The sequence below is a fragment of the Pogoniulus pusillus genome, chromosome 29 (genome assembly GCF_015220805.1).
Source record: "Pogoniulus pusillus isolate bPogPus1 chromosome 29, bPogPus1.pri, whole genome shotgun sequence".
Classification (NCBI taxonomy): Eukaryota; Metazoa; Chordata; class Aves; order Piciformes; family Lybiidae; genus Pogoniulus; species Pogoniulus pusillus.
In genome coordinates this window covers 10,573,017-10,688,543 of record NC_087292.1, presented here as the reverse complement: position 1 = coordinate 10,688,543, position 115,527 = coordinate 10,573,017, and the positions used below count along the sequence as shown (strand labels likewise).

General features: G+C 41.4%; 1 protein-coding gene and 1 long non-coding RNA gene across 9 annotated transcripts; one reads left to right on the top strand and one right to left on the bottom strand.

Moving 5' to 3' along the window:
- The first annotated feature begins 13,416 nt into the window (after nucleotides 1-13,416).
- CBLN4 (cerebellin 4 precursor) lies at nucleotides 13,417-39,543 on the top strand. Of its 7 annotated transcripts, none has more exons than XM_064167336.1 (5): nucleotides 13,417-13,775; nucleotides 15,388-15,504; nucleotides 18,287-18,422; nucleotides 19,799-19,836; nucleotides 38,989-39,543. In XM_064167336.1, the coding sequence occupies exons 1-4, from the start codon at nucleotides 13,500-13,502 to the stop codon at nucleotides 19,810-19,812; spliced, it is 543 nt and encodes a 180-aa protein (XP_064023406.1). In that variant the 5' UTR covers nucleotides 13,417-13,499; the 3' UTR covers nucleotides 19,813-19,836; nucleotides 38,989-39,543. The 7 variants fall into 7 exon arrangements, with proteins under 7 accessions (XP_064023406.1, XP_064023409.1, XP_064023407.1 ...); XM_064167339.1 differs by lacking the exon at nucleotides 38,989-39,543 and adding an exon at nucleotides 36,346-36,364; XM_064167337.1 differs by lacking the exon at nucleotides 38,989-39,543 and adding an exon at nucleotides 27,579-27,717.
- Nucleotides 21,818-115,242, bottom strand: LOC135188105 (uncharacterized). 2 transcript variants are annotated; one of them, XR_010307563.1, is made up of 4 exons: nucleotides 114,724-115,242; nucleotides 42,577-42,697; nucleotides 24,358-24,477; nucleotides 21,818-22,549 (listed from the first exon to the last, which is right to left on the bottom strand). It is a non-coding gene; the product is annotated as an uncharacterized LOC135188105 (long non-coding RNA). The 2 variants fall into 2 exon arrangements; XR_010307562.1 differs by lacking the exon at nucleotides 42,577-42,697 and having other exon boundaries at nucleotides 114,724-115,239.
- Nucleotides 115,243-115,527: the final 285 nt, after the last annotated feature.

Genomic DNA, 115,527 nt, shown 5'->3' with positions numbered 1-115,527 from the left:
TCGCTCGTTTTTTTCCCCTAGTCTTTTTTTTCTCTGCTATTATATCTAACAGCTTGTACATGTTTGATAGCTCAGCTGGCATGGCCTCTTCCAATTAAAAATATATTTCACACAGTAGTTGATATTCTGTGTCTTTGTGTGAATGTCCTGGAGCATTCATTAAAAAAAAAAATAGTCTAAATACCTACTTGGCAAGAAGTTCTAACCCCCTCAGAGAAGCATGAAGCCTTCCTACAGAGTGGGAACTTACTGAGGAGATGTTTCAATTTCCTCAAACAAGCTATTTCTGCAGTGCCTGTGAGTCTCAGAGACCTCTTGATTTATAAACAAAATTTAAATAACTAGATCTTGTTACCTACCTCATTCTCTTTTCCCAAGTATTACTTTGCACCAGACTGAGTTTTTCAAGTCTCTTAGAGCCAACTGCATTACTACATTTTGGAGGTAAAAAGAAAATGTGCTTTGACATTTATTTGGAATTATACAGGCAAGCTGTAAGTCTCTGTGTGGATGATGTCCTTAGAATTCTTCCTTAGCAGCTGCCAGTTTTATCCTGCAAACCTGTAGTCATAAAAGCCAAAGTGTTGGGTGAGCCTTCTGCTTGTAGAAACCAATACAATTTGGAGCACTCCAAGTAGCAACTGTAGTATTTTTACATCTGGGTTATTTATTTCCCTAAAAAAAAAATGCCATGAAGCTGACATTTGGCATATTATGAGATGTGAAAGCTTAGTGATGGTGTTATAGAGATAGTTCTGCTCAACATTCAGTTGTTTGAAGTAAGGTCAAACGCTGTGCTGATTCTCCTTTCATCACAGCTCAGCTGTGTAAGATCTCCAGAAGGAAAGAGAGATCTCTTTTGCTTGGTTGTTTCCTTACACTGTGCATTGTTACTAATACGTGCTGTGCTTCAGCAAGGACAGGAAGGATAATTTCTGGTTCTCACCTTGGATGTTAACTGCCTTCAGCAAAAGCACCACTGAGAGAAGCCCCTCAGTTGGGGAATGGAGCTCCTGACAGAAATCCCTGCCTTTATCTGCCTGCCTAGTGTCTCAGTGCATTCAAATCTGCCCCGAGAAATGCTGTAAGAAACGGAGCTCATGAAGGCATGGGTCACTGAACTGACTTGAGCTCCCAGAGGGGCCAGTGTTACATGTGTACCAGTCCTCACAAGGGCTTCCAAAGAATTCATGGTTTGAAACACAAACATCTTACCCCAAAGGCAGAATTTTCCCAAAGTCTCCTCAGATGAAAACTAGAAGTAAAAACCTGAGATTATCCAACACTAGACTTAGAGTTAAAAAAAAACCATAAAGCCCCAAAGTGGACAGTTAGATCTTAGGACAGTGGCTGAACTTTGCTTTCCAGTTTCCCTATTTCTTTCCTATTTGAACAGGAGACCAGGTGACAGGCAAGGTGCACCTGCTAGTTTGTATAAAATGAACAGCAAAGCAAAGATAGAAATTGTGGTCTCTTGGGAAGTGCTGTGTGCATAGAAGCTGTGAAGTAATTTCCATCTGCTGATCTTCTAGTTTGAATGAATGCCTTTCAAACACTAACATCCATTGTAGGAGAAAAAGATCATGTTAGACCAAGCAAATAAAACCATGGGGTCTCTAAAAGTGAACCTTTTGGAAACTTGCTGTACAGCAATGGAAGCCTGAAAGTATTCTTAGAAAATACTCACTCCTGTGCTTGTGATGACTCAGAAGAACCACAAACAAATTTCAAGCTGCTCTCCTTGAAGAAGAATATATTAACAAATTCGAGCTGCAAGGCTGCTTTGATGAAGTGTCAAGATGCTCTGACTTGAACAGGGACTCAAACAGCTCTTCGTGAGGTTCTCCCCTGCCTTGCTCACAAAAGTTTTGTTGTGGATATTCATAGAACCAAATTCCATTCCCTGATTTGAAAGACATTTTCAAACTGCTAAAATGCTCAACTGTTAAGTTTTCTCACCAAACTAAATGCAGATACTCACTTACTCACTGTTGTTGCTCACTACCCAACTATAATTTACCAGAAATTGAACTGTCTAATTTATTCCCAGAATAACAAAGAGAGTGAGAGCCTTTTAATGAAAACTTGAGCTCAGATTCATGCAGGTATGGATACGTTTGGGCAAACAAGATTTTATCCAGCATTAACTTGGATTAATGCTGGATAAACAGCATACTACTGCAGCTGATGTGGTACATCTAAGAAGCAGATTGGACTTTCTTGGCTATACAGTGAAATGATTGCAGGGGCTGCTAAATGTGCTGAAGCCTAATGTTTGCTGTTTGTTGATCCAGGGGTGGAGTTTTGTCCATCGAGAATATTTTACTCAAGGACAGTTGGCAGTAATTAAATAACAGAAAAACACAAAGTAGGTAAACACCAGTTTAAGCTCATTTTACAAGGAAGGCATTTGAAACAAAATATTTCAGATGCAAATTTGAAATCTCTGGATGCAATTTAAAAACGTTGCAATGGGTTTTGAAAGAGAAATAACTGATGCTCTTTGGCTTCATGAGAATAAATAACTGGTGATCTGTGCTGGGATGACATCATTTGCTCATGAGCATTGAACTGAATAAAGAAAATAACCCCAGAGGTTATTGTCCATAAAGATCAAGTACTGATGAGCATATTTATAACAAATCTCTTCTTGTAGCTCCTAGAAATTTTCCTGAATAAGCTTTGCTGGGCTTGGCCTGAGATGGTGTAATTACAAATGGAAATTTGCTCAACTCAGTTTCAAAACAGAAACATTTCTCAGCCAGTACATAATTCCCTCATAATATCCCAAGTTGCTGCTGTTAATGTTTAAACTGAAGGTTGTTCTTTGGAATCCTGCCACTTAAAACAATCTGATCTCTCACTTTGTTGTCAGGAATTAAGCTGATTAGGAAAATTAAAACCAAACAAAATCCTTTTGATTATGGTTTTACTGAACTTGCCCTGGAAAGGACAACCAAGCTGTGATGATTCTGTTCTCCAAGCCGAAGCACAGCTCTGGCTGCATTTGATGGAACAGCCACGTGGGGCAATCCTGCAGTGCACAGAAGTGATGGGCTCTTGCAACTTCTCATTTAAAGGCACTAATTGTCCAATATCCATGTGGATGTGCTATACAAAACAGACATTTCAGGGAAGGAAATTTTGAAAACAGTTGTGATTCATTTCAGTCTCTCCTACCTCTTCCCCTTGCAACTGTGAAAAAACTGTCAAGTGTTGTTGAGCTGCCTGTAGAATATGACTGTCTCGAGACTGGGACAGTCATTTGGAAGGAGGGAGCCTCAGTGCCAATCACTTGTTTCCAGAACTCTTTGTATATTTTTCTAGTGAAAATTCCTTGGTTAAGAGAAAGAACCACTACTGGTACAGAGGCCAGATCACCCATCTACCTCTCTCCAAGACTAGGCTCTGGGCTACAGAATGAGGAACTAGAACTTCTACAGCCTGATTGCTCAGAAAAGGAGAAAATGAAGCTTAGAAAAGATCTTCTGGCTCTCTACAACTACCTGAAAGAAGGCTGGAGTGAAATGGGAGTTGGTCTCTTCTCCCAAGTAACAAGTAATAGGACAAGAGGAAATGATCTCAAGTTACACCAGGCGAAGTTTTAGATTGGACATTAGGGAAAATTCTTCACTGAAAGTGTTGTCAAGCACCATAACAGGCTGGCCAGGGAAGTGGTGGAGTCACCATCCTTGGAAGGATTAAAAAGAGATGTAGATGCAATGCTTAGGGAGATGTTTTACCGGTGACCTGGCAGTGATAGGTTGACAACTGCACATGATGATCTCCAACGTCTCATCCAATCAAAGCAATTTCTATGAACTTTGTGGCTACACATGGATTTCAGATGGGTTTCTGGGGACCAAATGCACAGAAGTTATGCAAAGCCTATGGTTTAGGTGCGTAAAGGCCTTTCTATCAATTTCTCTCTCCTTTTCTTCAAGCAAGAAAACTGTCAGGACACCCTTCTCAAAGGAATCATAGGATCAGCCAGGTTGGAAGAGAACTCCAAAAGGGCTGGAATCCATGCAAAAAATAACACCCTTTTTCCTAAAATTTAAGCTTTATTTCCAGACCACTTTAAGTAATGCTTCAAATACAGTAGAAAATGAAACTTGGTTTTAAATCCTCAAGCAAGCAGCCAGAAGGAACAGGTACAGTTAGAGAATTAGTATTCAAGCTGCCTGGCTGGCTGGCTAAGTTACATCACATTATTTCCCTTCACTGATTGAAAGACTAATTTGCTCATTTTGTAATCCACCACCAATTGTGAACTGCAAATATTAGAACTGAAGAGATACTTGATGTTAAATATTTCACAGGTTTAAGTTACATAACATAAGTGCACTCAGGAAATCAGCCCCACAATTTGTAGAAGAAGAAAAAGTACATTGAGATGGTAATATTTGCTATCCAAATGATCTATTAACCAAAATATTAAGTTAAGAAAATCACACATAGGTTTTAAAAGATGTGTGCTTCTTGCAAAACAGCAGAAACAAGATTTGAGATGTTCTGTCTCTGAAATACTGAAGCAAACTTTAGACACTTTGAGATTCCTTTGCACATTTACAGTTGCAAATCGTTCCCTGGAAAGGTCAGTTTTTTAGAGGAATTTCCTAGGAAAATCGGGGTCAGATTTCCTCCTTTTCCTCTAGTCCTGCTGATCCCTGGTATAACAAGTGAAAAAGAAAGGAAACAAATAGAAGGCAATGTAAGGAAAGTGAAAATACTGCAATTCCCACAACAGAAGAAAATGTCAGGTTTTTGTTTTGGAAGTTGTTTTTGTTTTCAGAAATCAGCCAGTGCTTAATCATAAAAAAATCTGTAGACAGACCAAGTGTCTCTACTTTCCTCAAAGAAAAGAGTCAATTGCCCTAAGCCCATTTCTTTAGTTGCAGTGAAAATGATGCTTTTAAGGATTGATCCTCAACCAGTCTTGTCCCTATAACCCTTTCCTTTGCTTAAGTAATTTTAAAAGAAATCAAAGGCTAAAAAAAAACCAAACACCTTTGGAAGCAGAGAAGAGTAGCTGCAAGCCATATACTGGGATGCAGTAGTGAAAAAACCCCATAACTCATTTCTACCTTAGTAGTCAAAATGTTTCTAGAGATTTGGAGGGCTGTGCCCAACTTCAGAGGTTTGCTTTTATGATATGTAATCTGAAATGAGAAGAAACTAGCTACTTGAAGGTACCATCCTGTGATGGTTGTATGTTTCCCAATGGCATGTAAATGTAGCAGGACTCTCTGACATGACCCATGCTGCAAGGAGGTTGAAGCTTGTCTGATCAGCAAAGGGATACAATGAAAGTTAAGTTAAAAAGTGAAACCTACAATATATAAAAAGGTAATTCTTTTTTCCTGTTGGTACACCTCAAAAATCCTAATGCAAAGCCATACCCTGTGGCTTCCTCCCTGAATATCATCACAAGCCTTGCAGTCAATCCACTGCCTCTAAATATCACACCGCAAATGCTGCCAATGGACAGTCTTAATTCAGTCTCTTAGACACTTCTTTTAATGCAAATTATTCCTCAGAAGCACTGCTTTTAGTTTTTCATTGGCCCTTGCTATGAAAAACACTCAGTGAGAAATTTATCTGGGACAAATTCTCCTGAGGGGAGGTAATCTGTGTACCTCGATTGATGTCAGAGAAGATGCGCTAAATTACACCACTTCAGGATCCAATTTTTCCATGGTTTCCTTGACACCAAATTAGCAAACTATATCCACAAAATTTATTCAGCTGTTTAAGCTAAACTGACTGCCAGCAGATTGCTGAAGCCTTTGCAGACTCCATCCTGAGTTCACTGCAACCACCTTGCTCAGTGAATTATGCTCTGAAGCTCAGAGCAAAGAACAAACTATGTTCCTTCCCCTTCTCTCCTACTACAAGGAAAAGATTTTTCTGCAAGGCTGTTTATCTGGTTTTCTGACATATAATCTGATTTTGTTCTGTCTGGGCAAAAATTCCATTGGGCAAAAAAATCTTGCTTCGTTAAAATGCAATTGAAAAATCTAAGAGTGTTGCATAGGTCAGTGCAGCACCTGGCAAAATTATTTCTATCATAAAACTGCACAACAGCATCAGGTTGAAAGCACAAAAAAAAAAAAAAAGAAAAAAAAGGGGTTTGTTTGTACACATGACCTGACATGCAAGAATGAAACAAGAATTAAATTTTACCTTGTAACAACTTAGACAGCTGCAATGAACTCCTATATAGGTGGTTAAGCTGACTTTAGAGCCATAGTCCAGCTTGCTTTTACAAGGGGGTTAACCACAGAAGTTAGATTTAATGGAAATGTTTTGAATAGAAACAAGCACATAAGAAAAATTAAGCTGTTTGTGGATAACCCAGACAAGATCAATGATGAAATTTACTGGCCTACTGACACTGCAAACAATTGGCTCCTATCTAGAATCTGCAGAGGAGTAAAGAGAACCTATGGGTCAGACTTTGCTCTCAGTTTTAGACTGCTGTAAGTGTAAGGCTAAGTGTGATGGTTTGGGGGTTTCCCCGCCCCCCACACTTTTGAATTTGCCCCAGCTAACTCAGACGGACCCTGGGAATATAGATGAAGCAATTTATTTACAGCTAGCAGAATTTACAAGCAGCTATTTACAATATATACAGTTATATACAATTATATACAGAAATATACAAAGGATAAACAATACAAAAGCACAACTCCCCTCCCAGAAACCTGAGTCCCCAGGAGGGGCTCTCAAACCACCCCAACACCTCCCCCCGGCCCTCTCAACCTTACCCCAGTTCTCAGGAAGAAAAGAGGTGCAGCCAAGAGGTTAGGGAGCAAGGTTAGTGGGAGCAGGGTTAATGAGATGTGACCAGGTCTAAGGCAAAGGCAAGAGTAAGAGACAAAATGGAGAAAAAGTCTTTCTTCTTCCCAGAGTTCTCAGCGTGACTGTGAGAGAAGTAGACACAATTGTTTTTCATTTCACTGCCTGTTATCTAGTTCTTCTACCAAAACATTCCAGCTTGCTTCAAACTAGCACACTAAGTCTATTTGACTCTGTAATAGTGTAACTGTGGAGTGTTTCCTGACGTCCATCAAAGAGCTGCAGAAAACATGATGCTTTAAGGAGGCACTGGATCTTCCCATGAGCATTTCAAACCCTGATTTACACTTTGTGCTTGAAGCATGCTCAGCTTTGCAGTGTTGGCCAAATAGAGGGGATGGCTGTTTAAAATATGCTGAATAAAGACCTCAAATTGCAATGCCGTCAGCATATCCAAACAGTTTTACCTTTCCACGTGCAGAAATTCTACTGACTTTGTTCTCTTAATCACCTCTAAAATTCACACATAAGAGAGTGTTGGGGAAATTAAAGAAGCCAATAAATATAGGAGATGTTTGTTTTTCACTCTTTTTTCCCCCTGTTGTTTTACTTCAGAAATTAAAACAAAAAGTTTGGAGATAGTGTGTGATGGAGAGGTGCATTAAAAATAGGCAAATACACAAGTTTACTTTAAAGCCAAGCCAGGTTGGCTTTTAGGTTCAAATAAAGCAGGAAAATTTAGCCTTGATTCTCTCTGAATTAAATTGCAACAACTTTTGTTCATTTTAGTCATCCCAGCCATGGGAATATTTATGGCTGAAGATTTTGTTATATTCTGATAGGATCTCTACATTTTATACCCAAAGAAATGAAGTGAAAATTATTTTATCAAATATTTACAGAATCTTCTTAAGAACCATTAAGCTTATTAGCCAGGTGAATTCATTTTGGACTCAGCCAGCAAACTGTGTAACTAGCTGAGAGCACAGGGCCAGCTGTCTGAAAGACAAGTTAGTCTGTACAGGAGCCAACAGCCAGATGGAGATGATGGCCAGCTCAGGAAATACAGTGTTTAGCCTGAAAGAATGTCAAAGATGGCAAAAACTCTGACCACTGAGCTCCATGAGCACAGGTTCGAATTGTTATCAGTATTCTGCCTTTGATTTCAGCCTATCTGCCCCCGTCTCCTGCTCTGTTCCTGCACCAGTTCACCTCACTTGTCCTCATTAGGATGAGTTCAGCAAAAAGCCAAGTAGAGCGGCACTGGAGATGGGAGTTTAATCCTGGGAGGAGGCTGATGGGTGCTCAGCCAGCTCACTACAAAACCGTGTTACACATTCAGCAAACAGAAAGCTCAGCTTGACAGAAGGGAAATATAATTAGGATAAAGAAAAAAGAAAAGCAGAGGAAGGAGGACTCCTGTTACCAAGGGGTTAGTAGAATTCATAAGGCCTCTAGACACAAGCAAGAATTTAAAAAGCAGAGGGGGAAGCCAGAGGCAGATTATTATTGCTTTTGTAAAGCAAATTACTAATTACACAAAGCACCATGCATTTTTTCCAAAGACATCTGAATGGTACCATGCAATATTGACACAGAAATTGTATTTAACGCAGGTTTACAAGCCGAGAGGTAAAAGAAAATGTAAATGCAAACATGGTGTTTTCTCCTTATTCTCCTTGTGGCTCTTCCCTTTGTCAGGGGGACGCCTGGCACACCTGCCTTAGTGCAGGTAGTTCCCTATGAGAGGGCAAAATACTTCCAACTAGAGACAGTTTTAGGCTTCTGTAGTATGTGTGCAGAAAGAGAAAGAAACTGTGACATTCATCTAACTGAATTTCCATTACTGAGCATTGTTGCTGTTCATTTTACTCATTTTTCTTTCAAAGGGAGGAAAAAAATAGATCCTGTTAGAGCTGGATCAATACTGAGAAATTCTTTGTCAGATAAAATAAGAACGATCATTAACCTTGCTGCTTATGAATTAAATGCAAACTTTGCTTTTCAGCCTGTCTTTCCAACAGCAACCCCAGCAAGTTTCTCTCATTTTGTTCAGCAACTAAACCTCAGCCCAACCAGCAAACAAACACTGCTGCTAATAACCTTTATGCTCTCTTCCCACTGTGTGGGTGGGAAAAAAAAATGAGGCATTTCATGATATGGTTTAGATATTTTGGTGATGGGGACTCTTCAGTCTGTTTAATTCAGTGTGGATTTGAGGCTAGATCATGTATATCAGTTGCAGATACAATCTTTCTGGGAGCAACGTGAACAAAGTTCAGAACCGTACCAGTAGCTCCCTGCTGGTCGATTTGTGAGATCCTGCTGGACAAACCAAGGCCCTGCCCTCTCCACGCAGCTTGCTGCAGGAGCAGCCCTAACAACCTGGTTATCAACTTGGGAATTATTGATAGCAGACTCTGGTCTCCATTTAAGGGCTTGATCCATCTTCTCCAAGAATTTAACTGCCACCATTACTCTCTGAAATGTGATTTGGTGCTGTGCCTGAGTAGTGCAAAGAGACTTTATCTACAGTGTTGTTGAGTGTGACACTTTTCAGTGTCTGAGAAGATTACTTTTACTATGGGAGAGATTAATTTTATTTCCAGGAATAATTCAGTTTGTATTTTCATTTCATCTCTCCTCTCCCTCCCCCCAAAAATATGCTTTCCCTGTTGATCTCTGTTTTGCATTCCTTTTTCCAGAGGAGAGGAAATTTATTAGGATTTCCTCTGTGTTTGCAGGACTTGCCTGTTAAATAGTGATGACTGTGTCAAAATTTGCTTGTTTCATTATTCTGCTGCCTTCTTTTCATGTTGCAAATGGCCTATTGCTAAGGAAAGTTCTAATAGTCTTATTAATATTTTGAATTAATATTGTTAACAAATGTCATCTGAGGTTTCAAACTCAGTTATCCTTTGGCAAAAAAAAACCCCATAGTTTGCTGAAGCACAACTGCTGTCCTGTTTGAAGCCCAGAGCAAAATTTCCAATTGAGATGCTGCTGGTTGCCACAAGAGAGGGAGCTCCACCACACTCCAGTGTTCATCAACAGCAGCAGAGAAGAACCAGTGCTGCTGTACAGCCTCTGCTCAGATCTGTTCCTTCATCTCTGTAAAAGCTGCTGATTTTAGGTAGCTATAATCAAGCCAGAAGTTCATAGGAAATGGTAGTACTCTAGAATATGTTTTAGACATGGAAAAGAAAAGGATGAAATGATGAAAAAGGTTTGTCCATGCTCTTTTGAAAAGAAACAAAAACATCTTAAGCCAAAGGCACCCAGACAGGAATAGTGTCTGAGCTCTTCCCATCTCCAATATTGCAGCTCAAGAGGGCTTTCAAATAAGAGTTTCAGACCAGAGCTACCCTTTGAGCCTGTGCCCAGCACAAATGCGGACAAAATACAAGGGCACGATCTGCTCCCTTCTTTGTGTTAATTTTATCAGCAGCCTCATTTAATTGGACTTCCTTCAGGTTAGGATGCCACTGATGTCAAAGTGTAATGCCAGCAGCCAAGATGGTTTTGGAAATCGTTGCCATTTGTGGAAATGTAAGGCATGCTGCAGGACAGAGTCCACTTCTGTCTACACTACACTAGGTGATGAGAAGTATCATGTTAATCAGCAATCTATGCTTATGTTAGCTGGGAGGTCTAAGAGATTTTTGGTTATATTTTCTGATATTTTCAGGCTAGATTATGTGAGATGAGGAGCACTTGGCTTTTGCAAACTCTGACCCCAAAAGATTCATAACTGCATGCAAAATGTGTGTGCAGATTTGTTCCTAATTTGCATTTAACTTTATCCCACCTGTGATCTGAAATGATGCAGCCATGTTCACACCTGGCTGCAAATAGCTAGCTGCATACTTACTAATTTGTTCACACAGCTGAAGTAGCACGCACACACAGAAATGTGTGCACAGCTCAGGGAGAAAAGCACAGGAATGAGAGGTGCTTCTCATCTTAACTTTGTCCGCTCTTCTGTGTCTGCTCTGTGCAAAACAGATCAAGTGGGGGAAGGGTAACAGCACAAAGGTGTTGCCAGGCCAGACTCAGCATGTGCCTGCAGCTGCAGACAAGAAAGCAGGAGAATCTGAATCTGATTCAGCTTGTATACCTCATCTTGCTGATCAGTTGGAATTTTGGCTATTTTCTTGTTTTTCATTTCTACTCCCTTCTAGAGACACTACACTGAAAAGAACTTAAAATGACTTGCCTGAAATAATTGTCAGAATTTTAATCTCTGACAAAGGATTCATCTTTCAAAACTGCCAGCAGTTTCAAACCTTAATCTAAATTTATGTACATGTTATAAATACATTTGCTGTTATTTGTGTGGTGTTAAAAAGGCTACTCAGCAGTCTGAGGCACAGGAGAGTTTTTAAGTACGAGGTGTTGAAAGACTGTGGAATTATTTAAACATTTGTATTTATTTACAAAATATTGTGGCACAAAATCGTTTCGTGTTTTCAGACAACTTTGTTTCACAAGAATCCTCCAGACAGGTGTTCCTACGCATTGGCATAAACCTTTTAATCTGCAGATCCAGTTTCTACAAAAGGGACTCGGTTGTGCTGTGATTATTTGCTTGCTTTCTGGTTTCGTTGCATTGTTTATAACAAGTGGTACTTATCAGCTTGACTCTTCTATCTGTCTTTGTTGGTGTCACTGAATAAGAGGGTGTTGATGCTTCCTAGAAAACGGTGAAATGGCTTTTTACCACTTGTCTGACCAATGGGATTCCTTAAAGTCTGTGTTTGCCTTTCTGAGTCTGGGAGAGTATTGTATCTGTTGCTGGCTAAGAGGACTTCTGGCTAATTTATGGCCTCTCTAAGACTTTGCTGAGTTCTGCAGAGGTAATGCTTCACCCTTGGTTCTCTGCATGAACTGAAAAACAGTCCTAGCTCATATTTGCCTGCAAAAAGCCTTGGTGTTCTGCTTTTCACTCCTCCTAGTTTCCTGCTGCTTCTTTAATTTCTTTTGTCTGTTAGTGTTCAGATTTGTGGCCATCATTTGTTAGCACGTGGAGCTGAGGTGCTGTGAGCTGTGTGTATCTCAAGCTACTTCTATAGGATAGGAGGCAGCACACGTGCTGGCAGTCAGCTCCAGAGCAGACCAGCACCTTCCCCAGCTGGGTTTGAAGAGCAGAAAAGCTGCATGCAGCTGGGACGCCTTTGGGCAAGAAGTGAATGAAGGCTGCTGGTGTTTAATGTCTGACACAGGACATATGTGTTGCATAGCTGCTATAGGCAGAGAAAATGGTGCCTTGAAAGGGATCGATCTAAAATGCATCTACTCAGTTTCTTACAAACTATTGGCACTTTGTGGTTGATTTGGATGGAAATCTGCACAGTCGGTTCTGCTGCTGAGAGCACTGTGTCATTTCAGCCAGTCCCTGAAGAGAGTTTGACTTTCACCATGAAACTATTTCAAATGGGACTAGGCGACACAGGAAAGATCTCCTCTGGAAGCTGACAGCAGCACCAAATCAGTCGTGTTTTTCATAATCTTCAAATTCATGGGAGTACTAAGCTAAGGAACCTGCTCACTCTTCCAATCCTTTCAGCACACATCAAAAAAAGTAACTAATAGTAGGCAGAAGTGCCTAAGGTGCCATTCAGCAGCGCCATGAGGTGCTACCTGGCAACACTAATCCTCAAAGAGCAGTCGGTGAGGTCCTGTCAGTGATCTGAGCAATTGTTTTTGAGGGCTGCTCAAAACGGGACATCAACGGCAGCACGCACGGGGTCAGAGTGTTGTGCCCAGATGAAAGCCGCAAATGCATGTACGGAGGTCAGGGAGACCCCTCCGGGTACAGATGCTGCCTTTCAAAGAGGCTGCAGTTCTTCCTTCCTCTTGAAAACAGAGGACGTTGCAATCTTCTGTTGCTTTCCCTCCGGCTTTGCAGCTGCTGAGAAAGTTGCCTGGGAAGACAGGCGTGCGTGTCTGCGTAGAGGGCAATTCCGAGAGGAGGGTCTCCGGTAATGAAGTGTCGTATCTGCCCAGCTAGGTGAGAGCTGGGCAGGTTTGTTGTGACATAACTCTTTGAGGGGCGGGGGTGGGGAGAGAGAGAGAGAGGAGTCTGCAGCACCCCAGCAGTGCTATCAGACAGAGGATCTGGCAGTTCTAGGGTAAGCTACCACCTCTTCATTCCACCACTCAGAGCATCCTGGATCGAAGGGGAGAGAGTACCACCAGCAGCAGCAATCATGGCAACAGCAAATGGTTTTATTTCTTCGTGACCTCTCTCTTCTCCCTTCTCTGGTCAATAACCCACCTGAGGGCTTTTTTCCCCCACCACCCAGCTTCGTCTCACTCGCCTTCTCTGATGCGGAGAGAGGGAAGCAAAGGGGGCACCGCAGAGTGTTGATTTTGTTCGGCAGCTTTTTTTTTTGCGGCGTGTTTTAAAGAGCTCGCGAAAGGACCCAGTGAGAGAAGGAAAGAAAAACAAAAATCAACACCCAAAAAGACACAAAGTGGTGAGGTGGGAGAGGAGGAGGAGAAGGAGCGAGACAAGCGGCAGCTGGAAGAAGCCGGAGGAGAGCAGACTCGCAGCGCGGCGTTGCCGGGAGGTGCGGGTGTGCGAGCGCCTGTGCGTGTGTGCGCGGGGGGGGCGGCTGCCGGCGCTGCCTCCCGCTGCTGCGCGGTGGCCGGAGCGGGGCGCGGAGCGGCGGCGCGGTCGGCCGCGGGTGCGGACCATGGGCTGGCGGCTGCTGCCTGCCGTCCTGCTGACTCTGGCTCTGGCCGGCCCTGCGGCGCGGGCGCAGAACGACACCGAACCCATCGTCCTGGAGGGCAAGTGCCTGGTGGTCTGCGACTCCAACCCGGCCACCGACGCCAAGGGCTCGTCCTCCTCCCCGCTGGGTATCTCTGTGCGGGCGGCCAACTCCAAGGTCGCCTTCTCGGCAGTGAGGAGCACCAACCACGAGCCCTCCGAGATGAGCAACAAGACGCGCATCATCTACTTCGACCAGGTAAGCCAGGGAGCCGGGGCTGGGGATTCCCGCGGGGCCGGGGTGCCCCGTGCCCCACGCCGGGACGCGGGATCAACAGGTGCCGCCTCCCGCCCGCCCCGTGTGTCCCTCCCGCCCTGACCTCCCACTTCGTCCTTTTCCCTAATTCCGGCAGAAAGTTGGGGTGCGAAGAGCGGCTGGCAGCGGGGAGCTACCGCGCAGCCCCCGCACTTCAACGCCGGAGAAAAGAAGGCGCGGGCGGGTCGCAGCTGGAGGTGTGGGGACAGCCGAGGACAGCCGGTCCGCACCCCGCGGAGGGCACGTTGCGCCCCGCAGTAGTTTCCGCAGTAGCCCCAGGGGAAGGGTCCGCCTGCGACGGACGCAGCAGTGGGGGCACGGTGGCTGTCGGGGCCGCAAGGTTCGCACAGGTCCCCGGGGACCGTAAACTCCCCGCGGCTCCGGGTGAGTTTAGAACGAAGCGGGGCCTGGTCTGCGCGGGCGGCAGCCGAAAGGCAGCGCCCGGTGAGCACCAGGCGATGACATGGCCCCAGAAGGCTTGGGGACAGGGTTTTCTCAGGTGCAAGCAGCATGCATGGGTTTCAAGAGGCTTGTGCAACCTTTGAGGGGGGGAAAGAACTACGAATTCTAAGGAGAAACCATTTAACTTTTGTGTAGCAATCACAGGTGGTAGCACAGCCCTGCTCAGCCACTGATGATGCCTGCACCTGTTTCATGCACCAGTTCTTGTCCTAGGGCAAGTCCAATGTAATTAAGACTGATAATTGTTTTCCTTCCTATACGATTTAATAACGAACAGTAAACTGTCATGATAACTGAAACCAGATATGTCATGTAACTTAATGCTATCAGTGTGAGTTACTCTAACTTCACTGAGACATTCCTAGTGGCTTTCTTGGGCTGTGTCTGGCATAAAAGAGCCTGCAAATACCTGTTAAAAATAAAGCATAGTGGTAAACAAAAAAAGAAAATTGTAGTCGTTAAAGAAGATATTTAGCACATGGATGGTGCATTCACTCAGTATGTCCCCCTTTGTTACTTGTCTCTGTTTAATCACACTCAGATTATTAGTAGTACTTACAAAGTCAAATAGAGCAGTGAAGGCTCACAGCCAATTTTCACTCACGTGTGCCAGGTATTTCAGTAACTGATTACAGCTGCGGAAGAAACTGCCTCGGTCACCTGCGTCCTCGCAGCTGAAGATGATTAGGAAAGCAGTGCTGGCTTGACCGTTGTTTTTTAGCCCAAACCAGTCTGCCACTCCTTGAAATTAGTGTTCTGATGTAATTTCTGGGAAATCCTGGACAAAAATGTCTTTTCTGAATCCACTCTAAACATGTCTAAAAGAAAGAAAGCAAGCTCTTGAATACGCTATAGCAACAACACACATTTCCACCCTGGTTTTTTATTTATAGTAGAGTTGTACTATAAATGTAACTAAATATGCATTTTTATGAATAATGTTCCAAGTTAATTAACAATGAATAAACCACCATAGATGTGGATTAATTTTTTCCCATGGCTGAGAGTTTCCAAAGCTAACAGTTGGTAATTTTTATTTTGCACTGAATACCTGTACTAATTCCCATGCTGTATTTTTTGTTGTTGTTTGTAGATCCTAGTAAATGTGGGCAATTTTTTCACATTGGAATCTGTCTTTGTAGCACCAAGAAAAGGAATTTACAGTTTCAGCTTTCATGTAATTAAGGTCTATCAGAGTCAAACAATTCAGGTATGTTGATGATTCTAAAATCTTTTATGTTAGTTGTTTGTTTGGAATAGCAACTTGACTGAACACAAGAGTATTAAACACATTTTGAAGGAAGCATATCTTAGTGCAAAGCTACCTGTGGTGCTGAGTGCCTAGCAGCAGGGTGAATACTTTTAGGCTGAATGGCTATAATAAGGCAGGATCCTCACCTCAGATAAACTGCTGGAGCTTCTTGTCAGTAGCATTAAAACTGAGTCTCTGGGGGTAATATAAAGTATTAAACAGAATGAATCATCCAAGAGGAAACCAGAGCTGTAAATTTCACTTAATTGCATAAACGCTCTTGAAGAGTCATCTTCTGCTACAGGTTAAACACAGGAGTTTTGGGGCTAGCTGACAAATCTGACTATTTTGATAGTGTTTTGTGACCTGACTGATAGCTGATGCCAGGTATCAGTGTGTGACACCAATCTGTGGACCAAGGGCAGTTAAATTAGTCTACTTCTGTATGACACCAAAATGGTTTACTGTCTTCTAGGGAAGCCTTAGAGCAATGTAAACTTTCCTTAAAAAAAACTCCCCTTCATATAATGTATTGAAAAATATGTCATATGTTAAAAAACCAGGAAATTCTGCCCTTTTTTGTGTAGTTTCATAGCAGCTGAACTACCTAATTAAATATAAATATGCACTAGCTTAGAGGAAAAGTCTCTAAGTTTCTGACTGTCTCTTGCTGAACTCAGAGTAAATTCCTTAAAGTGCATTCTTTAATCTTATGCTGGATCATACAGTTTCTGTGGCATACAGTCCAGCTTTCTGGATATGGAATAACCTCAGTGGCTTCCCTTTTTTCCATCCTGTGAGCCCATCAGATTCCGGAGCATATCTGATGATTTTGCCCGATCTGTCTAGCTCCTGAATAGTATTTTCAATGTAGAAAGCTGCAATGAAATGGATTTCTACAGGAGGAGTGACCAGCCATTTCTTTGTGGCTGCTCTAGCTTTGAGCTGGTGAAGCTCCTGAGGAGTGCGTAAATGGGAGAGATGGAAGAGGAAGCTGGTGTGAGATACAGCCAGACTGCTGGTGAAATTCATCATCACTTTACAACATGAAATCATGGCTCTGTTCAGGTCAATAACAAAATTATTAAGTATTGGCTATTTGCCTCATGAAAATCTCTACAATGAGCTTATGAGCTGTTTAACATGCTCAGACTTTGTTCCTTTCACTCTCTTAAATGCTGAAGGTTGAAATGGCCTAGAATCGCTGTATGCCAGCCAACCTATTGCATTTAAAGTGCATATTGCCATGAAAGATGTCAAGGCTTGGACTCTGGAAGTCTGGTTCAGACTTTGGAATTTCAGATACTGGACACTCAAACCTGGGAGTTTGGGGCTCATCACTGGGAATATTACAGCCTGTGATAGCTCAAGAGTTTCTAAAGTGGATGGGTTTGGTTGGTTCCGTTTTGGAACAGCTAACGTGAGAGCATCAGGTGTAAATCTGTGATGTGCCTTCTGCCACGATTAAAATAGCTGTGAGATGATGCAGAGGAACCTGACCTAAATAGGTGGTACTGAAGCAATGAGGTGAAATAAAACTAAGGAATAAGTAAACTTTTGCTGCCCTTTTTTTGCATGTGTGAAAAGTAGGAAGAAGGACCGAAAACCACTGCAGTGGAATCAAACCAGCTTGAGTATCAGTCACACCTCTAAGTCACCGGAAGGCTTCCTAGATAAGTGATGTTACTATGCCCCTGGAACATCTGTTAGTGCCATTAAATATCATTAAATTGAAATTGGTTCCCTGGGGACATCTCATTAAGTGGATTTCCCAGATAGGCCAATCCCAAATCAGGGCCAGATTCTGCTGCCCTGATTTATGCTGAGCACTAATTTATTCTATAGAGACTCCTATTAAAATTAATGGGAGCAAATGCAAGGCCAGCATAGTCAATATGAATAAGCATTTCATAATTCACCCCTCTGTGACTGCATTATAGCTGCTTAACAAGAAAAAGCAGAAGAAAGCTAATAGTTTGCCACTGGGGAAATGAAAAATGCTTGGATCTGTCTGTTCCCCAGGCTCCTGCCCATCTTTATTTACAGAGTGTCTGTGTGATGTTGTTTTCAGAGCAGAGGCTGGGCTGACTTTCATAAGTGTTTTATAGGAAGATGGATTTAGTACCAAACCACAGTGCAGTGGTTCATAAAGCTGAAGGTCTGCTCTAGACTTTAGAACTAAGCTGCTGTCAGCAGTAGAAAGGACATACATTTTGCTCTCAATGAAGTGTAAGCTCCTAACCTAGTGCAGTACCTTAGTGTGCTAGTTTGAAGCTATCACATCCAAACCATCACACTTAGGCACCTCATTAGGTGCCTAGATCACACCTCTGGGTGTCTAAAATGCTTTAAAATGTCTGCTTTGCTGTAGCATGTGGCTAAATAACCTGGGAGGTAGGCAAAGTAAACCAGACTGAGGTCACAGCTCACAGTTCCACGTTACCAGAGTGTTCCAACAGCTCCTATGTCCAAGCAACAGATGAAAGCAATGTCATATCCCCCACACTGACCGAGCATGGGCCATGGCACTTCATGGACAGCATCTCCCCACCTTTACGTAGCTGTAGGTCAAGCTCATCAAACACTAATGCGTATGCTTCAAATAAATGTATTTCTTAGCTTAAACCAAACCAACCCAAAAAGCAGTGAAAACTGGGACCTGAACAGACCTCTTAGACCGTGCTTAATATTCTTGGTGTTTTTCTGTTCCTTAGACATTTCAGTGGTTTTTCTCTTGTAGGTTAATTTGATGCTGAATGGAAAGCCAGTTATTTCTGCTTTCGCTGGGGACAAGGATGTCACACGTGAAGCTGCCACTAATGGAGTCCTGCTCTATCTGGACAAGGAGGATAAAGTTTACCTGAAATTGGAGAAAGGTAATCTGGTTGGAGGATGGCAGTATTCTACATTTTCTGGCTTTCTGGTCTTTCCTCTGTAAAGTCAATTTTCCTGTGACATTCACCCAGGTGTGGACTCATCTTTGCCTCTGTTACATGAAGATCATTTTATTGATGTTTCTTTATTGGTTTTTCATGGGTGAATATGGATTCTCTTTATGGATTTTGGCCCCACCCGAACTACTCAGAAGTTTCACAGAATTTTGAGTGTTTAAGTACAATATATTTGGATTGAGACTAAAGCAGACAATAAGTATCTATGCTTAATGTTACAGTCTAAAGCTGCCTGCAAGATTTATTCAGTTTCATTTGCTGGACTTATTGGATTCATGGGAGAAGTGGATTTTCTTTAATTATGAAAAGACTGGCAACCAGGTCTGTACTTTCAGAGAGTTTGAGTTCAGACTTCGATCAAGAGTTAGTGTGTTGCTGCCAAAGAACTGTATATTGATATATTGCTCATACATGTTTTTGTCGTTGGGACTTGCCTGACATGATCTGTTTCATTGTCTTGAGAAAGGTATTTATTATTGCTAAGTGGTTGACTTTAACTCTCCTCTGCGTGTAGTGTGTTGGATGATTCACTCATATGTTTATGCTGTCCACCAGTCACAAGCCAGTCTAGCCACATGAAGCTAAGGGGTTATGGTTGCATTTTAGTTGGCTCTCTGAGGTATTCCCCATTTCCACATGTGGTTTTCTAAAGAGAAGAACAGATGATAACCATCCACAAAGATATTCTTGCCAGGGTTAAAGGTGATCATTCAGGCACAACTTTGCAAAAGAGCTTTGCCCTGCAGGAAATCTTACACTTGTTCTTCAACTTTAATTAACATGATTGATAATAACTGCTTTATTAAAAACCTGAGGGATTCCTTCCTTAGACACAACTGCTCTATTAGCTGAAGATGAGATCCCCTTGTTTGTAATTATGTCTATTTTTCAGCCCTTCTGTTCTGTTAAAAGTATCATCTGGTTTTGCCTTAACTCCACAGCTGTATATAATTTTAGATCCTCTGTTTAACAAATACTAATCCAAACAGCCGGTACCTAAGTGGGTGCAATACCTTTTTGGCTTTTTTGTACAGGTCATATGAATTCATAAACTTATTTATCACTGTTACATAATAAAGATGAATATATGTTAGCTGAATTTTTGACCTTTGGATTTTGGAAGTCACTTCATGCTGTTTTTTTTTTTTTAAATTGGATATAATTATTATATGTAAAGAGTAAGCTTTTGGGATTCACAGGTACTGTCCTGGGAGGCAGGCAAACAGTCGTAGTTCAGTCTGGCAGAATCCTAGAGGTAAGCAGAGTGATCTAGAAATAACCTATGCATTTTATTTTTTTAGAGAAAGCACCTTGAGACAGAAGTCTTGGCTTCACTAAGGTGAGTGTTAAGAATCACATTGATTCCAGAGGACTTTGGATGACACCTGTGCTTTAGGTTTTGTCATCAGCATTAAACTCCAGTGTCACCAAATCGATTTAAAAATGATTTTCACATGAACTGCTAATGAAACCTACATCCCTTGTGCCCAAAAGGCACACTGAATTTGATGGATAATTGTGCCTTTTATGTCATGAAGGATACACTTCTAAACAAAAAAGAAATGCTATATATACTTAAAAGTGTTTCTGGGTGGAAATGCATCCCAGCAATCTGGGCCCTTCTCTGTAAGCTTGGATTTGCTGTTGTAGGTAATCTGGTGCCAATTTCTTCACTTGTTAGCCAAGTGCATTATGTCATCTTGCTCTAACTGCTGTGGATGGCTGTTTTATTGATTTCAATGTCTATGCACACCTGGTTGGTGCAGGGAATCAGTGATGTAGAATTGTGCCCAAATTCTTTATTTTTCTGGACCCGGCATGCAAGATGTTGTAGTAATTTCAGGACAATCAGTGCAGTGGGTACCTTTGTCCCCCTGTGAGACAGATGAGGTGGTCGTTTGAAAGACAGCTCTGTACCAAACACTGTGGACATGGGGTGGAGGGGAATGATTTACATTGCTGGAAGATAGTGGTGACATGTTTTGGTGGAAATGTTTTTCTCTGTACCCCTAAAATCTGCACCTATCTGTCTGTCTAAAAACCTCTGGGACTACAGAGTGTGGCATGCATAATATTATTGAAAGGTTAGTTCTCAGAAGAGGCTTTTTCAGAGAGGAACTCAAAATACTGTATAAAACTGGTAAAATGTGACTGCTCACCTCACCCCACTGATGTGTGTATAAGGTGAAGGAAACCTGGGTGATAGGTTGGACTGGATGATCTTGGAGGGCTCTTCCAACTTGGTTGATTCTATTCTAGCATTAAAGTTGTCAGTATATTTTTCTGACTGATCAAATGGATCTAACTTCTTTAGTCTGTAATCATATGAGCTTTAAATTCTGCCTTTGGTATTCAGCAGTAATGCTGAGCTATCTTAAGATACTGTTGATTTCCCCTTGGCAAAACATTTCTGATTGCTTCAGTGTCATTAACAGTTATTTAAACTTTAACTAGAGAGTGTGGGAAGTTATTCAGTTGAGAGGATATGTTTTGATGGAGATGTCCTAAATTTCTCTCCTCAACCACTAAAATCAGAATGGTTAAATAATTATTTTGCTGTAGGGAAAAAAAAGTTTCAGAGAGTCACTGTAAAGCAGCTTGTGTTATCTTGTGTCATCTTCACACAACGCTGAGCACTGACTCCACTCAGAGGTGGCCTCCAGAGATGGGCAGTCCTCCTAGCTCACAATTAAACACATTAATAAGAACAACCTCTGTTCTTTAGATTAGTCTCAGCTATTTTCCAGCTCTTGAGCTCCTTTTCCATTGTATTGTCCCACACATCACTTATGTCAGTAGCGTTTTTGCTGGGAGAGGTGTTCTGAGCAGATGAGGTAGCCTGGATGGAGCTAAGTCTGGAAACTACCATTTTTAATTCTCTCTTTGCTCATTAATTTTCCTCCTCTCTTCCTGTGTTACTGCTACAGTAGTTTTCCTGTTCAGAAGCAACAGCTCAGGATACACTTCAAATTTCAAAGGGAGTTTAAGATGAAAGGTTTGATTAAAAAAAAAAACCCACCAAACTTCTTTTGAGCTCTGAAACCTTCCCTGAGCTGCTCCATAAAGCTTAGAAGCCAATTTTTGACCCTGCTGAATGGATGGTTTTAGTTGTATTGAATTTTGGCGAGGGCAGAATCTCCCACTCTGTGTGGACCCCTGCCACAAAACAGGCTGAGGATCTATACCCGCACCCTTCAATGTACACCCACTTTGCAGTCAGCTTTGTAGCTTACAAAGGTTGAGCATGCAAGAAAACTTTCTGGTCATGTATGGTAAAAATGAAAACGTTACTTTCTGAGAGGAACATAGTACCAGGCAGCTCTTTACAATGAGATCAGTGCATTTTATTTACATTTTTATCTGTACTGTATTCATGTTGATATTTAATCCATATTTTATTACAAAACTAAGGAGAGGGGAAAAAAAATGCATTGTCCTCCTGAGGTGATGCAAATGTTTTTGGTAGAACCAGGAATACCCTTGTCTCCTAGATTCATCCAGTGTAGAAAGTGCTGTTGCATCCTATTTGCTGTGAAGAGTTTAGCCTGTGTTTGCCAAATGATTGCAGAGCTGGAAAAAGATATTGTTCAAAAGAGCCTGGGCAACCAAGGTGGTGTTGGAAAAGACACTGAGGCAGCTTTGAAAGTTTCACAGGCAGTTTTGTCTTTACAGAAGATGACAAATCTAGGTTTGAAGCACAGGGAAGGAAAACAACTTTCTCTTTTTAGCAATGTTTCAGTTTGTGTTAGGTCATTTTTCAGTTGTTTCCAAATATTTCTGGAGTGTTAATTAAGTTACTTCAGCCAGGTCATGGCTGAGTAGATGTTGCAACCTCGGTGTTACTATTAAGAAAATGGAGATAGGGTTTGGGAAACGACCAGTTGCATATCCAGAGTGCCAGTTCATCAGCTGCTTGCTGCTTGGTTCTGTCTAGTGTGTTGGATTGATCCTTTTTCTGATACAAAGCATTTGGCTTCTTTAAACCCAAGGCTGTTTCTGGAGTACATGGCATGCTGCTGTATTTCCTCATCCATATTATGTAGCTGACTGCTCTAGAAAGAAGAAAACAGTGAAACAGGATGGTTTTAAATGCCCTAAAAAATTCACAATTAACTATTGACTGCAAGCCCCCAGAACAACACATTTACAGTGTGTGTAGTGTTCTTACCATCAGGTTTTGGAATAGAGAAGATAAATGCAAGCAGCAGTTTGTCATCATCACAAGAAGGAAGCTGAGCCATTGACATGAAATACAGACTGAAGCAGAGAAGTAGATATATGTTCTCCTTTTATAAGGGTTTGTGACTTGGTAACATGCTTTTACCTTAGAAATTCCCTTCATATTTTAAGAGCTCTCTGTAATATTCAAACTCTTTGTCTTCTAAAGACAACATTAACCAGATGACTGCAAGTAAATAAATGAAGATCCCCAGTGACAGAATTTATTGGCTGGCACATGCCACAACATTGTTTGGTAGTATTTCTGTCCAGACAGAAAAGGCTCCTTTGAGAAAAGACATTGTCTTAGGCACTGAGCTAAAGTTATTTATCTGTTGGTGGTTAGGAACTGGGGAGGGAAATCCCTTTCCTACCCTAGACTGCTAAGGGGAATGAATACAAAGAATAATGATAAAAATCAGTCTGTTATATAAGTGATGATGAGAATAATGTAAATGTGGCTGGAGTAGTCTGTTTAGTGAAAGCTGTGATCTTGGGTGTACGATGGAATCAGTCACTGGTTTAATCTTCATGGTTTGGGGGAAGGGAAAAGGCCAGCTGCATCATTTTTAGCAGGTTCTTTTCCTCCCCACTCCCTCACTTTATTCCTTCTCTGTTGTGGTTCTGATTAGCTGGGGGAAAAAAAAGGATGACAGACCAAAAAATGTGATCAGAAATTATCTAAGGAAAGTTTATTTCTGAAGAAGAAGGAGGGAAGAGAGGTGTGTGTGAAAAAATAAAGGCAGGAGATAGGAGGGAAGTGGCAAATCTGGACTAATGTAAATGCATCTTGACCTATTGTCCAGTTCAGTGAATTGCCTCAATATGTTCTGCTTATGCGCTTAATACTTTCCTACAATGCATGGTAGTGACCCATCCTGCTAAGGCAACCATGTTGTAGTCTGATGCCTTTTAATCCTGCTGGAGGAAACTAGATGTAGAAGTGTAGTGCAGAGCATTGGAGATTGGCAAACAAAACAGTTTTGTCTCTCTACTTATACATGTGCCTGGATTTACTCCTGCCAAGCAGGTCTGTCATCCCTGGGCATTTTGGTGCAAAGGGCAAATGTGTGTATGAGCAGTGGCACAGCTGAAACCAAGCTGTTTCTGAATTACTGCTGACACAAGGTAAAACCTGTGCCCAGATCTCATTGTGAGGATGTTTTTATGTGCCGTGTGGTCTTAATGCTGAAAGAAGGCAGCTTTCCATGGCACCTGGGCAGAGCGACCCTGGCTCTGCAGAGAGCACAGATCTGCCTGCAGATGGAGGGTCTGTATCGACCCAAGGTTTGGAGAGCGCTGTAGAAGTCTTGGAGCAGTGTTGTGACAGTCAGGCATGCTGTTAGCTGTCCTGGAGTGCTACTCAATTTAAAAAAAATCAATGTTTGAGGTTTTACTTTATCAATTTCTTTGCTAACAAAAGTCAGTTTGCAGTGAACATATGGAATTCTCAAGCAGCATTTTCAATTAGCACTCTCTGAAAATAGATTTAAGAGAAAGTTCATCTAGGTATACAGCAAGGCTGAATAGCTCTTAAGTTGAAGGCATGCAATTAAGTAGCAAAGCAAATTAAAATAGAGCTACATCTGTGTTCTGCTACACATAAAGGAGCAGAATTGATTCTGGCGTCTGTCCCGCATACCTGCAATCCAGCTCAGAAGCTCAGTACGGCAGTAGAACAGTTCATTATGCTGGCAGCTCCCTCTGCGCAGTGGTGGAAACAGCCACGGGGCAGCCTCACCTGGCACTGCAGACGCAGACTCTGATAATGAGATGCATTTTCATCAGAGGAAGGTTAGTGCTGGTGGTGGAGCGTTTTCCTGGATCAAGCAGGCTCGATGTGGCTCCTCCAGAGCCTCTCAAGAACCCTGGCAGAGCCAACCAGCCTTTGCAAGGCTCCAAGCTATGGCAGGTTGCAAAATTTTACTGGGAACAATTCCCTACCAGGAATCACCATTTGAATTCAATTACTGTGCGCAAAAAGCAGATGCTTTAGACGAGATGTGATGATCTTTTTTTTTCAGAGGAGAGAACTGTTTTGTGTCACAAAGCTTTTGTATTTTATCTTGCACCCATTTGGAAGCTTGCATTGGTTCAACTCAGGAGGGAAAAGAATCAAGATGAAGAATTAAATTGGATGTTTTGAAATAATTATTTGCAACTAAAACGTTTAGACTGCTCTAAAGTTACGTTTGTCAGCAGGATTTTGTCTTGGTGAGAATGATACAAAGTTGGGGGTTCATTCAGATTTTTATTATCATCTTTCCACTTCTTTCTGTTTTTTAAGTAGAAAGTGAAGCAAGCAAGCTTTCTTTTCAGCCTATCAGCTGATTTACTAAACTATACAGAGCTGTCTGCTGAAAAACTCTGTGCAAAGATTTCATGAACTTTGGGAGCTTTATTTCAGAATGGAACTTTAATGTCAAGGGGTATGTTGTTTTCAGGGAGGATCAAACATCACAGCTTTCCTCTGAGGAGAAAACCTGAACTGTTAGGATGAAACATTTCCCTGAAGACTCATATTAGCGTTCAAGTTCAGTGAAATTTTCATGAAGACCTTTGACATTTTAGGATTAGGGTGTGGAAATACTCTTTTCTTTGTGCCTACAACATAACTCCACTTTCTTAATGTGGTGGTGGTGGCCAGCCTATTAAATGTGATTAAGCTTCTGATGAATTCAAATTCTCTTAGTCTTGAAGCTGCTGAAAACTTGCTAAGTGCTGAGTGGCCAAGAGCATAGTTAGCCCCTTCAGAACTGAGGGAGGCAGATATTTGTCCTGTCACTGCTTGCCTTTTGGGCAACATACTTCCTCCTTTCCTTTCCTCTTTGCAGGTATGCAGCCAATCAGCAATATTAAAGTATTTTAATATTTAAATATTTAAATACTGAGAAGTGTATTGGTTTAGTTCAACAGCTGCAGGGCCGTATGTGAGCTCAGTTAACCAACCACTGTGCAATGTGGTCCTAATTGGCAACTTTTTACATGATGTTTTTTCAACATAAGTGAGTGCAAGCAGCAGTCTGTATGAGCACTGTTGACAGCCACTGCGTAATTGCCTGAGAAAGCATTCCACACCAGGCACAGCAACTGCAAAAACCTGTGCAGAGCAGCTGTAAGCATCAGTCTACAGGGGGAACTACTCATTGCAATGGAGCTTATGCAGAAGGTAACCTGAGGTACATGTACCCTGGTTAAGGGCTCTTCATTCATTTGCATTCAACTGTGTCCAGTTCTGGGCCCCTCAGTGCCAGAGAGATGTTGAGATACTGGAACGTGTCCAGAGGAGGGTGACAAAACTGGTGAGGGGCCTGGAGCACAGCCCTGTGAGGAGAGGCTGAGGGAGCTGGGGGGGTGCAGCCTGCAGAAGAGGAGGCTCGGGGGGGGAACCTCATTGCTGTCTACAACTACCTGAAGGGAGGCTGTAGCCAGGTGGGGTTGGTCTCTTCTGCCAGGCAACCAGCAACAGAAGAAGGGGACACAGTCTCAAGTTGTGCCAGGGGAGGTCTAGGCTGGATGTTAGGAGGAAATTGTTGCCAGAGAGAGTGATTGGCATTGGAATGGGCTGCCCAGGGAGGTGGTGGAGTTGCCCTCCCTGGAGGTGTTCAAGAAAAGATTGGATGGGGCACTTGGTGCCATGGTCTAGTTGATTGGCTAGGGCTGGGTGCTAGGTTGGACTGAATGGTCTTGGAGGTCTCCCAACGTGGTTGATTCTATATTTCTATGATTTCTCCTCTCTTTGAGAGAAATAAGATCTACTTCATTTCTAGAAAGCCAAGCTGTGATCTAAATAATGTAAAGACCTAAAGAACGAGTACCTAAACCGCAGTAATATTAAAGGGTATCACTGCTGTATAAGAGGAGTGAGCTCTGCAGTGATGGTGTGTTTTAGTTTTTGTGGACTGCTTAAATGGATTCCTACAAAACCAATAAAGGCTTCTAAAGAAGATAACTCCAAGGCCATCTGTCTTAGTTGCCTTGAATTCAATACAGGTTGAGTGAGATACTCTAGGTTTGGTCTGCTGTGAACAGTGATTCACTGGGCATGATTCAGCTGTCATGTACTTTTTGTGCAGGAATTGCTTAACTGCCTATGGAAGCTACTTTTGTTCAGGTCTCTGAGAGACAGCTGAGGGCATACAACTTTGATCAAATAACATTGTTAGGAACTGTGAATATGTCGAGCTTAAAATTCTGATTTGCAGGCTGCAGTCCAAGTCCCTGATTTATAGAAGGTGTATTATGCACATACATCTGGTGGAAAAGGCTGTGAAGCTTTTTGTGCTTCTCCGTGTCAGTTCTGTGTAGAGTTGGTTTAACTGAGCTTTCCTGTAGGGGTGGCACACAAGATACCAAGTGTGAGCATTTCTAAACTCTTATGATTTATCAGAAAGTCACCCTGAGAGGAGAAATTTTATTGAGCACATAGTCTAAGAGTTTCAAGAAGAAAGACTGATCAACAAAACTGGACAGACTGCACCAAATCTATTTTATAGAGAAAAAAATGGATGGCTTACAATATAATTTTCCTTTAAATGCAGGAAAAACACTCTGATGTGCCACTTGCAAATATGATCTTCAGAAAGCCTTTTGTAAACCAATTCTGCCTCCTTGAACATCATTATATTGTCCAAAGTTAGGGCCACTCAACTCAAAGTTTCTGCTTTGCTCTCAGTTTGTGTCTGCCAGACCTCAAATACATCCTTAAAGCCACTGGCTTATATGATGGTAGGTAACAAGGGGAAAGCCTTCAGAGAAGTAATGGACATCTAGGTCAGAGGAGCATTTACCCCAGTGTCATGTAAAATAACCTTGCAGCTTTTCCTGCTGCTCCATTTGGCTGTCTGAACACATGCTTTGCAGGTGGTTTCTGCTGAAGATGAGGGAACTGGCTGCCTTCCCCTGTTGTGGATGATTGTCAGCAGAATTGTCCTCATCTCATGCATCGTTAGTGACAATGGTAACATATTGCTCAAGCAGTGAATAAATCAGTAACCGTTAATGCTCTGTAGAGTTGTGTAACTTGAGGGCAAGGCAGGGATGCCCTGTAAAGCTTAGTCTTTTTCTCTCTAGTAATTCTCAAAGTGTTCAAAAGACTTCTTTTTTCCTCTTTTCTTCTGGAAATCTCAACTAAGGAATTTGGTTTTCATGATGCCCCTTAGGGTCCCCACAAAGTAATAAGTCAGCATCATTTTCTAGCTGCAGTTGATAACATTTATTGCTAATTCTTTAAACCCTTCTTTAAAAGAAAACAAGTCTGCAACCTGCATTGCACCCACAGGAATAATCTTTCTTTTCCTCAGCTTGGTAATTCAATTGTGACTTGTAAACTTGTGCAGTTGTAGCAAAAAAAAGTATACAGTCAACTCTAATCTATCTCGAGGAAAGTAAAAAGTGCTTACCACTACTGGTGTAGTAAATCCTGGCTGCTTTATTAAATAAATGTAGAATTTCTTTCAGAAGCTATAAGGAAGAAGAGCTTTAGAATATCTGAACAATTTAGCACATTTCCAAGCTGAATAAAGATTGATTCAGTTTTGGAGTGAGATTTAAACTGATGGCATACCAAATCCAACTTAAATTAACTTGAAAAGTATAAGCATTATTTATGCCTTCTGAATTGTGAAAGGGAGATGAGTCTGCTGGAGAAATTCTTGAGGATCATAATCTTTCTAGTACTGGAAAATAAAGGCTCTAAAAGAGATCCAGAAGCTGTTTGTAGTTGTAAGGTGTATCTTGCATAGCTTTTACATAATTGTTACACTCAGAAGCAGGACAAGATCCAGCAGACAGTTAAGCACCTGTGTAACGCTAAAAAGCTGAAGTGATTTCACGGACTTCAATATCTTGCTTCCATATATAAGGTTGCACCTCTGCTTATTTCTTTATTGAAACAACAGAAGACACTTTGCAGGAGCAGGTAATGCTTGAAAAATGTAATTTGATGTGCAATCATCCGACCAAATTTCTCTGGCTGTACTAAACTAAGGGCATTGCTCAAAGATGCAATCTCCTCCTCTCTGTCAGGAGTCTCTGACTGAAATGTAATAGTGCAGGTGGATTTGGGCACCAGACCCTGTCTTCAGAGGACAAGGTCAAGATGACTGACCTTAGTATTCATAAAAAACCCTAGCCCAACCAACCAAACCTAACTAATGTTCTTTCTTCTAGCAAAGAAAGGGATAGAGCAAGACAATACATTAAAAAACCCCATACTCCTTTCAACCCAGGTGGGGTTATACGAGCAGATGTCATTTTAGGAGCTATATCATAACCACCCACCTCCAAGCCCCACCTGGGCTCTTGGCTAGGAAGAGGAGCAATGACCAAGGTGGGACTAGTGGCAGTTCTCTCCCTTTTGCTGGACTAAAGACAATGCCAACTCGCCAAGGCTCTTCTCAGAGTAGTTCTCCTGAGCACCAAAGGAGCTGATCTCCTGAGGACACTGTCCTCTAGCCAGCTCAGAGAGCATGGGAAGGTGAGGCCCAATGAATTTCTTTGTCCTTTATCTTGAGACCATTTATTCCATCTTTTGGTGAGAATTCTTTACCACACCTAGGGACTTTTCCCAGGGTGCTCATGAATCACTTTGGGTGCCCTTGAAAAGATTGAGAAAGATCTACAAGCAAAATTTACTCTTATTTCTCCCATCACACTACTGCAAAAAGATGGAGAAGTTTTACTAAAGAGTATTCCTATTCTTTCAGTGAGTCATGGTAATAATTTGACTTTTATATCTCTTTCTCCATCTGTGGAACCTCTTTTAGCTCTAAGATGTCTAACACTGCAGAGCTGTCCCAGTTGCAGCTACAGAGAAACTGAGTCATAGACTATTTGCTTAGTTTGTCCCCATTCATCCAGGGAATTATCATCAGAATGGGACATAGAACTCAGGTTTCCTAAATCCACCCCTCAGCTCTACCCAGCTGCTTTGTCTTTAGCAATTAGAACTGTTTTAAGCAATGATCTTCACAGTGACCTCATGCAGCTTAGTGTAGAAAAGGGAAAGTTGAAATCAAGACCTACAGGAGCAAAAATGCAGTTGTGAGCTGAGCAGGGGCACGGCTTGGAGAGAATGTATTTGCATCATATAAGGGCATGCCAGAGACATTCAGGAGTGCAAAGTCTGCACGATAGGTTGAATCTGCCTTACCTCCAAATTCACCAAGATGGGTTTTTAATATCTTGTGTTGATGGAGTGTGACTCAGGTGATGAAGCAGAGTACTGCTGTGTGCATACTGGGACTGACTTGGCTCTTCAGGAGTGGGAGTGTACAGTTCAATCCTTCCTGTACACTCCAGTCCTGTACTTTGTATGAAGACACACTAGATTTGATATGTCTGAGTAGTAATATAGGTTTTGAAAATCTCTATTTGTTTTATCATCTCTAAACATCTTATTCATTTTTATCCTCCCAAATAAGCAACCTCATTGGCAGTGTAGAACTACAAAATGGAGCGGGTTACAAAAATATACTATCCTTTAATGTATTAAAGATGCTGTCTCAAAATTCATACTGGCATTGGGAATGCACAGATTCCCTTTGGCATTCTGTCTGATGTTGTCTACACAGATTGAGGAGAGTGCTTGGCATTTATCTTTGAAATGGTTAGGAACTGATTATGTATGTATTTATGCGTCATGGTTTCCTAGATGCTTGTTCTTCACCAGCAGCTTAGACTTATGAATGTTATCCTGGATGAAGTTTTAATAGTGCTGCTAGGAACTGTTTTGTAAGCAAGATTAATTTATGTGGCAATGAGCTGGCAGGTCACTGGCCTTGAACTTGTGTCACTGTAGTTAAAAAGCACTTAAACCAGTATTTTAGAGACAGTTCTGGCGGTCAGTATTGGTCAGTTGTCTGCATTTAACTCAGCTGCATCATGAGTTCTTGATGGGAGGAGGCTAGATGTCCTTGTTAGTTACATAAGGAAAAAACAGAACTGAAGACTTGAAATTAATCAGGATTAAATCATCTTAATCTGTCACTAGACTGTAAATTCAGATCTCCACATCTGCATGAATTGTAGTAAAGCAATGCTCGCCCTTATAAACAGTGAGTTAAGTGTTCAAAGGCAATGCAGAATGTAGTGCACACAAGATACGTTTTTTCCCTTTTGATTGAAGTCAGAGATCTTTGGGACTGGTCACAGAGAAGGCTAGAAACAGGCAGCACAGGGACATTTCTTTGCTCCCAGCTTTCTTACTAGCTACTATTTTACAAAACTATGGCAGTGTTCAACGGTGCCGTTTAGCAAAGTTTTCCTTAGCTCTGTGCTCATTACTATGGCTCTGTGGGCTACAGAAATGCCTGTGAGCCACAGAAACACATTAATGCACCAAGTGAGGGTCAGAGCTCAAAGTGCTTAAAACCTGGTTCTGCTTCAATCCAGATCTGCTCACAGACTGGGGACTGATGGCTACAAAAGGCATCTGTGTGAGGTGCAGCTGGAGAAAGGAGGGGGTCAAGCTGAGACTGGAGCGATAAACTTAGACTCAGCTTGGTTACTTTGTTTGCAAGCCTTAGAGGATATTTGGCTATAAAAGGAGTACAACTTACTGCCAAGTCTGGGGCTGGAAATAAAGCAAGCTGAAGAAGTGAATGTGACGACCCCAATATATATATATATATGTATATATATGTGTGTGTGGGTATCTATGTATATACACACACACATACATATATATATTTGGTAACATGGCCTCAAGTGCACAAAAATAGGAAAAGCTATGCCTTCTAGCAGTACTCTACAAATGATCTATGTTCCCAGCAGATTCTTAAGGTACAACATTTTCACCCTCTTCCAGAAAGTGGCATATATTACAGAGTGCAAAGAGAATTCTAAGTTGCAATCATGAATTTCACATTTCTAGGGATGAGGGAACTGAGTTCAACACACAGAGTCCTAACTCACCCCTGCCATTTTAGCTAAAGTCATAGCCAAACCCAAACTGGAATTACTGCTATAGAAATCATGGGGGGGGGGGGGGGAGGAAACCAACCCATGTATATTTCATAGTGAGACTTCAGTTTGATTCATTCTTACTTCAGTTTCTGCATATTTACAACTCTGCAAAGCTCTCAGGGTGAAGTGGATGATTTATCTGGAACTATGTGGGATTTGTTGGCAACTACATGTGTTTGAGACACTGGTGTGGTGCCCACTTACACTGCTTTACGCATCCCATGTCTTTGTTGTGAAGCAGCATGTGAAGGTATCAGCATAAATGCTCCGATTAGGCTAAAAGAACCTTAGCTGAATGCAGAATTTCTGGGGAGTGTCTAGGAGGTTTATGCTATCCCACATTTAAGACACTTTCCTCCTGAGCATCAAATATTTTTATTGCACTTCTAATTTATATATTTCAAATCTTTGGTTGAGTCTCTCGGGCAGTTCCTTTGGGAAAAAGAACAAGCCCCACGCAAGCAGCAGCAGTGCACCTGGACAGCTCGGTGCAGTTTGCACCAACCTGTGGTGCAGTGGCCTGGGGTGGTCCTTGATGTTCACAGCTGCAGGCTGAGCAAGTCTTACTCTGGGGAGCGTGGGCAGGGGCAGAGAGCAACCAGCCCCTGCAGTTAGTGTGTCCAGTAAATGAATGCTGTGACTGGGTCAGGTATTTGGCTCCTTTCCAGACTAACAGCTAGCTGTTGATGATAGCTGTGCAAACCTTTTAAACGCCAGACCTGTTTGTAAATTGAGAGGCTGATTCACAAGAACCTAACTTGCTGATCTGTGAACTGAGCCAGCTCTGCTTATTTCTGCTTTCCATTTGACATGGCTAAAATCTTCTTAGTTGCTTCATGAGACTTTGGCTAAAGCCTTTCATTTACTGGATCTGCAATTTCTCAGGGAGAGTGAGAGAGTTTCTATTGAATTTGGATAGGAAACCTATATAGACTCAGTCTCTTCTCAACCTGAAACTGACCTGTATTTTCTTTCTCTAGACCTAGATTTGATGATCTTTCAGCATCACAGATCAGATCTTTTCCTAATGAGAAGAACTGCATAGCATAGATAATGGAAGCCCTATCTTCTAAGCGTGCATTTCTGTCTGGGGGGACTGGCACTTGCTTTTTGTTGCATGATGATAACATAGCTGTTTTTCTTCTCCTTTTTGGATACCTCAGGCATTCATAGAATCATAGAACTATTTAGGCTGGGAAAAAAAGTACATTTCAAAGAACTTGGTTGATAATTCTTTCTTTAACGTGAAGAAAGCACAGGAAAAAAGTTAATCCTGACTGTTAACAAAGATATATTGAGTCATTGATGAGCTCAGCATCACCCTTGCATCCTGCTGACTGCTTTCATAAACTTCTACTTGCTGTTGCCTGCCAAGGCTTTCTGAATGTGTTGTGTGTGCACAGATATTACAGCCTTAAAAAAATAGCAGATTGCTGTGATAATCTTCAGCCTATTAACCAAGGCCACTCTCCTTCAGACTGTGCACTGAAGGAAGGAATAGGAATGAAGAGCAGGAGAAGGCAAGAATGTGCTGTGCAGGACAGGAAGGGGGTTACAGAAAATCAGCTTCAGCTAGGAATCCAGTTTCTTTCCCTGTTTCCATCAGCTCATTAATCACTCTGTCTCTTTAGTGGCCAAAGTAAAACTAAATGTAAGCACCTTAGTACATGTTTGAGTTCAGTCAGCAGAGCCATAACTACTACCATATGCCTGACAATAAGTAATTGAAGCTAAAGTAGCTTATCAGTGATGCACTTTTCTTAGGGGAATTGATATTTTCTGAGGAGGATTGTAAGTGCTGTGAACAGAGACCTTGTAGCAAGAAAAGTTGGTACTGATAGAGTACTAGCAAAATAATCCTACTGGTAATGGAAGTCATAATGTTGGATCATAACCTGTGCGTAGTCCAGATCTAAGAAGACAGATAAAGGTCACAATAGAAGACTAAAAGTAGGGAAAACCCCAAAATCAAAACGCACCCAAAACATTTCGGGGTAATCAGCTGAACCTTTTTGTTAAGAACAGCTCATGGTTGTAGGTAGTTTCTATAAAAACCTCTGGTGAAATCCAGATTGCCAGAAATCTGCAGCACAGTGGGTGAAAAATACCAGCCAGAGAGCACCTGGAAATCTGAGTCCTTTGGAAGTTGTTCAGTTCTCACCAGTGTTCCTGTCCTCACCAGCACTACCTGTTCAGCTGCATAAGGTCTTTAGCATTCAGCCCCCTGTTCAAAGCCACAGACTGGCTTAATTTGGGTAAAAATTAGACCACATTTATAAAACAGAGTAGCAGCAGCAGCATCTGTTAGAACAGACACTGTGTGTGCTATGTTGCAGCTTTTTCACGGGGTGCTATCTCACCCTTCCCTAAGATACAGAGAAAGTTCATTAGCACATCAACTCTCCCATGAAAACTTGACAAGACCTTTTTTAGCCTTACAGTACCATAAACTGAGTTGTAACCACGTCCACCCATGCAGCTGCCTAATAACTTTTAATTGCTTTATAACTCAGAAGCAAACTGTGTTGATTTAACTGTGTTGTAAAAGCAGGCTTTGGTATTATTTCTTGCAAAGTGCAAGCCCCTGGCTTGCTTTTTGGAGCATTTGCCATCTCTTTGAAAAGTTCCAGTTAATAGCTCTTCTGCCAAACATGAAAGCAATGTATTTATGACATTATCATCTCACTTCTCACGTACCTCAGCCTTGGAATGTGTCATCACTTTTATTCAAGTGTTAGCTTTGTTCTAAGTTTTCCTTATTCTGGTTTTAATGAAAGTTGTAAGAATGTAATGAAAATATAATCCTGATGCTTAATTATGGCCTAAGCCTAGTAGAGTTTATGCATAACAAAAATGTCAAGGCCTGTATATTCTGCTAGAAGCTCTTGCTTTTCAGCCATTAATTACACTTGGACATCCTGGAGGTTTATTGCTTCAGACAAAAGCATTCCCAGCACCTTCTTTACTATTATTTCTAGAAGAAAGACAAGGAGAAATACAGATAATTGAAGTATCTCTGACAGACAGGATTTGTTTTGGGGGTTTTTTGTTTTGTTTTTCAACCTCCTTAAATTTATGAGAAACTACTTTGCATACTAAATTTTGGGTTATGTCAGCCTAGATCATAATTTACTTTATTCTATGCCTTTGAATGGACCATTGTGCATTCACACTGGTGATCTGGATGCCAGTTTAATTTTCTAATGCCAGCTTCTATAAGACTGATAAAACTATTAAAACAGAAATTTGGTGCTAGGGTAGAATGGAGCTACTAAAGTTGAAAAACAGCCCTTTAGTTCTGTCAGCAATACTGGCACTGCTGAATTTCCTTCCAGTATAAAAGATGTTTGGTGTAAGCATTGCCGAATGGAAGCCTGCGACCATATCATGAAGACATACAGAGCTAAATCTGAGGGCTGTGCCTTCAAGAATTGTACTAAGCTGTCTGTTTAATTGTGGTTAGGATTTTGACACTAATTTGAGTGACTGCTGTATGCATCTTCTGGAAGAGGGAGGGAAAAAAATCCATTAAAACGTTGCATTTAAATACCCACCCCCAGCAAATTGCTTGCTGCAGAGAGATGTTTGTGTGAGAGAAGCGAGGCCATAAGAAGCCTTTTCAAACGAGTGGCATATGTTTTCTTGGCAAGCTGTGTAATCCTCTACGTTGTGCATTTGAGTCATCATGTCTAGCTCTAAGAAATTCACACTGATTTTTATCAGTTTGATTTAAAAACAATATGTTTTTCCAACAGCCAGAGTTAGTAACAGTCTCTGGTGGAGCAGCTTTTATTTTGTTTAATCAATTATATTGATTTCCCTTTAAATATAAAGATTGCACAGTTCAACACTGGCTGCAACAACAATATTTTAAAACCAAAATGACTGTGAAGATCTCTTCTCAATGAATCACCCTTTAACATTTTTTTATTTAGAATGAATCTTCAAGAATTAGCAGATTTTCACCCTTAATAGTGAGAGCATTGTTCAAGAAAAGACTGGATGAGGCACTTAGTGCCATGGTCTAGTTGACTGGATAGGGCTGGGTGCTAGGTTGGACTCGATGATCTTGGAAGTGTCTTCCAACCTGGTTGATTCTATGATTCTCTATGATATTAAAACAAAGATCTTACAAGTGTTGAAGGCTCCCTATATATATATATTCTGTATTTTTTTTTCAGATTAACTTTTATTTAAGTAAAACACCATGGTATAGATTTAATTTCATGTGCATATCAGCAAACCCTGATCCTCTTCACTCTGAGTTGCCATTTGTTGTCATCTGGGGCTCACTGGTTGTGCAGGCACTTCTCAAAGTGGTTAAGGCTTATGGAATCTGACTCATAGGTATATGTGAAAATAACAGATGCTGGTTAAGGGAGTGTGGCTGCTGCTGGGTCAGGCTGGACCAAGTGGTGGGACACGGGCAGCATCCTCCTGGGGAGCAGCTCTGAGCCCTAGGACATGAAGCTGTGCGTGCAGACTGCTGGGGACATTGGGCTGTGATCTCACTTCACTGAGTTTTGACAATAAATGATGGCTTTGAAGCTTTTGCTTTCATTCTTTGTTTTCCTGGCTAAGAGAAAGGGCTACTGCATTCTGTTGTGAGGAGTTGTTTTGTTTGGCTGGTTTTTAACACTTAATATTTTCTTTGTTTTGTTAGGTTTAGAAAAACTGTGGTCTGGAATTCCTTGGCTTCTTTGGGTTTGCTTCTCCTATTATAAAATATTTTCTCTTTCCTTCTTTCTATTCTTGAGGGAATGGCGAGAGCCTAGGAGAGCCTATGAACAACTAAGAGCAAGTAAAAGCTCCTCCTTGTCTCATTTCTCTAAGTCTTTCCCTTAGGAAATGTTGGAGAAAAAGATCTAAAGCAAGAAAGCCCCAAGAAAACTCTGAGCCCATCCTCTTATTATCTGCTAAGTGTTTTCACTCAGTATATATATATATATATTTAAAAGGCTTTCTGAGCCTCCCCCAATCCCTCATTCCCTTGCTTTCTGCCAAGTTTTTCCTGCAGTAAAAGACCCTTGTTTCACTTTGTTACAACTTCCTGTAGAGTAGAAGTAGTGAGGGAAATCTGTTCCCCAAAGAAATTCCATTTTCCTGTCTAAGAAATTGAAAGGACCCAGGATTTTAATTCAAATTATCAGACTGATACCCAGCTGAAAGAAGAATGCCTGTTTCATTCTGGATGGAAACTTTTGAGAAACCTTTAACTGAAGATTTCTGAATGGATTTTGAACAGCAAGGAAAAAGAAAACGAAGTATTCGACTGTCTGCAGCACGAAATGTTGAAGCCTGATCTTTTTATCCTTTCTGTAAAGAAAGGCTGCTGTCTCCTGAGAAGAAGTGTTTCATTTTCTGCTGTTCACTGCTTCTGTGTGCTGCTTTTACCTGAGCACAGAAATCTGGAAAGCTGGTGAAGCTCATTCTTCAAAACCATTAATATTTATTAGATGTAATTAATGCTTTCACACACCATTTACACCTAATAGAAAAGGTTCCTAGGCTTGCCATGAGGTGTGAAATGCTCTTATTTATAGCATTCAAAAATATCCTGATTTCTTTCTCTGCTACTCCAAACATTAAGCTCCAGAAAACAAGAAGCTACAAGAAACCAAAAAGCCTTTCCCCCAAACTCTTAAATGAAGTTCACTCCTGTACAAAGGGTTGGCATAACTGGGACGTCAGAGACACATCATTCTTGCACTGGAACTAAGCAAGAGAAGAAATTTCATGGCAGAACTAAGAAAGATACAGCATGACTTGAAATAGTATATAGGAATTACACTGCCACATGTCATGGAAACTCCAAATGATAAAAAAAAGCTGAATGAACCAAAACATCTGTTTCTGACAGAGTAAGATGTTAATAAATTATCATGGCAGCGTGAAGTACCAAATATTTTTGCTGGAGATAAGACAGGACTGGTACAGAGACTGGTTCACAGGTTCCCATCTTTACCTTGTTGTTATTTGTTTTCTCCCAATCCCTTGGCTCCTTGTTGTCCTAGATAGAGCTGAGCTGGTTATATTCATCTGAGAATCACCAAAACAAGTAAGGCATGAAGTGGGAGTTGGAAATGTTAGCTCTTCAAATGCCTTGATTTAAGAATATCTTCAGGAAGATGACCATGAGTGAGGGCTCTGCTTTTGGTCCCAGTTATCACAAAACACAAGCAGTGATGACAGCAGGCTTACAGGATGAACGGTATATACTTAGAACAATGAAGCACATCTCCTTTCCCATTTAGTGTTCTGCTCACTGTTATCAGTACAGTGAAGCTACAGGGATTTACACTACCTAGAGGGATGGGAACATGTCTCAGGAAAGAGAGCAAGACCCTGCAGCTCAGGAGTTTCTCTAGCTCTCAGTTCATGCTTGTGGCTTCACACTTTTCCACTTTATCTGAGACTTTCAAAAGTGTCTTTCTGACACCATCAAACCCTATTAGTATTGCCTTGCTGGCATAACACCTTTGATACCCTATCATGCAATAAAAGTCAGCTGGTCTACATTTGACATCTGAATTGTATTAAGAAAAGAAAATCATTACAAAATGAATATGACCAGACTCCAGGCTCTGGATTATACTGTGCTGAAGGCTGCTCATGTGCCACTGAAGGCAAGGAGAAAGAAAGGGCATCATAAATACCATAAAGGAGTTCTTTGTTTTTAATGAACAAATTCTTATTTACTTTGTTCAGTGTCACAATTAGTGAAAGTCAAAGTGTCTGCAGCTGCATTTTATACTGTAAATTATTAGGTAATTAACCTTAATGCACCCCGCTCAGAATCTCCAGCTTTCTAACATAGCCGAGAGCATCTTTTAAATGCAACAATACATATGACTATGCCACTGCTTCATAATAAAGAAAATGGGCCTCTAATGCAGTGTGAGGGATTTAGGTAGTGCTAATGGAGAGTGTACAGGAAGAGGAGGGGGGGGGAGAAAGAGAGAGAGAGAATGAAATCATCTTTAATCAGAGCAGAAAGTCAAAGATTGGTATCACAGCGTTGCAATTAAAAGAGCATCCAACCAAGGAGTGCTTTTCTAGCACACTTACTCATTTTATCACATTTATCATCATTCACAGGGATTGTGTTTGTTCTTCCAAAAGCAAACACATTTTATGTTTGTAAAAGCAGATCTAATAAATGAATAAATCAGATTGCATGTAAATAAAATGAAATTGTGGGAATCTGTACCAGAGATAACCATTTCTGGATTTATGGCAGGAGTGGGGCCTAGCACTGTCAGGGACTGTAAAAGTGAAATCAATGCTTTTACTTGTATTTTCACAGAGGGACAGCTAATGTGATCAGCTTACAAGGCTTGATAGAGGATCCTGACTCCCAACCGACAGAGCTTGCACAAAGCACCCTGACCACTTAGACTTCCCGCAGTAACAGAGTGCTGACGTGCTCCTGGAGCTCTAAATGTTTTCCACCTCGGTATGCTGTGTTTAACAGGAGAAGGTATTGATTTGAACTACTGGAACATGTAGATACCTCTATTAAACAAAAAATTATCCACTGTGTTTTAGGACATGTTGGGCAGTGAGGTTTTACATCACTGCTGGCTGCAGAAAATCAGCTTAGGTTTGAGGCCCTGAAGTTGCAAAGCCAACACTTTACAGTCCACACCAGAAAGCTCAGGCAGAACAGCTTCAGGCAGCTTCAGTGCTCCTCTCCTGGGACAATACAGACTTTGCCCTCTGGACCATTTCCCTTTGCATTTCTCATTTATGATATCTGGAGCACTAGACAGATTGGTGATGCAGAATAAGCCAGAAGGGATGCATAACGTTCACAAGTGTTACAGAGGAGGTTAGATGAGCTCTAGATTAAGCAGCAAGTCACACAGCATCACAGTAGCATCAGGGTTGGAAGAGACCTCACAGATCATCAAGTCCAACCCCCCACCACAGAGCTCAAGGCTAGACCATGGCACCAAGTGCCACGTCCAATCCTGCCTTGAACAGCTCCAGGGATGGTGACTCCACCACCTCCCCGGGCAGCCCATTCCAGTGCCCAATGACTCCCTCAGTGAAGAACTTTCTCCTCACCTCGAGCCTAAATTTCCCCTGGCGCATCCTGAGTCATTATCAAAGGCTTGAGTCCAGGAGAGCAACTGACCTTATCTTAGGCATTCACTCCACTCTTCCTATGAAGCAGTTCATCCAGTCAAAAATAAGTGTTACCTTTTGGCTTCAACCTGGAGACTGCAGCTGTTAACAGGAAGTAACTAAGCTACAACTGACTCCCCCAATAATGTTAATATGAAAACTGCTGCAGTATTGTATGGGAAGGGAAAAAAAAAAAAGTAAAAAGGGGAAAAAAGGAAAAAAAGAAGAAGAAGAAGAAAAAAAAACAAAACTAGAAGGAGCAAATGAAAATGACATAACCAGTAACACAGTGCTGGTTATGTGACTACTTAAAAAAACAACTATGGGTTGATTTTGCATTATCTGGAAAGGGAGGAAGGAGGGACAGGTTTGATAATGGAAATGAGTTCTGTCATTAAACTACAGCATTAAAATAATACTTCAAGATTTCTGTGTGGGAAAAGAACAGAAAGGGCTATTTGTCTTTTCCCCGACATGAATAACTCCTATTGACGTTAATGTGATAGATTTGATTTATGTTGAGCGCAGCTCAAGGGATGAGGTTCATTTACACAGAGTAAAAGTGGTGAAGCTTATTACAGGAATATAAATAATCTGAGAGAATCTTTTAAGTTTAGCAGAAACCTTCAACTCCTGTGTGCTGTTGGCAGTGATGTGCTGAATTAGCCTTCTAAAGATGAATGAGGAAAACAGAATTCTTAGAAGAGGAGAGTTGTGGCTGCAGTTCCTCCACCTATGTGTGCAGGTGCCAGCACAAGAGTACAGGGCTAGAAGAAGACAGAAGGAAATGAGCCTTTGTACAGTGAATTTTCCCTTTTCTGGCATGTCCTCAAAGGTTTGGTACCATTTTCAGTATCAAACACAGCATCCTTCCATTTCTGAGAGGAACAACTTTGTTCACACAAACCAGGGTAAAAACATTCTCTACAGTGAGGGTGGTGAAACACTGGAACAGGTTGCCCAGGGAGGTTGTGGATGCTCCCTCCTTGGAGATGTTCAAGTCTACTTTGCATGAGGCCTTCAGCAACCTCTTCTAGTGGGATGTGTCCTTGCCTATGATAGGAGGATTGGAACTAGATGATCTTTGAGGTCTCTAAACCATTCTATGATTCTGATTCTGTGAAACAGCTCTATTTCTGGAAGCAAGCTGTATTTCTGCACTAAGACCAACAGCTAATATTTCCCTTCGATGTAAAGGGGCAGAGGTTTACAACTGCCAAGCTATGCAGCGTTAACATCCATGGAATATTTGAACCTGATTTTGCCTCATCAGCGGTTAGCACATCAGACTTAAGCAATCAGTTGTAATCAGCCTTTTTGGCACATGTAAAGGGAACAGATATATATTTCTTTTTTAACCTTTTGCAAATGAGGTGTGCCTCAAAATGTCCATATCCATGAACGACAGTTCAGAAGTGTATCATATTTTACACAGTCTGCGGAACACAAGTCCATACAAGGTAGTATCCTCCACGCAAAACAAGGAGCACAGTTACCCTCACCAAAATGAGTCACATAGCAAAAAGAAGCTACAGAGCTCTGAAATGAACCATACAAATTTCAAAGAATCATCACTGCTTTATGTTTGCTTATAATTATAATTTAATTATGAACACAGTTTTGCAACAATTTCTTTAAGTAGGTAGTTAGCATTAAAGCACTTTACATGCAATTATCTGCTATTGAACCTCATGATACAGCAGTTGCTACATCATTTTTTCTCTTGTTTAAGCACACTTTTTGCCATTTGCAGACTTGACTTGTAATCTAATAACACAAACCATTTGATTCAAGATCACCGGTCCTGTTTTATGTGCCAGTTGCCAAGAAACCAGCGTTAAATATGTGATGTAACACATAGTGGATAGAGAAGCTCTTTTTTCCTCTTGCAAGCAAAGTGACAAATTGAAAGATTTTGGATGTTGTAAGAGTCTTGCCCTCTCCCATAGCCAGCTTGCTTAAAAAAAGTCAATCTAATAATTCAGTGCTCATACTCTCGAGTTAAACTTCTATCGCCCCTGAGCAGAGTGGAATCCTGGATTAAGGACAGAGGCAAATTGAAATAAATGATCTCCCATTTCATGTGCTTCCCTCCTGGTGCAAACCATTGAACCGACTTCAGCAGAGCCAAGGCATTTTATGTCATCTGAGGATATGTCACCTAACTTCTAGAACTGAATTAAATTGTGCCTGTCTGTCAGGCTGAACAGCTGAGCCTGCAAAGTCAGCGGCAGATATCCCATTGTGAGAAGCGTTACCTTCTCGTGGTGCAGATGGTGTTCTGGTAGGTAATGCAGTACATTCAATACACAGAAAAAGACTTTCTGTTTCAGGTGAGCTCTATAGAAATAGTATTGTGTGAGGACTTCCCTATGAGTACGCACTGATTCTTTCACAATATAGTAGAATTCATTTGGGCTCACTGAGAGAAAGAGAAGGAGATGGAAGGTGGATCTTTCTCATCAGACTTTCCCAAGAAGTCTGTGTATATGGTAATAGCTTTGGAGAGCTTTATAAAGTGACATGAGGTGTATCTTTTGGTGAAAGGGAGGAAAGGATGCTTGTGCTAGTTTGCAGCTAGCTAGAACGTTTTGCTTTCACAAAAAAATCCAAAACACATCAATGTATAAAAGTTTGGGGTAGTTGTAAATACATTTTAAAGTTAGGTGACTTTTACCTAAACCTGCCACATTGTTCTTCAAACTACAGTGACCTTGGTAGGGCCCTGAGCCATGTCAGACAATGCAGGGCTGTTGGGAGGTACCTGAGTTGCACTAGACTGTGGAGAAATCCCTCATGCCTCTCCAGATGTTCAGCTGTGCTGGAAGAGGCATTTGGCGAGGTGCCCAGACATGTCTTCAGTTCTGCAGGAAGACTCAGGTAACCTGTGACAAAAAACATTGCCAGATCAATTGTATTTGCTAGCAGAGAATGGTAGGGAGAAGACAAGAACTGGATTTCCATGTGGCATATACTCTTCATGTTTCCTTCTCTAAATTGTCATGCAGAGTGATCTAACTCCATTGCAAAGACTTAAAGAAATTGATTTAATCATTAGAAAATAAGAAGAGTTCTTGGTGCTGTATCAGCCATAGCTGGAAGGAGAGTTCAGACTGGTGCTAGAAAATGTATTGAATTGTTACAGTCCACAGAGAAGATGAATTAAAAAACCCCAAACAACAGCTCAGTGGCTGATCTATTTTAGTATTTTTGGAGTGCAGCAGAATGCTCATCTCCTGAAGCATCAGCAAAGAATTCAGAGAGATTTTTATACAACCATAGTTCTGCTTTGGCAAGATGATTAATACTGATGATATGGTTCTGCAATTTTCTGTAATCCAAATTATGAGAGGCATGATTATCCTGGCCCCAGACTGAGCTGCATCCTTTGACTTCCTAGAACAGAGCTGAAACTGCTTCTGAATTCCACTGGGATAAATCAGAGTGCAAGTCTTTAAGTTTTGAATGAAAATGCACTTTGTTCAATATGTTTGCATTCAGTAGAAGTCGAATGAACTCATGAACACACTAAGCTGGGGTAAAATCAACCTCCATGAATAATATGTGAATCTTTGAAGTCAGCATCCCACTCAGCTGTTATATCTATTTGCACTGATACATTAATTAATACTAAGCTATTCATAATCGTAGTGATTTGGTGGCAAGACTTCAGTGTTCTGAAAAAGGCAAAATTAAATAGAGGTGAAAAATTCCCAGAAGACCAAAGTCTTTCACTTCAATGTAAAACACTGCACAAATCTAGCTAGCCAGGGAATTAGCAGCTGGCAAATTGACATGCATCCCTCCTACATCAGGAGAAAATAGGTAGTTACATAGTGCCTGTATTCAGAACATCCACACAAACTTTGCTGCCAGATTAAAAATCACAGAAACGTTCTTCTTAACAGCATTATAAAATATTCCTCCATGGACTCACTCTAAACATGTAGGATGCAATCCCAAGCACAAATACAGGCTGGGAGGTGAATGGCTGGAGACTAGCCCTGAGGGAAAAGGACCTGGAGGTCTTGGTTGATGAAAAGCTCAACATGAGTCGGCAGTGTGCTCATGCAGCCCAGACAGCAGCTGTGTGCTGGGCTGCAGCAAGAGCAGTGTGGCCAGCAGGGCAAAGGAGGGGATTCTGCCCCTTTACTCTGCTCTCCTGAGACCCCACCTGGAGTCCTGTGTGCAGTTCTGGAGCCCCCAGCACAAGAAGGACATCGAAATGTTGGAGCAAGTCCAGACGAGACCACGAAGATGCTCAGAGGGCTGGAGCAGCTCTGCTATGAGGACAGGCTACAAGAGTTGGGGCTCTTCCGGCTGGAGCAGAGAAGACTTTGAGGACACCTTATAGTAGCCTTTCAATATCTGAAGGGGGTCTACAGGAAGGCTGAGGAGAGACTATTTGCAAGGTCTTGTGATGATAGGATGAGAAGTAATGAGTTTAAACTGGAAGAGGGGAGATTTAAACTGGATGTTAGGAAGAAGTTCTTTACAGTGAGGGTGATAAGACACTGGAACAGGTTGCCCAGGGAGGTTGTAGATGCTCCCACCCTTGAGGTGTTCAAGGCCATGTTGGATGAGGCCTTGAGCAACCTGTTCTAGTGGGAGGTATCCCTACCTATGGTGGGGTGTTGGAACGAGATGATCTTCGAGGTCCCTTTTATCCTAAACCATTCTATGATTCTAATTCAGTGGGGCTCTAATTTCTTACATACTTGAGTCACACCTGAAGATGGAAAATAAACAGAAATTTCTTCAACCTCTACATCTTCAGACACTTGTAGTGCCTTCTATTTTAAAAAGCCCCACAGAAAAAAGCTCTGTCCCTTGCATTTCCCATTGTGAGCACAAATGGGTTTCCCCCTGGATTGATAACTCAGTTTCTCTCTCTTAGAGGGAAAGAAGAGGCCTCGAAGAAATCAGAAAGAAGAAAAAGCTTCCAAATTAGAGACAGTAGGTGATGTATGGATGATAAATGTCCTCCTGGATCCAGCTTGAGCAATGCAAGACACAGACCTGACTCTGACTTTATGAATAAATGACCACCATGGGGTTTTATTTCAGAAACAGCTCCAGGTGTTTTATAATTGCACACTACAGATCTACAGGACAGGATAATATGATTGATACAATCATCTTTCATATTTAAAAGCATAGCTGGAAACTTTCTAGGGATGAAGTAGAATAAAATACAGGAATCTTAAAGGTATGAACTAATATTGCATATATCACAGAACCATCACCACTCTCTCCAGGTTAGATAATTCAAGAGACTGATTTCTGTGAAGGTAAGCTATGCAGTTCATAAAATGCATGTGTAATTGCTTCTCTAAACTGATTAAGCAATTCCCATGGCTGTGCATCCCAATCAGGTAATTGCAGACCTAAATATTCATTTGCATATGTTCTGTCACCCAATTGGCCTATGTAATTACTGTGCATGGAAGCTAGGAATGTTATTTTGCATTCCCACAGTCTGAGAATCAAACCTCTGTGCTATATAACAATCTAACTTTTGTAATCCATGTTAGTGTTTGCCATTCCTTGTTCAAAACAGATAGTGTAAGTTACACAGTGACAGGACTAGGGGGAATGGAGCAAAGCTGGAGATGGGTAGGTTCAAACTGGATGTGAAGGAGGAAGTTGTTCATCATGAGAGTGGTGAGAGCCTGGAATGGGTTGCCCAGGGAGGTGGTTGAGGCCCCATCCCTGGAGGTGTTTAAAGCCAGGCTGGATGAGGCTGTGGCCAGCCTGATCTAGGGTAGGGTGTCCCTATCCATGGCAGGGGGGTTGGAACTGGCTGATCCTTGTGGTGCCTTCCAACCCTGACTGATTCTATGATTCTGTGAGGTTTTTCACTGCACACTGACGTAACGGATCAGACACATTCTGGAGGCATTCTAGATAAGCATCTCATGGAATTAATAAGGCTAAAAGATCACACACTGATCTAGGTACTTCTCCACCACTGATACAAGTAGAATGTAAAGTTTTGGAGGAAATTTGAATATTTATGCAGGAAATGTTAAGGTGGTATAGATGTTGTGAGTTTTAGCTTCACCCATCACACATAGTGGAAGAAATCAGGTTCCCACCCTTTCCATCGCCAGCCTAATGCGCAAGAATCTGAACTAGCATTAATCAAAGCTGTAGGAGATTCTTATGTATTTCTAAATTTACAAAGTCAGATTTTATGGGTAGAAAAAACAAATAGCCTCTTCTGTAGAGAGGTTTATAATTCTGAGACAGGAAATGTACAAACCACATTAGTGTTAATGGAAGCAGCGTGCATGCATGCATAGCAAAATAAACACATTAAGTGCTGTTAATCATCACTTAAACATAGAAATCTCTTTGGGTATGAACAGTGCTGGCAGCTCCCCTGACTATGATGGTTTGGGATGCAGAGCCAGAAATGTCTTTTACTTTCTAATGATTTCTGAAATGATGTTACATTTTTACAGATTAAACTCTTAGAAGGTATGAACTGACAAAAACTGCATTAACTGCTGTGGAGGAGAGCCAATTCATTCCTCATGGCAATCTGTCTCTGTATAAGAACAAGAGGTAAGATTAAATATAGTTAATATGAAAGCATAGCTTTTTTTCAAGATCTGTTAAAAATACATGTATTTTCTAACCATTCTCATGAGAAATTAGCCTTTTGAGATAAAAAGCATGGACTTTTTTCCCCCTGAAAGTTGATTTTATTACACCATAATCATCTAGAATTAAGATTATTCAAGGAAAGCTTTTATATATTTGAAAGTAGCTGCCACCTTGCGTGTTATTCTTTGGGCAGAAAGTTCCTATGGACAGTATTTACTGCTTTCCAAATGTCCATTTCCTTGCAAACAGCCTAATTAATTGAAAATTAACCTCAGGAATCATGAACAAGAGACCTAGTGTTCATAATGTTGGGGAGCTGCAGCTACAGAGAATACCTCTCAAACCAAAGTGAAAAGAAGCAGGGGTATTATGACAGCTAGCAGCCTTGAATTCTCTCCAAAGCCATATCTCAATATATAAATTTATGCCTCATATCATTCCTTTTGCACTGTAAAGGATGCTTTTGGGAACAAGTGACAGGAGAGACACTATTCTTCAGATCCAGTGACCAGCATCAGACACCAGAGCATGCGCTGGTTCAAATGGGTTATCAGCACCCCACCCCATGTCAATGTCCCTTTGAAAGCTGGAGTGTTCAAAATACCTACAGTGGTGGTCAGAGAAATGCACAGCTGGTAGGTCCCTTCACAAGTTCTGCCTGGATACATATATCAAATGTGAATTACCACTGAGCTCCAAACTGCAGACAGAGTTAACTTCAGCATCTTGCATGTGTCCATGCTGTAGTCTGATTCACACAGCCTATTAGAAAAGGAGATTCTTCAAAAGCCCATAGAACCTGTCTTAAAAACGTTTGGGTTTTTTTTAGTAGCCTACTTATCTACTTTCTCCTGATTTCTCAACAGTTGCTGGCTAGAGTCCTTAGGAAAAGCGTTAGAAAGGCACAAGATGCAATCCACAGAGCTATTAATCCATCCCAGCCTGCATCTCATTTGCTCTTGAACTATTTCTGGGTGGCTTATTGATGTATGTGACAGCAAAATAACCTTGATGCCCAGCCTTTGTTTTCAAACCAAGGAAGATATAATGTTTTGCTATACTAATTATACTTTTCTGGGTGAAAAGGATACTCTCTAATTAATTTATTCATACCAAACTGTGAAAGTCTAAATTACACAGACCCTTTAGATGTATTTCTCCCTGATCAAAGTTCTCCAAACTTAGAATCATAGATGTTGTCAATGAGAATTGATTCAGACACTGCTGAAAGAGAATAAAGATTTTGGTCTTCTAAACCATTAATGTCATCTGGAAGTATCTATTGCCACTGAAGGAAATACATTCCCAGATAAAACATTTGATTGAGTCTCAGCACAGCAGGCCAAGTTGAGAACTAGCTCCTTCCAGATGAAATATTCCTGTATTCTGTGACATGTTATCAACCTCCAGATCGTTGAATGAGGTTCAAATCAAACTGAAACTTTGTCAAACGTGGAGAAACAAATGGAGTTTCAAACTCAGACTTTCTAATGCAGCCCCAGACTTGTCACTGTCAATGCCACTTCCTCAAGTCAAATAATCTCATCTCTGGTTTCAGAGGCAGATTTAATCAAGGTCAATCCATATTCAGAATAGCTGGACACCTTACAGAGCCTTAATAATCCTTTATGTGTTTTAAGGAATAAAAACACAATGAGCTCTTAATTTTTTTAGCTTATCATAAGATAAGCCTTGCCACAAGATTTTATATGCAGAGATACTAAATATTTTTTATGTTTTCCTCCACTGCCTCATGAGCTGAACCATGCCAGGGCTGCTGCTGTGATTCTATGTCTCCAGCAATATGAGATGAGCATACCTTTGATGCACTCCCTGTATGGAACATGCTTTATTGTCAGTTGGCACTGCATATTTACTTGCCAGAGAAGTTATAACACAAATGGGATCACCAGATTGACTTCCTTATGAGCAACCAGAATTCAACTATGGTTCTGTTCCATTGGGCTACTAAGGAAAGAAAAACCAAAACCTGCTGGAATGGAGATCTAGCATTTCTTGTCTTATCCAATCCATTTATTTCTGTATCATTTGTAGGAGGTATTTTAAAAGGACAAATATTTTTGAAGCCACACTTGTAACGTATTTAGTGCCTGAAATCAAATGCTTTACCCTACTGCTTTCCAGAAAACTATGCTATATTTCATCTGTAAAAATGTCACCCACTATTTAGTTTCATCTACTAAAATTAATCTTTAATGCCTACTGCAATTATGAGAAATCTAGGCTGGTTCATATATTTTCACAAGGGATGGAATTTTGCAGTATCTCATTTTTCCTGTAGACAGCAATGCAATGCACCTAAGTCTGTCATTATATGCTAAGGCTAGCAGTGATGTCAGAGACAGAACATCATTTTAATAAGAGTTTTCTAATTTTATTATTAATGGCTTGAATGATTACAGCAAATTCCAGATGATCTGTGGTAGTAAATGCTTTTCTGGTTCAGATATGAACTATCATTTAACCTAAGAATTCCTTACAGCTCAGATGTGATTATACACACAGAAGCAGAGAAAATACCACTTCTCTTAGAATTAGTGACATGCTGGCATAAGTCATTGGGACACAGGAGTGAAGATCACTCATATGAGTAGAAGCTTTCTGCATTGAGTCCTAAATCTTTAGGATGAAATTCTGCCTCCAATGTAGTCAAGAGCTGATCCAAGTTGTACCTACATATTATAAAGCAGTTTCTCACAAAGAGGATATTTATATGAAACCTCTTTTGTGTAAAAGCCTGTGTGCATTTTGTCAACTCCATGAAAAAGGTTGAAGGGGAAAAAGATTTTTAAAAATTAAACCAGCAAACTTCAAAACTTTCCTAGACCTCATGCAAAGAGAGGTGAATATAAATAAAACAAGACCTCGGTAACTCTGAATTTGTGTTATAATAAAATGAGTGTCACTGCGTTCACAAGCCCAAGGCAAAATACTACTTTTAGTGATGTAAACAGGAATCCTTTCAATATGCATAAAAAGTACTGACTAGGACATAAACTCTTTTTTTTTTTTTTTGCTGGATATATCTGATCCAAAAACCTGGGTTTTAAGCCTCGAAAGATTAGAAAACAATCATGCAGCTGTCCCCTGATAATCTAAAAATATTTATGAGTTTTGCCTCCTGTGCTAGTACTCAAAAAAGTTCTCAAATGTTTTAATTTTAAAATGCTTGATTTTTTTTCCTCCTTGAATTTGCCATTGCCATATTTGCCTGCTACCACTCCAGTAGCCACAATGTCCCTGAGCCAATGGTGTCCAGACTCTGACACACTCGTGTGAGTGTTCAGGGATTGCTCAGAATCATCACGTACCTCATCCTGGCCCACAGAGCAGGAGAAACAAGAGTGACCACATCCCTGATGTGTCTGCCTGTTTCATGAACTTTTAAAGTGTGAAGAAGGGTCAGGAGCAGTTTATAACACTTGACCCAAGCATAAGTAAAGCTAGAGATTGCTGCTGAAGCAAGGAATTAATATCAGCACTTTGACTGCAGCTGTGTATTCCTGTACTGTCTGGTAAATGATTCGTGACTTTGATGTGTTGATACACGGGGATCTGAAGTTTGATGTCTTGGATATGTGTTCTCATTGATAGGTATCCCAGATCGATTAATACCCAGCCAGAGCTTCCACTGGGCTCAACTGGTAAGAGACAGGAGTGCAACTGGGAGCCAGACAGGCTAGTAGTGGGTCTGGGAGCAGCAAGCACATTCTTTCTCCAGGACATGAGCCAGAAGAGATGGGAGAGGCAAAGCTTGTTAGACCAGCAGACGTTTGAATGAGCAAGGATGACATCATGTACTCAAAGAAGATTGCTTGGTTAGTATCCAGAGAGGAATCTGACTGCAGCTCTGACAATTTACAAGATCCTTGATTCCTTAACTGGTTACCTGGCCATTAATTTGATTAATTCAGTCCACTGAAATCAGGTTGATTTTTTTTTCTGGAATCAGGCTGAGCTGTTAGTGATTCTTCTCTTTTGCATTTCCAACCCATAGCACTCAACAGAGAGAGGCAAAAGTTCTGCTAAAGCAAGTCAGCTATAACCCTGACTTCCCTTTTCACTTTTTCAGCTGCAGAGGAAAAACTGTTGCTAATCAACAGGAAATGCAATTTTGGGTGTGTGAAAACTGCCTTTTGCAACTGCAGGCAATTATAACAGGTCCATTGACACATTTGCACTCTTGTGATGCTGTAGAAGGTCTGATATTTTTCAAATTACACAGTAGATACAAATACTGTACTGAGCAGCCTTTTCCCACTACCTTGGGATAGACTCAGACTCTTATCCTTGCTGAATAGGTATTTTCTCCAGAAGCAATGCTATTGACTTCAGAGGAATTATTTGCAGTATCAAGTTTTCAGAAACTCAAAAAAATCATTCTGAAACTATTTTCTCCCCTTCATTTCAGCTGGCTATTGGGCAGCATTGAGAAGAGGCCTGGGCTCATAACACCCAGAACAGTATCTAGAGCTCCTTCAGCTTTTGCCTTTGCTAATTCAGAAAGTATTTCAGTCAGCAAAACCTAAATTATATGTACTTTTCTAAAGGCAATATGAAAGTTTTCACTGGCCTAACAATTAAACTTCTTCAGCTGTGATTTTAGCAGGTACCAGAACTGGTGCCTAGATGGTTTTGAGTGCAGGGGATATCAGCACAGGCAGTAAGAAGCAGGAGGGCTGTGAGTGCTGTGAAGCAATGGCACTGAAAGAGGAGCCAAACTTTCTCCTGCTTTGCCTATGGAACAGTCTCTTTAGGCCCAAAATAGTGGGAATGATGTTCTGCTTTTTAGTTATCCTGGGTTTTAAAAAAGCTCAATTCCAATGTGATTAGTTTTAAGGATACGTTCAGCTCCCATTGCATTCAGTGGGTTCTGAGTGCATGTTCGTGGCTTTCTGGATAAAGATGGACTTTACCAGCACTAAGAGGTGTGATTTGCTAAATTAGAGAATTCCCACAATCTCACTGCCAATCTCACTCCTAGTTCAACGAGCACCCAATTCAGCAATGCTTTTGCATGCAGTCTGCATACCCTGCTCTGTGAACGCACATCTGCCACTGCTGCGTTTCCCAGCTATGAATCACAACGTTACACTGGAGCTCTGGGTCATGCTGCTGATTGGGCTGGCAGGTTATTGGTGTTGGAATAGGAGAGTGTTACTAAGAGATGATTAAAATTATGGTTAGGCTGAGAATGAGCTAAGAGAATCCGAAAGAACACCAGGAACTTAAGTCCTCTACTCAAAGTTTGCAGGATTAAGTTTGTTGAGATATAACTCTTTGAAGACAGGAGCACTTTGGAGCCTGTCCTTCGTGGTCTTTGCTATTTAGGTTTTACCACTCAGCTTCTCTGTTCACAGAAAGTGTATGCAAGCTGCACTGGTTCGTGGTTTAGATGTGCAATACAGGCTTGGCTTGGGGAGCAAAACTATGCTGTTTTTTCCTCAGTATGTAAAGAGTAGTATTTGATTTCACAATATCTTTTCAAATTGAAACAATGCTTGCATCTAGCCCAGGATCTTATAATGCAATTCAAGACTTCTTAATCCTCCCTAAATTATTTTCCCTGGCTTTTTCAAAGAATTGTTTTAGTCCTTTTTTCTTATATTTTTTCTTTAATTTTCAATCTTTTTCATTTTTATTCTGATTAAACTCTGAAAAGCCTTTCTTCATAACATATTCAGATTGATAATTAGTTTGAAGGTATTCATCAGCCCACAATAGCTTTTATTAGTGTGCAGGTTTTACAGAGAAGAATTAAAATATTGCTACCTCCTCACTCCTCAGAAGCCTGTAATCCAACTTTCACAGATAAGAGGAAATAGGGCATGAGTTTTGCTTGCTTATCTTTTGTGCCTTGGACTTCAGAATAAAAAAGATATATGGATTTAAATATAAATGTCTGTTTAGCCAAACACAGACACATTTAGAGGGAACAAGGGTAGTTCTAAATGCATTGACTTGATCTGTGATAGTTAATAATAACTTCCTTTCTTACTGTTATTTCCAGGGTCATAAATGGATAATCCTAGAAGGATACAAAGTGTTTTCTCCCAGAGTGTTAGTGTTAGCTTCAGTTTATCTGACAGTCTCCAGATACAGACTTCCCCAAATTATGTGGACAGGAGTGGACCCTTGACAGGATGCTAAAGTAGGTAATCTGCTAGTGTCCTATATAATGACTCAGATATGCTTTAGTAGATATTTGCTACCTCACCAGAGTTTGCCAGAAGACTCATCCTAAGGGAGACAATAAAGTTGTTCAGGTTAGTGTGAGGAGGCCAACGTGAGCACTGATTCAGAAGGGTTGGATGAAACCCTGTGTAGCATCAGTCAATGTCTGCTGCCTTCTAAATCCCTTTATATGCTGCCATGCACATAGTTCAAATTGACTCTCTTGTAAGTGAAATTCCTTGCAAGGCACAATACAAGGATCTGATGTTTTCTTGACAGAAAGTACTAATACTGAAGCAGATGGCAGAGGGAAGGTATCAAGAGACATCAAGTTTTTATGATCTAATCTGTCCATAATCATGGATTGGTGCCCTGGGATGATGAAATGAAGGAAACCTGGAAAAGAAATCCAAATGGCAGGTAAAGTTGGAGCTATGAAAGTAAAAGGGAGAAAAGGAAATGCAAAAAGAGTTTGCTGCTTCTCACCTGACACTGTACTCAGCTTCATTATGGAAAAGACAGTGAAAAACAATTTTCCTCCTAGCAACCTTTTAAAAAGCTCCTGGTAGCCATTCTGTGGAGCCTGCCTTAGGTGATCCTGCTTTGGCAGGGAAGTCAGACCTGATCATCTGTGGAGATCTCTTCCAACAATTAACATTCCTAGATTCTGTAATTCATTTTGCCAGCTTTATGAGCAAATGGCCAAGTGTTGCTATGCCCTTTTTTCATACACCTCGTGTGGTTAATACTGAGAACCCAGCTCTGTTCCTAAGAAGATTCCTGCCCTACATGCCAGGTACATCATGCTCCTGCTCCATCAAGTCATCCAAGGAATGCTGCACACTGAAGCTCCCCTCTCTGCACTTTGATTTTGCCCCAAAGGGAAGGAAGTACTGTACAAACTTGGGTTCCCTCTCTTCATCCCAGCATGAAGAGGGGGGGAGCAAGGCAGGACTGCTGCACAGAGCCCAGAAGGCTGCAGCTGGGATAAAAAGTGGATCCACTTGTAGGTATTAATGATAGAATCTGACTTGTATGAAGCTAGAGGAAAAACAGCACATAGATGTCATCCTTCTTGATGCTGGCACAGAAACTCAGAGCCTGCTATGATCATGTAGCAAGTAAACTAGTTTGAAGATAATTATTGCCTGGCCTCTTGAAAGAGCCGAGAATAAGATGGAAAAATATGCTGCAGTTCTGAACACATATTTCATAAGAGCCAAACAAAATTCTAACTCCAATGGACCTGGGATGTGCTCTAAATCGAGAAGAGTGCATCTGTGGTTTTCCCTCCATGAGAAGCAGCTTCTTAAATTCATCTGAATGAGAGAAAGTGAGAAAAACAGGCAGCAGGTTGCTGGGCACAAGAACAAATGAGTTCTGATTCCTATGGATTTCTGTTGCCCAATTAACTAATTCTGCCTGCATTCTATTAAGGTGTCTTGTCATCTGCTTCTACATGTAGTTACCATCTCCTGAATTAGCTATATTGATATGTGTTGATTCCCCACAATACTTTTTAACAGAGACAAACCCCTAGAGCTTGGTGTTGCTATGCTTACAGAGGAGTCCTGAGCAGCCTGCCTTTACCCAGCCTCTCCTCAGTCCCCATCAATACTGATTTTTGAGTGTTAAGAACTGAAGCAAACCACCATCTCTTCCTTTCCTTCAATCTCACTGGCCTCAAGCGCTGAGCTGTCCCCAAACTCGCTGGTTAATGGCCTTACCTAGCTCAAGGTGTATTTCCCATTTCAAAGCTGTTTTCTCCCAAGTCACAAATTCCCTAATGTGGATTTTTGGAGTTTGGGAAGTTGCATGCCCCCTGTAAAACTTTTTCAGAATATTGCATTTTGAAGTGCTTATAATTCTGCTGGCTGCTGCAGATTCTCTGGTGTCTCTTATTAGCTGCAGAGTCCCACTGCAGTTTTTCCTCACTTGCTTGTTTTCCTGAGAAAACTGCAGTCAAGCAATGGGAACTTTTAGAAGGGAACACACGACAACAAATGTGTATGCATAAACCTCTCATCCACCCCCAAACCATGAGAGTTTCCTTAAGGAACCAGGCTAAAACTGTGAGAATATATCCTCAAGAAAACTCCCAATGTTTGTATATCTCTGCAAGAGATTGTGCTGCCTTGAATACAAAATAGGTGTCTACCCCAAAAGCCAGAGGATTCCTCAGAGATTTAAAGGTATAACATACAGTGAAGGAATTTGTAGTAGTAATCTGGCTCAATACAGCATTCAAGCATTTTTGGCAGAATGAGCTTTTCTATTTCTGCTTTAAAAGCCATTGGAGAGCAGAACAATCCTTTAGCAAATATCAGCAGCAAAAAAAATATACATTCCAGTTTTTATTAGGTCTGTTTTAGACACTGGATTCAAGCTGTGTAACCACAGTCTTTTTTGTGTGTGTTGAGAATGGGCTGGTTTGACATGCCAGGTGCAGCAATGCCTTTTTGCATACTCAAAGTCTGAATCTCTGCCAGCATTTAAAGAAGGTCCTGCTGAGACCATGCTACAGAAAACTGCTTCTGAAGCTGGAGAGTTTCTCTTCCATAGCTCACACAGATGGTTGGGTCTCATCAACTTGACTTGTCAGCACCAGGTACTGTCAGTTGTGCACTCACCTGGAGTTTCCCAAGGATCAGTAAAGGCTGCTTGATCATCTGGCTCATGAATGCAAAAGACAAGGAAAATTCTTGACGTTACCCCACTCCAGCCTTGTTGCCTCTCCTGATGCATGTGCATTTTTTTCAGGGAAAGGGTTTCTTGTGCCAACAGGCACAGTTGGCAGCAGGCAAGAAGCCTCCTCTCTACAGTGCTGGCAGCCAATTAGCTGGAGATCACAGCCACCCCTGAGCCAAGGAGTCAGTTCAGAGAGACCACGACTGCACTCCCTGGGAAGCTGGCGTAGCTAAAAATGGCAAGGGGTCTCCTGTGTAGTTGAATAATTAAATCTGGGAGATCTTGATGAAAAAAAGTTTCCCATTAGGGACAATGATGCTGGAGATCCCTGGCACTCCTCCCAGCTGGCCCACTTGCTTTCTGTGTGACACTGGGCAAACCAGGAGGGACAAGACCTTTATGCAGCTTAACACCTGCATCTCTTCATATAGATCAGCTAGTCTGGCACTTTGCCAGCCCAACAAATCTCACCTGCTGTGATCATACTAGACTTCACTAAAATAACTGCATGGTTTCACAGCTTAATACATGTCACAGTCATTCCAAGGAGTCAATACTCTGAACTTTTCCTGAAAAAACCTATCAGCTCAAAGTAATGATTTTGGAAATGCAAAAGAAATCCTCAGCCTCTGTCAGATTAAAGCAGTTTACGCTGTGATAGTTTTCCTTCTTTGAATGCACTCAAAAATGCCAACTATGACACAATCCAACTAATTATAATTACTTATGTCTTGCAAAATAAGGGATGACACAGAACATCTAAAAAAGAAAATTCATCCATTTGGTTCTTGCAGTATTCTCTGAGTACTGTTCTTACAAACCTGCAGCAGGGCTCTAGACAGGAAACAGCCAGCCAAGAACAGACACTCCTAATAGGAGTACTTTTGGAAGCCTACAGTCCCCACCTATCACCTGAATTTAAACAAAACAGTCATTTGTGTAAAGTTCTGATTTCAGGTTTACTACCTATAGTCCATGCTGTGATGGTTTGGGCGTTACCTGCCTCCCCACACTTAAGAAAATCACCTAGACTAGACTCAGCCAGCTGAAAGTTAAGGAATGAAGCTTTGTATTTACAGCTTAGCACAATATGCAAGCAGATATTTATGATATATATAGCTATAGACAGAAATATACAGGTTAAAAGTGATACAGAAACACAGCACCCCTCCCAGAAACCAGAATCCCCCGGGGAGCTCCCAACCACCCTTCCATCTCCTTTCCACCCCTCTACCTTATCCAAGAGTTTGCCTTATGTGCAAGGTGAGTTTGGAGGATTGGCCAAGGGGCTTAGAAAGCAGAAGGATTAATGACACAGAAAGCAGGCCAGGGAGAAAAGTACAGGCACCAGCTGTGACACAGAGATGCTGCAACTGCATTATCTATGTTTTGTGTTCATGTTTTTATACATCTCAGCAAACCTATGAGTGAAGCAGACATCACCACTGTTTCCTTTTCACAGCCTATAGGCCTTATAGATTATAATCTAATTTCTTTCACTAGACTATTTCAGCTAGCCTCAAACAAGCACACATGCAGAGTGAAATGCAGCAGTGGACATGCACCACCAAGCCTGCAGGTAATTGTGTTCTGCATCTGGGATCAGTCCTGGACCAGTCTTGTTCAACATCTTTGTCAGTGACATGAACAGAGGCATCCAGTGCAGCCTCAGCAACAGTATACTCTTAAAGGCCTTGTGGAGACAGCTCACTCCTGATAATCAGTGTTCCATAGATCTGAGGGGACAAGGTCTGACAATATTAAGTTAAAATTAATGTTTTCAATGTCTTATTCCACAGAAGTTTATGCAAGAAGAGGGAGCAAAGAGATGAAGGCTGTCAGGAATTTTCAGTGATAACAGTGGTGTAAAACCTCATATTTTCTCTTGGAAAATGTAATTTTCATCAACAGTTCATAATGATGCACCTGGCATCAAAATCTCTTCCAGGGAACTGGGGAAGCCAGGAGCCAAAACCTGCATTTGAAGTCTTTTGACACCACTTTTGGTTTTTAGTTTTGGCTGTAAAACTGGAAAGAATTCTGCTTGCTTGGAAAGGAGTTGCTTTGGGTTTTGTTTTTGTGGTTGGTTGTTTTCAATCTCATATTAAAAATGAGATAAAAGTTACATTTTCTGGCCATCAGTGCTGACTGACTTTCTTATGTATCTTATTTATTTTTCTGATTCTACATTCCTTCTTTTATTGCCAATATAGACACTTCCATTACCCTTGAATACAAACTAAATGAAAATCTGTGGTCCATTGTATATTTGCTTTTCATTGCCTAGGAAACCATAAAAGATTAGGAAGGCAGACTTGTGAAGACACATAATATCCATCATCTGCATGCCTGCATGAAAATCTATCTCAGGTATTAATACTGCTACAACAGTAAGGCAGATTTTTATATCCAAGGCACAAAGATGTCAGCAAATCCCTTCTGAGACTACAAAAATGTATAGTTCAGGGGACAGGGCCTTGGATGTCTCTTTATCCTCAGCCTTGTTCCTACTGTGGCACTTGGTGCCATGGTCTAGACTTGAGCTCTGTGGTAAAGGGTTGGACTTGATGATCTGTGAGGTCTCTTCCAACCCTGATGATACTGTGATACTCTATTAGCCATGGTAAGCTACCACTTCGCACTATATGTGATCATCTTCTGCTAGATTTGTTTTATCAGAACTTTGGCTGTAGGTTGTCCTTGTGTCTGTTTGTCCCTACCACAGGTAGATCCTCATTTGACTCATCTGTAATATCAGAGTGTAATATTGCCATGCAAGCAATTTTTCCCCCTGCTGGTTTCCTTAGACATCATTTCACATCGATCGCAGCCCATCAGTGTCAACACATGCCCCTGTGTCGCTGAACTCCTTTGCTGTGCAGACCACGGCTCAGTCCCATTACAGCATTTCACCTGCTTTGTCCTAGACCTTCCTACACTGAAACATACCATGGGAGCTGTTACAAACTCCTTCGGTTGCAGGATCTCTTTTTTAAAGCATAGGAATGTGTAACCGTTACAGCAAGTGCCTAAGGCAGTGAATTTGGAGCTTTTAGCAGCACCCATTGTATTGACGTCTTATAGGTCGTTTTTGCAAGCCAAATATTTGATGGAATTATAGCTCTAGTAGCATGAAAGGGAATGGTTATCTGTTACTTTTCAGTGTTTCCCACCCTGAGGCATCTGTCTTTGCAGATGACAGCAATAACACAAAGCACCCCCAGTAACCTGAAGTGCTCTGGATCTCAGACACATTACAGACTTCCATTTGCACTTTGCTGGTACCCTAGATGAAAAGAACTGCAAACTCATCATTATAAAGAGATATGCAAATCCCTCTTTTGTTTTCAAAGAAACCATCTAATTGTCTGTTTTTCATCCTCAGATTTTTCCCAGCAGTTCCATTAGCTGACATGACAAAATGCCAGCTCATTTCATATTTAAATATAGGACCAATTTGAAATAATGTATCTTTACTCTGGGAACAAATTCATCTGTTATTATTCTATGAATAATGTCCAAAAGAAAAAAAAAAAACAAACCCAAACTTAAGCTCTTTTCTCCTATTTGCAAAGCTGACAGAAAATTTGTATTTTCTCTAATAAAATAAGGTGCTTTTGGTTCTTTGATTTTATTTTCTGAAAAAAATGCTTAGAAATATTAGAAAAATGGAAAGAAATATACAAAGGCTAGCACCTACATTGGCTGACTGCTTCAGTGAACTAGAGCAAAAGTAGATACCTCTTAAACACTGAATTTTAGGCCACAATCTCCTCCTGAGGGATGCAGGTAACCATTTTCGCCTCCATCTCCTTTGTTCCATAACTAAAATCTCCTTTCAGAGTAAAAACAGGTCTCTGTTCATTGTGATTAACTGTTTCAGATCAGCCACCAGTTGAGCCTTTGACCCAGACTCTTGCACAAAGATATTACTCTATAGAGGAGATGGTCATCATTCTGTCGCTCATTTTTGTCCATGCAACTGACTAGAGCTGCAAAAACATTTCCATGAAGTGTGACTGAGAGCACCTGCGTTTGAAACCAGATGTTGGCAAGTGGTTCCCCATCACTACTGAAGAGTAAGTGAATGCAGTTTCCCAGGGGAGTCTGCAGTTCCCAACAGCTGCTTACAAGTCATCTACTTTCCCCCAGATTCTTTCCCTACATTTTTTCCTTCCTGGCTCATAAAAATCAGTGGGAGTTGTGCCACAGTTTGGAAAGGGTTTGGATCCTCCATTGTTGGAGATGTGTGATTCTCTCATCCTCCCAGCTTTAGATGTTTTAATTCACTTATCCTCCCAGCTTTATATGTTTTTTCTCTATAACAAGTCCCATCAATATAGGGGTTTGGGGTCCTTGTACTTCTACCTGCAGAACCACCTTCTTTTCCTATTTGCAGATTTTACTGTCCTTTCATATAAGTCTCCCCCTTTTATGCATGAAAGAAAAAGGAGAACAGAAATGTAGTAGCATGCATGAATACTGGCATTCCTATTGAAGTAATGGATTTTTTTTTTTTTTTTTGCTAATAATAGACAATAAATGAACACAGTAACAATGGATCCTATCTGAATTCTCTCACTGAACAGATATGAGCAAATTCCAATTCCTTCACTATTTTTATCAGATACTTTCAGTGTGAATCATACAGTGGATAATGGTTTCCTGGGCCCACTGGGAGATTAATGCCTTAGCAAAGTCCATGGATTTATAAAGAACATATTTGTAATGTCTGAAGCCTGGTTTTGTACTGTAGAGGGGACACTGAGAGGTACTCCTAGGCTCATTCAGAGTTGTACTACTATGCAAGAACGTTATGATTTGTTTCAGAGTTCATCCTGAGACAGATCTGTAATATGGACTTAGATAACTTACGTAAATTCTGCTTTAAGCATTTAGAACAATAGGAGTAAGAGTCTCTGTGTGGCATCATTGCTATTCCTTTCAAAGAACAGAATTTCCAGCCCTGGCTTATACCCTATGTAAACCAACAGAAGTCTCATTAAGGGACTACTATAAGGAGCAGATTGGAGACAGACTCAGAGTCATTAAGGTTGGAAAAGACCTCCAGGATCAGCAGTTTCAGGTTAGATCAGGTAGTGGATAGTTTGGTGCTGTTAATCACTGCCCTAGCTCTAACACTTTTTGGTTGGTTGGTTTGATTGTTTTTTCATGCCTCCAGTAAATTGCTTTGAAATGTCTTTCCAGACTAGCTTAGCCTGTGGTTGGAAAACGGTGAAGGGAAAGAGTGCAAACATTCTTATGGGAGCTGTAGAGTAAGGGCAGTAACATTCGGGGTGAAATGAAGTAGGATATAGCACATGCAATGTAATAAAAATGAAATGGTTGTAGTAACATGGCAACAAACTATGGTAAAACCCTGGGAGGATTCAGGGGAGAGCCCTGCCTTTGTGAGAGGCAAGTATATGACTTGTGCTGAACACTGTTTTTGTCTGTTCTAGGGTTTTGCTTTAGCAGGTCACTGCAGCACATGCTTCAGGCTGATCGTATAATCACACTCTTCCTTGAGTGAAATCCAGACTTTCTCTGGCTTAAGGGTTTTGTACCTGACAGGGGTTTCTTATATTTTTTCTTACACAAGAAATGGTTGTTTATGATTCAGCCTCAAACATTTTAATTGCTCTCTTTTGTTTCTTTTCTGCCTTTAGTTCCAAAGCTGCATTTCCCATTGTCATTACCTGCAGCGCCTGTCAGAATGCCCTTAGCCTTGGGCACAGATCACTGTAAAAATAATAGTAATAATTAAAAAAATCTGCAAAACTGCTTTGTCAGTGGGAAAAAAAAGGGAAAAAAAATCTAGCTGTTCTGCTAAAGATCTGCACCACGTTTCTGCTGACAAGGACTGACAAGAACTCTTCTTGCTTAGCCTAGAGCAGAGAAGCATCATTTTTCATCAGTTATGGAGAGTAATGTTATCCCACAGTTTGACCCAAATTATGTGGCATTTGGTTATATATATATATATAAAAATATACCTTCTCTTTTTTTTTTGGGGGGGGATGGGAGGGAGGAAGGGTGAGCTTTTAAGACTGTATGGACTGAAATTCACAGCTCATCGCTGCTAATGTAAGCGTTGCATTAATTGATCTTACTCGAGATGACTGCTGTATGACATGCAGGCTATCCCAGGGCTGAAGCAGACAGTAGGATGCTCCTTGATATATTATTTAGGGAAGGAGAATTCAGTTCTGACAAGACAAGTTTTTATTCTCTTCATTTCAGAAGCTCTTGTTTGGAAGATACTCAACAACAAGGCAAAACTTTGATGTCTTTTCTCATGAATGATGGAAGAATTCTTAGATTTATCACCTAAAATTTCCACTTTATTAAGCTGTCAAGTTTTGCTTGGTGGCCCCCTACAGAGTGAAATACTAAATTTGATTTAAAGGTCAAAGGAGATGTGTGGCACCTACAATCTGGCTTTGAATTGTTTTTGTAACACTAAACAGAGTTTACAAGGAGAGAAAATTGGAACTGGTCAGCATAAGTCATTGCAATCACAGTGCCTTTGAAAAGACAGCTCTACTTTTAACTACACTAAAAGATAAAGGAAATGGATACATTGGTGTAAATGGATGCATTGGTGTTATGATGGGATTTATGAAACTCCAAGCAGAGTTCTGGGACTGCAATTATAACAGTTAAACAAGGGAAAAGCATCAGGAAAATGTTTGTGTTCCTAATGTTAAAGCAGCAGCCACACTTACAGAAACCTTAATCTGTGGAGATGTTTTAATCTGAATTCACTAGAGATCTAAATAAACCCACAACAATAGTCTCTGACCATTATCCCAACAGACCTTGTTACTATTTCTGCATCTCTACATCTTTTAATTTGCAACCCAAATAAGGCCCCAGAAGAAATCACTTTCTTTTAAAATGATTTTACAACTGCAGCCAAATATATTATCATTTTAATTAAATATATGAAGTATAACAAGGGCCAAGATATAAATTTCTAGAAGACTGAAAGCTTAATTTAATTTCCACATTTAATACATAAAACTCCTGGCATATAAAAAGTCCTAATGTCCTCATTTGCCTCTTAGTACAGTCCTTTATCATGTACATTTCATTAGTCACATAGATAAAAGAAAACAATTACAAACTAACTGTGAAGTTTATATGAGACTTTGCTTGGTAACAAAATTTGGTATTGTGCTAAGTGAAATTTTCTGTCTCGGTAAAGAAAGGGAGTTGGGAAATTTCCCTGTGTGTCACTGAAGAAAATAGAAGTTCACTCATAAGCACCATATAATTCTCTAAAGGCATCAGTCTGCTTTCTGATTTTCTTGCTTGGAAATTTAGAAGAGACTAACTCCCCCCTAAAGAATCCTAAAAAGAAGAACTAAACTCTCAAGAAATCATTCTGTGGCATTGTTCCTCTCTACATGGAAAAAAGAACTTCAACAATGCTGGACAAGACTGAAATGAATGAAAATATTGGCATTCATCTGAGAAAGCAGCTGAGATGCAAACCTGACCCAGACTTGCTAATTCCACCTCCTGACAGAGAGGTAATGAAAAAACCTGGGTTGACTTCCTGGTAGGGCATTGCTCAGACCCAGCATAACCCAAGAGTGAAGTAAGCAGAAATGCAGAGGCTGTTCTCTGGTTGTTGACCTGACACTTGCTGTTTGGGCTGTGTATAGAATACCTCATTTTGGAGAGCTCACACATACCCTCTCCCTGACTGTTTTCCACAGCTTTCCACAAAAATGCCTGTGCCTTGATTTCCTCAGCCTTTCCTCTTACATCAGGGGTCAATATGAATTAAAAATAGTTTGAGAGAAGAAAGTGGCCATGGTTTCCAAATTATAGCTTTTGGCTTTTTCTTTGTGGTTTCACATAAAACCCTTACACTGAAAGCAAGCCTCAGCCTTTGATCCAGAAAAGATCCGAGATGTAGCTTAGGTCTGTGCAAGAAATGTGACATTTCAGAGATGAAGTCAGATAAAAGTTAATAATTCTTTAAACCCAATAGATTTGGCATTCTTTTCCCCCACCCTGTTTTCTGAAGAGCCTTTACAGACTGCCTCTCTGATTAAGACACGAAGGAAGATGCCTGAAGGAGTTGAAAAAAATCAGCAATGAAAGAGTCAGTCTGGAAACTGAGCTTTTGCACTGGCTCTTGTTTCTGCCTTTGTGACAGTGAGAAGCAGCATGATCTTGAGCTTTCCTTCTTGGACATTCTGTGTCTTGTCCAAACTCAAGCTTGAGCTCCTGTCCACACAGTGCAGGGAAGAGGCAAGCTCAGGTCTGACCAGAAGGTTTGCACTACAAATACAAATGACATATGCCTAAAATGAGGTAGCGGCTGGCTAAGAGAGAGAGAAGGAAATTCTGCTGCTAATTGTGTGAGACTGGCAAGCTAGTCACAGTCTTCAGCACCATGGTGTAAAAATCCCACTAAATGCAGCCTTTCTGAAAGTGCTATTGCAGCTGAAGAGGGCATCCCACTCAGTCTGTGTGACTAAAGAGGCTTTTGCTATGTAATTTGTGTCAAATCTGAGAGACCTTTCAATTGGGTTAAAACATCTTCATTTCACTCCTATTTGTAAATACGACCTGCTGACCATTACCTACCAGCATAACCATTTTACATCTGTATTAATAAATAGGATATAGGGAAATGAATCACTCAGGACTTTTTAGAGAGCTCTCAGGGCAATAAACATCAAATGAAGAGTGGAAAATTTGAATGTGACTGTGACACGGTATATATTGGTAGGATCTGAACTTTACACAGTAAAGAGGCTGGCTAACAAGCATAGAAAATCTATGGGAAAGACTAAAATGCAAATATATCATTTTGGTTGACCACTTGGTCAGTTGAGAAGCATCAAATTCTGTGTACAATATATAGAGAGCCTACAAGCATGTAAAAGCTACTGAGTGCTCTCAATTTCTATTGATCACAGCTCTGCATGTCTGTAGAATATAAATGATGAATTGCCTGAGTCAGTAGCTTTAAACAAAAGAAAAGGCTAGATGGAAAATGTTTAGAAGGGCCCATTTAATAAGATAGCACAGAAAAGATGGGATGACTTTCTTCCTACAAATACTTTCAGCTGTAATCATAGAAGCATATCCATGGATTTACGAACCCTCATTATTTTGATGTATTGCTGCATTTCTGCCTCAAAATAAACCAAAATGTGTTAAGTTTGGCCTGAGATGGAATACTGAGTTTCCAGTACTGAAATGCTTCAATTATTCATACTGAAAGATCAGGAAACTAGCAAGGAGATAAACATTGTTGTTCATATGCTGACAAAGTGTGCCAACTGTTAGAAACAAGTGCTTCTATTTCAGAATAATCTAATTAACATTAGCATGAGTGTCAAATCATTAACACATGCTTCTGAGCAAAGTTATCAGGCTCTGGCCTAAACTTCACTTTCATTCAGTTTAATGCATAGCCACATTTCCCCATCATTCAAGCATTACTTTATTAAAAATAAAGGGGGTAGAGTGGGTAAAAAAAGGGGAACAGAGTTGGGGGGGGGGGGGGGGGGGGAAGAAAAAGGGGAAAAAGAGGGAAGGAAAAAAGGAAAAGGAGGAGAAGGAAATGAAAAACAAAAGAAAGCTGTAGTGATAGACATCCAGTAACTAGTTGCCATCTTCAGCTACCCCTATGGTTAAACTGTTTGATAGGCAGGAAAACATACAGTGTGTAGCTATGAAGATAAAGGTGATAGCATTTTCACTGCACACACTTCAGTTCCAAGTAATTGGAGAGTGTTTAATAGATTCAGATTTATCAAAATAGCAACCATGAAATGGATAGAGACTTCCTGAATGCAATGTTTTAAGGGCTTAAAGCACAGGTTTGAAAGTTGATCCTGTTCTTAGAGAGAAGGAGGCGCACGTCAGTGACTGAAGATTTCAAACTTCTGTATTTGTACATCATTTCAGGAGCTTTTGCCTGAAGTTTCAGTTTGTGGTCATCTCTGCACAGGAGTGAGTGCAGATAACAGCAGTGTTCAATAACCCTGCAAATCCACTCCAGGCACACACTTCAAAAGCATCTCCACAGGGAATAGCTGAGTAACTAAGATTAAATGTATTAGGTTCTTGTTTAAAGTAACTTTGGTCCTGTCTGGTTTTGGGGGTTTGCCTGGTGTTTCTAGTTAATCATTACACTTAGTGAGGAGAGTCCCTTCATTTGGGCAGAGCTACAAGAATTTCAGTAGCAGTGGTCATTAATGCTAAATTTAAACCAAGGAAGAAGAAGATCTAACTAGATGTCAAATAAGCACTACACATACTGGAAGGTAACATTTGCCAGACTTTTGAAGACTGATATTCTCACAGTATGAAAACATAAGCTTGTGAAGTCACTGCAGTTAATGATCACTAAGTAAACTCATGATCAGCAATCCAAACTTGAAAAACCACTTACCTGTCTGTCTCTATTTATTAATTATTGATTACCATTAATTGTAAAGGCTCTGACTACTGCAATATCTAACTGTGGATCTTTCATTTTTTGTGGAAGTCATTGCCTTACTCATCCTTATACTGCAAACACTTTCAGGTACTGCAGCCCAGATATCATACATGATCTAATTATATAGCATTCACCTATCACTTTCAAGTACTACAGCCCAGATATCACACATGATCCAATTATACAGCACTCACCTATAAAGAAAAACATCTCAGAGATGAGAACTGTACCAACAGAAGCAATGATTCACAGTTTGGTAGGCACTTTAGTTCGCAAAGATGGAAGTTAAAACACAAACTGAAATGGTTGAAAATTCAGAAGCAAAGCCCCTTGCAAACAGCACCTGCAATTCCATGTAGCAACACCCAACCTGCCACCACGACTAATGAGCAGTCTGATTTTCCTTGCAGCCTGACTACTGATGCTTCTTTAAAGTAATCAGCTGTTGCTTTGAGCTTTTATGGCACTCAGGAGAAAAACAGCAGGCAAATGGGAGCTGTTTTGTTCTTTTCTATTTTTAATTATCTCACAAATGCCATTGATAAGTTCTGTTTGTGACTGGGAAGTGACTCAGCCTGCAAGGCAACTCCAGACCAGGGGTTGGAGTTAGGGGCCAGTGTGAGGCATGGAGACTCTCAACAACTGCACCCAAGGGCCTTTGAAGCATCTCAGCAGCACAGAAATCTGTGCAGCAGCTATAGCACTGACGTTTTTCCTTGCCATCATCTGTGACACTGAACTATGTCATTAGATCCTGTAACTACTCTCAGCGCCCTAAAATCCCTCCCTGTGGGTACCTGCCAGCATTCCTTGGAGCAGTCTCTTTGCCTAAACCAATCCACAGACTGGGAAGTAGCTCTGAACTGGTCCTCACACTTGGTGAGATGCTTGATGGGTGGATCATGAGATGGATAAAGAACTGGCTTGATGGCTGCATGCAAAGAGGCTGTCAATGGGTCCATATCCAAGTGGAGGCCAGAGACAAGTGGAATCCCTTAGGGATCAGTCCTGGGACTAGTCTTGTTCAACATCTTTGTCAGCGACATGGACAGAGGCATCCAGTGCAGCCTCAGCAAGTTTGCTGACCTGTGTGGTGCAGCAGACACACTGCAGGGCAGAGATGCCATCCATAATGACCTGGACAGGTTGGAGAGGTGGGCACAAGCCAACCTCATGAGGTTCAACAAGACCAAGTGCAGTGTTCTGCATCTGAGTCAAGGCAATCCCAAGCACAAATACAGGTTGGGCAGTGAGTGGCTGGAGAGCAGCCCTGAGGAGAGAGACTTGGGGTGCTGGTGAACAAGAAGCTCAGCATGAGCCAGCAGTGTGCACTTGCAGCCCCAAGGGCCAAGCAGAGCCTGGGCTGCATCAGGAGAAGTGTGGCCAGCAGGGCGAGGGAGGTGATTCTCCCTTTCTACTCTGCTCTGGTGAGACCCCAGCTGGAGTACTGCATCCAGTTCTGGAGCCCCTGTTACAAGAGGGATGTGGAGATACTGGAGCGTGCCCAGAGGAGGGCCACAAGGATGCTCAGAGGGCTGGAGCAGCTGTGCTATGAGGACGGACTGGAAGAGTTGAGGCTGTGCAGTCTGGAGGAGGCTTTGAGGTGACCTTCTTGTGGCCCTTCAGTAACTGAAGGGGGCCTACAAAAAAGGTGAGGAAGGACTTTTCAGGATATAAGGAAGTGACAAGACTAGGGGGAATGGAGCGAAGCTGGAGATGGGGAGATTCAGCCTAGATGTGAGGAGGAAGTTCTTCACCATGAAAGTGGTGAGAGCCTGGAATGGGTTGCCCAGGGAGGTGGTTGAGGCCCCATCCCTGGAGGTATTTAAGGCCAGGCTGGATGAGGCTGTAGCCAGCCTGATCTAGGGTAGGGTGTCCCTGCCCATGGCAGGGGAGGGGGGTGGAACTAGCTGATCCTTGTGGTCCCTTCCAACCCTGACTGATTCTGTGATGCTATGACTCTGTCATTGGTGTTGCTTAGTTTTCTGATGGGGCCTCTTGAAAGTATCCAGTGGCTTCAGAACCCAAATTAAAATTCTCTTGCACCAAATGTGTACTCTAAACTCAACCAGTTGTTAGCTGAGTAACACACAAAATAAAGGCTTATTCAACTGATGGAGCTCAGGCCTGTGCACTCACTGGTTTGTTTCAGCTGAAGCACTACGTATAATACTGTCTCCTCCTATTTGCAGCTTGGTAAACGACTGCTATGAAGCTCAGCCAGAACAGTAACTGTAAGCTAACAAGATTCCTATCAAACTACTGGAGCAATGAAACAACACATATCAGATTCCCAAATGACCACCATAAATCCTTGTTCACCAACAGTGATATTTGTTAAGAACAAAATTAACTTTTATTACTTCCTGTCTGTGACTGTATTTGCCAACACTCATTTTTGAAGCTACTCAGATCAACCAGAAGAGATAAATTAGATTACATTAAATTTACTGGCCAAGATGTGAAGAGGCAAACATAACTCTGAGGCTTATATTAAGACATGATTTGAGGAACTTATAATGCACTGTGCACTGGAGACTAATAGAGAAGAAGAAAAGAGCTGCTATCTCAGCTGCTTACACAACACTGTCTGGGTACAAAGGATTACCTCCCAGCCTAACACACAGCATGCAGCACTCTCTGTGGAGTGAACATCAGCCCAAATAAAACCTGGTCTTCTGCTCAAGGGATGTCAATAGGGCTGTACTCTGAACAAATGCTATGGACTAGTTTCTGAAATGGAGTCACAGTTGAGGCTCAAAGATGCCAAAACAGCAGCAGGAATAGCATTCTCTTGGCATAGATGAGCACAAAAAAATCCCTGAGATGCACAAAAGTACTTAGTGTTTCAAACAGGAGGGCAAATAAGGGTAAAGAAGTGAATATGGGAAAAGCAACCTCAATTTTTGTTAATTATGGAGCCTAATTTTGTAGATACTCTTTCCCCCCCTCCTGTCAAAGTCATGCAGATTGCAACAGTAACAAATAATTTATTTGTTTGGAAGCATTTATTAAACTGAGCATTGACAGACACCCTAGCAGCCAGTCATGAGCCCTGGGAGCCCCTGTGATGCTCTCACAGCACTGGTGCTTCTCTACGTGAAAGTTGTAACATTCTGTGTCCTGCAGAGGTTACCATGGGGAGGATTCTCCTGAACTTCACAAAACTAGGCTAGTTTACTTGCTTTGTGCTTTTCACACTGGTGTCTCTGGCTGTCTCAGTGCCAAGGAGACAGACTTAATACAAGACCAGTGAACATCAACCTTGGCTCTCAATGTGAAAATTCTGCCAAGTAAGGTATAGCAAGGAAATATGATTCATTTTTATCCCATCAAGATTGTCTAAAGGCAGCAGGAGATAAGTTTTTTTAATGCTGCCTTTATTTTGGAGTTTTCCTTGACACGTTTGTGCTGTTGATGAAGAGGAGAGGCAAGGCAAAATGGAAATTGCTTTAATACTTTCTTAACAAGCCTTTGGCTCAAATTTATGTGAGAAACCAAATGTGAGGATTTATGAAGGACACTTATGACAGGTCTGCTCTGCAAAAAAACGAAGAGGGAAAAAAATCAATAAACAGCATTAAACCAAATAAATACAAAATAAAAAGTTGGGAGTATCTCAATGCTCCTCTGATCCACCTCTAAGCAAGTTCCCAGCAATGCACCAGCCTCTTCTGGTGCTCTGCCTGTGCATTAATCAAGCGATCTCAAATGAGACAAGAGACCAATTCAAAGCACAAAAGTAACCAAAGAGATAAAATTAATCTTGCTTCAGCTTGACTTTCTACAGTTTTGCAGCTGCTACAGTATTTTGTAAAGTTCCCAAGGTTTCTCCAGTGAAAGTAACTGAAATACCAATCCTAAGTGTCATCTGTGTAGCAAAGATCAGCCTGAGGCCTTATTCTGCTCCCCCCCGAAGATGTAAATGTTGCATGGGGCCTTGTTTTGGTCCAGTGAAGGGGAAAATCACTACATTCTGACCTGCAGATATGTTTGCTGTCTTAGCTGAGAATGCCAGTGTGCAAAGCTCCTTAAAGAAGCTTATTCCTAAAACAAAAGTTTCACCGTGCAGGGGAAAATGAGCATTGTGTCCTTGGTGTTACTGATGGGTGATTCTGCCATCAGACATGAGACCTTTGAGAGGAGGAGGTTGTTCTTTCAAGAGCTGATGACCAGACATCTCATGTTTTTGTGAGAATATAAATCTGCAGATAAGGGAAATAAATAAAGTCTTGCCTCATGGAACAGTTGTGAAAGGCAGAGCTGAGAGAAACAGTGCTTCATTTATATCAAGAACCTTAAAATGACTGATGCTTGCAATATTTTTACTGTATCAAAGGAGGATGTTCACAGAGCTGGGTCACTGCTCTTGGTGGGTTTTCTCAGGGTCAGTAGGCTAGTTATTTCTAAACTTTCCACTTTAAAGTAATTCCTTATTCTCAAAAACATATTTATTTGGAAAACAGTTTCCTTAAGCCTCTATGATCTCACTCCCACCTTCTGAAACCCATTGAAAGCTGAACCATTTATAACTTCCCCAGCAAAATGTGATAACCTGCTCAGTCCAGATGGGTTTGACTCAAATTCATTCAAGAAGAATCAAATTAAGAAATCAACTCTATTTCTGTTGAATATTGAATTAGTGAATTTATAGTGCTGCATGATTTTGCATCACCTTAATATTCAGGACAGTGATGTCCCAACTGGAAAAGCAGTTTCAAAAGTCCACTGCCATTCCAGATTCAAACTTCACAGTGTTGGCATTGTTGTGGTCCCAGATATTGGCTCACTAGTGTCCTGGCTCTGGTAGAGCACTGGGATCTGCAGCATAGGTGAGGATGCTCAATCTTCACTCTGAATTAAAGGAGGAGCAGAGAGCTGCAGTCTCTGTTCTGAATCCTTATCACTGAGCTTTGATCAGCTTTCTATTTCATTGTGGCGTTTTGTGCTAATGTCAGACCCAAAGGTGTTCTCAAATGCAAACCATCAGAGTCAGACAATAGTTGTTTGGAAGAGAGAAATGTGTGCTCTATGCTGAGACTGCAAAGCAGCAGCTGCACTTTTAATTAAAACTTATGTCCTATATATCTTTGTGTGTTTGAATGTTTCTTTGTTTTTAATGAATTTTTAAGATAAAGACAGGTTTTTTAATTATACTTCTGCCTCCTGGTGCATTCCTTCCTTATTCATTTTTGCTATCATGCCTTTTTTCAATTTACATTAACAGATTAGGCCATATCAGAGCTTCTGAATACATTAAAGGTGACGGCAGCAAACACAGCTCTGTTTCTTGATCTATTCAGTAATGGTCTCTTTAGGCACCCATCTTTATCCCCCTCTCCAATACACAAGTTCTAATTACAGTGACACATATGGACCTTAGGCACATTTGACAAAGAGGAATGAATGAAATCTCAACACTCATCAAGAAAATGCCTCAGCATTTACATAAGTTACCTTTCTGTGTATCCACAGGATCATCCTGTGGATCTGCAGGTTAAAGACAGGGATTTTTGACCTGGGGAATTTAACTGTAAGAGTGAGTTCCGAAGAGCTGCTGCTCCAGTGGTTTCCCAACTTAGAGCAGTTTGAATTTAGGGAAAGCTGGACTTGTGCTCAAGTCCATCAGAAGCCAGTGGAGGATTTTTGGCTGCTAGAAATGAAAATCTTAGATCCTTGTGAATGTGCAAATAAGAAGAACAGGGAAGCCAGAAGAGAACTGTAATGGGGTCTTGAACTGAAGAAGGAAGCCAAACGCTCTAAAATAAAAGTAAATAATGAAGCAGAAGAACGAAGGGTTTAATTTAAGAAGAAGTTATATAATTAAGAAGCAAATCACATAAGGATTGAAAAAGAGGGCATCAAAACCAGTACATACATCGTGGACCAGGTCTTGAGACCCAGAGATTTGTGTTCATTATTTGGATGACACAAGAAAGAATTCCCTGCCGTTAGCTTGATAACACAAGCAGTGATAGAAATCTGCCTGCTTTGACAATTAATAAATTGCTACTGGGAAATGACTGAATTATGCTAAAATGCTGTCACTTAATTTTCCTGCCATTGCCTTGTTTGCTTGCTTCTCCTTGCTCATGTAGCAGACTTCAGTTTTGCTTTTACAGACAAAGCAGGACGAATTTCCTTTCGTATGTAGAAAACAGAACTATTTGATTAACTTGCCTTTGAAAAGCAGGAAAATTTGGGTTAAATTTGGTTCTATGGAATTAGGCAGGAAAAAGATAATTTGAATGAAAGAGATTTACTTCCAAGTTCTCAGTCCTGTTACAGAATTCTGTTGTCTGCACTCCTCCTCTGTCAAGACTCAATCTTACAAACTGCTTGCCACGCTTTTAATCTTCATGCAAAATAACTGCTGAGCGTAAAGTCTGTTTGCATCAATCATTGTAGAAATGTAAACAAAACAGAAGCAGTAGAATTATGAATGAAGAGTTGATTAAGAAGTGACAGCAAAGATTTGTGATAATGAAGGTATGAATAGTGCTTGTTCGGAGAAGTGCCAGTTACGTGCAATTAATTTTTCTAGCTACTCAGCAGGATTCATGTTGGCTTGCAAATGGAATGGGCATTTTCTCCCCAGGTTGGTATGCATCTACAGACTTGTTGTACAAATACCCATTGCTTTATGACTCTGGACTACAATAAGAAAAGCAGCAGACCTAATGGCACTGCCAGCATCTGATGTTAGATTTAGATGCTTTAACTGTAAACTGTTTTTTCCAGCATTCAGAGCCCTGGTTTCACCAAAACTGCTCCTAAGTGCATGGGCATGGCCAGAACCACCTCTTTGTGGGACTGGCAGGGCAAGACCTTAATTCACAAACTACTTTGTGAATGTTCTCCCAGTGAAGCAGGTAAGAGAGCACCCTAGACTGATCTACCATCAAAATCCTTCTCTTGTGGCTGTGAAGTCTAATAGTTCTATGAGCCAATGGGAAGGTGGGTGCAGTGACACTCTAGTCTCTGATGCTTATCACAAGCTCATGTTGCAGTCTGTTTAACCAAACCCAAATAACCTTAGATCAAACCTCTAGAAAAAAAACTTATCACATCCCCCCCACGGGGTCAATGAAACAATTCCCTTATGCTCCTTAAACTCTACAAAACGCACATTTTTATCTACTAGCTGAAGTATTTAACTATTCCCAGTTGTAAGCTGATGACTAATCAATCTCCAGCCAATCAATCTATTGAATGCAAGACTATCCAACATCTCATGTGCTTTGTAATGACTACTGTATGAGAAGAGTTTCAAAATAATGTGCATGTCTGAATAGGTCCAATGGTTCCTTCTATTACAGACAAAGCACATCAACACATAACAAAGAAAGTTTGAAGGCAGGACTATTACAATGCAAAGTTTTGGCTCATCATATGATTAGGAGCACAAAGAAAAAGCAGGAGGTGAGAGTGTGAAGGTGAAGTATTAAAATGAAACCAAATGATTCACTGATTAAACTTGAAGTCTTGTTCTACGTCACATTTTTCATTAGCAAACACTTCTATTTAGGGTTTTGGGTTTGTTATAATTGAAGCTCTTCCAGGTACAGTGTGTAATTTAGAGTATGCCATTTGTGGGCCCATTGAAACTCCATAGGAAGCTGCACTGATTAAAAGAAGTCAGTGGTTATACAGGTAGAAAAAACTTTTCTGGTGACTTCTCACTTCAGCTACAGTTTTGTGAATCCCAGATGATGTGATGCTAAAAGATTCTGGTGTCACAAAATGTTAGCAATGTAATTAGTTTTTGGCTCTGCGGTATCACTCACATGTAAATAATCTTAGGAGCCACAGGCTGAGATTATAAATTACCCTCCCTCTTATTTGTCCAGGTTCTATGTCATTGCAACCATTGGACATACTCATGTTACTGAGATGTCTCTCAGAGGGCCAGTTAATAGAACCATTGTCTGCTGGCTTATCACAACAATATTAGAAATTAATGAGGTTGCATTTAGTTGGTACCAAGTAATTAAATAGCGTGAAATGAAGTGCTAAATGTATCTAAAACATCAGGCTTCGGTCTTTTAAGACAGAAATTGCGTCTGTGAAAGAAAGCAAGAGAAAGATAGAGGAGGATTTAGTACCATTTCATCTTTTATGCTCTGTCATTTAGTTTTCAGCCACTCATCCATTGAAACAAGCTACATTCAGACTTTGCTGTGCAGCTGAAAACTAGGGAAACAAAGTCATTTTGAAAACTAGATTCAACGTGTGCTGAAACTGCCCTAGAATCTCAGAGGCTTAGCTCACCCAAACTTTCAGTCAATTTGAACTGCTGCATACAGAATTAAAACTGTCTGCACGATCACGCACCCCCCCATACAAAATAATTGCTGGGTGGAAAGTGAACCTTTCCTCAGCAGCACCTCTGCACACAAAATATGTAACATCATGGTCCAGATTACTGAGTGAACCTTCCTAAAAATCTTTGGTCTGTAAAATTTTGCAGAAAATCGGTGTAATAGTGGAGCTTTTTATCTTTTACAATTTTCTGACAGATACAGCCCAAAGGCAAACTCTTTCTCAGTCCTCAAAGCTCAAAAATGGAGCAAGAGAAAACCTGGTTCCTGAGGTGGTCTAATTTTGGATTCATGCCTTGCTGGATAGAAACTGCAAATTCAAAATGTTAACATTCTCCCTGCCCTGATCTGTTGTACACTCTCTACCTGTTCCTGCTTCAGTATCGATCAGATATCATTTACCTCTTGCAATCAAATATCATTTTTTAACCTCTGTGAGCCATCCACCATTCAAGTGAATGTGTGGCTAATTGCAGTCATGGAGAAACTTCAATTCCAACAGTTCTATATTGATTTCAATAAGGAATAATCCTGCTCAGAATCCTGGTTCTAGTAGTTGGGATTAAAATGATTATCATTCACAGTTTGTTAAAACAAAGTGCATCAGTAAAGATTCATTAGTAAGTAAAGATTCCCTGGTTCTATGTGCAAAACGCACACACAGCCAAAGACATATGTCACATTTTAAAAGCCTTTAAAAGCACATCATTTTATTGATAAAAAACACTTAAACTCTCTTCTCCCTTTCTGTGCTTCTCTTGGGAGCTTTAACATCAGATGACTCTGATAAAATATGAAAGCTTCCATTGATTTATTGGTAATAGCAAATAAGTAAATTTAAGGGAAAAAAAATGTACTTTGAGACATTATTGTCACTGAGGGACCAACAACATCTGCAGCTTCCATATATCTGTACAGAAATCTGTGGAAAATCACTTGCATATTTATGGCCATGGTCATTCTAGAGGGGAATATCTACTAGCAAATGTTTACAATACTATCCTGCCTAGATTACAGTAAACATTTCATCATCAATATTCAGCTGAAAGGATAATATTAAAAGTATTCTTTGAATGAAGCAAAGAGGATGCTTACAGAAATGACTGGATAGGTGGAAGAAACAAACAGCAGATAAACAGCACTAAAGATCATTGGTTTAGATTCTCTACAATATTCCATTTTTAACATTTTTTGTTTGGTGTCATTTTTGGGGTGTTATTTAATGCACAGACACCTGCCATTTTTTTTTCTCTAAGAGTTACTTTGCCACCTTTCCTCTTAACTCATGACGTTTCATTAATGCCTTTGGGCTCCCATGGGCATGGCCTTTCATAGAGGCACTTCGCAATCCCATGGTGCATGGATGCACAGACCCATGTGGACAGTTCTGAGGAGAGATGAAGGCAGACTGTATCTTCCCAAACACCTAGAAAAAAGGCCCAAGATTTCCTCAGAAATGAATGCCTGAAGCAATTCAAACACTCTAATTGTACAATGAGAGTACATGGAAAGTTGCTATCTACATGACTGATGTAATTCCTCATGCCTTCAGGAATTGCACTGTTCCAGCAGTCACTGTTAATAAAAACCTCACAAAACTCATCTGCAGATAAGAGACAGAAGAATCTTACTGGGCTAGGCATTTTTTAGTGACATTTGCCCAATTTTTGCTGGACAGTTACTTTTTCCAACTATTGAATTGATCATGTTGTACAATATAGAGTCCAGCAACATTAGGTGAACCTTTGGATAGCAGATGTCAAACACAGCACTTTGGCAAAGACTAAAGCTGATCAAGTTCTCATGATTAATTAGTACTCAGCTTCTGCCTGAGACTGATATGGATCTAGAAATGAAGTTTTCCCTCAGCTGGGCCTGATGCTGAGGAGTGTAATCAAAGAAAGCTGCAGTCAGAGCAAATCTACCACACACTATTAAAGTGAGGCTCCTACAAAACCAACTGGAGATAGACACTTTACTTTTTTTCACTTAGGAGCTTGGATATCTTGGTATAACATCAATGAAGAGTAACAGCCTGTCAGGTGGGTCTCTTAGGGATCATTTCAAAATGTCTCTCTGATCTGGAGACCTCAAAAGTAAAGGCAGTCATTATCAATATGCAGATAGATAAGTGGGGGCATATCACCATCAAAGGGCAAAGATTCAAAGGTATTCTGATCTTTTCAAATTCACATCAATACCAGAGGTCATTTTTTAAAGGTGCTAAAACCAATGAAGACTGAGGACAACTAAGAGATCCCTACAAACTCTGAAAGTCAAGCCTTATACAGCCCAAACCACCTTCACATTAAATGTGCTATTTTGGTGATTTGTGCAATGCTGGGTTAAGAATTTCCAGGAAGGAAGCTACATGCACCACGTGTAACTCCTCCACCTCTGTAATGACCAGTACCATCCAAGCACATCCTCACTCTGTATGGTAGATGCACATAAGGTGCAGCAGTCTATTTTACTTTGTGTGTTCACAAGCATCACAAGCACATGGTGTAACCCAAGTCAGGCTGACAACCTCACAACAGGAGACATTCACCCTGCAAAAGAAAAATCTCCAAAATACCTTCCAAAATCTGTATTCCCTGTTAAAATGTCATTGAAAAAGATCTTTTCTGCTTTTTTTGGTGGGGGTCTCTGTGCTTCCTGAAAAGCTGCAAATGCCACATGCTGGAGTAGAGCTCTACAAGTTACTCCTCTGCTTGTTGTAATGTTCATAAAGAACAAACCAGGAACAGTTTGAACAGCAATATTTGTTAAGAGTATTTCTGGCAACGTTATTTGCCTTGATGACAAAAACCCAACACACAACCACTCATTTCTGTTTCCCTTTTCCTACTGTTGCTTTGTTTACTGCTGAAGCATTTAAACATATTTTTACTGCAGATGCTGTGCTCAATTTAGGGCTTCAAGTAAATATTATGCTCTACACTGCTACTAAAAGCCGGTGGCGTAGAACCTACTGGCAGCAGAATGTGACTTGTATTTCATATTTCACAAATATTATGAAGTCTTAACAGAAAATCATGGTTTCACTGCCTAAAGTTTGTTATTTCAAAACAACTTACTTTTTTTTTTAGGGGGGTAAATCAAGCTCAGCACTATTTAGTAACAAAAATTTACCTCTGGTACCTCTATAATTCCCTTATAGTTGCTGTGTTCTGCAAGTGCTGAACAGCAACATGCTATTGAAATGTCACCCAGCTTTGCCAAATGGGAGGAAACTGCCTCAAAAAGCACTCCTTCCTTTCTAGTTTCACAGCCTATAAATATCACAGTATCACACAGTACCACAGTATCACACAGTACCACAGTATCACACAGTACCACAGTATCACACAGTACCACAGTATCACCAAGGTTGGAAGAGACCTCATAGATCATCAAGTCCAACCCTTTACCACAGAGCTCAAGGCTAGACCATGGCACCAAGTGCCACGTCCAACCTTGCCTTGAACTGCCCCAGGGACGGCGACTCCACCACCTCCTCGGGCAGCCCATTCCAGTGTCCAATGACTCTCTCAGTGAAGAACTTTCTCCTCACCTCCAGCCTAAATTTCCCCTGATGCAGCTTGAGGCTGTGTCCTCTTGTTCTGGTGCTGGGCACCTGAGAGAGGAGAGCAACCTCCCCCTGGCCACAACCACCCTTCAGGTAGTTGTAGACAGCAATATAAAACACTGTAGAGACTTATGACTGAAACAGGGTGGGGGGGAAAAAGCCCTCTCTGACACATTGCAACTAAAGGCTGGTTTACAAACTGCAGTATTTCCCTTAGATTATCGTTCACCCTGTGTAGAATTACTTCACAGGTCTTTCATGCAGATGCACGGCTACACATTTAGACTAGACTATTGTTCCCCCAGTCTAGACACTTAGGCTGTGATTTGGATCATCTAATTTCAGCCCGGGGGGGGGAAATAAATAAATTAAAATTCCATCTGTAGGGAAAGGCTTCGAGGAGACCTTGTAGTAGCCTTCCCGTATCTGAAGAGGGCCTACAGGAGGGCTGGGGAAAGACTATTTACAAGGTCTTGTAATGACAGGACAAGGAGTTATGGGCTGGTTCAGTTTGGGCCCCAAACACAGGTGGTCCTGGAGAACAGAATCGACTCTTACCCCTTTCCAGGAGTAAGGCTGAGGATACTGCGCAATGATTGGAAGTCTGAAGAGAAAGTCTATTTACAAGAGCAAATATATATGTACAAGGCAATCAGATAGAATTGTAGAATCAACCAGGTTGGAAGAGACCTTCAAGATCACCCAGTCCAACCTAGCACCCAGCCCTAGCCAATCAACTAGACCATGGCACTAAGTGCCTCATCCAGTCTTCTCTTGAAGACCTCCAGGGACGGTGCCTCCACCACCTCCCTGGGCAGCCCATTCCAATGCCAATCACTCTCTCTGGGAAGAACTTCCTCCTAACATCCAGCCTATACTTCCCCTGGCACAGCTTGAGACTGTGTCCCCTTGCTCTATTGCTGGTTGCCTGGGAGAAGAGGCCACCCCCTACCTGGCTGCAATGTCCCTTCAGGTAGTTATAAACAGCAACTTATTCAGTTGTACCCCACCTGTTACTTGCAGACCTGCAGCATGATGAAGTTCCCCAATATCATAGAGTCTGAAGTTTTGTTGGAGGCACCAGCCTCTGAGCCACTTGTTAACCAGATGCACTCTCCTATTCCTCTCTGCATTCCCACCTGTGACTAAGGTAGTCTTTTCATCTATACCCTTTTAAGCTGTGATAGAGGAAAGGGAATAGAATAACAATATTACAATACCCTGGGACGATCAGGTCCACCCCCCTGGGATGAGCATCTGTCCCTATGGCTTTGTTTAAGGGGAACCTGGGATCCCTCAAACAACCACATGGGTTTAAACTGGTAGAGGGGAGATTTAAACTGGATTTTAGGAAAGGATTCTTTACAGTGAGGGTGACGAGACACTGGCACAGGTTGCCCAGGGAGGCTGTGGCTGCTCCCTCCCTGGATGTGTTCAAGGCCAGCTTGGATGAGGCCTTGAGTGACCTGTTCTAGTGGAAGGTGTCCCTGCCTGTGGTAGGGGGTTAGAACTCGATGACCATTGAGTTCCCTTCCCACCTGAACCATTCTATGATTCTCTGATAGCCACCAGGTGGCTTGGATCCCTGCAGAGCAAAGAGAGTGAGACAAACCTCCTGGTAGCAGTCTCTCAGCCCTCACACAGGTCATATCTCTGTGGAGAAACTCTTCTTTCACTGCTGACTTGAGAAGGAGCTTACACGATGAGCTGAGCTCCAGACCAGAGCATGCAGTGTGTGGGGGTTGCTCAGAGAGTAGGCAGAACTCTCTCACCTGCACAGATATCCTTGCTAGCTGTGCACTTGTGCCTTCCTCCCACTGGCCACCTAAAGGGACCTCATCTAACTGCAGATGAAATTGTCACTGACGAAGAGCAAGAGCAATTCACTTAACTCAATGATCAACAAGAGCTGCAGGTGAGGATTTATGGTTTCCAGAATCCCTTGCACTGGTAAGAGAAAGAAAACCACCTACAACATAAAATGCGTGAGCAGAAATTAGACTTGCTTGCAGCGCAGTTACTGCAGTGGGGACTTGATGTCCTTGGATGAGATGGCTGGGTTGTGACTCAGATAAATATTAAGTGGAACAATAAACTTAATGGCTCTTTTGAAAAATGCAGCATTGCTCAGGCTCTGATCTGCTTTGTTTAACAGTGAAAAACATTTTCCCTCCTAAGCTTCATATGCTTTTCCTCTTATGTGGACTTAGTTCAGTTGGAGACTTCCTACTCTGCACTGCTGAAATAAAATGACTTAATGTGTACTTTTAAACCAGGTCATTTATCTTCCATCATTCAACTCCTGTGTTATGCCTTCCTTACCTTACAGTTAATGGAATATTTAACTGCCTTAAGAGTGAACAATAAATTGAAGTCAGTGCTTTCCTTCAAGTATTTGTCCATAATTTCACCTGATTTTTTCCTTCTGACTTTGGGCAAAGATTTGCTAATGTAAGGGCAAAACTGAAAAAAGTACCTAACCACTTTGCCAGCTCAGCTCTGAGTTGCATCCATCACCTGGTGGTATAAAGCAAAGCAACACAATCTGGAGATTGGGTTACTGATAATCATTGGAGTCTCTTACAGTTTGTGTTTCAATTACAGGAGTAAATGATCCTCTGTCTCTTGAACTGAGTCTTTCCAAATTGGGGTAAACCATCCTTGATAGACTGCAGGCAGTTGCCAGGGAGCCTTGATTTGGCTGTAAACATTCAAATGTACACCAAATCCAAAGGGAAAGCTGAGCAGCAACAACACAGTGTTGCCATAGGACTGAGGACAAGGACTTATTCTCCAGTGCCAGCCCAGCACCACCAACTCCAGCTGGCTTAGGGTGCCTGCAGGGCAGCTGCCTGTGGCTTACAGGGCCAGCAGAGATTGTCCTCTCCTGTCTGCAGAAACTTTTTCGTAGGGGAATGTAAAATGTGACAGTTGCTTTAAGAGAGAAAGTGGTGTATACCCTAGTGACCAGTTAGAGATCATACCCAGCTGGTTTGTAACTGACCTCTCAGGGCAGGCAGTCAGCCTGTGCCCTGTCTGCAGCTGTCTGCCTGTTTGCTAGTGGGATTTGTTACTGCATGAAACTCTCCTCCTCAGTTATGTGCAAGCAGCAGCTTCCTGCTATGTGTGCTCTGACCTTGCCCAGATGGCCCTCACGAGTTTCAAATCCTTTACTCATTACTCCAGCAAGTACAATTTCTGGTGGTGCAGAAGCACCAAGAAGTAGGATCAAATTGGTCTGTACGTATGGCACAGCGCAGCTCCTGGATCTCACAAGGGCAGGCTTCCTACGGAGAGCCATGGCAGTGGCACTGTTGGGCAGGCCTCACACACAAATCACAGTCACTGCTATTTACCCTCCAAGGAGGGAATCTGGCAGAGCTAGGAGTGGGCCCAGAGCCTCTGAACCAGATGGCCTTTGCAGAAATTGTCCAGGAAACTGCATATTTGTATCAAGTACGTTTGAGAGGGTAAATACAATCTAGAAATCCTGAGTGCCTCTCCATCCTTTGTTTGCTTACTCGTCCCATGGGATAGCTCCCCTTTCAGTCTTACTCAAGAGTGAATTAACTTCTGAAATTGCATTAACATCGACTAGCTGTAAACTGCAGGCTTTTCACTGGCTTTGAGCAACAGAAAACAGCATTACCAGCAGGTCATGGGTAGTCTAGACTTTTCTTTTATTCATACTTCCTTTATATATGTGTATATATCTATCATAGAATCAACCAGGTTGGAAGAGACCTCCAAGATCATCCAGTCTATCCCCCATCCCTAGCCAGTCAACTAGACCATGGCACTAACTCATCCAGACTTTTCTTGAACACCTCCAGGGACAGTGCCTCCACCACCTCCCTGGGCAGCCCATTCCAATGCCAATCACTCTCTCTGCCAACAACTTCCTCCTAACATCCAGCCTATACTTTCCCTGGCACAACTTGAGACTGTGTCCCCTTGTTCTGTTGCTGGTTGCCTGGCAGAAGAGACCAACCCCCACCTGGCTACAACCTCCCTTCAGGTAGTTGTAGACAGCAGTGAGGTCACCCCTGAGCCTCCTCTTCTCCAGGCTAAACAACCCCAGCTCCCTCAGCCTCTCCTCATAGGGTTTGTGTTCCAGGCCCCTCACCAGCTTTGTCGCCCTTCTCTGGACACGTTCCAGCACCTCAATATCTCTCTTGAATTGAGGGGCCCAGAACTGGACACATATAAGGGAGACTGAAATAGAAGCCTCCAATAGATTTGGCTTTTTGCATGCAACACACAATTATTCCTTAGTATAGACGTTTTGCAAATGGTAGTGTGAAAAGCTAAATGGAATCTCAGTTTGTGCTGGAGATTGGGTTGTTTGGCACTGAAGCAGCACAAATTCCTGCTCATGGTAATGTTGGTGGCTGGACCATATACAGGGTATTGGAGGCTAGTGTTACAGTTAGCATCTGCCAGCTGCTACACCAGTTCTGCAGTCAGCCTTGGTAATGCCAGAGCAATTTGTGCTGACACATATGAAGAACGCAGAAGCCCTCATCAGTTCTCTTGGCAAGCCTTGTAACCACAAATGTCTACGAAAAAAGATGAGGACACGTGTGAGACTAGCAGAAGTCAGAAAAAAGGTCAGGACAGACCACTGGAAATTGTTTTCTTCTGTCTCTATTTCCTGTACATGAAAACAGTTCATCTTCTGCCAGTAAGCTCCTATTATCAGAGAGTCTCTGGCCTCTTCAAGGATTTAGGAAGGGAAGATTTCCAGGATGGGTGTTCGCATGATACTCTTGGATGCAGAAAACAACAAACACATACTACAGGCTTGCAATCAGATTTCACTCTGCGAGCTGCATTCCTGGGTGAACTACTGGAGTTACACACATCCTCTGATCAGAAACAGATAGAGATGACAATATGCTCAGCAGCTTGCACATGGCCTGAAAACCTGCCTATTTTCACATCTCCCATTTGAAAAGTCAGAGAAGGGTGTTAAGCTAGAAGCCTAGATAATTTAACACTTTGTGAGTGTGGGCCAAAATAGTGCCTTCATCAGTGTTTTTTTAAGGTAACCCCCCTGCAGATGTGCTTTTGCACCAGCTCCATGTATGACATTTGGAGGCAGAGAGGGAAGCACTCAGCAAGCACTGTGGAGTGCACACATGGTGCATCTCTATGTCTAGGGCTCAGCTTTCTTCTTGTCAGGATACTCAAATACTCCAGACAATCAGGCCTGACCCTAGAGAGAGTCTGCTTCAGGTCTTTGCTGTTAGTGTATTGTAGATTTTACACCAAATTATGACTAAGCCAAATTATAATGGAAAATACCATTATTTTATTAAATCATGTTAAATGTTAAGGAAGCATAATTTAAACATAGCCAGCATGCATAATCTGATTCTTAGGGAAAATCAGCATAGCCCTGACCTGATATTAAAATTGGAAAGAAAAATAATTTGCTTAATGTGAAATTATTTAATGTCTGGACTTTGCAGGTAGTGAAAGTTGTTCAGGCATCAGCAAGGTATCTTTAAAATAGCTTGTTTTGATCCTTGAAGATCACTGATCTTACCTGAATTGCTATTTTCTCTTTGCCACTGCTGCTCAAAGAAATAAAACAAGGAAGAATCAAGGCTTGGATCTCTTTTACACCATTACAAGGGACTCAATAAAAACAGTATCACAGTATTATTAGGATTGGAAGAGACCTCACAGATCATCAAGTCCAACCCCCCACCACAGAGCTCAAGGCTAGACCATGGCACCAAGTGCCATGTCCAATCCTGCCTTGAACAGCCTCAGGGATGGCGACTCCACCACCTCCCCAGGCAGCCCATTCCAGTGTCCAATGACTCTCTCAGTGAAGAACTTTCTCCTCATCTCCAGCCTAAATCTCCCCTGGTGCAGCCTGAGGCTGTGTCCTCTCATTCTGGTGCTGGCCACCTGAGAGAAGAGAGCAACCTCCTCCTGGCCACAACCACCCCTCAGGTAGTTGTAGACATTCTCTCTTTCCTTAGCTCTTAAAAGTGTTTTGGATTAGAAGCTTGGGTCATGTCCTCCTTTTCTTCCTCTAGATTTTGAAGATGGTCAATATTTAAGTCAGCAATGGAAATCCAAGTGTCATATGAGATTTTGGGTATGTCTGTTCCAGTCCCAATCCATAGTAAGTATGAATTGCTAGTCCTTACTACTAATGATGGATAGTAACGATGAATTGCTATTAAAAGATCAAATACTTTGTGATAGCTCATTGGAGGCAAACCAGTTAAAAGGAACCTTAGCCAGTTTTCTCACATTACAAACTTCCTTGGAAAATTTTCCTTTTGACCTCTCTTGCCCCTGTGACATTTAGAGAACAGGGATTTGCCTTTCCTCTGGAGTTTAATGAGATAGAGAATGCTAGGAGTTGAAGAGGGTATGTGACACAGGATGGATAAGCAAAGAAAATATCAATAGCAGCTCAATATGCACAGCAGTGAGGGGTCAAATGGGCTAATAGACATTGGCATGAACCATCAGCATTTTCAGCATGTATGGGGTGTCTTTCAAAAGCAAAAGGCACAGACTGCAGAGCATCATATCTGCATTGCCATTCTGAGCACTGAGAGCAATCATGCAAGCCCTGACAGCATTTTGGTAGACATGGCCTGTTGTGATGAGCTGTAATCAGCTGTAATTTATTTCACAGACAGAATTAGTTCTAGAGCCAATGACCACAGAAACACATTTTTTTCCTGTTGCTTTCTTGCCTTTTGTACCCCTAAAGCAGCTTCTTTTCATTTCAGCTCAGGGAGACCCCAGCTACGGTTCATTTCCATCATGGCATAGACAGGAAAGATCAACTCCTTACAGTCAAACCCTGCTTCTCCTGGAGGCCTTTGACACTAAACCTTGGCAGTCCCTGTTTGAAGGGTAAATTATCATTATGCCAGTACCTACTGCTCAGGGAAAAAGATGTGTATAGGTTTTCCATGCCAAACTGCCAATGCTAGTCTGTTATTATTGTAATTTAGTGATCATAAATGTCTGTGAGACCAAAGGCATGCTGCAGAGTCATTTGTGTTTTGGAAATTTCAACTGTATCTCCTGCTCACCTCCAGATGTGAAAGTGTCAGATTCCTATTACTCAAACCAAACCAGAATGCATTTCTCTAACTTTTGAGCCCATTGCTATTTGTTCTGTATGTGGGATGCAGTTATTGTAAAATTCTATAAATGCACTTTTAAATCTCAGCCTTGGGCAGTTCTAAACAAGTACCAGTGCTCAGCAAAAGTCTGGACTCTGACCTTTGCAAGACACACTACCTTATAAACCAGCAAAGCAGGAGCAGGGAGGTCATTCTGCCCCTGTACTCTGCACTGGTCAGACCACACCTCGAGTACTGCGTTCAGTTCTGGGCCCCCCAGTTTAGGAGGGACATTGAGATGCTTGAGCGTGTCCAGAGAAGGGCGACGAGGCTGGGGAGAGGCCTTGAGCACAGCCCTACGAGGAGAGGCTTAGGGAGCTGGGGATGTTTAGCCTGGAGAAGAGGAGGCTCAGGGGAGACCTTATTGCTGTCTACAACTACCTGAAGGGTGGTTGTGGCCAGGAGGAGGTTGCTCTCTTCTCTCAGGTGGCCAGCTCCAGAACAAGAGGACACAGCCTCAGGCTGCGCCAGGGGAAATTTCGGCTCGAGGTGAGGAGAAAGTTCTTCACTGAGAGAGTCATTAGGCACTGGAATGGGCTGCCTGGGGAGGTGGTGGAGTCGTCGTCCCTGGGGCAGTTCAAGGCAAGGTTGGATGTGGCACTTGGTGCCATGGTCTAGCCTTGGGCACTGTGGTAAAGGGTTGGACTTGATGATCTGTGAGGTCTCTTCCAACCTTGGTGATACTGTGATACTGTGAAGATTTATGCAGTTTTACTTAGAACATATGCTGTTGTTTTGGCATTTAGACAGATGTGATGGCATGGCACCAGTTTAGGAACTGGCCTACCTTTTAAAGATAAAAATGGAACCGGGGAGAGCTAGCAGACACATGTGAGAAATTAAGAGGGTGCTCAGGTCTGTGCTTTCCTCCTGGAGCCAGAGAATAAAAAGGTTTCAATGCTAGAGGTTAACCTGAAAGTACCATTTAACTGATCAATGTCAGATGCATAACTTTAGGTCCCTAGCCTGTCCAACTATAGGCACCAGGGGACAGACAAAAGCAGGCTCATGACCCATCACTGCCAAGTTCAGGAAACCCCCATTTACCTTGCCTGCAGGTGTCAATTTAACAGGTTCTTTCAAAGCAACTTAGCAGAACCGGTTTGGAGCTAAAGAGCTGTTTGGAGAGCAGAGATCGAGATGAAGACACTGTTCTTACATCAAACATGCAGTGTTTTGAGGGCTCTGTTACTGCCTCGGCGCTGTTATTGTCCCTGGCTGGGGAATGGTAGCTTCTAGCAATTGTGCTTCATTACAATCACTTCATTGCAACATCCCTGGCACCTGAAGAGATGCAATTTGATCAGTTCCTGCACTGATATTAACAGACCCACAGCCCAAGATATAAATGGTGTTTGAGAGAGAAGGGAAAATTCCAGAGGCTTTGCTTTAAGAGTTATAATAGTTTTATTTCTCCTGCACAGATTATAGAGCAATTTCACTGTCTCAGGTTTATATGGTGAACAGAAAATTCATTTTCAAGGGATTGAGTTTAGATTTCCAAGTAGCTGTTAAAATAGAGTCCAAATATAATGGAATATTGCTGTCATCTAAGGGCTCTTTGGTGTTCTTCATGAAAGGAGCTCAGTTCAAAAAAGAATGAGTACCTACAACCTAAAATATCTCAGATTATTTAACAACCTCATTGAAAACCTCAGTGGAGAGGCCTGTTCTCAATTTTACAGGTGACAACTGAGGCAGAAAATGTAGGGTTGGGAGGATGCTTCTTCCACTGATGTTCAGAATTTTGTTTGAAACAGTCTTTGCCCAACAGTTTTGCTCGTAACCTGTATCAGCAAAGCACTTTGCAATATGCTGAACCTTAACAGTGTGAGCTCTCCTGACTAATTCTTTGCCAGTTCCTCACAGGACCCTAAAAATCTTTGATGATTTGGAGTTCAGATTCACACAGAATGTAGCACATAAGTGAGAAAGAAAAGGGTATGATGGTTTCTTATTTTGCTTTCTTTTTTGATGGGATTGTCTGTGGCTTTACTGAAGTGTTCATTAGCATAGCACTGTCTGTCCTGTCATCTGTAGAGATAAGTAACATTTGCATGTGTCATGAAAAAGTAAAGAAGGCATTACCCTCTATGTTCTTCACTGAAAAACCCAGAGTGTTACTGATACTGTTGCCCTTTGGTTATTTTAGGCAAAGACTCAGCCATACACATGAAAAATGGTATGTGGGGTATGAGGAATTAATCAAGAGCAAGCTGGCAGAGAGCACAACACACACAGTACTTAAACGGTCTCAGCAGAAATGGAGACATCTCATTAAATAGAGGGTATACTGAATCCTTTTTATCAATCACCTCCTCTTCCACTTCCCTCTTAGTGTGTTTTGGTCTGTGATCTGCTTCCAAAAACGGTGAACTCTCTAGCTAGGAAAGCACACCATCGGATTTCAATGTTAATACCTGATTCTCACCTTTGTCTAGATTTTGTTCTGCAGATTTCAATTTTAGCAGCAGTGTAATTTTTTTTCAAATCTCCCTTGAGAAATTTTGCTTGGAAACAGAGCTGAAACTTCACAGCTTTTATTCCCTTTTCTGTGACTGTCCTAATCCTTATTATACATAATTTTAAATTCTTAGTAGCTATTGAACTGCTTTTCTATCTTTGAACCATCTTGCTGGCTGAGAAATAGACTGCAATATTGGTACTGAATAACAGTAAGAAGGGTAGTGAAGTAGTTGCCACCTGAAAGTTGCCAAAACAGATCTCCATGCACTTAGACCAAACTTTGGCAGTCATATGAAGGGTAAGATGAATGGAATGAGCACAAAGAGAATGATTTAATTTTTAGGATAAAGACAATAACAGTACAAAAATACCTAAATTCAATTTCTAAAAGAAATAACAAAGATATTGCTGCCTAATCTGCATGGCTATTGCACTGGCTGGTTAAATTCGGTGCTGCTGAAGGCAAAGCAGGTTGATGAGCAAGGATTATGCTGTTGCCTGCAGGGCAAGTTGCTCCCTGGATGCTCAGGTATCTCTGCCCTCCCTCATAGCTATCACCTCAGTGGGGAGAGGGATTTCAGGAATCACTTGGAACTGAAGCTCCATACTTAGCCTGCACTTTAAATGTTTGAGAAATAACCACCTTGAGTGTCCCATCCTGTTCAATCTCTTTATTGATTATCTGGACGAGGGGATTGAGCCCATCATCAGTAAGTTTGCAGATGACATCAAGTCAGGAGTAGGTGTCAACCTGTTAGAGGGTAGGAGAGCCTGCAGAGGGACCTTGACAGGCTGGATGGGTGGGCAGAGGTCAATGCAATGAGATTTAACAAGGCCAAGTGGAGGGTTCTACACTTTGGCCACAACAACCCCAAGCAGCACTACAGGCTGGGGACAGAGTGGCTGGAGAGCAGCTAGGCAGAAAAGGACCTGGGGGTATTGGTAGATAGTAGCTGAAGTTGAGGCAGCAGTGTGCCCAGATGGGCAGGAGAGCCAATGGTATCCTGGCCTGGATCAGGAACAGTGCAGTACTCATCAATGATCAGGCCACACCTTGAGTACTGTGTCCAGTTCTGGGCTCCTCAATTCAAGAGAGATGTTGAGGTAATGGAATGTGTCCAGAGAGGGTGACGAATCTGGTGAGAGGTCTGGAGTAGAGCCCTGTGAGGAGAGGCTGAGGGAGCTGGGGGTGTGCAGCCTGCAGAAGAGGAGGCTCAGGGCAGACTTCATTGCTGTCTACAACTACCTGAAGGGAGACTGTAGCCAGGTGGGGTTGGTCTCTCCTGCCAGGCAACCAGCAACAGAACAAGAGGACACAGTCTCAAGTTATGCCAGGGGAGGTCTAGGCTGGATATTAGGAGGAAGTTGTTGTCAGAGAGAGTGATTGGCATTGGAATGGGCTGCCCAGGGAGGTGGTGGAGTCACCAGCCCTGGAGGTGTTCAAGAAAAGCCTGGGTGAGGCACTTAGTGCCATGGTCTATTTGATTGGACTGGGTGAACATGGAGGTCTCTTCCAACTTTGGTTGATTCTGTGATTCTATCAGAGCAGTGTTTACCATCTCTCCTGCTTCTTGCCTCATGAGAGGAACTGACTTGTTCAATGCCCCCACCCCAAGTTGTGAAAATACAAATTCTGTTATTATTTTGTTCTCATGTAAGAGCCAATCCACATTATATTTTGCTTAAAGAATCCACACTGTTATCAGCTGAACACCTTCACTTTTGGCTAACCCCTACCTATAAACTATTTGTAACAAAGGAAACCAAGGGATAAATTACATCCTTCTGCTTTTGATGTAGATAAATATGATCATATAAAATTACTCCTTCATTTGCAGAAACTGCCTTTTGGTCTCAAAAGAGATAGATGTGTCCATTGTACCTCTCTTGAACAGGTAGCATTATTTGAATCACCATCTCTGTGACTCACAGTGTGCACCCCTATAATTTTTCCTGTTACATCTCTTACTAATATCTCCAGAGGAAACTAATTACGCATGCAAAGACGACTCAGAGGAAAACTGCTGCTAACAAATCATCAGAAATCCCACTTCTCAGTGAGTTTTTCTTTACCTTCCTGCACTGGTATGGTTATTTTGTTCTTTTCAAACTTCTAGATTTTAACTCCTTTATCTCCCCAGTATCTTTCTAAAGGAATGATGATATTAAGAGAGGAAGTTAGTCACTCATTGCTTTTTTTGCTAAACCAAGGGAAACATAAGATTTCAAAATCTGTCCAGTAGGCATCTTTACTTTCCTTCCTCAGCTCTTCCAGGGAATCAAGTTAAGGAACATGTAATAGAGAATTGAGAGAGAGAAAATTATAGAATGCAAAGTGGGATTAGTTTTTTTGTCAAATTTTAAAGGCTAAACCCCTTTATTATCATTGAAAAGACAGTCATCACCACCATCAAGAGATTGCCCAGAGATGATATATTAGTGAAAAGCACAGGATATTACCAAGCTACATAGGGGGAAATTCTTATTGCTTGAACTATCAGCCTTTCAATTTTCTGAGTGGTGCATCTGATAATTCAACAAATGAGAGGCAATTACACAACTGGCAGTAGCCAAAGTGTGTAAGTCAGGACCATACTTTGCCCTTGTTCTCTTGCTTAGCCAGAGACCTTGGACCCTGCAGACTCTCAGGTCTGCCAACTCCCACTGAGACCAAGCTCCCAGGACCCACAGCCTTAGTGTGGTATAAAGGCAGCAGACTCCAATAGGGGAAAACCTGCCAGAGAAATTGGAAGTCCTAAATGGCCAGACCCTACAGCGACTGGGTCAGTGTCACTTCATTGCATGCCATCATGCTGTAAGACCAGTCCATGCACTGGGTATCCAGAGAGCAATGCTGCACCAGAATGCTCCCTTTACAGACTCTTTTTGATATGTCCTTCTTTAGATGCTTTTTTGGTTTTCCTCTCTACGACCTCAGACCAGAAAGATTGCTAAAATTAGAGGTGTTGAGCTTATTCTTCAGTTTGTAGAGTAAATTACAATTATTTAAGCTTATTTAATAAATAATGGCCATTTAAGTTAGACAAACAGGAGCTTCTCATACATCCAGTACTCACAGGATTACCTGAGTACCTAAGAACTCATTTGCTTACAACTAAAGGCTTAGGCTGGAGGACTTTGCTAAATCAGTGTGTCTTCTCTGCAGTGCCATCCCAGCAATTTTGCCTTCAGCTTTTCCTGTTTGGCCTCACATTTCTCTGATGTTCCCTGGTGGTGAGGGTTTTTCTTACAGCACAATGGTTTCTTAGACAGATGATCCCTGACTGTTGATATCTGCCAGTCACATTTAACAGCACTGCGTAACAATCATTCAAAACGTGTCTACATTCTTCCTTTCCTAATCAATAGCTAAAGTAATTGGCTGTAAAAGTCAAATAGGAAATTATGAGAGCATAAAAGGTAAAATTGCCCCAGAATGCCACTCTTAGAAGTCTGCAAGAGCTTGATTTCATTACAAGTTATTTCCCTAGGTTTGCTCTCTTCTCAGTTGCTGATGATTGATGTGGCAAATTTGGTTTTTGCATTTAATAGATTTTAACCTGTGAAACATGTCTGTATCCAAGTGAATCTGGAGATGCTTCTTACAAGATTTACCTCTCAACAAGTTTGTGTAGAATTATGCCAAGCTGGCAATGAGCCTGCCATTTCAAGTTTAGCAGCAGATTCTCAGGAACAGTTAGGAGGAGTTAGAAAAGCTTTACTCTAGTGACAGCTTTACAATGCAGGCATTTTACTTTGTAACTGTGAAGAAGCTGCAATCCAGGTTACTACTGTCACGCTGGATTGCAGAGCTTTTCTTTCCTATATTAAGTCTATAGAGCTGCAAGCGAGAAGAATCAAACACAAAGTTTTGGGAGCTTGGGAGCCCAGTGCAACACTTAGAGTAAGTCAATGTAGCTCCTCTCATCTATGCAGTTCTGCATTGCTTCTCACTTCTGGAAGTTGTTGCTCTTAATGCATAAAACCCTGTGCACCAGTCTGTATATGTCCTACAATATAACTTAAAAAACTCCAAAATCCCAGTTCTTGACATAAACTTCCTGACTCTGCTGAAACCACCACTCAACACAATCCTTGAGCACTGCAAACAAAACTAAAGGCAAGAAATTCTTGGATGACCTTCAAGATTCTTTTATAACTTTGGTCTAGAGATTTCCACAGTGAAAGTTAATGTTTTGCCCTAAAACAAAATATTTCCTCTTACATATAAAAAACCCTCTCCAAAACACAAATGAAAAAGCCCAACAAAATTTAACTGAAAACTGAATTGCTCTTTGACAAAATTTGGACATCAGCAAAAATGGAAATCCTGACTACAGCCATTTCCTCTGGTTACAAACTTCTTCCCATGGAATGATGTAGTTGAAGGACAAGAAGAACGTTAAAAATCAGGGGAAGATACACCTAAGTTGTTGTGAGCTTGTCTAGAACTATTTGCATGCAGAGCCACCTAGAAAGGGACAAGAATAACTTCAAGCATGCAGTTTGCTCCAACCTTGGCTCATTACTAACAAAGGTGCAGTCTAGAAGTCTGCCTATGACAGCCTTGAGCCTCTTTGCAGTCACTTTCATGCCTTGGTCAGCAGTTCTCAGAAAGGAGAGAAAGATGTTACAGCAAAAATAAAAGGCCTTCTGCATGCAGTAGATGTGAATATTTCTACACAGACATAAATCTTGTGCAAACAACAGCAGGTGATCACAACACATGCAAGTATTTGCTCTGTAAGGCAGAAGTGAAAGCTGCACAGAGATACAGGCAGTTCTGGCATCCAAACCTTTGAAAACATAGGCAGGTTCCCATGTTTCAAGCAGTAGCTATTATTACAGACCTGGTAGATATAACTAATTTATACTTGCCATTGTTAAACTATTTTGAAAGCCCCAAATTTATAACTCACAATATTTGATCTACCCTTAGTACCCCTCACACCAACTGCCCATATCCACCTTTGAAAGCCATATTGCTGCTTGTCTTCTGAAGGTAAAGGCAAAAACCTGTCTTCATAAAGTTGGCAACATAACTGAACAAGGAGGAAATGGCATTTAAAATTAGATCTGTTACTGTTTCCACAATTAATGTAAGTCTTTAAATTTGATTTAGGTACCACAGACCTATGTTACTGCTGCAGGCTTTGCTCTAAGATATGGTATTGTCTGATTGAGGAGCTTGTGTCTTTAAGAACAGCTAAAACACACTTGATGTTTGAAAACACACACCTCCCTCCCATTCTCTGCATTGATTTCTAAAGTCTGCCAAGCTGAGACTATTGAACCTGTCAATGGGTTTGTGCAATGATTATAGGCAGGAACACAGTGACTCTATTTTGAAAAGATACAGGAAATGCTCCTGTTCTAGTAATTCAGTTTTAAGATCAATACTGCTCAATTATTCAGTGTTTTATCTTTATTGACAGTACAGACAGTATTGCTGTGTGGAAGAGATGAGGGAGGCTCTAGATGTATTTCTCAAATACAGTATATGACAGACTGAAGTTGACACAAATATCTATAAACATTAATCAAGTCACCCCTTAGTCTCCTCCTCTCCAAGCCCCAGCTCCCTCAGGCTCTACTCATAAGGAAGATGCCCAACTTCCTTAATAATTTCTGTGGCTCTGCACTGGACTCTCAGGCAGCTCTCTGTCCTTCTTGAGCTGGGGGACCCAGGACTGGACACAATACTCCAGATGAGGCCTCACCAGGGCAGAGGAGAGGGGAAGGAGAACCTCCCTCGACCTACTAACTACAGCCCTTCTAATACACCCCAGAATGGCATTGGCCTTCCTTGCCACAAGAGCACACTGCTGGCTCATGGCCATCCTTCCATCCACCAGGACTCCACCAGTTATAGGTCTCCAGCTAGACACTGTCCCATGGACCACAATGACTGAATCTCCATCCCTGGAGATGTTTAAAAGACGCAGATATGTGGTGCTGAGTGACTCAGTTTAGCAACAGGCTGAGCAGAGTTGGATAATGGTTGGACTTGGTAATTTTAAGTGTATTTTCCCACCTAAATGTTTCTATGACTCTATGAACATCTGAGGAACTCCTGTGCTAGGAACACATGGCTCACAGCAGCTGCCCTGACTCAGCGTCCTGCCCCACAGCTGAGTGGACAGTGGCTATACAACCCCCTCACTGTGCACTGGTGGCCACTCCTTCCAACATCCAAAATCCTCCTCTCATGTGATCTAGATGGAAGTCAGTTTAACTTCATCCTCTGTAATGCTAGTGTTGCTGTGCAGTCTCCTTTCTCCTAATGTTTGTGTCTGCACATATGGGATGCCTCCTTCAGTCAAGATTACCGCAAGTAGATTTGGAGTATAACATAAGTGTGCAACGATGGCCTTGCAGCATCTTCTATAAATGATCAGACTCTGAATTAGTTTAATTCATCCTGTGAATTCATTCCACTACAAACCCCTCATTACTGAAAACACCTTAAAGATTATTACTGTTTCTCCTTTGATTTTATGGAAAAGAAAACCTTTGCAATGCTGTGGTTGAGGTCTGGAATGAACTTCTTCTCTCCTTTGGTTATCAACAACCACAAATGGTTTAATCTACGTCTGTGCAGTGAATAAATATGATTGTGCCAAACACTAAATTGTGGCTAGGTATTTTATACCCTGAAGAATTTATGGAGAATGCTTCCATCCCCTCTGAAATGATGTTAAAAGGGCTGCATTTTCCCCTTGTTCTCAGATTTACTCTTCATTGTTTGCTGCCAGTCTGTTAAGTACAACAGTTCTGCTGGAATTTCCTAAAGAAAATTATCAGGACATTCTTTTCTCCACTTCTGTTGTACTGAAACACTCTCAGTGAAATCCCAAGGCCAACTAATTGAATATGCTTATGGATGTCAGTAATCTCTGTCTAGAGACCACCAATATCCCTCCTATTAAACCACAATGCTGACACAATTAATTGATCAGTCAAGAAGAAAAAACCAAAGAGTCTTGCAGTTCACTCAATCTAGTGCTTCTGATAAGTACTTCAAGCAGGCTTAAAGTAGAAGGAAACAATTTCCTACTTAAAACCTGCCCATGCCAATGCATTATTCTGTCAGCTATGATAAAGATAGGAGTAATTTTTTTTTTTAAAGAACACTACATTGAAAGAACACCACAGAGTAAATCAGCATGATGAGATAAATATGGACTGCATAGAGCAATAGAAAGAAGATTAATAAGTGTTTCGTGATAACACTTGATCGTAGGAAACGTGAGCACAGTTTCTATCTGTAATACACATCTTGAATACTGTTTCACGTTAAATGATGATGTAGAATTCTTCTCCAGATGGGTAGTAGGAAAGAAATGACTGAAGGTATGTCAAAAAAAGATCATGTCATCATGAAACCCATTGAAACAATTGTGAATTCATCAGTTTGTTCTAGTAAAATCACAACTACCACTGCTAATCCTAAATGCAATCTAGGAAAAAAAAAAAACCATCATTTCTACTAACTTCTACTGAGCTGAATGACTTGTCTTTCAAAAGAGAATGTATTCCAGTTTTGACAGGGTCAGAAAAATTTGAGAAAAGATTTTGACAAATTATGATAGCAAATTGGGAAAGAGATGATTAATGCAGTGCTTGGTGTCTAATTGTATGCCTGGAGTACAAAAGCTTTTTCAGGAATAAAATGCTATGATCGCTGCCAAGTATAAAACCTATCTATGCAGAGCATCCCCCAGAAACTTCCATTTTAAGTCATCCAAAACTTCCAAAATAACTGTCAGGTTAAATGAATTATTAGCCTGAAGACAAGAAAGTTTTTTGTCTTTATTGCTCAAAAGAACAATTTAGTCTAATTTGAAGTTGTTTGCATTATACGACTATGCAGATACCTGCTTTATTCTTTCTCTCTGCCATACTCAACTATCAAGTCAAAATCTGAACAATTCCTTTTGGTTATTGTATTTTTTTTCTCCACAGGATTTCCACTGAAAATTATTTTCAGTTGCATCTTGAGTTCAAACATTTTAGACTAAACAAGGGCAAGATTAAATATTAGTTCACCTTCTTTTTTAACTCTAGGCTTACATTTGTAATGCTAATATGCTAAAGAAGTTGTCCGTTTCATGTCACAGCAGTCTCTTGTTTCAGGTCGGTAATTAATTAGCTTATCTCCTTTGACTTGCAGACCAAAACATGATTCAAAATCACTAGGGGGCAACTAGTGCAGAGGCTGATGTTTGAAAAGATTGCATAGGAGCTTGATTACTTGAAATTGCTACACAAGAATTAATACACTAGAACTAGTAAAGGAATTCAGTGCCTATTACTGAGATGCTGCAGGACATGACACCTGAGGTTGCACCAAACCTAAGCAAAACTCCTAGACTTCTTTCATGGACAATGGAAAAGAAGTACTTCCAAAAGGAACTTCCAATCCCTGCTTGCTGAGCTGAGATATGTCTATGACTGGTCAATAGGAAACTCTAAAACTGGGTCTCTAGATAGGGATAGGTTTCTATTCCAAGTCTGTCCAGAGGTAAAAGTCAAAGATAGTTATGTGTTTCTGCTAAATCTGTCCCCCCCCCAAAATCAAGTCATGTCTCCACCAACTGTGCAGTGGGTGGGGGGGTTTTATTAATCATACCTCTTCAAAAAGCACCAGCATTGATTTCACATAAATAGAGACAAAAGTATGAAGCTGTTGATTATTTAGTGTATGCCTTGCACGTAAGGCCAGACCTGATGTTCCCTGCAAATAGTAGCAGTGTGGAAAATGTCAGGCACTTTAAAAGACATTGGAGCAGCATGGAGTACTCTTCTGGACAGCTCTTCCTTCACTGACTCAGGAACAGTTTTTTTTCTTTCTGTCTTCAGATTCAAACTCCCCCACCCACACTTTCTGCTAAGCTTGCAAGCCTTTCAAACAATACCATTTTCAATCATTCACTAAATAATATCTAATGTCTTAAAACTTTTATAGCACTTCAGGTTTGCAAGCTGGAAGAGTTTTAACAGCCTCCAAGGCTGCCACAAATCAGAGAACTCATTATACAGCAAAATACACTCTCAAATTGAGACTGTTCTTGAAAACAAGTCTATTTTTTCTGCAATGATACTTGCAAAATAACTGGAGGTTTTAAACCAAATGGACTCCTTCACCTATGAAATAAGAAATGTCTGTGTTAAGTCCTTTTCCAGACAAACATAGTCATGGGGAAAATTTCTGCTGGCCTTATTCAATAAAGTGACCTAGCAAAAGATTCATTTTTAATCAGTTATGGAGTGGCTGGAAAGGCTCAGGTTACTGCAAATCAGCTGGTTCCAACGCTGCTGCAGATTGGGTGACCTGTGCTGTTCCCCTGGCAAACTATTCAATAGAGAAGGGGGGGAGGTGGGGGTGGGATTTTTTTCAGAAGCTTCACTTTAGGGTGGGGGAGATACACTCATGCCCTGAAATATATCAAAGGAAGAGTTCAATCACAAAAAAAAAAAAACCCTAAAGAAATATATATGGAAATGAAAAATAACCCTGGACTTAATGCTGTTTGGTGCTCCAGCTTATCTTGTGCAATATCAGGACGAGTGTGATTGCATTTCTGTGCTCTAGCTCAGCTCCTTCTAGTAAACAGTGGCAGGCAGAGTAAGGGAGTGGGGATGCCAGTTATTTTGGGCAGAGGCAGAATGACAAGTGGATGTCGTGTGGCAAGGCAAATTGGCAAGTTTTCATTATTTTATTGGACTTCAATATAAAAACTGAAGTTCTGGTTGTCTTTAAAGCAAGCCCAGAAAATACAGCAGCTTTATGCAGGATACTCTCTGAATTTTTTTTCCTTCTCTCTTTTCCATGAGGTTTTCACAGAATTTCTGAATGTTAGGCACTGAAAGGTACCTCCAGAGATCATTCAGTCCAACCCCTGTGCCAAAGCAGGATCATCTAGGGCGGGCCTCACAGGAATGCATCCAGCTGGGTTTTGTAAGTCTCCAGAGAAGGAGACTCTACAAACTCTCTTGGCAGCCTGTTCCAGTGCTCTATCATGCTCACTGTAAAGAAGTTTCTCCTCACACTGAAGTGGAAACCCCTGTGTTATAGCTTGTACCCACAATCCCTGTCCAAAAAATGCAAGATTTATCCTGGTCCAGAGAAATTCAGACCCCTTGCATGAAGCTGCCATGTTCTGTCTGCTTTCCAAAGCTGGGAGATGCCATTTTACAGAGGTTACAACTTGCAAAGATTGCTAAAGACTTCACAGTAGAAGGTACCACTGAAGTGGGTGTTAAGCTGGTGAACAAGACAGAGTGTGACACATCCACACTTGCACCAATCCAGCCTATTTAAGAATGGAAAGGCTTATGCTCTGATGGAGGAGCAGTTGTAAACTGTCAGCCTTTGAACTAGGAAACTGCTTTTGTTACACTAAAGGTTTCCCTGACTCACAGCATCCCTGTGCTGGCCACTGCACCTCTCTCAGTTTGTTAATGTCACCGTTCTTTTGTCTTTTCCTTCAAAACAGAAATGAGTGTTGATTAGTTATACAATGAAGGGTCAATGTTTCCTTTTGGTTTTGCAGCTACCATGAAGAAAATAATTTTGTGTCTTCTCCTTTACAATATACATAACATACACTGATTGCTTTTGGCAAAATCATGTTAACACAATCTCACTACATTACCTTGCTGAGTGTCTCTACGTTACAGGAGATCTACTACCATTAAGAAAAGGGAAGAAAAACCCAACAGTAATTTCATTTGAAATAAGGTAGAAGATGAAAACACTTCACATTACTCTTACAGACTTAATTCTAGCTCCTTAGGAACATTTTCTTTTACTCCTACAGTAGATAGATTGGGCTTTTGTACTCTTTCACTATGTCCCCAACAATCAAAAGTCTGAATAAGAGAACTGTTAAGTAACACATGATGAACTACATTTACATAACTGGAGGGCTTCCTAAGCAGAGTTTTTTGTTTTGTTTTTAATGTATTTTTTTTCCTGAATATTAAGAGCTGTCAGTATATTTCAAAACCTGTTGCTTTTCAAGCTTTGCCTTGCCAGGAATACATCTGGTTCATCTAACTGACTGTAAATGTTGAGCTTTAATTGCATGCTGGAAAGTCTGCATGACAAATCTACAACCTAGAGTCTTTATTAAAGAAAACAAGGAAAAAAAACCAAACCCAACCCAACCACCCCAGCAAAACCCCAAACCACAAGAAATCTCACTTGATCTCATGCTTTTTTTTTTTAACTGGGGTAGAAAGTTAAAAATCTCTTTTAATAAATATGCTGACAAATGAAATGCTCCTGTCAGGGAGACTGGAAAATCTCCACTGCAGAGGGAACTGATCCAGAACAGAGACCATAGTACCCAAGTTTAAGAAAGAGGAAGAAAATGTTGCTCATGCAACTAAGTGCTTTCCAGTAGACCACTTTCCACTGTATACAAGGTTTTAAATGAAATTTAAAGGGGAGAAAAAATATCCCAGGACTGTTGTGTTTGGTAATGGCAGCTAACAACATTGACAAGTATGTGAGGTGTGCTAACAAGATATGTGAGACAAGCTCAGAAAGCACCATCTGAATCACACACAAAGAAATGCATGACCCATATAGTGGAGGAGAGGGAGGTGGTGAAGTGTAACAGTAAAAAGACAAGGTCAGGCTCTCTAGGGCAAAGGACTATTCTGCCATTCTGTAGTATTACATTACCTGAAAGTCACAAAAAGAAAGACCTGCAGGGGTAGGATGCCCTTAGGAAGGACTATGGCTGTGATTCAACTCTTGGAATGATATTTGAAACCACAGACCTGTCTACCTGCTCTGTTTCTAATGACTGTCCTCTCATCTCCCCTATGAAGATAGAATGGCAAAAAGTACATGGGGCTGCTTTTCTGTACCTTTACTCAGTTTAATAGTTAGGCAACTGCCTGTTGCTTCTCTGAACAGAAAAGAGTCTTAGATAGAAACTTGTCCTATTGCTTGCAGCGCTGTTCTGCAGGCACATTCAGTGTGTTGTAGCTCTTCTCAAGAATATCCACATGTAAGTACGCAGAAAGTTATGGAAGAGTTGCTTGAATTTGCACTCCTTTTGACCAGATCTCTTTGGGGCTTTAAATCATGCATTTTAGCACAAGATGGATTACAGCAATATACTTTTGGCTGATCTCTCAGAGGTAGGTGTTGGTAAACTACGAGCAAAATGTTGCTGTCAAACGTTTGACACAAACAAAGTATCAAGAGCCTGCTTTTGTCAGTTTCGTGTTGGCCGTCTGTTAAAGAATGAGAAGAGTACAAAACCAGCCCACAACAGCCAGCGTTACAAAATGCCAAATCTATGAATTAAAAAGCACAGGGATAAAATAGGTCATAATGTCCTTTCCTGCTTAGCCATCTTCCCTTTTGCAGTTATGTCCTGCAACTAGCTCTGCAGCCCATGCTGCCCACTCAGTCATGGGGAAATCTTGCTGCTATCTGCATCAATGACAAAATTTGGCCAAGGGCAATTTGTCATTTAAAGACACTGAGTTTGATTCTTGTCTGAGTTACACAGGTAATTTCCTTGTAGTAGCGCAAGAGTACAGGAAGGTGCATGAAAATACCAACTTTCCTGTAATTTTCCCATTACAATGAATAACTGTTAAGTTTTTGGTGCTGTGTGGTATTGTTTCCTACCACTGTTTTCTTAGACAATGTTAATTCATAGAATCAACCAGGTTGGAAGAGACCTCCAAGATCATCCAGTCCAATCTATCACTCAGCTCTATCCAGTCAATTAGACCATGGCACCAAGTGCTTCATTCAGTCTTTTCTTGAACACCTCCAGGGATGGTCACTTCACCACCTCCTTCTTAAGTGACTTCTCATAGAAAAACTATTCATTGAGAGTATGCAAAGTGGAGAACTTGTTATTTGCCAAATTAATTGTGGCAATAACCCTGGGAAGGGAGGGATAAAGTAATGTTGCTGTACAATGCTCTAAATTGAAATTAGCATAAAATGTGTTATTTAATGCAGAGGAAAAGAAATACAGACTATGTGTGAAGTTGTTTCGAATAATTGCTTGATTGTGATGCTAATGTGACCTCATTGCTGGCTATAACTACCTGAAAGGAGGTTGTAGCCAGGTGGGGGTTGGTCTCTTCTGCCAGGCAACCAGCAATAGAATAAGGGGACGCAGTCTCAAGCTGTGCCGGGGGAGGTCTAGGCTGGATGTTAGGAGGAAGCTGTTGCCAGAGAGTGATTGGCATTGGAATGGGCTGCCCAGGGAGGTGGTGGAGTTGCCAGCCCTGGAGGTGTTCAAGAAAAGCCTGGATGAGGCACTTAGTGCCATGGTCTAGTTGGCTGGCTAGGGCTGGGTGCTAGGTTGGACTGGATGATCTTGGAGGTCTCTTCCAACCTGATTGATTCTATGAAAAGGACTTTTTGTCTTTCTCCTTCTATTGTGCGTGAGCTTCAAGACCTTTCCTGAAAGCAGTTCCAGTTTCTAGTCATCTTTAATTCACCAGTAGTCAGAAACACAAGGAGGAAGAGAAGGGCAAGAAAGCAAGCTTCAAAAAACTCACCAGAAAAAGATGAACACCTTATTTACCTCCAAAATGTAATACTATTTGCTGTCAGATAAAAGACTGGATTTTCACTTCAGTAATCTAAATACAATGAAGAGGGGAGAATATCCTTTTAAAATTGTTTCATTCCACCACAAGTATAATTTCAGTGATGCAGGTTGTAAAAATGAATTCGCTGAGGGGAATTAAAAACCTTTTACTTGCACTACTCCAATAAAACCACAAGAGCAAATTGTTTTATTGAGTTCTTTTCCCAGCTACTCATCCCCTCTCAGAGGCAATGATCTGTATTTGTGTCAGACACTGATCTCCCAGAAGCATCAAGGACAGCTGGAGAAAGGCATTGTTAAATAAATTGTACCAATATTATACTCATACACAATCACAGATGATCCTGGACAGTGAGTTCTGGAGTTGGGTCAGACTATTAAGAGGATATGTTATCCAATAAGTTATGGATGAGGGTTGCAATGAGAGTGGTGAAATGATGGAACAGGTTGACCAGAGAGGCAGTAGATGTCTCATGCTTGGTAACATTCCAGATTAGGTAGGATGGTGCTCTGAGCAACCTGTTCTGGTTAAAGACGTTCCTGATCACCTCATGGAAGCTGGATCAAATGGCATTTGGTCCCTTCTGACTGAAGCTATTCTATGGATGCTGATCTGTGTCCCTGTAACCCCCATGCCAGATGTTGTCATCAGCACATGGAAGAGGTGTGGTTCATGCAAACCTATTATCAGATAGTGACATCTCTGAAATTTAGGGCATACCACCCTCAAACATCTACATGAAATTACAGATCTCCACCTGCAAGGAATGAGCCTGAGATGTGAGAAAAAAAAAATACAGAAAGGAAACAAAAAGCAGGTAATGAATTTGACAAATGCAGCAAACTAAATGAATTAGTTGTACACTGCTCAGATAGGTATCACATCTCTGCAGGTCCTTGTCCCTTCCCTGTGTGCTGAGCTCCACTTGCACATGGCTGGCAGTAGTGAATGCAGTCCTGAGGCAGCTTTGAACTGGTCTGCTTCAAATCTTTTGTGAAACCCTGTCACCTCCAATTCTAGAAGCTCATTTTCCAAAGCAGGTTTTTTCCCTCAATGACTACACAGAAACAGCCTTGCAAGAATCCACTCTTTCCTGCTGGAGCCCTCTGCAGCTGCAAAGAAAAGCTCTTTAGTGACACATTCACCTTAAGGAGCCCTGTTCTCTGTGCCACACTACTACTTCTATCACTCCTCATAGTGCAGAAACATCATTTGAAAGGATAATGTGTAGAAACATTGCTGTCTCCTCACTGAATCTCAGAGCATCTGAGTATCTGCTCTGCTTACCAGTGACAATTTATTTCTGAGCTGTAGACTGCTTTCTCAGCAAGTGAAGAGCTTTTGAGATCATACCTTCCTGATCATCAGCACAGTGGGTCAAAGGCAACCTTACCTGCTACAGCTTTGGTCCACAGGCCTTATAGATACGACTCAAATAGAAGGCAACAACAAAGGATCACTAAAGGATCAATGTATGGAGATACAACTCTGAGAAATCAATCTGTGAAATATTGCAGTGAGTCTACTTACTTTGCCCTATGCTCACTTTCTGATATTCATATAGAGAATAGCCAAAAAGGATCCTTTGAAACTAAATTCCCATGGGAAGGTTGTTTAAAGAAAGTTATGGACCACTGAAGGAGTAGCAGGATGAGTTGACAGTTTTTCCTCCTGTAACTTTTTCTCACTACATTCTTGATTTTAATGCTGAGCTTAAATCTAGTACATGCTGCCTAATATGAGCAAGTCTTTAGTTATGCTGTTAAGTAACAATCATTGTTTTGATGACAAAGATCTGAGAGCCATGAAAAGCAAGTGCTGGCAAACCAAGGAGTTCCTGCTGTTCTCTTATACCACTTCTGCAGCTCACCACTCCAAATAACAAAATGTTGCTTTAACATAGCAGCTTGTTACCAATCCCCACATTTATTCTAGAAACTGGAAGGACTTGGACATCAAAGCATCTGGCCACTGTTTTCAGCTCCTGCTCTTCAAAACCTTCTCAGGATCAGCAGAAGCAAAATGCTGCAAACAGGGCAAACCTTCAGCTTGTGCCTTTCCCTGTGTCTCAGGTTTCAGGATTTGCCTGCCTGTGTGACAGTTCAGCATCTCTTCTACAGTCTGTGAGTCCATTGGTCATATCTTCCTTCAGAAGTATTGGGTTTAAAACCCTTTGCAGACAAATAAAACTCACAGAAGGTCCCAGGTTATACTGTGTGGTATCCACAGGAGCCAGCAGTTTAGCTGTCACCTCTGCAGGGTGATGAACTGCTTCTCTCGGGTGATGATGCTGTGGTGAGGTGCAGCTCTCCATTTAACTTACTATGAGTTTGCTTCAACTACAGCAGGTTGTTTTCCCCTTCTTTGTTCTATTAAGGATGTCCAAATCCAGAACACATTGCATGAAGGCAAATTAGTATTTTACTCAAATCACAAATTGGATAAGCCCACACAAGGTTTCCTCTCTCTAACTTACAGCTCAGAAGAGATTTGTAAAGTCAGTCTGAAAACAATTCTTGAACCTGCTAGTTGTTTTGCTTAGTCTGTACCTGAGCAGGGCAGGCAAGTACGAAAGGCTTCCCAGGGCCTGCTGAGCTGCCTGTTGGTGGATTTGCAGGGGTAGTGCTCTAGAGAGGACACAGTGGCACAACAAAACCTGCTCACACAGTGACAGCAGCTCACTGATACCTTTTCATCCTTTTTTGTTTCAGGCAGCAGGGATGATGCATTTGATGGATCAATCACTATGGGCTGATGCTCTTCCATAAAGCAGATTACCTCTGTGTTGCCAAAGAAGAAACACAAGCAGACTTTTTTTCCCCCCTTTCTCCTCTTCTTTTTAAAGCACAGATCCAGGCATGCTGAGCAGGGATTTTGTTCCAGTGCATTGCACCGGAGTACAAAGCCACAGCTCTCTGATGCAAAGTCAGGATGATGCACTGGGGATTGTTTTAACAGTCTGATGCTGCTCCCTGACTGCTGGGTTCACGTTGCTGCTGTGCTATGAGCTTGACTAATACTGCAGAGACACATCCTGTAATTATCACTGGGCAAATACAAATGGAAAGATGTGTATGCTGCCCTCCAAAGACTCAAAATAACACACATTTTGAATGCCTAATCTAGCAGAAAGTATGGCAAAATAAGAGAGGCAGGAAAAATAAAGGAAACACAACTTTCTGCTGCTGGAGTTCGGGCTGAAGCACACCAGGCATGTTTGTTGCAAAAGGACCAGGCAATGATATCTGGGGAAAGAAACCAATTTGAGGAGGGGATGATAAAAGAGTCAAATCAAACTCAACCTCACAAACCGTGGCTGTTTGATGATAAGCAATGAAAGCACATCAGGACCTGCCTCTGGAAACTCTGCTGAGGTGTTGCACTGGCTGCACTGTAAGTGCAATGCAGTTGAACTCCAGAATAAGATAGAGTTTGGGTGGGTCAAACGGTCACCTGGAGATGTCTCTTTTTATATCCTGTCACTCTAAGGACTGTCTTCACTAGTGGCTTAAAATATTTATTGCTGTTGGAGCTGATGATCAGATGAACCTTTATAGAGGGAAGAGCACCAGGGCTCTGAATGGGTGATGAAGAGATGCTTGTCAAAGTACTCATTACTAGCTATTGTAAGCAGTCCTAGGAAGGATTGACTGCAATAGCAGATGACTGGGATGCACAGAGCTAGGGGAAGTAGCTTGACTTCTTTGACTGCAGGAAGAAGCACAAAACATACTGAGGAATAAACAGAGAAAATTCTGCTGTGTTTCTGAAACAGTGGAAACTCCTCATCGTGAAGTTACTACCTGCACCAGCTAAAAGGTCTATTTGTCTCCCAAAGCAGAGCCCATTGCTGATGGCAGCAGAATGCTCACTGACTGCAGCTACACAAGCTTGGCTTTTATTGTAATCAATTTTCAGGCAAGCTATAAATAGATACAGATCATCTGTATAACAGCCTCCAAAGGGTAAAATACATTAAAAGCAAAGCATGCAGGATACAGTCAGTTTGGACTCTGAATAACAACACTGGACTAAAATGTTCTTCTATTAATCTTTAGTTCTTCCCTCCCTCAATTATTTGGAAAGCTCATCCCATCTGTTTGTAATTACCTTGCCCATTAAAAGTTGTTTTCTAGACAGTTTATGCTAACATAGTACAGCCTGTGAACTTGCCATGATTGCTACTGCTTTAGGCACTCATTCGTTGCTGTGTGTGATGTGTAACCTGAGCCACACAACACCACTGCTGGTCCGTAATAAGCCATCTCCCAGGCTCCTGAAAAGCTCTCAGGATAGAAGGTGGACTCTCACTGGGGGAATAGTCCCCAGGAAATTTGCTTCTGGTTCTGCAGAATCCTTGTATTAAAAAAGATGCTTGTGTAAATATTTACAGCCACTCATGAATACAAAATGAATTCTCTGTTTTCATCAAATAGTATCCACAATCATTTTTATTTCCATCTCCCCCACAGAGATTATTTTAACTAGGAAAATGCATTTCTGTCTGTTATCAGAGAGGAGATACTACAAAGACTAATAGGAAAACTATCAGGAGATTTGAAGAAGAAAAGTAAATAACTCTAAATTGCCTTTATAGTTGCTTATTCCATCTCCATCCATTAATAATAAAAAATAGCAATGGAAATAGCCTCTATGAACAGGATATCCCCAACCAGCCCAAGACTGTCCTGTCAAGTAGATTATTTCCCTTCGATTTTCCCAGATCATTTGAAGCTTTCATCAACAGAATAGATCTCCTGCCACTTATTCTTTATACATGTTAATTAACAGTTTCACTTGATATCAATTTATATTATTATACAATTTAATATGCCCCTCTCTTTTTTTTTTTTGGTAGAATTGAGTACAAGTTTGATGCCTGGACAATGCCTGCTTGACTGGAGTTTCTTTGGAAGTCAAGTACTGAGCTCTCTAGCTGCCATTTGGCAGCAGAACTGGATTCTCGCAGGCACAAACTGACTCTGCTCCATACAGTTGCAACCATTTCTGACTGCAAAAGCCAGAATGCAAAATCTAGAAGGCAAACCAAGGGTGACAGAAAAATACAACCTTTAACATTCTTTACTCTTTTATCTGCAAGATTTGCTTTGTGTTCTTGTGCTAGTTTGAAGCCAGCTAGAATATTTTGGTGAGAAGAATTAGATTATAGGCTGTGAAAAGGAAACAATGATGATGTCTACTTCATTCATAGGCCTGCTGAGATGTATAAAAACAGGAACATAACTATAGATAACAGAGTTGCTCTCTGGTTCTGGCTGCCTACCTTCTCTCCCTAAGCTGCTGTCTAACTAATCCATCTGCTTCCTAAGGCCGCTGGCCGATTCTCCAAACTCAACTTGAATGTAAGGCAAAGTCTGGGATAAGGTAGAGGGGTGGAAGGGAGGTGGAAGGGTGGTTGGGAGCCCCTCTTGGGGACTTTGGTTTCTGAGAGGGCCATTGTGTTTCTGTATTAATTTAACTTGTCTATTTCTGTCTATAGCTGTACAGATTGTAAATTTCTGCTTGCACATTGTGCTAAGCTGTAAATATAAAGCTTCATTCTAACTTCCAGCTCAGCTGAGTGTAGTCTGGGTGATTTTCTTATGAGTGGATGGGCAGGTAACACCCAAACCATCACAGTTCTCTATTATGGATTCACTGGGAGGGATCAGAAGCTATTATTTTTCTACTTGCTGCATGGGAGTAACAGGGTAGATTTTCACAGGTTCCTGTATAAGCACAAAGCCTTTTTCCCTACCCAGTTGTTTCACAGTAGAGGCAGGGACAATTCTGCTCTTCCTACATGTCCCATGCCAGCTGCTGTGCCAGCCCACAAGTCTCTCTGTGGTGGGGGACTGCTCAACCATGCCATACTCCTGGGAGACATCAGAGAACACAGCCACATCTGGTATGGTCTTTATGCCCTACCAGCCAGGTTGCCCACTGGGCTCTCTGGAGTTTTCTGGTGCTTGTTGTCCAGGCTCATCAACCCAAAACTTTTGGTTTAAAAATTTCAGGTTTTTTCCCCCTTGTGTTAATTTTTAGTGGTGACTTCAGCTCAGTGAACCAGTAAAAGTGAAACAAACTGAGCTGAGCGACAAATTAAGATGCGCCTCCGGCAGCCAACATGCTTCTTTTTTATCTTCCATCTGTCGAGTGCTGGCTGCTGAGGTATGTGACAAAAAAAGCACCTTTGCTTACGAGCAGCTTTCCACTCCTGCTGATGGGTGGCCTGACTGAAGAAGAAGAGAGAGAGACTGTACAGGCTGCGGGACTGGAATCTAAGACTGAAGCCTTTTGAGTCTGATGGCTGATTTAAGAACTACTTGAAAGGGGGAAACAGTAAATAAAAATGAAGCCAGCACAGGTATCTGGAAAGCTGGATGGGATGAGAGCAATCATCTTTCCCTTACAGAAAACTATCAAGTGACTGAGCCAGAGCACTTGAGATGAACTTGCAGCTTTAGGCAAGAGAGAGTCTCCAAAACACAACGTGAACCATCCAGTATAGACATTGAACCGTTAGCAGTATGAATACACCTTTACTACCTAATAAAGAGTGAGGACATTTGCCACACTATTATTATTTACTGAGTTGTAGTCTCAGTTAGGAAAATGAGACTAGAAATATGGTGCTTTCCCTGAGCAGCTCACAAGTTTTTAGCAGTATGGAAATCAATGCATCCTCCATTTGCTCGTGGCAAACTTAGATGTGGAAAAAGAATTGCTAACAATCTAAAAATCACTGAAAGTGTTTCACTGGCTGTATGAGGGGAACATCAGTTTAGTTTTTACTGACTCATGTAGGGCTCAGGTCTTTTTACTTTCCTGCAGCTGAGGAAGCTAAAAGATTCTGACAGGAACAAATGAAGGACTCTGTAAGGGTTTCATGGGAGTGAGGAGGGGGAGGTGATTAATTCTCTGAACAAAAAAGGTTCATTGAGATGATTGGTAATAATTCCACTTGAAGTTTGCCAGCAAAGACATTTTTAATAGGTATATGAATGGTAAAATGACTTCTTGTGAATCTGGGGCATTTCTTCCCAGGAATGCTATTCTGAAGTTAGTGCTGATTCTAACATCAGCCTTGATCTTGAGGGTGCTTCACAGTTTACTACCGCATCACAGGCCCTGGAGAAGACAGACACAGTATCAAAAGGAAGGGCCACAAGTGTAACCTGACTCTGATCCAGCATTTGTTTAACTCCCTCTTAATTTCTCAAGTATTAGCAGGAAACCTCAGTGTCACAGCGAGATGCCACTCTCCAGTACAGGGTGCTGCCTTCAGCAAAACACTCTTCAAGGGTTACTTGGTGACTGCTGAATAGACCTCTTAGGAAGACAGCAGAAGGATTACACTGCAGGCTGGTCCATCACCTTCCCACCAAAACAAAAGTTTGGGTACAGAGAGTCATGAATATTTGCATCTGGAAGTGAGTGCCTGCCAATGTATGTGGTCCAACATGATCTTTCCTAACTTGTGCTTTTAAACTAACCCTTTAATCTTAGCTCCCTTTCTATTTTTTTCCCCTTCCCTTCTCCAAAGGGCTAAGTTTTAAAAGTGCCTGGTGTGTGCATGTGTGAGTGCTTATGTAAGAAGCATTCACAGGTGAGTGAATGGATATGCCTGGTGATAAAAAACAAGGAAGGATATGAAAAGGAGATGGAAAAAAGAAAATGCTTTTAACCAATAGATAAAGATAAGAACCCATTGGTAATGATGGTGTAGTTCTGATGGCTCAAAGGTCCTGAAAACCCAGTTCTGTGAGGATTGCTCTACATGGATCTTGGGTTTTATGATATTTAGAATGATAGAATCAAGCAGGTTGGAAGAAACCTTCAAGCTCATCCAGTCCAACCTAGCAACCAGCCCTAGACAATCAACCAGACCATGGCACTAAGTGCCTCATCCAGACTTTTCTTGAACACCTCTAGGGATGGTGACTCCACCACCTCCCTGGGCAGCCCATTCCAATGCCAAACACTCTCTCTGCCAACAACTTCCTCCTAACATCCAGCCTGTACCTCCCCGACACAACTTCAGACTGTGTCCCCTTGTTCTGTTGCTGGATGTTTGGCAGAAGAGATCAACTCCACCTGGCTACAGCCTCCCTTCAGGTAGCTGCAGACAGCAATGAGGTCACCCCTGAGCCCCTCCAGGCTGCACACCCCCAGCTCCCTCAGCCTCTCCTCACAGGGCTGTGCTCCAGGTCTCTCATCAGCTTCGTTTGCCTTCTCTAGACACCTTCCAGTACCTCAACCTCTCTCTTGAATTGAGGAGCCCAGACCTGGACACAGGATTCAAAGTGTGACCTGACCAGTGCTGAGAGTATATTCTATTGTTTTCAACATAACCTTCTATAATCTACAAGTTTCATAAACCCTTTCCATATGCCAAATGTGGACATATTTTTCTCTTATCTAACCAGCAAAGTAAGTTGTTCAGAGCAACATCAGCTCTACTGGTTGTGCTGAAACATTAAAAAGTATCATTTATTTATACAGAGCCTGAGACAGAAGAGAAATGAGTTCGCCAGTGCATTACATGTATAAATTATATACAATGCTTGATTTAAGAAGTTTGATTTATTAGAAAACATCATCCTGAACTTCATTTAATTGCTTTGATTTTAAGAATCAATGTTAGCCAATACTTGAAAGAACAATACTAGAATTTTAACTCAACACTTTGAAAATAGGGGGGGAAAAACCCTCAAACCACTCATCAACTATAAACACTGCCTCCTCCTCACTCTAACAAAACCAGTTACATTTAATGAAGATGAAGATGTGCCTCCAACAAAAGGGAACACCAGATCTTTTTTTAAGGTCTTGTAATGATAGGATGAAGAGTAATGGGTTTAAAATGGAAGAGGGGAGATTCAAAGCAGATGTTGGGAAAGGGTTCTTTACAGTGAGGGTGGTGAGACACTGACACAGGTTGCCCAGGGAGGTTGTGGTTGCTCCCTCCCTGGAGATGTTCAAGGCCAGCTCGGATGAGGCCTTGAGTGACCTGTTCTAGAGGAAGATGTCCCTGCCTATGGTGGGGGATTGGAACTGGATGATCTTTGAAGTCCCTTCCCACCTAAACCATTCTATGATTTTTATTGTAGCAATAAAAGGCCTTCATCAAATAATTTCTAAGACATTATTTCGATATTTGAGTTCTGAGAATGCTCTGCAGGACAGCTGCAGAGTAAAATGCTGCCACAGTAAAATCCCAGCTCTTTATGGCTTTTAGTGAAGTATTGAATTAATTATGTTATAGCAGACTAAGCACTCCTTTAACAGCAAAATTGTTTAATATTAAAAAAAATAATAATCTAGGAAAGCTTTCCTAACAGCATGGCTTGTTCTGCTCAAAGTGTGGTCTCTATTGTGGTGCTTTTAGTCAGGTTTTCTGCTGCAACTTGATCGAGATCTAAATCAAAGCTACATTTTAATTTTATTTGCTCTGGACAATATAACTTATCACATATAAATCTACAACAGGGAAATAAATATCCCCTCACCTTAAGAGCTCATTTATTGCTCTTGATCTGTCACACTTGATTAAAATATAGAGCTTGCCTCACAGGCTGAAATTAGCTTTTCATTTTAAGTGACTAGCATTCAGGTCTGAAAAATAATCGCCCATTTGTTTCAATATTGACCATGTCCATTCAGAAGGGGCTTACATTATAGCCAATTAGTAGTTAATTGTGATCCATAATTCAAACATTTGCTTCCCATTTGGAAATGCAGGATTTGGACTGTGCACTCCCCTACTTGCAGGCTCTGTGCCTTTCATTGAGACAAGCTCTGATGTGGACCTGGGATGATGCTGCAATTAGAACTGTCAAAGCCTGGCATATCACAGAACCAATCAGGTTGGAAAAGACCTTTGAGATCATCAAGTCCAACATATCACCCAACATTATCTCATCAACTAAATAATGGCATCAAGTGCCATATTCAGTCTCTTCTAAAGCAATTCCAGGGATGGTGACTCCACCACCTCCCTGGGCAGCTCATTCCAACGGCAAATCATTCTCTCTGTGAAGAACCTCTTCCTAACATCCAGCCTAAACCTTCTCTGGTGCAGCTCAAGACTGTGTTAATCTTGGGAAGAGAGAGAAAGATAAAGCACATGGAAGATGCTCAGGAGTGCAAACCTATTTGAAAAAGTTACCAGACACTTGCTTTGAGTGCATGCTTTGGGCATCCGAAGGTGCCTGCTACAGACAGTGCACAGCTTTCCCTGCTCTTTACTTTCCTGCTTCAAAATTCTCAAGGCTGTGTTTGTACAAGCCATTTACTCAGTGTTGCTTGCTTGCTTTTCTGTCTCCAGGCATATGAATAGGAGGGGCCAGAAGCAATTTTTTTTCCCTGTAGAAATATATCCAAGAAAGTGCCCCAAGAACTGATCTTACGTTGAAGAAGGAACTGCTGTCTCCCCCTAGCCCTAGGCACTCCTACAGTAGCAAAACAATTTTGTAACTGGTTATGGTGACCTTGAAGGCAGAAAGTCAGTGCAGTCCATATTCATGCAATAGTTTGAGCTAGAGAGCTAATGAGAAGCTGCAGATCCTCTTTGAATATTGGATGTTTTATGTTCAGATCTGGAATGCCAGTGGCCGAGGAATGCCAGTGGCCGAGGAATGCCAGGCTTTCTTTGAAGAGACACACATAGCACTTTGGAGGGAAAGAAGATGTTAAATATTTTCATTTACTAGATTTTCAGAAGTACCACCCTTAGCAAGGATGTTCTGCACTATCCATGAAGGGTACAAGAATGCAGCAAACCAGGGAAAAAACCCCACTCCATCCAGTCTCAAAACCAGCTCATAAAACATGTATATAAAGGCAGTCCCACTCAGTAGGCAGCCTTCTCCACTATGGCATGGGCAGTGTTGCTTCCAGAAGGAAGGAAGGTTTGGTAATAGTTCTCCAAAGAAGGATTTCCTGCTGAGCCCTACATATGACTTTGCTGTTTGCCCCTGCAGAGGTTGAGGAGATGTCAGTGCCACTTGTCAGCGTCCAGATACAGCAGTGCAAAACTTACAGGGCTCACTCATCAGGATTTAAATCTTATGCTGACAGTTTACTGCTTTCCATTTGAAAACATGATCCTCCTGGATTATTGTCATTGCTACAGGCAGCACTTTGTGCTGGGAGGGAAGCAGAATCACCTTCAAACAACTTTATTTTAAACAGCTCTTCCAATGGGCTGTAGTTCTGAAGACAATATTGATAAAGAAGCTGGTAACAGGATTGAATTCTCAGAGCAATCAGTCTCCAAAATGGAAGAAAATATGAATAATGACACTAAAATACACACAAGTTGTTTTCCCTGTTCTGTCTTGCTCATCTCCTGGCTTCTGTTCTTCTCTCTCTCCCCTATCTGTCCCTATTCATTGTTTTTCAAGTCACTTTATATGAAAAGGGACTTCTAGAAATGTGCTCTCGGTGCCAAGCTCTCAACAATTTCAGCACGGAGTGCTGCTAATCTACATCATAATTGGTGCTCAAACCTCTTTGAGATTCTCTTAATGAAGACCTGTTGCAAACAACTCATGGCACAGAGTCATAAAGTAAGTGCTTGAAAAAAACAACAATCAACATCACCTGGCAAAGTAGCCACTGAGAGATCATAATTTTAATTGCACATTTAAAGAGGCAGCACTGAGAAGCTGAATTTTTCACAAAGGTTTGTGCCTAAAAGAGGGGATTATTCAGAGATGATGGCTTCACCCTTAAACAGTGATGTGATTTATTGAGATGCACTATGACAACTACCAAATTACACCTGGGGAGGGTTTGCTTGAAATATTCAAGCAGAGAGGATTTTCTGAGTGTTGTCTCCTCCTTTTATTAGCAGTGCACCTGTGATGCCTATGAGATGCTGGTCTTGCTTGCCTGTAAAACAGTGCTTTTAATTCATCTAATCTGTGCCATCTCAAAATGCTTTGCACTAGATCAGTATTTTTGTGAGTTTCCTTGTCCTAGCCTCCTCCATTTGATGGTAAATTGCAGGCTGTGTGCTGTGTGAAAATAGGAATTTAAAACAAAGCTGCCAATTTTTATTCTTTTAAACAAACAAAACATCAAAAGAAAACTCCCCCCCCCCCAAAAAAAAAACAAACAAACTCACAACCCAAACACAACAAAACCACAACCTCCAAACCAAACAAAACCCAACCCAGGTACTGAGGCCTAACCCTGTTGTGGCATTTTACTAAAATGCAATTTATTTATTGTCACTCATTAATTTTCATACAATAATCTTTGAATTTTACTACAGAAAATGACCTGAAGCATAAGAGAGTAAACAGATATTAGACCAAGAGGAGAGTAACGTAGGAAAGGGTCTTTAGGTCTTGAAAGCAGGGCTGGCTTTAGGAGGGAACACCTAGTAATCTGCCATGCAGAATAAGTGAAAAGCAGAGTGAATTGCCTGGGATGTGGGACAGGAGACATCTGGAGTCTCTGGACTAAAGAGAGTAGCATTTAGCAGGTGGGTATGCAGAGTAGCACAAGCCCAGTCCACACCTGGAGGCATTTAGCGGAGAAGTACCGTCTGTTGAAGGTCACGAGGCTACAAAGAGACATCGCTGAGTTTTAAGGTGCTTAGGCTTTGGAGGTGGTAACTTTCTGTGTCCTCCCAAAGAGCTGCCTCAGCAACTGGAAAGATGGATGTGTTGGGGTACAAGCATGTGATGTGCCTATTACCTCCCTTTCCTGCTGAACAGAGCTGTGGAGAAGACCTTGTGCTGCAAGCCCCTCTCATGAATTTTTTAAGCCTTACACAGAAGGGAGACATGTTCAGTTTGTGCTCAGAAGAGAAAGTAATTCTCTGCTACAACTATCTGGAAAATCACTGAGAACACAACCAGCCATGCCCCAAAATCCCAGCACACCAAATGTAAAAGACAAGCCAACTACCTTTCAGTGCTACTCTACTTTTTGTGAAAGAGTTCACACATACAGGTAGTATATTTAGTTTGAGAAGGAGCTGAGGTACATAAAACATGGAACCATTGAGGCAACGACAAGTAGCTAGCAAACATCACACTTGGGGGTTGTTAGAGTATAAAGGCAGAAGAGAACCATGCTTCCAGATGCTTCTAGCCCATTTTAACTGATAACCGACCTTTAAACTATTACATTCTATAACTTAACCAAATGCCATTTATGCAAGATAATGAGTTTCCTACTTTCTGAAACAAAAGAGCATCCTGCCCACTTGGCTTTTATTTTCAACAGCTTGTTTCACAAACACAGGCTGGGAGGTGTATATGCAATTAAATCCTTGAACTGCATAAACCCACATTTCATCCCTCTTTCCAAGACCACTCTCCAACAAGAGCACACATTAGCTCACGTTATCCTGAGTCATTCTTTGTACAACTTTCCTTCTGCCCTGCTCGGCAGAAACAGCTCCTGTGCTACAGAACAAAACACAGAGCAGTCCTCACCACATTCCTCAACACACACCCACATTTCCCTTCACTGCAAAGCCAAAAATACAGTGAAATGCCATCCAGGGTTCACACATTCGGCTAGGGAGCATGGAGTGAATCACAGAGTGCTGGCCTGTGAGATTGAGGGGAAAAAAGCTGTTAGCCATCTAGGCAGATTTAAAACAAATGGGAAAGTCCTCGGCAAAAAAATCAGCTGCAAACAAACCAGGAGAACACAGCAGCTCCCTCCAGACCAGCACCAAGGCAAACCAGACAACAAAGCTTCTTTTCCAACACATGCTGAGAATTCCTTTCTTTCTCAAAACACTTAATCTATTTGAGATCTCTGTAAGTAAGAGAAAGCAGACACCTACCAGAATAAGCAAGGACTGCCAGGTAAGAGATGTCGTCTTTTGTCTGGGCTCTGTAGCACAGCCTCCATGCTCCAGCCGGGTTGCTCCGGGAAGGAGACGGCAAATGCACTCCTCTCTATTTGCTGAAGAAGGTGTGGTCAACACCACAAAGCTTTCCCAGGTGCAAGTGGTTAAGCTGATACAAGTCCCTAAGTTGATGCTGATTTGTGTGTGTGCGTGTTTGCTTGTTTGTTTTAATGCTTGTTTTTTCAGTGAAACGAGGAAGTTCCTTGAATAGCGGAGTAAGCACGGCTCAATGACCTGTGAGTAAAGGTCTTGCAACAGGTTTGCTTTGGCATCTCTGCAGATTCAAACTTTTAACTAAAGCTTTCCACATGGCTGTTTGAAAGGAATTTCTCCCAGGTGTTTTCTCTGAAGTCTGAAAAGTTGTCAGCTGATCCTCCCACTGCCATCAGCTAATGACCTGATGCCTCACCTGGGCACTAAAGGGTTTCTTCCTTGATGAACGTGGCCACACTAGGTCCTTATTTCTCTCTGCAAACTGTTTTATCAAAAGGTTTCCAAACAGCTTTGTTAAAAAAGTCATAGATCTTAAGCACTCACTCCTCACAGACAGACTAATACTTACAGAGAATATAATCCCACCCCCCTCACCCAGCCATGTTCTGCCATTTATTTAGAGCTAAATATTTAGTGCATATTTGCAGGACAGTAGAGAGAACAATTCTGAGTCATTCTTCCCCTGGTTGCTCTGTGGAGCTCTGACCCCAGTGCTTAACCACCAAGTGGAAATTAAACAAGCAA

Bases quoted from the DNA above. Each gene is read 5' to 3' on its own strand.
- CBLN4 (XM_064167332.1), top strand. From the start codon at position 13,500: ATGGGCTGGCGGCTGCTGCCTGCCGTCCTGCTGACTCTGGCTCTGGCC. The intron at 13,776-15,387 runs GTAAGCCAGGGA...TGTTGTTTGTAG, and splicing joins GCATCATCTACTTCGACCAG to ATCCTAGTAAATGTGGGCAA. The intron at 18,423-18,512 runs GTAATCTGGTTG...ACATTCACCCAG, and splicing joins TTACCTGAAATTGGAGAAAG to GTGTGGACTCATCTTTGCCT.